Consider the following 135,210-nt stretch of genomic DNA (forward strand, 5'->3'; position numbering starts at 1 on the left):
ATTTTAAATGGAGTTTTAAATTTCAAGCTTAAGTTAAAGTTTGAAGTTTAATTTTAAGTTATAAATTAAGCTTTAATTTTAAATTTTTATTTTAAGTTAATTTAAATTTAAAGTTTCATTTTTAAGTTAATTTAAGTTTTAAATTTTAAATTAATTTTTAAATTGATTTTTAAAGTTTTTAACATAGTTTTCAAGAGAGTTTTTAAATGTTTTTTAAAGGTTATTTTTAAAGGATTTTAAAATGATTTTTAAAAAACTTTTTTTAAAAAAAAATAAATTTTAATTTTTTTTAAAAATGAATATTAAAGTTTTAAAATATTTTTTAAAATAATTTTTTAAAGTTTTAAAAATAATTTTTAAAAGTTTTTAAAAGAATTTTTTAAAGTTTTAAAAATAATTTTTAAAGTTTTTCAAAATAATTTTTAAAGTTTTTTAAAATAACTTTTTAAGTTTTTCAAAATAATTTTTAAAGTTTTTTAAAATAACTTTTTAAGTTTTTAAAAGAATTTTTAAAATAATTTTTTTAAGTTTTTAAAATAATTTTTAAAGTTTTTAAAATAATTTTTAAACGAGTTTTTAATTTAAAATAAATTTTAAAGTTAAAATAATTTTTAAAATAGGCTTTTAAGTAAAAATAATTTTAAAATAAATTTTTAAGTTAAAATGAATTTTTTAAAATAAATTTTAAGTTAAAAAGATTTTTAAAATAAATTTTAAGTTAAAAAGTTTTTTTTTTAATTAAATTTTAAGTTAAAACATTTTTAAAATAAATTTTAAGTGAAAAAAGATTTTAAAATAAATTTTAAGTTATAATAATTTTTTAAATAGATTTTAAGTTAAGAAAAATTTAAAATAAATTTTAAGTTAAAAATTAATTTAATTTAATTTCAATTTTAATTTTTAATTTAGTTTAATTTTAATTTTATTTTAATTTAATTTTAATTTAAGTCCTTAGTCATCTCACCAGATCTAAATTTTCAATTAGGGAATCCTATAATTTTGGGAGATGAATTAGGTTCAGTTTTAGGGTTTGGTTTAACTTTGTGTTAGATTCAGGTTTAGTTTTGGGCTCAATAAGTAGGCATTGTTTAGATAAACTTCTATGCTATGGTGAGTCACTTGGACATCATTAGAGTAACCATGCCTTCGAGATTTCCAAATAGTCCTATCCACTGAACTTAATACAAGACTTTGGTCTAACTGGCTAGGATTCATAAAGGGTAGCTTCGGTTAGTTCCACTAAGCCAAATGCACCAAGTCAAAGTCATATCTTCCTAGACATGCATAGACATAGTTTCTCTAATGTACTATCATTCAAAACTTCACTAGTACCGTAGGTCAAGTTAAACTATTGTCCTTTAAACTAGTCCTAATTACCGTGCCGGGTAGGTTAGTTTTTGGTTACCCTGTCGGGTAAGTTAGTTTTGGAGGTGCCATCTATTCTGGAGCCTCCCCTGAATTATTAATCTGATTTAGGTTTTAATTTCGGTTAAGATTTAATGTTTAATTTGTAGCTTTAAATTTGAGTTTTTAATTTTAAATTAATTGAATTGGTCAAATTGTCCTTCATTAAAAGAGTGCATTAAATGTTTAAGTTTTTATTAATTTTTAATTTTGAATTAATTGAATTGTTTGAATTATATCTCTTTAAAGGTTTATCTTTTAACCTGTTATTAATTGTTAATTTTGAATTTTCTAGACTATTTTTGTTTAACATGTTATCTTTAACATTTAATTTTAAGTTTGTTAGATTTAGTTTTGATTTTATCAAGGTATTTGATTTTATCCTTATATTTTCTTTGTCTTTTAAGTTAATATGATTAGTTAAATTTATTAAATTAGTCTTGTCTTTAAAATTTAATTTTTTGTTAATTAAATTATCTTGGGTTTGGATAAGATTTTCTGGATTGATATTGTCTAGATTATTAAATAATTTATTAAGAAATTTATTAATTTTATCTAGATCAATATTGACCTTGTCATCATTATCATTTGAATTTTTAGATTTATTTAAGTTTAAATTTGAATTGTTAATATTTAACTTTTCTGAATTTGTTAATTTATTTAAATTTTTGTGTACAATAATATTTTTAATATTATTTGTTGAATTTTTCTTAGAGGTAGAGTCATTCAAATTGATTTAGTTATCATTTGAATTTTTAGGGTTATTAATTATTTTCAGATTTTCTAAATTTTTTAAACTAATTAGATTTGTTTTATCAGATAATATCCTAGGGGTATTTTTGCATATATTATCAAATATAATATTTTCATGTATATTTTCAAAAATATTGACATGCATATTTTTTGAACTACTACTAGCAGGGGTATTTTGGTAAATATTACTAACCTTGAGCACAACCCCTAATTCAGTAAGCTTTTCGATTGGATTTGATTCGAGTCCAGATTTGATTTTGACTTGATCTTTTAGTTCCATCGACTCCTCGTGAGCTTGATTAAATGGGTCCAAAGTTCATGTGCATTCTTGTACTTTTTTAGTCTGCATAAAACATTGTTAGGTAAAATATTACAAATAATTTTACTTACATTTTTGTTTAGTTCTAAGTCCTGAGAAGATTTTCTCAATATCATCCAATAATAAAAATCTTGACTTTCTAAGAAGCATTCCATTCTTCGCCTCCAGAAGTTAAAATCTTCTTGATCGTATGGTAGTGGTTCGTAGATGCTCTGCCCTTCTTGAATAGACATTGGTATATGCAAAACAATAGACAAGATATAATTTTTAAGACTTTGTCTTGGGATAAGCAATGTGGGAGATAAGGAAACATGTGGAAAAAAAATTAAAAATTTTAAAATAAAATATTAATAAAAAAATATTATTACAAATTTTGAAAAATACACTATTTTGCTAATATTGACGAATGGTGAAAAGATGAAAATGACTTTTTCGAAAATGATTTTGGAGGGGAAAAAATGAAAGGCGTAAGGATTTATTTTAAACACAAATAATATCTATTTTTCTTTAAAAAGAACCCCCTTGCTCAATTGGTGGTTGCACCAATTCAGAACGGTACCCGCTCTGATACCACTTGTTGGATCGTGAAAGTCGATAGAGGGGGGGGGGTGAATATCGGTTTAAAAAAACATCGAAAGTCGATCGAGTACGCAGCGGAAAAAATAAAGTTAAAGCAACGCTAACACAAGTAATTTTTTACTTGGTTCGGAGCCTTGGTCGACTCCTACTTCAAGGCCTGCACTCATTGAGTGCTTTCGTTGGGCAATCCACTAGCAATTCGAAATATTACAAGTGAAATTACAATTGCTTTAAAAAAAATACCGACAACAATAAGGAATGAAAAAGAGGTGCGTTGTCGGAGGAGCTTCACAGCGTCGCAGGAGCGCAGCACGGCAGAGCAAGCGTTGGAAGATCTTGTTGTTCATTGTTCTTTGCTCCAGGGTACATCCTCCTTATATAGGAAGCTCTGGGTGCTCGGATCCCTTCCGAGCGCCTGGACTGTGACGTAGCCCAGCCAACCAGAGTGCTCCATGTGGCGTCGTGCGTTGGGGATAACTTTTGCATTCCGAGCGGCCGGAAGGGATCCAGGCGCCTGGACCTTTGTTTTTTCAACAACCTGCAAAAAACATTAGTCTGAGGCAAAATGCAAAACTACCCCGCAAAACAAAGTGTTAGCATAATTAAGTTATAAGAGTAATAAAAGCAGTAATTAGATTCCGTCTCCTTGAGACAGAAATCTAGTCACGATCTCAACTTAGATTTTCGAAATGGATCTAAGTTAGATCGACGCCTATTGTTCCCTTCCCGGGAACGCGTCCTCGCAGTCACTCCCCTCCAGTGACTTACCTTAACTTACCTGCCAGACATCCGGTCGACCCTTCGACTTGTCTGGACTTCGAGCCAGATGTCCGGTCAGCCCTTCGACCCGTCTGGACTTCATGCCAGCTATCAGGTCAGCCCGTAGACCTAGCTGGACTTCGTGCTAGCTATCAGGTCAGTCCGTCGACCTAGCTAGACTTCGTGTCAGACGTCAGGTCATCCCGTCGACCCGTCTGGGCTTCTCTTTCACACTTGGTCAAAGTGTTAGATCAATATGAAACTAACTTAGCCTATTTTGTCATTCATCAAAACTTGAGTTAGATCGTTAATGCTAACTGCACCAACAATAACAACCTTAGGTCGTTGATCCAACTGAAGAAATCGAGAAGGTTTCCAAGTTGAGATCAAGACAGTTTTACTGTCAATTACTGATGCATCATATATTATCACTGAACTAACTTTGTTTTACAGGAGTATTTGTTTTAACTCTATTTTGCAAGAACTGAAATTATCGATCGACTGAACACCAGGATCGGTCGACCGAACCAGGTTGATACAGAATAGAAATTAGTTTAAAGCAAAGTTTGGTAAAGTGATTGATCTATCGACCGAAGTAGCAGATCGATCAATCGAACAAAGGTGACATGGCAGAGATCAGATCGAGCCAAAGCAAATATGGAAGCAAGGCCGATTGGTCGACCAAACCCAGGGATCGGTTGATCGAACAATCAAAGAATTAATAGAGAATCTCGACGAACAGGAAAACTACACAGATCAGTCGACTGATTAAGGGGATCAGTCGACTGAACCATAAATGCATAGAGATTGGATCTCGTCAAAGAATGAAAGCAAGGGGTTCAATCGACCGATAGGAAGATCAGTCGATTGAAAGGATCAGTTGACCAAACGACTTTTCGATAGATCGAACTAGGCTTATCTAAGGGGAGCTCGAGGTCCAAGGAAAAACATTGATTTTCAATTTATTGTTGTGCAAAACTGTTATTCGTGCTCTTACTCTGTGCTTCATCTTCACAAGCAAGCTGCTCCATCAAGAAGTGCCAACATGGCTTCATCTCCTACCTATTGTCGATATAATTTTAGTTAAGCTTGCATTGTTTTACTTTCTAAAATATAGTAGTGTGTTACTATCTTTTCATTTGTATGAATTGTTTCTTCCAAAGATTTTAGGAAGAATTATAATGAATTTTCCAATGGTGCAATCAAGGATCGCGAGTTTTGAAGTACGAGTTGACATAGACTCTGAACTAAGTAACAACCTGAGTCACCTGTCTTTCTCTTGCTATCTTATTTTCCATTGCCTTACTTTGATATTTGTTTTACCAATCAATACAAAAAGAAAAGTTTTTAACGAACAATATTCAACCCCTCTCCTCTCTATCACTTCATTTCGATCCATCAGGTGGACTCCCAAAAAATAGGTCAAAATAGGAAAGACCAACTGACGTAGAGGTCAAAGTCAAGAAATGATTGAAGCAACGTGCCCAAGCTGGCCACGTAGCCAGTTGAATGTGAATGCCCGACCTGGCCCCCCATTCAGCTTGACAGTTTGTCTCAACCTAGGACGGGTAGGCAAGCTTTATTGATTAGCATTCCTAAACCCGACCAACTACATCAGTCGATCAAGGAGGTCGGTTGTGTTGGATAACCCGACGCTGGTTATACTAGAACACGTTTCATAAACATGCGCAGTAGAAAATAAAAATAATAATAATTCCTAATTATTATATCATACACATCACACGCATACAAGGATACAATATTCCAGATATGATCGCATAATTAAAATTTTACGGAAAACAAATTTACGTTAGGTATACCTGACAGATGATGCGTAGAAGATTCCATCGGATGATCCAGAGTGGGAAGGAGATCAACCAAGCAACACTTTGAAGTCTCACCTCTACTCGTATCCATGCCGAGCTATCTTCGAGCAACTTTGATAAGTCCGAGTTCCATCCTATGAAAGGTACTAGTCTTGCATGCCAAGAGAGGGATAACGGTCTGATTTGTACTCGGCAATTGAGACAACCAAACGGTACAAATTGGACCGGTGACAACAACATGTGGTGTCACTCTTTGGGCCCGAAACCTTGCTGCCGACGAGCGACAACAGGTCCAACGATGGGATAGTTCCGGTGACCAACTATTGGTGCTCCGACGAACTCGTAGCGGCTAGAAACACTTCTCCGGCGGATGGAAAAACACGGCAGCAAGCAAGGAGGAGGTTCTCCTTGCTGCTCAAGAAGCAGATGTAGCTGGACGTTCGTCAATTGTCGGACGACCAATAGTGGCCTTAGTTTGGCTGGACAACCCTTCCAAAGGGCTGTCACGAAGATGAATAGCATCGGTGGCTGTTGTTTGCTGCTCTTCTTCTGTTGGCGGCGTCCAACTCCGGCTGGCGATAGTTGCTGCTCGAGGAGGTCATCAAACGACTAGAAGAGGCCGATGGTCGGCCAGACAGCTCTTCCGAAAAGCTGCCTCATGATGGCGTTCGGCTGTGTTACGGCGGCGCACGGGATGCTCCGACTGCTGGCGTCCAACTCCAGCCGGTCCATGGCACCCTCTGGAGATGGCTTCCCCAAAGCTGGCAGGCTACTCCGGACAGGAGGAGGCGTCGGGAGAGGATGGCTGCATTTCGTCTGTGGTGGCACAAAAACGCGGGCGTGAGAAGGAGAGGAGAAAACGAGAGATAGAGAAAGCCCTTTTTTCCCTTCGTCCGTTCCCCCTTTTGTTTTTTTCTTCTCAATATAATATATATTTTGATCCTGTCCGAGAGTCGAGGCGATGGATGTTGGGGACGTGGCGCTCCTGTTGACAGTTGATGGACTCCTTGCCAATGAAATCTGTAACCACAACAACATCAGTGCCTAGCCAGGGAGGGGTTCCCCGACGATGGCCCTCCGATGCTCAAGTTAACCACCGGCGATGTAAAAGAAACGAGGAAGCAAAATGGCAAGGTAACTGTAGCTACAGTAGAGATTATTCATACATCTGTCGAAGCTTGGAGGTCTTTATATAGGACTCCCGGGGAGTGCGTGCACGCTTCTCGAGATGCTCACGCTCCTCAAAGCATATCTTGAAAAGACGTGTTAGAAAAGTATCCCTGACACCATACCTTAACAACCCGAGCGTATCTCTGACAAGATAGCGGAAGCTTCCGTCGTACGATCTTCTACCTGACTATGCTAGCAAGCATGTCGACTATCGGCGGCACAGGTTCCCAAAAGGATATCCTCTGATCCTCTTTTTGTCTGTTACAGGCCGAGCGGAAGAGCCGCTCGGCCAACCCTCGGTCGCCTGGGCGATCTTGTCCTCGAGCCGAGCGGAATGGCCGCTCGACCAACATCTTGTCCGGGCTCCACTGTTATGCCGATCCGAGGAGCTATGTCTGAATGTAGTCTGCTCGGTCGCCACTGTTTTGCCGATGTGAGTCCGAGCGGGTTGGCCGCTCGGTGCATACCTTGTTTGTTTGAGCGCTGGAAGCTCGGTACATGACTGAGCTATGCTAACATCTGCTTCATGTAGGCTCGGTGATTCTTCCTCTCGGTCGGGAAAGGAGGGTTGCCTGATCGGATGATAATATCGGGTCATTGACCAGCTTGACTTCGACCTCCACCATGTCATTGACCACCCTACTGGTCGGGCCCCTCCTCATCACCGGATCACATGCCTCCTCCTCAAGTCTAATCGAAGGAGGCTGCAAGTCCGATTGACTGGACAAGCCAGTCTGGAGATCGGTTGGCAGTTCGGCCATGATGCTGGTTGGACCCCGACCGGTCCGCCTGAGGGTGTCTGACAACCCTGAGATTGCTCATTGAGGTTGATCGGTACTTCTCACACTCGCACTTGGAGCAATTTGCAGTTTCTATCCTTGGCTGAGAGCGGTCAACGCTGACATCATCCGAATCCCTTCAGAATTCGTGCAAATCATCTCTATTAAAGCCGAGCATGCGCCCACGCCTGTTAATGGCGTTCATTAAATGTTGCCCTGTAGGTGTGCGCCACGTGTCACTGCCGCTATCATTGTATGCCCGAAGCGACAGACGTTGATGTGACGTTTGGCAATCTGAATTCAACGGCTGGATCTACGCTTCGGCTTCCATGACCTAGATCGGGCGACCCCGGTCGGCCGAGCTCAAGCTTTATAAAGTTGCGGCGGTGGCTTCATCTTCTTGCTCTGCGTCCTCTGCGATAGCTGCCGGCGTTCCTCTCCGATGACCGTGTGCTCTCCCCAGCATTGGCTGCTCTTCTGTAAGCTCCTCCGAATCTTGTCTGCCTTCTATCTTCGACCTATTGCAACCCTCGTAGCTCTATGTATTTCTCCCTTGCTCGCAGTATTTTCTATTTGTATTTCTCTCTGTCGAACTCTGTTTTCTTATTTTCCGACAATGACCAGTTCTTTACAGCCGTCGGACCCCTTGCCTGGGCTCTGGTATTCTACCATGGAGATCATGTTCGATGTGGGCGACACTGAAAGTCTTAGAAACGCCTTTAGAATCCCTTATGATCATGAGGTCATTTTGGCCTCTTCGTCCAATCGGCCAAATTACCCGCCGCCCGACACCATCTGCTTGTTCCGAGACCAGTTTATGGTCGGCCTGTAATTTCCTATCCACCCCTTTGTCATCGAAGTTTGTAATTATTTCCATGTTCCTCTTCTGCAACTCGTCCCAAACTCTTTTCGTCTGCTGTGCGGTGTTGTTGTCCTATTTCGGCTGCATGACATCCCTTTGACCCCTCAAGTCTTTAATTATTTCTATTTTCCCAAGTCGTCTGAGCTGGGGACCTATGTCTTTCAGTCTTGGGTCGGACTAGTATTTTTTGATAAGATGCCCACTTCAAATAAACACTAGAAGGAGTATTTCTTCTTCATGCAACTTCCCGAACGGCCAAGCTTCCAGACCCAATAGCAGGTCGGACTACCACCTCAGCCTGACCTGAAGAAGTACAAGAGCTAACCAGATTATTTTCATGCAGCGAACATGCTGGCCGATCAGAAATACGACATCCATAAGCTACTGCTGGAGGGTGTTATGTACATCTTTGGGCTGAGTTCGATCCGCACGAGGCTCCCGAGCGGCTTAGGTATGAAATTTCTTGGCTCCTTTCTTTTGAGTCTAACTTATTTGCTTTTTTTCCTTTTGCAGCCAAAATCATGATGCGAGCGCGCGCGGCCAGCCTGACGAAGTTGAAGGATGTTGAGATCGAAGCGACCACTGCCAAGGAAATGGCGAGCCTTGGCCTGATGCCGGTCGACTCCCATGAAGGCACGCAAGCCGAGAGTGGGGAGACCCCCACCACCGTTCAGACAGCCAACATCGAAGAAGTTGTTGAGCCGCTTCCAACTCTTGAAGCACAACCCACCACTCGGACCGAAGGTACCGAGTCTTCGGATGAGGGGTTGTCGATCATCAGGCGCAAGAGGTGGTGGAAGGAAGACACCTCCTGATCCGCCACCTCAGCCGTGGGTACCGCCGAGCGGGTTGGTACATCATCTCCGACGGTCATCCCTGAAATAATGGAGGCCACTTCCTTCAATAGGACACCCTCCTTAGTCGATCTGCCTCCAGAGCCTATCATCGCCAACCTATCGCGTCTCTGCCTCCGTCTCAAACTCAATGGAGACCACTGGTGTCCAGGATCGACCCAGCATCGACTGTTGCTCCTTCTGGCCCAGCGATTTCCTCCTCATCGGACCTGAGCGGCCGGCGCTCGGTGACTGCAACCCTCAACCTTCCAATAGAAGACTATCTGGAGCAGTGCGCCCGTCTGACCACCCCAGAACACAAGATTATGATCCGCGGGCTACTTGCCTGTATTTGGGAGGAGGCGAGGGCCTGAGCAGCCACGATGTCTCCCGGGCAGCTCGGCAACAACCATCTGCAGATGTCCACTGGGGTACATATTTCATCACTTCATAATTTTTCTCCGATCGGCGTTAATATTTTTCTGTTCCCCTATAGTACTAGGTGGAGAGTGTGGCCATGTGCCAACGACTCGCCCTTGTGGAGGAAGAGCTGAAGAAGCTCAAGATTTCTGGGGGCGCACCTTCCTCCCACGGGCCATCGGTTACGTAGCTACAAGCCGATCTGGAGAAGGCCCAACAACTCCTTGTGGTAGAGCATCAAAAGTCGGTCAATCAGGCTATCAGGCTGGGCCAGATCAAGACACAGTTGAAGACCTATGACAAAAAGCTCGAGCTGGCCTCCACAAGGAAACAGTGAGCCATCGCTGACCTGGAACTGAAGAACCAGGAGGCTTGACGGCTCACCCAAAAGCTTAAAGAAGCCGAGGACTATCTGATCGCCGAGTGGGCCTGTCGAGCGGCTGGAGAGGAGTCCTTGAATAAGAAGCTCAAGGATGCCAAAGATGCCCTAGAGGCCTCCCGCTCTACCCTGACGGTCTATCAACAGGACGAGCTGAGCCGATTTGCAGTGATGAGACAGGAGTATCTCCGCTCGGACCAGTTTACTGACAAAGTTGTCCAGCGGATTGCCCGAGCGTTCGAGCTAGCCGTTGATGGGACCCTCCAACAGCTCAAGGCGGGCGGTCATCTCCCCGAAGCCCTGACGAACGGCATTATCAACCATAGTCAGCTGAACGACTTCATGCCTGATGATGTATTTGACTATATAGAGTGAGCTGGAGTCCTGTAAAAGTTTTTGAGTCTTAAATGTATTCCTGCCGCCCGACAACATCCTTTTACGAAATGAACGGTTTGCCCGCTCTAGGAGGCTTTTCTTTACAATTTATTTATTTCCATGCTTGGTACCAATTATTTCACTCGACTATAATCATGGCCTGTCTTCAATTTGTCCCGACGACTTATGGGTCATCGATCGACCATTGACGAATTCAACAAGGTTCATACCTTCTCCTGGGTTTAAGGTCGCCGCTCTATTGGTTGCTATGCGGAATATCATACCGGTTCCCCTGTACAAAAATTTTGTACAAGTCCTGAACCTTTACTAATAACCTATTGTGTTCTTTAGAAATTAAATTAGGAATCGCAAACAGAACATTGATTCCAAATTTAACTTATTTGTTCTTAGTGGTTTAAACCTGGATCACAAACGATGCTTAACATTATTGATCCAAATCTACCCATGTTACAAATTCAATTAAATATTAATTTCTAAAATTGGCTTCCAGGACTGCATGGCAAGGTACTAGGCCTTCTTGGGTATGAGATCATCCACCACCGCCTAAACAAAGCCTTTTTAAGGAAATTTAATATTTAATTTCCTTATAGTAACCCTAGGTTTAACCAAAAGGAACAATCGAATCACAAATTCGAAAAACAAAAAAAACACAAACTCGAATCACAAATTCGAAACCTATAATCATATGCCTCTTGTGTTTGGTATTTCAAAATTCATACAAAGAAAACTAGTATGATGCGGAATAGAATTATTAGTTATATCTTTCTTTGTAAGCAACAATCTCTTGATCTTCTATCGTATTCCTCTTCTTATCTCGGGCGTTGTGTGGGCAACGATCTTCCGAGATGAGAACCACCAAGACAACTTCCTTCTTGCAAGTTTCGACCACCAACCTTCAAGCTCCAAGGGATGCAAGAGCAAAGCCTCCTTTCTCTCTTTCTCCAAGAAAAATCCGGCCACCACAAGAACTCCTAGAGATGATGTGGTTCAGCCACAAGAAGAAGAGAGGAGAAGATGATTAGGGTCGGCCACACCAAGGAAGAAAAGAGAGAGGAATAATAGATGATAGGTTATAAGGTGAGGTACCTCTACCCTCTCTTTTATATTCCTTGGTCTTGGCATATAAGGAAAATTTAATAAAAACTTCCTTATTCTCCTTGCCAACAAAAATAAAATTTAAACAAAATTTCCTTTAATCCTTTATGATGGCCGACCCCTTCAATTGCTCCAAATAAGGCAAGTTTTAAACACAAAATTAAAATTTTCTTATTTGTTTCCAGAAATTTTAAAAATAAAAATGTCTCTATTAATTTTTCCTTCATGGTTGGTTATAAAAGTAAATTTTATAAATTAAAATCTCTCTATTAATCTCTCTATTAAAACATGTGGATGATTTCTAAAAAGGAAAGTTATCTTTAAAATTAAAATCTTCCTCTCAATCTACAAATAAGGGAAGATATCAAATCTTTTCTTAATCTTTTTGTAGAAACTATAATAGGAAAGATTTAATTTTAAAACTCTCTTTTAAATCATTAAGATGGTTACAAAAAAGGAAAGTTTTATCAAAAATTAAAATATTTCTTTTAACTCCAAATAATGAAATATATCAAACCTTTCACTTAATCTTTTGTAGAAAGCTATAAAAGGTAAGATTTAAATTTTAAACTCTCTTTTAAAATCATGGTATCCACATAAGAAAAGATTTTAAAAATATGGCCGGCCACACCAAGTTTGGGCTCCAAGCTAGGGCTGGCCACCTCTACTTGGCTCAACCTTTTGCTTGGTCGACCCAAGCTTGGACTCCAAGCTTGCTTGGCCAGCCACCTAAGGTTTAGGTTTGTTCGGTACTTGGTTTTTGGTTTCTTCATTTTGCTTGTACATGCAACCAAAGCAATATTTTTCTTGACTGGCAGTGCATTAGTCTGTTCATACAATTCAAATTCAAAAAATAGCTAGTCTAATCTAATTAAGAAAAGGTTCTTAGATACTTTGTAAGCATCTATCATCGATGCCTACAAGGTATTCCATGAAAATATGTTTAACATGGAGGCTATTGGGCAGATCTTGGATTTGAACGTGTAATTGGCTTGTCGATTCACTATCCTACATTTTAATATTATACAATTTATTTAAAATAAGGTCGTGTTTACTTACTTTTGCATCGGAGGTCCCCTCGTGCAACTCGATCAGTTTCTCTCACAGATCCTTTGCACTTGTGAACGGGCTGACTCAGTTTAGTTCTGCTTTGGTTAGTATGCACCGTAGCATCTAAGTATCTTTAGCATCAGCTTCGATCTTCTTCATTAGGTGTGGGTCCCAGTTGTCGCATGACACTGATTTTTCGGTTTCGTTTAGTGGTAGTGCGAATCTCGTTTAGATGATTATCCACATTTCAACTTGCTTCTTCAAGTGGTACTTCATCTGGCGTTCTAGTAGCCAAAGTCTTCATCAGAGAAAAGAGGTGGATGAGCGGTGTTGTAGCCTTCTTGATGGGTCATTAAAAAAAAATCTTGCACACAATAAATAATATGAAGAATGTCCCAAAACTTGGTCTTAGATTAATACTGCGTGATAAAAAGAAAATTTAAGGACTCGAGTGGTGTTGCACCAACTTTGAGAAAAAAAATAACGATTGTGAAAAAAACTAATCGATAGGGGTGATAACACCGATTCAGATCGACTCCGAAAAATTTAAAAATGATACCACAGAAAAAATTGTTTGAATAGTGGTTTCACCGATTTAAAGCGGCCCCGCTCTGATACCAATTGTAAGATTGCTGCATTAGAGGGGGGGGGGGGGGGGAATAGCCCTTGTGGCTTTCACATTTTTCGGAAAACACTTGCGTAAAGAGTAAGTGCACCGGAATAAAAAAAGAAACAAAAAGTAAACAACATGCTAACACAACCAAGTTTTACTGGTTCGGAGCCTATGACGACTCCTACTCCAAGGCCCGCACTCGTTGAATTCTTTTGATGGGAAATCCACTAATAGTTCGAAAAATGTTACAAGAATAGAGTATAAGAACTACAATGATTTAAAAATAGTAAATAAAATTATATCGACAACTTTTAAAGATCTGAAGTTGTGAGCCTTCGGTCGTCGGAGCACCGTTTAGGTGCCATAGAAGTGTTTTCTGAGTAGTGCGTGGGAGAGAAACTTCTTTTAATTGATGTGTTTGAGTTACTGGTCGAAGCCTCCTTTTATAGCTCCGTCTAGGCACCTGGATCCCCTCTCGGGTGCATGGGTTGTGCTGACGTGGCAAGCTCTCATCGAAACTTTATCCTTGAAGTTTATCCACGTCCAGGTGCCACGGACCCTCTCCAGGCGCCCAGACCACTGACATGGGTCAGCCAGTCATCACGTCTAATTCAGCGTGAAGATGATATTTTGCTTGTCCGGGCGCCTAGAGCAACTCCGGGTGCCCGGACCATTCGGGTGCCTGGCCAGGCACCCGCTCCAGCACGCTTCCTCTGCGAAGCTTACCCAGGCGCCTGGAGCAACTCCGAGTGCCCGGATTACCTTTTCCAACTTTTATCTTTCTGCACAAAAAAAAAAAGTTAGTCCAGGCAACAATATATATAAAGAATAATTTTGATAACCTCTGAACTATCCGATCATGACTTTTGAGTTTTGTTGAAACTCTAGATCGAACTGATGTCTACTATTCTCTCTTGAGAAACACATCCTCACCTACTTCTTTAGGAGAATTTACCTTTTGCCAAACTAGTCATTCAGACTGTTTGGACTTTTACTTAGCGTTTGAGATATCAGAACTTTCCATTAGATGTCTGATCCCTGACCCGTCCAGTCTTTTGCTTGGCGTTCACGACCCCAAAGACTTTCACTTAGCATCCTTAACCCTAGGATTTCTGTCACGCCCCGAGAGTAAGGTTGTCCGACGAAAATCGGACAGCACCTCCCCTGTAGCAGTGACAAATAGAACCGGTATACAACACCACAGATAATACATATACAAATATATCACAACCACGCAGATAATATGCAGCCCACACGGCTGTAAAGTCAAACACAGCGGAAAACAAGAATAACAAAGATAAAATATCAAAAACTCACCGCGGGCCGGCCCGGCTTGACTCCTCGACAAAACAACCAAATACAAAACAAGTCCACAACCCAATTATTACAATGCTAAATTCAAAGGTTTAACTCACAATAAAATGAAAACCAAAACCGTAAACCATCCTCGGAAGTGACGTGGGACCGGCAGTCGGGATCCTCCTCCAAGCGTACTAGCATCGCTATTAGCTACCTGGTGAAATTACCAATGCGGGTGGTGAGTATAAAAACTCAGCGGGTAATAGAGTAGACAGTGCATGAGTATCATAAACAGCTAAGAGTACAACAGGATACAGTCTCGGGAAAGATAAATAGCAGATACTACTGGGTAAACAAAGTATATATCCATACCTGAAACCATATCCTAGGCTAGTAAGGGAAGGTAGATGTAGCAAAGTCCTGCTACAGTACTGCTCATAACTACATGGTATCATGTGAGGTATATACAGGTCAACAGTAAGTAAGCCAGTGTCTAAACACCTAACATAGGTATAAATCTCACCCTAAGTAAGCATAACAGCATAAATAAACAACAGCAGCATAATCTAGCAACAGCAGCATAGATAAGCAACAACAGCATAAGTAAACAACCAGCAGATATAATAACAACAGCGTATGTACGGATGGTCACCCCGCCCACCTCTCTGCACCACGACCCCTGTATGGTCGAGAGGCCGGATCGATGACAAACTGTACCACCCAAAGGCCGCCACTACTCTCGAGTGACCGGATGGATAGGTGCATAGTAGCTGAATAGCTACGTCTGCGACGGGGGTCCCTGCTGCCGCAACTCCAGCCGCCACTACCCATGAGTGACCGAGTGTGGCACGACAGGACAAGCGACACGCTCCAGCTACCACTACCCATGAGTGGCCGAGCGTGCGGCCCAGCCAACAACCGCCTCAACCACAAGGGAGACAGGATCGTCAGCAATGCATGCAATGACATGATGCGAACAATGCAATAGTCATCATATATATATAAACAGAAACATGTATGCTACATGAAGCCAGCATGCTCAGTAAGGTGTGTAAATAAACAGCAACCAAAGCATGTAAACATGGTATCAGGTGTCTATATATCCAATACCTAATATCTAATGTCTGGCATCTGGTAACTGGTATCTGGTATCTGATACCTAGTAATATAGTATCTGCTAAATATCATCGATAGCAACAAGAGACTGTATAGAAACAGACATGAGTAGCTCAAAGATTGAGTGGAAGTATCAAGCGCAAGAAAAACAAGAGTGGAGTCAAGATAAACATAGTAGCCATCTAAACATATAGCTCATGCACTAAGATCAATGTGCTAAAGAGATAAAGCAAGAAGTACCCGCCTCTAAGTGTAGGCTGAATCCAACGCCAATCTCGTCACGACGTTCGTCCTGATCAATGTCCTGCATCAACGTATCAATTTTAACCATATACGTATAGAACCAAATAGTTAAGCCAATACTCAAATCAGGCATGTTATTCTGGGCTCCTTCATTATCTAAATAAACCCCACACTGATCTACTCCAAAACAATTCCCAAACCCTAATTTATGTCACCATTCCAGCACACACACTATGACAATTTGGATTTCCAATCATGCATTCGTTCCCTAAATACAAATGCACAAATTCATACTCAACTAAACTAAGTATCCAACCAATCCAAATCTTTACCCAACAGTGAACTCACCTCTGTTGTCTCCCTGCCTGGAGATGGAATTCGCCAGCACAACCACAAAGATGCTGCTCGCTACCTCAGAAGCACAACCACAATTCTACAAGGCTACTAACAATTGAAATTGCACTAATCAGTAATTCCAACCGAATTCAACACCTAGCTCTACCAACCTCACATCTGTAGTTGTGACCGAGCCTTCACAGTGAGTCCCCACTAATCTCCGAGTGAAGAACAGTTGCTGGAATTTGTGGCCGGAACCCCTACCGTGAATCACTGCCAAAACAATACCTAAATCAACATATGCTTGCATCCTGTCTTCAAATCACAGCTTCCATAGTTAAGAGAAAACCCTAATCGAAACCATACTTTGACCTACCTCACTGCCCGGAACCACCACAAGCGGCGGAGAGAAACCCGACAGCAAACCCAGCTTTAGGCCTGGAAAGACGACGCAGCCTCTTGGAGCGCAAGTCCTCAACCAAAAATTAAGCTCGGGAGCAGGCAATCTGACTCCAGCATCACCGGAGTGCAGATCCCCTCACCCAACCGAGAAGCTCTTGTGCGAAGCGACGTGTTGAAGGGAGACTCTACAGATGGGACCTCCGATGAGGGGTTGAGGAAATCAGAGGCTCGTCTGCGACAAGGCGCCGGCGATCAGGTGCGAGCGTGCGTCGAGGTCGAGTCCATCGGCGAGATCGGGAGGAAAGGGTGAGGAGTCGGCGAAAACAAAGGAAGGGAAAAGGCACAGGATGAAGCTAGGGCACTGTTGTTTCCTATTTATATAGGAAAGGTTTAATTTTTCTACCTAATCAACTCTCTAATAAACCCCTCAAATGATGATCTCCAATACATCTTAAGCCCAATAACTTATCCCCTTAAATCCTGTCACAAGTCCTCCAAATAAATCCAGAAAAAATGTCCAAAAATTCTCAATAATCATTATAGGTTATTTTATTTTGCCGTATCTCACATTCTCCCGCTCTAATAAAAATTTGGTCCCCAAATTTATAACACAAATATCGGACCATCAAAACCAAAGAACATCCTCCGTCTTCTAGACGTACAACAAGTACCTCTCTAAACGGTAAAGATACTGCTAGGTAACGCGTCTAGCGTGTAGGCAACACCCCCCCAAAGATACTTGAGAGATAAACAAATGGGTTCCACTAGCATCTATTAATAGTCCTATAATAAACGTATAAAGTAAAATAATACCTCAGAAGACCGATCTCTCAGCTCCCTGTGCCTCCTCTCATGTGACAGCATAAACGCGACCCTCCTCCGAGCTCAGCTGAGGCATGCCTGGGGTGGTCTGTGATGGAATCGAATGTGCAGGAATCGGCTGCTGATACTGAGACTGAGGCTGCTGTTGGAACGCTGAGTAGGGCTGAGGTGGATGAAAAACCTGCTGTACAGGAAATGTCTGATGAGAAGATACTGCGGCAGAATACTGTGTAGTCGCTGGTTCCTGACCCTGCACATGATATATCTGTCCCTGAGAAGGCTGAGGTCTCTGCTGACAAGGAGCACTCTGATTCGTTTGAGATCCTCTCTGCTGCCATGGCTGGGTGGGTCGATCTCCCTGAAAGGTAACTTTAGTAGTCTCTAACTGAGCCTTCAAGGTACATTCTCGACTCTCATGGCCCGGAAGCTTACAATAGAAGCATATCGAGTGATCCAACGGACAATCAGGCTTGAGGTGACTTTTCGAGCCGCACTGGAAACACCTGGTTTCACTATTACCATTCTTCCGATTTCTCTTAGGGGAACTAGTAGACCCGTCCGTGGTGCGCTCTGATTTCTGTGGCCGAGAAGATCCTTCGGAAGTAACTTGCAAGTCTTGACCCTTATTCCCTCTCTTCTGCGACGACTGCTTTTCATGTCCTTTCTCCTGATTTACCTGCTGCTGAGTCATCTCTATGAATAATGCTCGATCTAGAACCTCCCGATAGGAACTACCTGGAAATCCTGACATCCGGATCCGAATGTATGCCGCAAGACCCTGAGTGAACTGTTGCATACGATCATAATCTTGTGCCACTAAGTGAGGACAAAATTCTGCCAACCTACAGAATTCAGCATTGTACTCCATCACTGACCGGTCGCCCTGCTTGAGATTCAGAAATTCCTGGCGTCGAGCTAGACAGAAGGTCGCTGGGAAATATTGCCGCTCAAACGCGTCTCGGAACATCGCCCATGTGATGCGCTGCTCTCTAAAGATTGTCTTCTGCATGTCCCACCATGTGACTGCCTGATCCCGAAGATGATACGCTGCCAGTTCCACTTTCTCCTCGTCCGTGCAATTCAGGTACTCAAAGGTGCTCTCTAAATTCTTCAACCAACTTCAAGCAGCCCAAGGATCTGCTCCGCCCAAATATAAGGTAAATCTGTCCTTGACGGACCTCGCCAGCAACGGTATCCGAGCTCTGTCCCTCATCCAATCAGTAGTAGCAAGAGTAGGAAATGCTGATGGTATCCCGGAGGGAATCCCCTGAGGCTGAAATTCCCGATTTCTACCAGATGGTATGACTGAAGGGATCTCCTGAGGCTGACGTCCCTGATCTCTAGGAGTCTGATGGGTCTGTCCTAGACTAACCGTCTCAACATCAGTTGGATCCCTAGAAGATTCCGCCTCCTGAGTCACTGGTTCTGGTTCCTCTGCCTCAATGGGTTGTTTCCGTGATCGTCCCGGTCCACGACGAGAACCGGCTACCGCTCGACCACGTCTCATACCTGGTGTAAACCACTAATAAGTACTACAAACAATATAAGTTCGTACTTATAAAACTTACAGCCTATAACTTGGAGGTGTTCCGCCGCCGCCTGGTCCCAAATCCCAAAAAGTCACTTCGAGGAATAAAATCACGAAAAATCCAAAACGTACGAATCTGACATCGTAAAACCTGTGGCTCTGATACCAATAAATTGTCACGCCCCGAGAGTAAGGTTGTCCGACGAAAATCGGACAGCACCTCCCCTGTAGCAGTGACAAATAGAACCGGTATACAACACCACAGATAATACATATACAAATATATCACAACCACGCAGATAATATGCAGCCCACACGGCTGTAAAGTCAAACACAGCGGAAAACAAGAATAACAAAGATAAAATATCAAAAACTCACCGCGGGCCGGCCCGGCTTGACTCCTCGACAAAACAACCAAATACAAAACAAGTCCACAACCCAATTATTACAATGCTAAATTCAAAGGTTTAACTCACAATAAAATGAAAACCAAAACCGTAAACCATCCTCGGAAGTGACGTGGGACCGGCAGTCGGGATCCTCCTCCAAGCGTACTAGCATCGCTATCAGCTACCTGGTGAAATTACCAATGCGGGTAGTGAGTATAAAAACTCAGCGGGTAATAGAGTAGACAGTGCATGAGTATCATAAACAGCTAAGAGTACAACAGGATACAGTCTCGGGAAAGATAAATAGCAGATACTACTGGGTAAACAAAGTATATATCCATACCTGAAACCATATCCTAGGCTAGTAAGGGAAGGTAGATGTAGCAAAGTCCTGCTACAGTACTGCTCGTAACTACATGGTATCATGTGAGGTATATACAGGTCAACAGTAAGTAAGCCAGTGTCTAAACACCTAACATAGGTATAAATCTCACCCTAAGTAAGCATAACAGCATAAATAAACAACAGCAGCATAATCTAGCAACAACAGCATAGATAAGCAACAACAGCATAAGTAAGCAACCAGCAGATATAATAACAGCGTATGTACGGATGGTCACCCCGCCCACCTCTCTGCACCACGACCCCTGTATGGTCGAGAGGCCAGATCGATGACAAACTGTACCACCCAAAGGCCGCCACTACTCTCGAGTGACCGGATGGACAGGTGCATAGTAGCTGAATAGCTACGTCTGCGACGGGGGTCCCTGCTGCCGTAACTCCAGCCGCCACTACCCATGAGTGACCGAGTGTGGCACGACAGGACAAGCGACACGCTCCAGCTACCACTACCCATGAGTGGCCGAGCGTGCGGCCCAGCCAACAACCGCCTCAACCACAAGGGAGACAGGATCGTCAGCAATGCATGCAATGACATGATGCGAACAATGCAATAGTCATCATATATATATAAACAGAAACATGTATGCTACATGAAGCCAGCATGCTCAGTAAGGTGTGTAAATAAACAGCAACCAAAGCATGTAAACATGGTATCAGGTGTCTATATATCCAATACCTAATATCTAATGTCTGGCATCTGGTAACTGGTATCTGGTATCTGATACCTAGTAATATAGTATCTGCTAAATATCATCGATAGCAACAAGAGACTGTATAGAAACAGACATGAGTAGCTCAAAGATTGAGTGGAAGTATCAAGCGCAAGAAAAACAAGAGTGGAGTCAAGATAAACATAGTAGCCATCTAAACATATAGCTCATGCACTAAGATCAATGTGCTAAAGAGATAAAGCAAGAAGTACCCGCCTCTAAGTGTAGGCTGAATCCAACGCCAATCTCGTCACGACGTTCGTCCTGATCAATGTCCTGCATCAACGTATCAATTTTAACCATATACGTATAGAACCAAATAGTTAAGCCAATACTCAAATCAGGCATGTTATTCTGGGCTCCTTCATTATCTAAATAAACCCCACACTGATCTACTCCAAAACAATTCCCAAACCCTAATTTATGTCACCATTCCAGCACACACACTATGACAATTTGGATTTCCAATCATGCATTCGTTCCCTAAATACAAATGCACAAATTCATACTCAACTAAACTAAGTATCCAACCAATCCAAATCTTTACCCAACAGTGAACTCACCTCTGTTGTCTCCCTGCCTAGAGATGGAATTCGCCAGCACAACCACAAAGATGCTGCTCGCTACCTCAGAAGCACAACCACAATTCTACAAGGCTACTAACAATTGAAATTGCACTAATCTGTAATTCCAACCGAATTCAACACCTAGCTCTACCAACCTCACATCTGTAGTTGTGACCAAGCCTTCACAGTGAGTCCCCACTAATCTCCGAGTGAAGAACAGTTGCTGGAATTTGTGGTCGGAACCCCTACCGTGAATCACTGCCAAAACAATACCTAAATCAACATATGCTTGCATCCTGGCTTCAAATCACAGCTTCCATAGTTAAGAGAAAACCCTAATCAAAACCATACTTTGACCTACCTCACTGCCCGGAACCACCACAAGCGGCGGAGAGAAATCCAACAGCAAACCCAGCTTTAGGCTTGGAAAGACGACGCAGCCTCTTGGAGCGCAAGTCCTCAACCAAAAATTAAGCTCGGGGGCAGGCAATCCGACTCCAGCATCACCGGAGTGCAGATCCCCTCACCCAACCGAGAAGCTCTTGTGCGAAGCGACGTGTTGAAGGGAGACTCTACAGATGGGACCTCCGACGAGGGGTTGAGGAAATCAGAGGCTCGTCTGCGACAAGGCGCCGGCGATCAGGTGCGAGCGTGCGTCGAGGTCGAGTCCATCGACGAGATCGGGAGGAAAGGGTGAGGAGTCGGCGAAAACAAAGGAAGGGAAAAGGCACAGGATGAAGCTAGGGCACTGTTGTTTCCTATTTATATAGGAAAGGTTTAATTTTTCTACCTAATCAACTCTCTAATAAACCCCTCAAATGATGATCTCCAATACATCTTAAGCCCAATAACTTATCCCCTTAAATCCTGTCACAAGTCCTCCAAATAAATCCAGAAAAAATATCCAAAAATTCTCAATAATCATTATAGGTTATTTTATTTTGCCGTATCTCACAATTTCACTCAACGTCCTTGACCCGCCACGACTTTGCCCAGTGCCCTGGACCAGGACTTCGTTGTCTAATCACATGTAGGACTTTCCACCCACCAAGACTTTGTCCAGTCCCCCGGACCACTCCCCCTTTTATAGTGTCTACTAAGATTTCTTTGCCTAGTCTCAACTAAGACTTTCACATTGCCTAAGATCACTTAGGACTTTTCTGCACACTTAGTTCAACTTTTTAGAACAACAAGAAACCTTAACTTTGAACTTTTTATCATAATCAAAACTTAGGTTCGATTATCAGGTGTTTCATATGCCAACAAGAGGCACTTTATAGTTTATCCTTTCTTATGAATTCTTTGGGAAACGTGCAAATACTTTAAGGTGCGCACGTAAATATAATACTGACACTATAAAAGGGGGTTTTCATTCACTAGTGAAAGTATGTGATGCTCTATAATTTTACACGCTCATTTGCTGTTGTTCGTCTTCACTATTTCCTCTCCACAAACTGATCACTGACTTGAGTATTAGAGGGCTAACACTGAGGACTCCTTCCTTGGTTCGACACTAACACTTTTGGTATTGCAGGATAGTGCGGAATCTTCATTTGGTCAATAGCAGAGCCACGCCCCAGCTTACCACCTTCACCGCTTTCGGACAAGTATGGACTTGGGTTGTGAATTCGTGCCAATTGGATATTTTTGATATGTTACAGATGAATTCTAGACGCCTTTATGTTGATGGCACAGTTGCTTTTATTATTTATTTATTTTTGTTTATTTTTTTTAACTTTGGGGTTAAGCCAATTGGATTTTATCTTTAGGGTTCAAGAGTTGAATTATAGTGTTCAAGCTAAAAAAAAATTAAAACGAAAAAAATAGATGCTCATGGGATATAATATATATATTTAGGATGTTTTGGATTTTAGATTTAAAGAATTTTTTATTTTTAATAAATAAAAAAAATCGAGACGCATTGATTAAATCACAACCCTCGAATAAAAATAAAAAAATAATAATACATATACAAGTAAATTATAAAAAATATTTTATCTTAACATTATAATAAAGATAAGACATTCAATAAAATATTTTATTCCAACTAAAAATTAATTCATCTATTAAAATAAATACTCATGTAAATATTAATTATGTCAAACTATATGGAAATCTCACAGTCAAGCATGTTTAGTCATTAATTATTTAAATAGCATAAGGTCATCGAATCTTTTTGATAAAAATATTTAACAATGTATATGCAATGGAAATACAAATTTTATATAGACTTTTAGAATTTTAAAAAGATATTATTTTAATCATTATGTATTAAATCTAAAATCAAGTACCATAATTGAAACATGTTATTTTTTGGAAAATATTGGATGTGATAAAACAGATCGAGTAATAAAAACGTGATAAATAGTTAAGTTAATTAAAAGGATAGTAAATACTTATCAGAATTTTAAGGATAGAAGATATAGTAAGTCAAAATATATTTAAATTTGATTTTTTTTCGAAATAAAAATTGAAATTCTCATTTCAATTTGTCTTGAGATAAACATTTTCAAATATCTTGGGATTTATCAATCTCAATTTAATTCATTTTAAGCTAATTAGATGTTGACCTTTTTAAACCACTACACGAATATCAAAATTAACAATCAAATTAACAACATATATTAATTTTCAACGTTAGTTAGTAAGAAAATAAACATCAATCATTAACTAATTAGTATTATATATTTTCGTTGTTAGTTAGCCATGAACATTAACATCCAGTGGCGGATTCAGGAATTTAATTATGGAGGGGCGGCTGTGATCTAAGCGCGACGAATTTTTTTTTTGAACAGTTAATAACTTCTATGTAATTAAAAAAAAATTAAATAACTTGCATACAGGAGAAAAGGTACAATATTATGAAAAGAAACTAGTACAATAATATTAAAATATTAAAGCAGTCTACTAACGAATACGTGATAATTACATTCTTCGAGACTCCATGTTCTGAAAACGCTGTAAAATTGGCTCGCTGTAAAATTGGCTCATTGTCGACAGTATTAAAAATATCTTTCTCGATATATACTATCAAACCATCATTCATCCATTCATCTCTAATCCTGTTTCGCAAATCTATTTTGACAATATTCATTGCCGAAAACACTCTTTCAACAGTTGCAGTAGCAACTGGAAGAAGTAAGGCTAGCTCAATCATCTGATAAACCAAAGGAAACACACGATTCTTCATTATTTCAATCATTTTCTTTGCAAGAGATCTCAAATCTGAAATGCCTTCAAACCGTTCATCTGATCTGACGTCATCAATATATGTTTCAAGCTCTTGTTCAACCAACATACGCTCATTCCAAGAAAAATCATCCTCATAAAAATGAGCCAGACGCACTAACTTCTGCACATCAAATCTAGAGAACGAGTTCCTAGGATCAAGACATGTCATATAAATCAACAAATCTGTAGTTGTTTCAGAGAAACGACTATCCATCTCCTGTAGAATAATATCGATAACCTACAATTTAAAAATCAAACAACAAAAGTAAAAATTAATAAATATGTTAATGTTTAAAAGAATTTAATTGACGGTAAACAAAAAAAGAATTATGAAGTTACCTCATAAAAGATTTCAACATGGTAGTAGTGATAAAAATTAACATTTTTTCCATCTCTCTTCAAACGACTACGGCTGTTGATGTTATCTGTCATATTAATTATTTCAATGGAATGAGTGTTACAAAACTTCTTCACATCCTCAAGTAAAATATCCCATCCAGAATCTCTCAACTTTTGCAATTTGCATTTCACATTATTGATCAAATGCATCGCATTCACAATATTTTGATCTTTCTCTTGTAGAACGGTTGACAAATGATTTGTGATTGCCAATATACGTTTCATCAATAGTAGAATAAACACAAATTCATACCTCTCCATTCTTTCAACTAAAGTTCTACTTAAACTCTTAGAAGAACGATCACCATCATCAATCAAATTTTGAAGAACCTCTATAACAAATGGCCACATTTGTTCAATACGACATAAAGTTGAATGATGAGACCCCCATCGTGTATCTCCAGGTCTAGCTAGACTAGTTTCTTGGTTTAGTCCTCTACCAGAACTAATCTCTCCTCTTTCAAGAAGTTTAACTTTTCTGTCATGTTCAAGTTGTCGAAGTTTGTCGGCCCTTTTGCAAGATGATGCAGATGTGTTCACAATCGAACCAACAATCCACATGAAATCACAAACATATTGATTTGCTTGAGCAACAGCTACAACCACTAGCTGGAGTTGATGAGCAAAACAATGAACATACAATGCATACGGATTTTCTTTCATTATCAGTGACTTTAAGCCATTAAATTCTCCAGACATATTTGAAGCACCATCATATTCTTGACCCCTCAATCTCGCCACTGATAAACCATACTTAGCAAATAAAGAGTCGATTGCCTCCTTCAAACAAGCAGCTGTAGTTGTTACAACATGAACTACAGCCATAAATCGTTCAATCACCTCTCCATGCTTGTTCACATATCTAATAACAACTGCCATTTGCTCTTTCACTGAACAGTCACGAGCCTCATCAAGTAGCAAAGTGAACCACCTATCTCCAAAATCAGCTAGAATAGCATTTGTGGTCTCAACTGCACAAGCATTCACCAATTGCTTTTGAATTTTTGTGGCAATCATTTGATTATTTCCAGGTGCATTCATTCCAACAACTAGGGGTGAACATTCGGTTAATTCGGTCCATAAATTAACCGAATTAATCAAAAATTGATTTAGCTAACCGAATCAAATCAAAGTTTTACTAAAACTGAATTAACCGAATTAGTTATTTCAGTTAACACTGAATTAACTAAATTTGTTTAAAATAATAATAAAAAGAATTTATACAAAATTAATATTAAATTAACCGAATTAACCGAATGCTCACCCCTACCAACAACTGCCACAACTTCTGGACACTCTGAACTATACCATTTGAGCAATTCTAAAAAATTTCCTCTATTGGATGATGTCGAAGACTCATCATGTCCCCGAAAAGGCAATCCTTGTAACAACAAAAATCGAATTACTTTTAAAATGGAAGTCAAGCGTTTGCGATAAGCAACTTCAAGCTCATGTTTCCCCGATGAAAATGAATACTCCACACTTTATCTTTGATTCTTGAAACCCTCAAACTGTATTCTTGCCTCATTGTGCGCACTACCAACTCCACCTACATGCTCATTGAATTTCTCAATTGCTTTTTTTCAATTTATGAAACCAGATCTCGTAAACACATCATCTCCTCCAAACCCTATATTACTAGGTCTAAAAAGATAACACCAGAAACAAAAGGATGCATCCTTTGAAACACTATACTCCAACCAATCACGGTCTTTAAACCAAACCTCTCTGAAACATCTATTGTCTTTACCCATTTTTTTTCTTGGAAAATTATGGCCTCGAGGTTGATAAGGGCCCATAGCAATATATTCTTTTCGAATACGATCTCTAGCACCAACATCATACTCTTCAATTAATTTTCGTAAACCAGGATCAGCAACAATTTCTACTTCACTACTCATATTTTCAATATTTTCAAATAAAATTTGTGGAGGAGGAGGAGGTGGTGGTGGTTGTGGTGTAGGAGTAGACTCTTCATCCGGAACACTAGACGATTCAATTGAACTCCTAGGTCTCTTTGCAAAATATTTCAACATTTTCTACAAATTATAATGTATGGGAAAAATTATCAACATAAAGTAATGTGAACAATTTAACAATGAGAGGTGATAAAAAGCAACTAAACATTTAAACAATTAAAATTTTAAATTATTAATTGTATCATACATGGTAATCAAGAAATAATCAAACAATTATTAAAAAAATAAAATAAAATTCAGGTATAAAATAAAATAAAATCCACTTACATGAAGGATGAAGGCTTCACCTTTGGGCTTTGGCGCTTTGCCGCTTTGATCGACACTTGGAACTCGGAAGAGAGGAAAAAAAAGCCTTTGGTGCAGGACTTTCCGGCTTTGCCGTTTTGGTCGGTGCTCGGTAGAGAGAAGAAACAAAGGGCAAGACCAAGATCACAAGGTTAAAGCCTAAAGGTTTTGTGAGCGGCGGTGGAAACAAAACAAACAGAGGAGAGATAAAAACAATTAAACAAATATAAAAATAAACCTTTATATAAATTATATATGGAATGGAAATATGACAAAGTGGACACGTGTTCTGTCAAAGTGGACACGTGGTCCACAATTAACAAAATGAACTGTTCTTCTTCGTCTCTTCATTTTCTCCGTCTCCTGCTGGCTGCTGCGATTGTAATTTTCTCTACGCCACTGTGAAGCGCCCCAATTTTTTTTTTTTCTGCCGGCAAGGGGGGCGACTGCCGACGCCCCTGTTAACATCTGTAATTAATTAACAGTGGAATATATTTGTTTATTATTAATTAGCGATTAGCGATGGAAATAAACTATCATCAAACTATTATTCATCACTATTTTGGGAATCAAATGTAGGGCTACATTCTAATTTTTTGGCTGGCTGGGAGCTCACGGCCGTAAACTTGGCCAGTCGAGAGCTCGCAGCCTCGAGTTTGGCAGGCCGCGAGCTCACGCTCATGAGTTTGGTTGGCTATGAGATCACATCAACAGCTATGGATTTTGGTTGGCAAATCGCGAGATCACGTCGACGGCTATGGATTTTGGTCGGTCGATTGCTAATTATATCTACGACCTTAGTTAATTTTGCCCGCAATTTTGGTCGGCTGCGAGGTCGCGTTGTTATATATCTTGTTGTATTTAAGGTATTATGTAATGTGATTGATTTAATTAGCAAATTTTTTGTTATTTTTTTCATTATCTTCAAGTATACGACATTTCTTTATTTACACGAGTTAAGTTGTGAAGGCGACACTAGCTTGACTCTAATCTTTCTCTTTCAGTGTTATTGCATATCTTTTAAGGTTCAAACTCAAATTTAATGTTTAGTTTAAATTTAAGTGCTATTGATAGTATTAATTCTAAGTGTTTAAGATTAGGTTTAAAACATTTACATGCTTAGTTTTACCGGTTTAATCTCCAAGCAAATTTTTTTCTCATTAGGTTATAATGTATATAAATAAAGTTTGAATATATAATAGATTAGAAAATAGATTTATCCGAGAAGAATATTTTACTGAAGTTGAAGAATTTGTTAACTTTACTAAGAGTCATCTAGAATATATAAATGATGCAGAGTTACGCTGTTTGTATAATCATTGTAAATGTAGAAATACATCATTCCATGATGAAAATACTATATATATATACACACATGGAGAACCTTATTTGTTTCACCTAATTGGAACTTTAGTTGTTTCTTCATTTGGCACAACTGCTCTAGGGGAATCATCATCTAATGAGAATGTAATGTAATCAATGGTTTATGACACGATGAATATAGTTGATTATTATAATATAGATGAAATACTAACACTTGAAGTTAAACAACTATATGATATGTTAAAAAGTAATGCAAAAAAAGTGTGAGAAGACATTCCATCCTATCATTTCCAACTATTATTTATTATAAGCTATTGAACATCAAGACATAAATCATTTCTCTGAATAATGTTATGATGATATTATCAATTGATGTCACAGTTACTTCCTGTTGATCACCTAATGACTAATAGCTTCTACTGTACAAAGAAATTGGTGAGGAGTTTAAGTTTACTTGTAGAGAAAATTTATTGTTGTATAAATAACTACATGATATTTTTTAATGAAGATAATAAACCAATTGAATATAGAATTTTATACTCATTCTCGTTATAAGTATTGTAGTTGCATAACAGGGAAGAAGAAGAAAAAAAAATATTGCATGAAAAGTTATGTATTACGTATTACTTCTTGTTAACTGCTAGACTTGAACACTTGTATACATCTGCCATAACAGCCTGCCACATGTGGTGACATCATGAATATGTGCATAAATGAGGTATAATGTGTCATCCTTATGACTCCTCTACTTAGAAACATCTTGATACAATATTTTTCTCTTTTGCAATGGAACCACGTAATGTGAGATTGGAACTTTACCTAGATGGATTTCAATTATCTGGTTAGTCGAGACAATAATATTATCTTGATTAGTTATATTAACATCATACGATTTATTCTCATGGATGTGCATGAAAGACTAATTCGTGTGATTATTGTGAAAGAGAAAATATAGGTTTGCTAATGAAGTTGAATAAATTATGGAATATATAGTCGGAGAGTTATGATATTCTTTTTAATATTTTTAATAAAAACTAAGTTTTTAATAAACTTTAGAGATAGTTGGAAATTTATGTTGAATTTGTTAAAATCTAAAAAAAATCATTTTTTATTACTTATTTTGAATAATATTGATTCTTTTTAAATTTGTTAAAATTTATATATATATATATATATATATATATATATATATGATTTTATTCCAAAATACTACAACTGGTACTATTACGAAAAGCCTTATTTGTTTCATCCAATTGGAACTTTAATTGTTTCTTCATCTGACACAACTGCTCTAGGGGAATGATCATCTAATGAGAATACAATTAATGGTTTATAACATGATGAATGCAGTTGATTATTCTAATATAGATGAAATACCAACACTTGAAGTTCAACAACTATATGACATGTTAAAAATTATTTACTATAAGGTTATTAAACATCAACTTTAATTGTTTCTTCATCTGACACAACTGCTTTAGGGGAATGATCATCTAATGAGAATGCAATTAATGGTTTATAACATGATGAATGCAGTTGATTATTCTAATATAGATGAAATACCAACACTTGAAGTTCAACAACTATATGACATGTTAAAAATTATTTACTATAAGGTTATTAAACATCAAGACAGAAATCATTTCTCAGAACAATGTTATGATGATATTTATCAATTAATGTCAGAGTTGTTTCCTGTTATCACCTAATGACTAATAACTTCTACTGTACAAAGAAATTGGTGAGGGGTTTAAGTTTACTTGTAGAGAAAATTTATTATTGTATAAATAGTTGCATGATATTTTTGAATGAAGACAATAAACTAATTGAATGTAGAATCTGTACTCATTCTGGTTATAAGCATTGTAGTTGCATACTAGGGAAGAAGAAGAAAAATATTGCATGAAAAGTTATGTATTACTTTTTGTTAACGGCTAGACTTCAACACTTGTATGCATCTGCCATAACAGCTTGCCACATGTGGTGACATCATGAATATGTATACAAAGGAGGTATAATATGTCATCCTTGTGGCTCCTCTATATAGAAACATCTTGATGCAATATTTTTCTTCTTTATAATGGAATCAATTAATGTGAGACTGAAACTTTACCTAGATTGATTTCAGTTATCTGGTTAGTCGGGACAATAATATTCATCTTGATCAATTATATTAATACCATTCAATTTATCTTCATGGATGTACATGAAAGACTAATTCATGTGCTTATTCCAAGTTGAACCAATGGGAAAGAGAAAATATAGGTTTTCTTGTAACTTATATAGGAAGTTGAATGAATTATGAAATATAGAGTTGGAGAGTTATGGTATTTTTTGTAATATTTTTAATAAAAGTTAAGTTTTTAATAAATTTTAGAGATAGTTGGAAATTTACGTTGAATTTGTTAAAATATCAAAAAAAAAACATTTTTAGTGATTACTTACTTTTAATAATATTGATTTTTTTTTAAAATTTGAAGATAAAAATAGTAAATCCAAATTCAACCATATGCTTTTATTTTTATAAAAATGCATATGTTTGTCAGAAAATAAAATAACAATAAATACCCATGCCCTAAAAATTGAATGAAACAAATCAAATCAATCAAGCACAATAGTGACCATCCAACGGTGATAATAAGGGCCACGTAGCCGATGGCCCACCCTATGCATGCATGAATTGTGGGCAGAGCACAAAATAAAATTTCCTCTAAGGAGCTCCACCTCCTCCTCCTCCTCCACCACCACGACCACCACCAACACCACCACCTCCTCCTCCTCCTACATCTCCTCACTCTCTCTTCCGATCTTGTGTTCACTTATCGCGTTCGATCTCTCCTCTCTCTGTGATTCCCTAGGAAACCCTATCATCGGCCTGATACCACCGCGCTTAGCTTCCCCTCGCATACTGTCGCGCAGGTCACTGCCGCCGCCTTGGTCGCCGGAGATACCTGCGCAATCGGGCATGGTGTACAGGATCTCCATAGTAAGATATCCGATCTTTTGTGTTCCATATTCCGATCGCGTCCGCCTACGCATTCCAGCTCGATCTTCCGGTTTTAAGAGAAATGTTTTCGAACTTTTGTATGCGGATTCACGTCGTGTTGCTGAGATTGATGGTTTTGAGTGAGCGGATGTCAGGATTACTTGAAAAAAAATTCCGTTTTTTTTGGGCGCTTCGATGGGATGATGAAGGTTAACTTGGACAGCCGATTGTTTTTTTCCTACATCTTTGTGGTTTCATTAATCTAGAGATGCTTAGTACGGTCCCAAGGTTAGATTTTTTATTGGACGCTCTATTTAGGCTTGATTGAAGGTCCAATCACTTTAGTCTCTGGTGGCTACCGATTTTGGTTGTGGTTGAGCTCTTTAGGGAAAAGGTACATTTTTTTGCTCCAAAATCGGGACATCAGATAATAGAGATACCTCTGCTTTTTCCCCCCCTCCTCCATTTGATTCCTTTTAAAAGGCATATGTTGTAAAAGGAGTCATTTCTAGTCTTACTTCTTTACAAGTCTTAAGCTTGATTCTTCCGTTCGTTGATTTATCCGTCAGAAGAAAATTCCGTCTGATTGTGTTATCATAGCTCAGAGAGAACTATTTGTCTCCCCACTGATTCTTTTTGTGTGATTGCCATGCTACTTCTTTTTGTTGGTGCCAGTATGTCTTTATCAGATTCTCAATAGCTGTTTAACTGTTTTTATAGTCTTGTCTGGGATGTGTTTGTGTTATACCCATTCAATAGACATTGCTTGTTTTCCTTTCTCTTTGTTTTACCCTCTGAGCTGACACAGGTCGTTCTTTTCTTGATAGTTTATATTTATCATGCAATCTAATGTGTAAATTGGTTTTGTATCATGCTCCGGATGAAGAGATCAGGAGTTCCCCAAGCTTAGTGTGAGTTTGACTTGTATGGGGATAGGATGCCTGAGCTGCAAAGTGGAATGCGACAAGGTCGTTTGAGATCAAAGAAACTTGAAGATATTCCAGCTCCATCACAGCTCCGAGCAGAAAGCCCGGTATTGCCGGCCACAAATCGAAGGCGTGGTGTCGCTGGGAGGGGAAGAGCCTCCAAGACTGCAGCAGTAGCTAAAGTGCCTCGACCAGCACCAGGCCGTCGGGCAGTTGGTGGGAGAGGGAGAGGCATCCAGCTGATTGATTTAGACCCTCCTGATCAGCCTTGCGAGATGCTGCCTAGGGCTGCTCTAGGAGGAGTCGTTCAGCCTGTGCCTGGTGTTGCGCAGGATTTCATTTTGAACCAAGAAGCTGAGCGAATTCCTGCAAAACTTGCAGATTTGGCAATGAATGGTGGAAGTGCTGAAAAGGCTATAGGAGTTGAGGATGAAGCTACTACAACTCCTGTCCCTGAACAGGTATGCCTATTTATTTTTTGTTAGTAAATGTTGTGGTGGTTGCATGCTGAATTGCACGGTCTTTTCATACCTTGTCATTCTCGCATATGCTGTCATCTAGTTCTTTTGAACTGCTGGATGTGTGTTTTTTTTTTCTGTATCGAACAACTGCCTAGTGGGATAAGGCTTGGTTGTTGCTGTTGTTGTATTGAACAACTGCCGTACACTAAGTTTGCTAGGGCATATGGTAATCACTTTGTTAGACAATTCATTTCTTGTTTAAATCGGTATACTAAGTAGACAGTTAGTAATTAGCTTTGATGGATGAGGAATTTCTTTATATGTAGCTGTTCCCAACATGCTTCATTATGTGTATGCCAACTCCACAGAGTTGCCTTAAGGCTGCATATTCATGCAAATTTGAATTCAAAAATGTGTTTTGTGTGGTTATTTAGATTTGTAATTTGCTTCATGTATTACTATTTGCACAAAATACATGCTGTTTGCCATGTACATTCATATATTGCCTAATTAAGAATGACCAATATTAATCATATTTGCATATGATTTCCCATTAATATTTTCTGAACTGCCATCGTTATCTTGGTGCACATCATCATGAATCATGATAACACAGTATTCATCACTTAGACTATCCATTCTTCTACATTACTTTTCTTCATATACAAAATCCTATTACTGCTGTTTCTTATCTGAGTTGAAAATCTCATGAAAGTTATTCATAGGAGAAGTTTTCAAAGAAAGATATTTCTGGAATGCCATGATCGTATCAAGCATTTGAAGCTTTCGTGATATCTTCCATAATAATCTTATTAAATAATTTGTTTATGAACAAACTCATGATTTTGACATCACATTTAGATGATTAATGAAAAATCTCTCACAATTTAAAGATATACAATGTTTTTGTGAATAAACCACCAGGATCAATAATTTTACACATTGACCAAAAGGAGCACCATCCAAATGCTACAAAATTCTATAAATGGATTAATTGTGCAACCATAACTTAGATAAGCTATTTATCCATAAAGTGCAGATAATTACATTATACTTTCATGCCAAAAAGATATTATCACCAAACTTATTATTTCAATGATTGTAATGACTAGGACAAGAATAAGCTTAAGCTAACAAAATAACACAAATAATTTCAACATCAAGGAAATGAAACACGGTCTCGTGATTCCTTTAAACTCTGGCTTGGAAAGAAAGCTTCTATTCCAAACAAGCTATATCTTACTCAGAAAAGGCTGCCTTTTTCCCAGTCAGCAGCATCTGGGTCATAAGAAGCAATCTTAGCATCATGTGTGCTTGCCCATTTGTAAATGAAAATGGTGATTGTTTTAATTTAGTCACACATGCTTCTACATCATTCAACCATCAGTAAATGTTAATGCAAGTTGCTTGGAATCACTGCTATATTTTCTTCAAGGTAAAGTGGAATTCTGAAATATGAAAGTCAGATTCATTTAGATTCAGTTGTTTTAGTAGTGATTTTCATCTTAAAAAACGAGCAATAGTCCATTAGCTATTGTTTCTGATTGTCACTTCATGTGATCACTCAGGCTTTGTCATGTATGTTTTACAGGTCCAAGTAGGTAATTCACCTGTATATAAGGTAGAAAGGAAATTGGGGAAAGGAGGCTTTGGCCAAGTGTATGTTGGCCGTAGAGTATCTGGTGGAACGGAACGAATGGGTCCAGATGCTTATGAGGTTTAAGTTATAATCTCTAGTTGATCTTAGTGTAATTTTACATAGTTCAAACAATAAATCTTATGCTTGTTTTTCTAGGTGGCTCTTAAATTCGAACATCGAAGTAGTAAAGGTTGCAACTATGCCCCACCATATGAGTGGCAAGTATACAAGTAAGTGACATCTATTTTTATAATTAACTTACTTGGCATATGTTCATTTTATCAGTCTGTCTAACCTATATATTCATGTCACAAGCACTCTTAATGGGTGCTATGGAATTCCTTGGGTTCACTATAAGGGACGTCAAGGAGATTATTATATTCTGGTGAGTGAAATATATGATTTTCTGTTTGGTGATTGTTCTGTTGATTTTGTTCAAAACTAACTTAAAAATGAAAATTGTCAGGTTATGGATATGCTTGGTCCTAGTCTTTGGGATGTCTGGAATTCTGTTGGTCAAACGTAATAAACATTCTATGCTTTAATGGGTACATCGATGATCTATTGTACTTATGTGATTTACTGACTAGTCTTGTAAACAGAATGACCCCAAATATGACTGCCTGCATAGCTGTGGAGGCCATTTCAATTCTGGAGAAACTTCACTCAGAAGGGTATTTAATTAGCATTTATTCAGTTAGCTTAATGGCCTTACCTTTTAGTATAACTTGATTTCTCTATCAGATTTGTGCATGGAGATATTAAACCAGAGAACTTTTTACTCGGACAGCCAGGAACTGCTGATGAAAAGAAGCTTTTCCTTATTGATCTTGGTTTGGGTATGTCTCGACTTTGGACCCAGAATCATTTTTACAACTATGTTGATACTCAGATTTTTTTAAAATTTTTTTTAGGGGACAATATTAGTTATCTATATATATATATATTTTTCTCATCAATAGTATTGAATATATGTACAATATGCAGCATCAAGATGGAAAGAAACTTCATCTGGCCAGCATGTTGAATATGATCAAAGACCGGATATTTTTAGGTGACTGTTTATCTGTTCTGTTTGAGCTATGGTGTCCCTTGAATTACAAAATTTTTGTTTGCAGGGGAACAATCAGGTACGCAAGCGTACATGCACATTTAGGACGTACAGGTAGTAGGAGGGATGACTTGGAATCATTAGCCTACACATTGATATTTCTCATTAGGGGAAGATTACCTTGGCAAGGTTACCAGGTATAAGAATTTGCACATATTTCAAAATATGGCTTTTATCTTGTCTGGTTTGTTTCCTGTTGTGCTAATGATACTTAGTTTAAGGCAGGGAGATAACAAGAGCTTTCTTGTTTGTAAGAAGAAAATGGGTTCGCCTGCAGAACAACTATGCTGTCTCTGTCCAGCCCCATTCAAACAATTTCTAGAGGCTGTGACAAATATGAAATTCGACGAAGAACCAAATTATTCAAAGCTTATTTCTCTCTTTGATAGTTTGATTAACCCATGCACTTTCTTGAGACCTATCAGGATTGATGGAGCTCTAAAGGTTTCTGGAACTATCCTGACTACTGCTATTTTCCCCTGCTTCTCATCATCATTGTGTTAGCTATTATTTTGTTATGTTACCTTTAAAAATCCTGTGAATTTAGTAATTGTTCAAATATCTAGGTTGGGCAGAAACGAGCTCGATTGCTTGTAAACCTTGAAGAGGATGAGCAACCTAAGAAAAAGTTCCGACTAGGAAGCCCAGCAAGTCAGTGGATTTCTGTTTACAATGCTAGGAGACCCATGAAACAGAGGTAGAGAACAATAATCATAAATTGTTTCTATTTTTGTGCTCTCTTGTCTTTTTCACGCTCTATTGCCGTTTAAATGATGCACCATTGGTACTGTAGTACTGTCCTTGCCATTTCTCTGGAGTGTTTCCCTCCTGGTGGGATGGTGTTTCATTTTATTTTCTAATTTTTCATGATTGTAAATTCATGCTAACTTTTGCTGATTTTCTTTTATTACTTTCTACATTTGAAATGATGAAAAATTATTATATTTCGTTGGCTCTGCTCATGACCTATTCTTTCTCATCATTGTGCAATAATATAAGACTATAAACTGTACAAAACTATGTTCTAAACTTCATGATCATAAGTTTGAAATATCTGCCTTATTTTTATTTTTTAAAAACACAAGGCAGATAATTCAAACTTAAATCACGATCATGTTCCTGATCATAATTTAAATTTGAATTATCTCTCATGCAATTCAAAGTTTTGCCACCCCTAATTACCTGAGTTGTCAAAATTTGGATCAGAAACACTAATTAGCATAACAATATACATTTATTTACTCAGGAAGTTGTTCAGATCTGCTTGTGAAATCCAACGTTGGTACTTGCCGCATCTATTAGCTGGTTTTATGTCAGGGTCACACTTTAACATGTGAAACAGAATTAGTTATTTTATTGGGAGAGAAAAAAGTGTGGAGGAGAAAGGAGAGGACACTGTTTCTATGTGCAGTTATACATAGTATGGCAAACACATTCATGCTCCAGAGAAGTTATGCTTATTTGTTTAGGAATTTCCTAAAAATTGTATAAATGCAAGCTTTGTGTGGTCAGCACACCAATAATAACGAGGGTGAATGTCAAATAACTGGTTTTATCATACAAAAGTTCTGGTGTGAGATTTATCTGAACTGGAGACTCCAAAGCATGATGGATCAGTTTGTCAATGTATCAACCATGTATCATTTAATTCCCAACCCATTGGAGATCGTTCTTATACTAAATGCTTGATTTCCTTATAGCATGCTCATTGTTTTATGATAATGAGAACAAAATGCTTATTTGTGGGTGCAGCCGAGTATGTCACTGAGAGGTAGACTCACCAAATGACCTTGCTAGGCTTGCTTCTGGTGCAAATTTAGTAAAGAAGATAACTAGATCTGAATTGCTGTTTTGGATAGGGAAAGAATACTGGTTGGACAATTGCAGCTGGATTTCTTCACTATATTTAATAATTACTACAACCTTAATTTTCTAAATCTATCATATAATAGTTAATTCAGTCAACCTTCTAATGAATTTCTTTTCAGATACCACTATAATGTAGCAGATGGAAGACTTCAACAACATATAGAAAAGGGAATGGAAGATAATCTATATATCAGTTGTGTGGCATCTTCTGCAAATCTCTGGGCCCTTATTATGGATGCAGGAACAAACTTTTCTTCCCAGGTTTATGAAATATCACCTGTATTCTTGCATAAGGTATTCACAACTAAAATTATGCAAGTCTTTTCTTATTTTAAGTGATGGATTTGAACATTTATGGATCTTGTTTTTCTATTTAATTTAGGAGTGGATTATGGAGCAATGGGAGAAGAATTACTATATAAGTGCGATAGCTGGTACAAACAATGGGAGTTCATTAGTTGTGATGTCCAAAGGTTTGTAGTGAATGTTAGCTTGAAGATGCATGTTTTAACTTGCTCCCTAGAGAATCCAATCCATATAATTATTACTGCCACATGCAAAAACTCATACCTTCCTTTTTAGAGTCAATGGTCAGTGGCAACTGACTTCCATGCAGTTTATCTGCGCTTTAATAGTCACAAGGAATATTTGGCGTGTGAAAGACAAGCAGTGGTTTTTATGTTTATTTTGTTTCATTCAATATTTGGTTCAACTAGTTGACTTGGTTGCCATATCTTTAAGCTGTTAATTTTCTTTTTTACTTGGGCTTTCTGCTTGAAGGATTTTTCAGAATATTCTTTTTATTTTTGCTGCTCAATTTGCGCATTAGTTCATTGGTGTTTCCACGGGCCCCTAATTTTCAACTCTAATCTACTTTGGTCATGGATCTGTGGTGGTTGATTATGCTGTTTTTTGGCTATATGAGATCCACCATATATGGAACTAAATGGAATTCGTGTAGTATGCAAAACCAACTGATAGTTATACAAATAAGACGAACATATTTGATTGTTCAGGGTTTGCCATCTCTTATGTACCAATATTGAATGGGCATCGATTTATTGATGCAAAAATTGAAACTGTATGGGCATATTGTTTACAAGGGATTAAAACAGCAATTTGTACCACACACCTGATATGTGGTATGTTCCTATCTGGCTGGTATGAGCTTGGTCTTATAAACACTTTGTTTCAATTGGTCAATGTTAGGTCCATCAAGTGATACAGGCTTTAACATCCCATGCATACTGACTGATGAACTAGTTGAGAGTCCACTGACTAGTAAGTAGTAACTAGTTAACTGTTAAGCAAAAGGGATAATAAACATGGGCTCACCTGAATATAGACAACCATTTTGGCCGGAATAATCACTTTATCCTTCTGTTATGAACTATGAACTTGATTTTAGATTCCCAAGCAAAAGTTTGCAAGTTTAATCTTGGTTATGATATGAATTATTTAACTTGATAATCATTTTGTTGATGTACTACTGACTATGAAATCATGTACAGTGGATTCTGTAGGAAAACAACCTTGTTTGGTTCATGAAAATTTCTACTTTCTGTTTGCAGTTTTCAGAAAATAAAAAGAACCATAAAAATAGAAACAAAAATGAATATTTATTGCATTAGCCATCCTTAATAATTTAAACCTGCCAAAAATATCAACGTTAAATACTTGTTTTACATTTCCTTTTTAGTTTTTAAGTTTTGTTTTTTAAAATAAAAGAGAAAATTTTCCTAAAAGAAAGGTTTCATTTTTGGCATCTAGAAGATAAGGATTGATTGATATGTTAAGTTGTGTACATGTATATTGTGAAGCACAAGAGGCAAATTCCAAGCCAAAATGGCAAGATATTTGAGGGAGGTTCCTTTAATACTAAGCATGTAAGAGGGACTCACTTAGCAATGTGAGACTGAAGGGAGGAAACTTTGCTCACTTTGACTACATATAAGCACCTTGAAATGCTTTGGCAAGCGTCTAACTATGGGACATTGTTGCCTTATAACACCTTGTTTCTTTAGCAACCATGATTCCCATCAGCCAACTACTTGTCTTTTATCTCAAACAAGATTACATGGTGTAATTTGGCACAGAAGTGAAGTGAACAAGGGGTACAACAAAAATTAGGAGAGCTATTTTTCTTGAAGTAAATATTAGCTTCTTTTATGTTAGATAGGAGAGATCTCAAGAGGCAATAAGGATTATACATTCGCAGTTAATGAAATAATAAGAATTACAATCAGGCTGGTAATTTTTTGAATGATACTGCCACTTTACATGATACGTGGCAGTGATGTGCTAATGATAATTTAGTGGTATGACCCTTCCCGGGACCACGCATTGGCGGGAGCCTTGTGAACCAGGTTGTCTTTTACAAACAAGTATAGCAAAACAGGGCTGATGTTTCAGTCACATGATGGGCTGTTTTTGCTTCACTAATAACATTTGAAGCACATCTTGGTCTTATGGATCTTGCTTATTAGTTCCTGCTTAATATTTCATTAATGTGGATGCTAGATTTACCTTACGCATGCACCTGTCATGTATGATTTTTTACCCTGCCAAATATGCTAAAACAATATACTTTGTTTCACGTTGGAGATCTTTTACTTGGCAATGAGCTGTTTTCTTGCTACGTTTTCTGATTTTTGTAGGAACCACTTATACTCAGCAATCCTATAAAGTTAGTGAATCATTTCCTTTTAAGTGGATCAATAAGAAGTGGAAAGAAGGATTTCATGTTACATCCATGACTACGGCAGGGAGTCGCTGGGGGGTAGTCATGTCAAGGAACTCTGGCTACTCTAACCAGGTATTATCAAATTGTGCCATAAGAAAATCCTTTGTTATTCAAATATTACTGCTTTCTCAACTAAATACATTTCTCATATGCAAAATTGGTTATTTACCTAAAAATCGCTTTATGATTGGTATTTTAACTAGAAGAATACTTTGTCCTCTTTGTGTGCCGAGATGTAAAAGAGAATTGTGTTTTCCTTCCAATTTGTATGCATTTAATGCTGGTCTACTGCTGTTGTTACCATGCTTAATGTAAATAAACTTTTCTTTTAATGTGCTTTAACTCTCTTGTATGCAGTTAATATATATTTATTCTTGGTCTATATATTGATCAAAATTTTCTCAATGCGATTAATTTGAAATTGGAATTTGCTTAGTTTGTTTTTGATAACTTTTGATTTCCTTTCTGTAAGTAATCTGGGGAAAGCATTTTGGTTATTGGCGGCTTTAACTTGCTGCATCTGAATTACTAGGAACTGACCTATCTAGTTGGAGGTGTAATTGACTAAATCGACAAACACATTATTGATATTTGCAAGTTGATTGTGTAAACTGTCATAATTGTTTATGGATTTTCTCTTGTAATCAGGTAGTAGAATTGGATTTCCTTTATCCCAGTGAAGGTATCCATCAAAGATGGGAAAGAGGTTATAGAATAACTTCTACTGCGGCTACTCCTGATCAAGCCGCTTTGATTTTGAGCATACCAAAAAGGAAAATGATGGATGAGACACAGGAAACACTTCGAACTTCTTCCTTCCCAAGCAATCACGTGAAGGTGAATACCCATCATGATTAAGTTTATATAATAACAGATCTAATTTCTATTATGCCCATCATGGTTAAGTTTATATAATAACAGATCTAATTTCTATTATGAATACCTTGTTTGCTTTCTGGATACCTACAATTGTGGAGTCAATAGTAGCACTAAGCGCATGCTTTCATTTGACGAATATTTTTGCACTCATCTACTTTCTTTTTTGATCCATGCTTCTTCAATTCTCACAATACTTGGTCTTAAACTCATTAACTCCCAACTCCCCTAAACTACTACGCATGTGCTTTGTTTGATGTTGTGCTCGGACATAATTTTGTAGTTAGTAATTGCTTGTTTATTGCATTCAGATGGTTTAATATCCTAATCTAGTTATTTTGCCTGTAAAGGTAACTAAGTTATTGTAGCTACAACTCACAATTGAAGAATTAGATATCAGGTTTCAGCCTTTAATTAGTCTGACGTGTTGTTTAGTATAATGTTTCAGATGAATCTGCTATATGACAATTGCTCCATCTGCTCTGAGAATTTTAGCTTCCATACAATGTTTTGAATTTTGATGTCATCTTGCTGGTATCGAGCACAACCGCTTGTGTGACACCACGATGAAAGCCTCCCTTCAAATCTACTCTCTGGCTACTATTTAGACCGGGAATGATAGAGAAGAGTCCGTAGATGTTTGTGGTGGTTGGCAAGGACAACATGCTTCTCCGGTGAACCCCTACCAACCAACCGTGCAGCAACAATTGTTGTCTTCCCTCATCTTCCTACTTCCTCTGCTGCATCTTATTCTCCTCCCTCGGTTGCTAGCGGTGCCAATTTGACATGGTCAAGTCGCTTCCATCATCTCTTGTTAGTTTTTCTTTGCTCCCTCTCCACAATTGTTGCCAGCTTGACACGAATGACCTGTGCTAACTTCTATCATTTGTCGACGGGTTCACATTATTACGAACTCATTTTGACCTGGAATCAACACTGGTTCTCCCATCAAGATGTTAAACCTTGCTATCGTATAGCATTAATTAGTTTTGCTTACCCGAAGTTACATATACCCACCCATCGAGTATGTATAGGTAGAAAATGCTCATGGCACAGTTAATAAACCTAGAACAACTTTGTATGGTGAAAGTGCACTCAGAAACAGTTAGACCATATCACGATACCATATTTTATCATCGGCCCCTATGAAGAAATTTGTTGTGCATTTAAGTACTCTGCATTTTTTTTACAGGAAAAATGGGCAAAAAATCTCTACATTGCTTCCATATGCTTCGGTCGAACAGTGTGCTGATACTTGAGCTGGCCTACACTTCTGAGACTGAAAGGAAGCATATTGAAGTTGCTCTAACTCGAAAAAGTCTTCAGCGAAGTGCATCATACATGTTTTCTGGCGTCGATGTTCATCATGAGTTGAATCAAGAAATGAAACAGGGGCTAGCTGGTATCTTCTCACCCTGTCATCTAATGTGTGTTCTAGAATTCGATTCTGGTAGTGGCTACAGATCCGAAAATACGAAACCTAAATGTTTTGTTGCCTCATCTGTAATGCAACTGAGAACAAAGGTCAGGCTTTCAGTCTATGTGGCACTGGTTCTCACCCAAGTGAAATGGAAAAAAAGAGCTATTTTGGTTTCTGTATTTTCAAGAACATTTTGTTGTTAATAATTAGTGATGGATTACTATTTAAATATGATATGAAATTAATGGTTCCCATTTATTACAAGTCCATGAGTAGTGTATCATTGATATGAAATCAGATGTTTGTCTTGGGCGAATATGAAATCCTTCTGTAGGCATTTTCAATATGAAATCGAAGGGGAGTTTTGGCGCAATGATAAAGTTATTACTTTGTAATCAAAAGGTCACGGGTTCGAATCCTGGAAATAATCTCTTGTAAAAAGCAGGATAAAGTTACGTATAATGGATCTTTTCTTGGTACTTCGTATAATGGGAATTTTATGTACTGGGCTGTCTTATTTTTTTTTACTAACAAGGGATATTGATGGTGGATCATAGCTACAGCAAAAAGATGGATGATCGACATCGAGATAGGGTTTGCGGACCGCACATCTCAATGATAGCAGCGTATCGTATGGCTTTGGCCGTGCGCGAAGAGTGCCTATCATCAGAATAAAACGTAGTATTTTGTATTGAATAAATTTGAAGTATGCCAACTCGGAAGAACCAAACAGATTTGAATTGATAAGGCCTGAACTTGAGCCCAATAACCATATCATCAACAGATTATCGGTCCAATTAAAATTGAGCCCAGTTCTAAACGGTCGTTTTCTTCCCCTTTTTCTCGTCGCCGATTCAAATTTCTGAACGGCAGCCCCGAAATAATTTTCTCCCAACTCGGCAGCTCCTCCTTCTCTACGATTTGGGATCATCAGATCACTCGATCGATCTCCCATTGCTCCCTCTCGATTCACCTTCATGTCGTCCGGAGAAGGGCTTTTGGGTTTCCTCGATGGTATTCTAGGGCGAGTCGGCTGTTTCTTCGGATGCATTCAGTCCAGAAATAATGTCGAAGGAACGAAGAAACGCAAGGTATGGAGGTTCCGATCTTGAGATTAATAGGTGTGTTCATCTTCTTCTTTATTTTATGCACCGATCAATCCGTGAAAATGTTATTTGATGGATAAATCAGGAGCCTTCGGTGTCAAAACGGCAGCTTGGATCCTTTTTCATCAACGAAGGTGCGACCTGTGATCGAATCAAACGTTGCATCAGATTTAAACTCACAGAGTTTCTTACTTGCTTGTTACTAATTTTTTGGAGAATTTCTCCCAATTTGTAGAGGCTGATTCTCTACCTGATGGAGTAGTTTGTCCAATCGCAAGCGACACCTTTGCAACTGATAGCTTATATAAGGAACTCAAGCGGGAGGTATTCCTGATTTCTTTTGCTGCCGAGTATTTTTTTAATCAGTTGTTCATGAAGCGTATTCACTTATATGAGTGATTGAATGCCATTGATGAACTAAAATTCTAATTCCGTGTCATGTCTACATGTAATAATTGAAAATTGTACAGGTTGAGATTCTGAAAGCTTGTGGTGCTCTCCTACAAACTCCTGTAGAAATTCGAAAAGCTTCAGGGAAAGTAACACTGCAAGATCCTGATAAGCTTGAAGGCACATCTTCCAGTTACATTTTAAGGTTTTCTGGTATTTCTAAGAAGATTCTGTGGGATGAAAAGCATGAGATTTCGAGTATCCCACTACAGGTGCAAAACAATGATGGTATTTCACATGAGAGGTAACTTTGATTTCAGTTGAATGAATATTAATTCCACAACAGACTGTTTTTACTAGGACAAATATCTGACTTTTTTCATAATTGGTTTGTACAGTAGCTGCCTATTGGACAATCAACAGAGTCCACAGCACAATGACAGTCTTTTACCATCAGTTAATTCAAGCAGCTCAGTGCTTCTTGAAGGTGTACATGAATATTGTACTGAATTGGTGGTGGAAACTCATACTCCTGATACTTCTCCCTCTAAACATGAATCTCATCTCCAGTTATTTTCTTCTAAAGTTTCTCCTTTTGCAACTCCATTTAGAGTGACTGATGAGATGGAGACACCAGCAACTATTTACCCATCCAATCTGGAGCACATTAGAACAGGGAAGGGCCCCAGGATTAGGAATCAGTATGTGTATCCAGTTCCCATCGTGGAAAATCATTCACAGTGGAAAGTCTTGAATGAAGATTTCCCTGAATTATTTCAATCACATTACAGTTTCAATCCTGATGCTGGAGAGAAGGAACAACAAATGTCTGCATCACAGCCTGAGGGTTCTGAATTATCTCTCAGAACCAGATTCTCTTCTCCAAGAAGTGAAAAACAGAAAGATGAGGTAGTCTATACAGATAAATATACTACTGGAAAGATATTGAGCACATTAGAAACACCTTCCAGTAACACAGATATGAAACTAGTTAGCCCACAGTACTCAGAAGTAGTGGCTAGCTTGTCTCGATGGTTGAAACCTCCAATGACAAGGGATGACTCACACAATAAAAAATCTTCCACAGCAAAGAGTTCTGATGATAGCAGGCCTATTCTAGGCATGGTTGCTGTGCATTGGAAAGATGACGAGCCTGAACATACATTATATAAAAGGTGGGATGGAAATGGTATTCCAAACTCAACAAATAAATACAAGGAGGTAATGTTAATGAGTTCAGTTTACAACTATTGCTCAGAATTCATTGATTATTTTCCTTTTGTTTCTGAGGATCTTTCCATGTTTCAGGATCAGAGAGTCAACTGGCATTCAACACCATTTGCAGAGAGACTAGAGAAGGCATTGTCTGATGAAAGTTTCGTATCACAAAGGTCTTATACTGTTGGTTATAGTTCTGTAACTATGGTGCTTATGTTTCATACATCAGGGGCTGTGCAATTTCTTGTTTAGTTTTCAAAGAATAACTCATTCAGTCATCCATTGTTTCACTTGCCTAACAGTCTCATCCTATCAAAAGCCTTCAGGATTGCTAAAACTCTTGGTTCAATCATTTTTTTTCCCAGGGAACTATAATCTTTATCAGTGGTTTTAAAGTGGCTGCTTGTGTCGTGCCTGTCTAGGCAGATTATGAAGATGACTATATAGCGGCTGCATATGCCCATACATACTACATGCACAATTGAAAAAGAATTTGGTCGACTTGATTCAGTTTATACATAATCAAATTAACTTAAAACCACAAGTTACATTGTCTGGGTAGTGTGTATATATAAATAATATTATGTTATATTTCATTTGTCTTTGGAATGTATGATTTGCACGACTTTTTTTTATGTGAAAATAAATTTAATGTGTCGATGAATATTTATTATATGTATGTTGGTCATTTTCAATCTTTAAATTTTAAATGTTGGTTGCATTACTTGCATCTCTCTTGATGCATATACGTCTATGCAATAGATCATGGCATTTCGTCTGCAAACTTTAAGATGATTATGCTCTCAGAAATTATACAACATCTCATGCTTATTCATGTACATGTAAGTGTTACTAGGTTATCTTGCAATACAACAGAATACATCAAACTTATTCAAATGCATTGTGAATATTCTTCTTGTAAGCCAGCAGCAGGAACAAATTTTATTTTATTTCTCCAATAATTCTTTTTGGCAAAACTCAATCTCATTGTTAATTCCCTATATTTTTTATGCTGCTGATGATTTGTTTCTTAATACTAGGAAACACATCTATGGAAAGAAAATGGAGTTGGGTGATGAAGATCTGAGTGACACGGCAACATCTTAAAACAGACCCTGAAGGTTAATTTTTCTCACTTGGTGAAGGTAATAGCTAACTAAATTAGTGAAAACTTTGAAGGTTGTTGTCAAATTCATGCATTCAATCTCTGCCTTCATAAAATAGGGATTTCCTTCCATATATATTATCAAAAATTATAAATGAAAAAAAGTGTCACACTAGATGGATTTTAAAAGAGGAATTTATTTTTTGTGATCTTATGCTACATCTTACTATTGATTTCTTTACCAACATTGCATTTTGGTAGTTGTTTGGATAAACAAAACAACAGCTGCAGAACTGAGATTGTGCCTATGTCATCGAGACAATACTATACTATCCTTTTGTCTTAATGATCAATTACTGAACTACAATGAGCATCAGTGTTATTGCATATAAATATTTCTTAAATATGAGGATACTAATAGTGTATATACTTGGAGGAAAACAAAACGAGATAAATGAAATAGCTTAAATCAAATGTATTATAGGGAAAGGATGTTCTTTGTTTACCATCCACTTCCAATTTTAATTAATTAATGCAGTAGAACTTTGCATATCCTTTAAAATTTATATCTACCACAATATATTCTTCTTGTTTTAAATATAATATGTGTTGAATTTTCATATTTGGAATGTTAAAATGATGATATGTTGCTAAGGTGACATTATACAGCATCAACAAACAATTAGAATCCCACAAAGACAATCTTCTCTATAGATTAGATTTCTTCTTGAGTTTGATTAACCAAAAGATCCACTCTTAAATTTCCAAATTTTATTCAATGATATTTATGTTTTAAATAAAAATTATAGTTTACTATATATGAATTTTTTGAATATTATGGCAGGTATAATAAAATCACCAAAAAATAAGATAAGATAAATTAAGATTTAATTTTTTTTACATAGAATAGGAATTATAATTTATTATTAACATTGATAGTTTCATGGGTATACAATATAATTCATTATGTGAGTCACATAGGTTTAACGACCCTTAAATACATGGATCACATAGGTTTAACTCACATTAACATGTTTGAACATGACTCTTGCTACTTTAATACATTTGCACACTACACGTTTTCAGTCATTTGAACATTAAACATGGCCGGTTAGGCACGAAACATGATATCTCTAAGCATTTGTTTTTTTTTTTTTTTCATTTTAGCTGATTATTTTTTTAATACAAATTGTGTTACATGACCTATTTATATTTATGAGCAGTCAATTTACGTAAAGCAGTGTCACATTCAACGTATAAACTTTGCCTTGCTGGGGAGAAATAATGGCCGAGGGTATTTTGGTAAAACTGCATGAATAGACTTTTTTTAAGGAAAATCCAAAAAAACAGTAGCATGAGAAAACCATTCTACTGCCACGTCACCACTATTACTTTTTAATTAATTTAATGCTCTTTTCCACCTTCTAGAATTGCAATTTTCTCCTATCAACAAGAAATTTATAATTTTAAGATAGAGCTTTGAATTTTTTTCATATTTGTTCCAGTCAACTTGTGGAAACCAACTGTTTTCTTTCTTATTTTTTTCCACAATGCAACAATAGGACTTACTTTATTACTTTGCATGACCATATAATGACACAAGCAGCATCCTGATGGGTAAAATATTAGGAAAAATTTCAAAATTTGACCAGTGAAATAGAAAGCATGAAATTTGTCCTATTTGTAAATTTGTCAACTTGGTCGAACGGCCCGGTTGTCAACTTGATCCGATCCAAATGCATATGGAATCTGATCCACTATTTTGGATACTGTTATTAATATTAGTTTTTAATTGTGTGCCTTATCAAGTTTTTTTTACCAATAGAATGATTGCATCAATCATTAACCCAATGGAAAAGCTTGTATGGCAATTCTAAGAGATGATTAGAATAAACAGAATTGTAGATGATATATGGCGGAAAGTAACAGATGAAAACACTTGATTATTCTCATTCAATCATATGCTACTATGTGTGTTTATTAGAAAAGACCTTCAACATTAAGTAGAATTCTCTTTACAGTAAGTATTACCCGAAGATTGCACATATATAAAAAACAATGTTTCATAATGTTTTTATCGGCAACTATATACAATAAGAGGCGACATTTTGATTAGTCAAGAACTCCACAATCCTTCCGAGTTCATCCCAATTTCCATCTTTTAAGTCATAGTCATTCACGTTAGGGTTTACCTCTACCTTGGATTGAGGTGCTACAATGTGAGTTTTCGTCGAAGAGTTCCATTGCCTTTGGTTTGCATTTATTTGGCGGTCATTCTCTTCAGTGCTGCCTTTCCTTGGATCTCCATGGGAATAGCTTGAAGGGATTAGGTAATTGCATTCATTTTGACTAATTGATTCAAGCCTACAATTAGTTTTCGAACTAGAGTCCGGAGAGATAGATTTGATGTTGTCTATTGCTCTCCAATTGTTTCTTTTATAAGACACATTCCTCTTGAAAATTCTACATATCGTCCAAACTTCCTGCATCAAGTCATAAACACAAGTGGTTAACGATCATTATATGTGATGTCGAAGAGATCATTGCGTAAATTAAAAAAAGGAAGACATTAATCTCACCGCTTCTTGCGTGGTGACATCAGTATTAGCATTGTCCTTGCAAGGATGACGGAATTCATGCATCATCCAGTCGGTCTTGGTTCCTTTGCCTGCGCTTCCCTTGTAGTACACGAGAGACTTCTTTAGACCGATGCAATCATCGGCATTGCTCGATGAATATATCGGTCTATCGATACCAGTGGCCTTCCAAAACCCAGATCCAGTGACCCTATTAGGCCTTATGCTGTTCCTATATTTCCTACCCCTCAAGCAAAAGAAGTACCATTCTTGTTCTCCAGTAGATACAAATTCTAAAAGGTTAAATATTGCCATGTCAATAGTAGTAAACATGTGGGCATTTTATAAATTGAAAGGCGTAACTTGAAGATGAAGACTTAGAAAATCCATTATCTCGTGATTTTTATTTAGAATTAATTGTATGTTGTTATTTTTTTTTCAATATTAGTTAATCACTTTGGAAAGCTTGATATGTATTTTATGACTTTATTTTTCTTGTAATTTTTCTTTAATATATGAACTTCTAACACAACTAACATAATTAGGTTTTGGAGAGCTAGAAATCATATAGAAACCCAAATTAAAGTAAATGAAAAACACAAAAGGACATACGTTATTGAATATGTATATATATAAACTATGCATAAATATGAAGAAATAAAATTAAGGATCGAGTTGAGCTTAATTACTTGGAAGCTCCCAAGGATCATGCTTGTAGATATTTATCTCCTTGATGATCTCTATGCTGAATCTCTTCCTCTCCACTTTCCTCCGCAAGTAAAACCCTACTAGCTCTTCATCTGTGGGGTGAAATCGGAATCCTGGGAGAACCACATCTCTTTCTTGATCCATAACTTGCAGCTCTACTTCTTCTCTCTTCTTGGCCTCTTCCTCCTCCATGATCGAGCACTTTTAAATCCTCCGAGTCCTCCCTTTTCTAACCTCTCAATGCACTTTTATGCCATTAAGCACATTCATTCTCTTACCTATGAATTGAATGTGAAGGCACAAGGAACACAAAATGCCATATATATGGTGGTAGCTCTACTTAATGGTTAACCTTAAGTCAAGTCTTCATCTTTGACCTATCCCTCCCTTATATTTCTTCCTTGTCGACTTCTCCCACCATGAAGAAGCCCTCCCTTTCTAAGGTTTAATCCAATGAATCACTTCATCAAACTAACACTTCGGTGAACAAAGTCTCTATATAGAACTAGAGGATCCTTCTAATTAATCTATAGAAATCCCTTAATAATTGTGGAATATGACTTTGGTTCAACTTCAACCATACGTGGTTTCACTTAAAGTCCTTTATATTAACAATAAAGAGATAGAATTGTAACATACTTTTCCATTGATGATATCTTTAATTTTCTTGTGATATTATTTTTATGCCCATAATTAATTCCTAGTTAGAAGATCTCGTTCAAAGATCTTAATTGTCTCTTGGGGAATAAGTTATGGGGCATAAAGTCACCAACTCCCTTAAAATTTACATTAACAAAGTCTTTTTTTTTAAAAAAAAAAATAAACTAGATATTTATGAGGAAAATGATATATAGATTAGTAAAGATGATTATTATATCCATTTCAAATTTATCTCATAGGTTATTTTTAAATTATGTAAAGAAAGATAAATTACGAGATCAATTTATAACCTATGGCTAAATGACTAGAAAATAAAAGTTTTTTCTGTTTTTTTAAAGGATATGCACCTAGTAAAAATTGATCTACACGCTCTTTAATTTACTGGACACTCCGTCACAACCAAAGTTTAACCAGGCATGAGCAATTAACGAGGAATTTTATATTACATGTAGAATTCAAGGTGGTACTAAGAGAATTTTCTATTTTCCTATTTTTTTCTCATGACATGTGGAATAATATTTTATTTGTGTTGACGTGGAGATGCATGCACTAGAAGGAATATTTAAAAATTCAAAAAATGAAGAAAAAAAAAATCATTTTTTTGAGGTGTATTGTAGAATTTAGCTATGAGAATGATGGGGAATCTAGTTGCAACTAGAAGCTGACAGTTGACCAAAATCTAAGGACCACGTCCAACCAAACTAGCTATTAAATTTAAGTTATCTTCATATTTATGATCAAGTTTTGAGGATGAAAAATATTCTCACGGTAAGAAAATCTTCTATTAAGGACGGGATTTTAATTTCATTATTAATTAGCGATGAAATTATAATTCTATCATTAATTAGGGGTCAAAATAAAAAAAAATCATTATATTATTCTTGATTTTAATTATTTTAAAACTTGAAATATAAGTTAGAATTGTGAAATTACATGAAATATAATCTAATAAATAAATTAGATATCCCAAAGGATACAATGCTAAAACATTTAAGAAAATAAATAAAAAGAGTAGAATTTTAGAAAATAAATAAGTGGATTAGAATTTTAATTTCATTTAGTCATACACGTGTTATATGTGTTATCAAAATATTTATAAAAATTTCTCCATTCGTGGTATTATCAATCTTAAGATGTGAAACAAAAAAAAGAATTATGATAATACATATTTTTTATATAAAATATCCAGAAAATATTACTAATAAATTTTAAAATTATTTTCATGAAAAAATAATAATAGCATAATTTTATTTTAAGTTTCATCAAAATTAATTATTAAAAGGTCTAAATTTTTAATAAAACAGTCAAATAAAGATGAATATTCGACTAATGAATGTGTTCAAGCTGTCCTTATGTATTATATAGATGAATCAGGAGAAAAATCTTCCACCTTCGGCATTAAATGGATTAAACTCGGATACATTAATTATTAAAAAAATAAATAAATTGGATCAATTTAGATTTCTTCTAAGAATAAAAATAAATTAGATGCCTCATGAGTGTAATGCAGTGACAATCACACGAATAAATAAGAAGTTTCTTCGGTAGGTAAACTAGGAGAAAATTGTCTACTTCCAGAAGGTTCCAGAATTTATGGAAGAGATATTAGTGGAAGAAATTGAAATATTTAATTTTTATCTGTAAAGTATCCTGAATTAATTTACTATACATGTAAATTGATCTGTAAATTAGTTTACAAAAATGAAATTCTAAATTTATAAAACACTGAGGTACGAGTAATTCTTGTTTATTTTTTTTTGAATATCTTAAATATTAAAAAAACGTTTAAAATATGTTTTAATTCAGTAACATGATTACATGAAAAAAAAAAAAATACAATAGGACATGATTTGGTACATGCCCTTAAAAAAATGTAAATTTTGGCAATCTATAAAAATGATTTTTATGTTTTAAAAAGATTCATCGTGAAAATTATAATATATAATAATTTAATTTACCGAATTTGATAGAATTCCATTGTCGTCTAGTCCGGTTAGGATATCTGGCTTTCACCCAGGCGACCCGGGTTCAAATCCCGGCAATGGAAATTGTTTTTGGTTAAAAAATTATTATCCTTTAGGTTTTAGTTAATAATTTATTTATCAAAATTATTTTTATAAGAAAAGATAGATTGTATTATTTTTTTTTACTAACTATGAAATAATTAACTTTTGATTATTTCCAATAAAAGTTATTTTTAATTTAGGTTTAGGATTTAACTACAATTTCATACTACATCAAAAATTGAAAAACTTAATTTTGTGTGACCAATTAATGTATCTTTTCTTTCATTCTAACTTCCGGTAGTTGGGTATCATAATGGAAATTATTAATACACTAATATTGGAGATTAGTAAATGAGAGGACCATTAGGGAGTTCTTAGAAAATAACGAAATGTTCCTCCCACCATAATTAACTGACCACCAAATTACTTATTAACTACACATGACAAGCTAAAAGCTTCACCAAATTGTGATTTCTCTATACAAAACATATAATTTATCATATTTTTATGCGCAGCTCTCAACCTCTAAGCTCAAATTAGAAGACTATTTTTCTTTTCCCACTTGTCCATGGTTAACACTTGATCAAGGTTGAGTATCATTGTTGCGAGTGGTATCGACAGAAATATCCAGGCTGTTTCCTTCTGCTTCAGGAGAAATCTCGCGCACATCGGCTATTCTTGCAGCTGAAGACTGGAAATTATCCCAGTTGGCATCACCAACAGAGTGGATATCGACTCCATCAACTCCAAGTTGTATTTCACTCTCGGAAGAAGCTGGAAGTGGCCTGGGATCATTTAAGCAAGCTTTATCGACATCATCTTCCAATAAGTCGACATGCTTTGTCATTGGAAGAGTATCATCGGGGGTGGAGTGCGCCTCCGATCTCTCTTCAAAAGCCTGCTTTGTGTTACCGAATCTGTAGAGGAAAAGAAACAAATCAAAGTTTTGCTATCAGCTTACAGACACTAACACTTTGTGATCATAAGCAAACTGTAAATTAATTATGTTGGATAGAAACAAGTGGTTCCGTAATCATCCAAGCACATAACCAAGAATCAGTTAATATAGTTAGTAGCTCATAATAATCGGAATTTATTAGTGACAGAAGTAAAAAAAAATTCATTAGAATGCTTTAGTTATATAACTCCCACAAAATGAAAACAAAATGTATTGCAAAAAAAAAGATATTTGATAACTCTTCTGGCTAATCTGTGTTACTTGATCCTTAGTGAAAGTCTATCTATTCGCGGTGGCAGAACTTTACCCAAGACAATTGATCATCAGATTTATGGATAACCTGAAATACTACCAAAGAATAAAACAATGACATAATACCTCTGTACTTGTGATTGCAACTTATGAACAAGAGCCAGGAGATCCTCTTTTTCTTTTATGGCTGCTAATGATTTCTCTACAGCATCCTTTACTCTGGCCTCAGAGTCCACCTCAGTTATTCTGGCTCTTTCTTCAGCTCTCACAACAGCTGCTTCTAGTACCACGGCTCGTTCCCTAGCTTTTGCAAGCTCAGAGCGCCACATGTGTGCCTCCTGAAGTGCAGAGTCTCTCTGCTTTAGTAACAGCTCTTGTTCCATTGTAAGGTTCTTAACCTTTTCTTCAGATTCTCTCAACTGCAAAAGTACACATCATGACAAAGAACGCATAAATAGAAGAGAGAATACAAAGAAATCAGCAACACGGCTCTTATGCCTAAGGTTGGTATTCATATCAACAATATTACTGACACACCATATCGCAATTTGACTTTAAGGTGATCCTTTCTTCAAACCATAGTGGTAGTTCTTTCCTCTCTGTCCACTCAAATCTGCCAATGTAATTTATGTCTTCAAGGATAAAAAACCAGGATCGTGCACTTAGTTTATTTGCTTTTAAACTAATAAATCACTGCTTATGCAGTGAATTATTTTCCTAATGGCTGTGGTCACCACCTTTTTAAATTTCATAAAAAGGCTATTTTGGCCACACTAAGACCAAAATCTGCATATGTGTGTGAGAGAAACAGATGATCATAACAAAAGACCATGTCCATTGCACTTGTCACTGTTTTGAGAGGTATTGGAGGTTGATTAATGTGCTATGCAAAGGTTCAAGGGTTGAGCTCACTGGTTGTGCAATGACAGCCCGCCCCTGTACTGGGATGTTGGAAAAAAACCCTTGCCTCGAGGAAAGTTAATCTAAGATTTCAAACAATTTTTTTTTTCACTTTTTTTTGTTCATTTTGTTTATCTGCTCTTGTTTTTTCTGTAATTTTTGCTTCTGAAACTATATAAGTTGATGCGTGTTGCTAACAACCAAGACAAACATTAAATCCTCAGCCCTCAGCATACAAGTTATACCAGGTCTTAACAGTCAATGGTACCATGATTGTAACACTTCAAACTAAATTAGAGTCACAATATTCTCCCCTACTTAAGGCTTCTCATTATTTTTAAGATCCAGATAGTTAGTTGCGAGTTAGGGCTATTGTAGTACTACACCATGTCATTTTCCATTGGCCCACTCAGAAAGCCTTTGAGTAGGTCTGTTATACCATTTGTCACAACATAAATGGCAGCTCCTGCCAATGCGGGGGAAGGGTGATCTTTTGTCATAACATATTCAAATTAAAATGTTGATCCATTATTTTCATAGGCTTAAATAACATGGCCCAAAAAGCCCTAGACTAGACTTGGCCAAATAAACTTAGATCAAGTGAAGCAAAATTCAGATATGGGATTAAATTGGAGTGTCAATGTTGTATTAACTACTACCACATTGAAAGCTGAGGAAGAATCATTCTTTTTTTTTTTTTTTTTGCAAGCACGAGCTAATCAGATGCTGGAAGGCCATTTACAATAAAATGATTTGATCTGTGTTTCCTTGTTGCCTGTAGAATATAAACCATATATTCAATCAAGACAATAAACTAAAAAAAAAAATGGTGGTACAGTATGATAAGGATTGACACTCGGAGTTAACATTCTAGGAAGAAAAATCTTAAGATTTATCTATCTAGGTATCAGATAGTGATCCAGTTCTTATTCAAATCAGAATTTTATTACCACAATTTAAGAATTTGGTTTATTAATTGCATCATTCATACCACTAACCATTCAGTTTACCTCTTGTAGAAAATAAATAAACAATATATATTAAAATTTTCTCTCAATTCATGAAATTGAAGGCATCACCTTAAGCAGGAAATTTTCGTGGTGCTTCTCTGCATCCTTCCTTAGACGCTCGATTTCTGCACATGCAAGTCTTCTCTCCTCATTCATTGCATGAGCTGCAGAAGCAGCTGCTTCAGCAGCCTCCGCTGTCTCCAATAGTTTATCTGTTATATCTTTTATCGTGGAATCACGAGCACGAATATCCTTAGCTAACTGATGTAGTTCTTCATCTTTAACTCTAAGAGTTTCCTGTGCCATGGAACACAAATAACCAAACATAAATAAACTGAGTGTTTGAAAATGCTAAAACTTAATGCATGTATACAAAATTCTAAATTCCTCATATCTGAAAATATTAGAAGATACCTTCATAATAGTCAAATCATCTAATTGACCATCACTTGGCTTAGTAGCCAACGAACCCAGAGCAGTTCGCAGGGAGATCTTCATGGCTGCTTCAATTTCTTTTGAGGCCTCCATTGCAGTTGAGTTAGCAGCTGCAACAACTGTAGCAACTGTTCCTAATTGTGCAGATCCACTGCCACTCAAGTTATTAACTGCTTCCCTATGAGCACGCAGTACCAACTGTGTGGCACTGATATTGAACAATACATAAGAGTGTGAATCAGTGGCTAAGACAAACCAAATATTTAAACTAAGAGAGAATATTAAAAAATTGTGTATAACAATAATAAATGATATGACCACGAACTGCCATTTACTATTAGCTAAAAGGTTTGTAAAGACTGGCAAGCAGTAGTGGCAGAGAAATTGCAACACGTGTTAAGAGAGTGATGGATTTAAAGTGACCAATAAAGGATGGTGCATACACACTAGGAGTTTCACATCAGGCAGAAAACCATATGCTAGTGACCAATAAAGAGCGGTGCATACATACTAGGTATTTCAGATCACATAGATAAAATATCAGAACTTGGAGTTAGGACTGTCACTTGAGAAATTATGCTTGAATACCTAAAAATATGCTGGCATGTTTAAGAATTATACCAATAAAAAGCTTTGAGGTCAACAAGCTTACTGTAAAGTGGATACCCAGGCTTTAGCAGCACCAGGAGTCTCTGCACAGAAGAAATACTCCTTTTTCTGTGGTGTTCCAATATCTGTTATGTTAGTTGAGGAACTCGATTTGTTTCACTACCTTCAACAAGAAAGAACTGGATATTTTGTCTAAAAGTCCAAATACCTACAATTGTGGAGTCAATAGTAGCACTAAGCGCGTGCTTTCATTTGACGAATATTTTTGCACTCATCTACTTTCTTTTTTGATCCATGCTTCTTCAATTCTCACAATACTTGGTCTTAAACTCATTAACTCCCAACTCCCCTAAACTACTACGCATGTGCTTTGTTTGATGTTGTGCTCGGACATAATTTTGTAGTTAGTAATTGCTTGTTTATTGCATTCAGATGGTTTAATATCCTAATCTAGTTATTTTGCCTGTAAAGGTAACTAAGTTATTGTAGCTACAACTCACAATTGAAGAATTAGATATCAGGTTTCAGCCTTTAATTAGTCTGACGTGTTGTTTAGTATAATGTTTCAGATGAATCTGCTATATGACAATTGCTCCATCTGCTCTGAGAATTTTAGCTTCCATACAATGTTTTGAATTTTGATGTCATCTTGCTGGTATCGAGCACAACCGCTTGTGTGCCACCCCGATGAAAGCCTCCCTTCAAATCTACTCTCTGGCTACTCTTTAGACGGGAATGATGAGAAGAGTCCTTAGATGTTTGTGGTGGTTGGCAAGGACAACATGCTTCTCCGGTGAACCCCTACCAACCAACCGTGCAGCAACAATTGTTGTCTTCCCTCATCTTCCTACTTCCTCTGCTGCATCTTATTCTCCTCCCTCGGTTGCTAGCGGTGCCAATTTGACATGGTCAAGTCGCTTCCATCATCTCTTGTTAGTTTTTCTTTGCTCCCTCTCCACAATTGTTGCCAGCTTGACACGAATGACCTGTGCTAACTTCTATCATTTGTCAGCGGGTTCACATTATTACGAACTCATTTTGACCTGGAATCAACACTGGTTCTCCCATCAAGATGTTAAACCTTGCTATCGTATAGCATTAATTAGTTTTGCTTACCCGAAGTTACATATACCCACCCATCGAGTAAAAGCACCATTCACAGAATCTGACTGTTAAAAATTTGTGTATAGGTAGAAAATGCTCATGGCACAGTTAATAAACCTAGAACAACTTTGTATGGTGAAAGTGCACTCAGAAACAGTTAGACCATATCACGATACCATATTTTATCATCGGCCCCTATGAAGAAATTTGTTGTGCATTTAAGTACTCTGCATTTTTTTTACAGGAAAAATGGGCAAAAAATCTCTACATTGCTTCCATATGCTTCGGTCGAACAGTGTGCTGATACTTGAGCTGGCCTACACTTCTGAGACTGAAAGGAAGCATATTGAAGTTGCTCTAACTCGAAAAAGTCTTCAGCGAAGTGCATCATACATGTTTTCTGGCGTCGATGTTCATCATGAGTTGAATCAAGAAATGAAACAGGGGCTAGCTGGTATCTTCTCACCCTGTCATCTAATGTGTGTTCTAGAATTCGATTCTGGTAGTGGCTACAGATCCGAAAATACGAAACCTAAATGTTTTGTTGCCTCATCTGTAATGCAACTGAGAACAAAGGTCAGGCTTTCAGTCTATGTGGCACTTGTTCTCACCCAAGTGAAATGGAAAAAAGAGCTATTTTGGTTTCTGTATTTTCAAGAACATTTTGTTGTTAATAATTAGTGATGGATTACTATTTAAATATGATATGAAATTAATGGTTCCCATTTATTACAAGTCCATGAGTAGTGTATCATTGATATGAAATCAGATGTTTGTCTTGGGCGAATATGAAATCCTTCTGTAGGCATTTTCAATATGAAATCGAAGGGGAGTTTTGGCGCAATGATAAAGTTATTACTTTGTAATCAAAAGGTCACGGGTTCGAATCCTGGAAATAATCTCTTGTAAAAAGCAGGATAAAGTTACGTATAATGGATCTTTTCTTGGTACTTCGTATAATGGGAATTTTATGTACTGGGCTGTCTTATTTTTTTTTACTAACAAGGGATATTGATGGTGGATCATAGCTACAGCAAAAAGATGGATGATCGACATCGAGATAGGGTTTGCGGACCGCACATCTCAATGATAGCAGCGTATCGTATGGCTTTGGCCGTGCGCGAAGAGTGCCTATCATCAGAATAAAACGTAGTATTTTGTATTGAATAAATTTGAAGTATGCCAACTCGGAAGAACCAAACAGATTTGAATTGATAAGGCCTGAACTTGAGCCCAATAACCATATCATCAACAGATTATCGGTCCAATTAAAATTGAGCCCAGTTCTAAACGGTCGTTTTCTTCCCCTTTTCTCGTCGCCGATTCAAATTTCTGAACGGCAGCCCCGAAATAATTTTCTCCCAACTCGGCAGCTCCTCCTTCTCTACGATTTGGGATCATCAGATCACTCGATCGATCTCCATTGCTCCCTCTCGATTCACCTTCATGTCGTCCGGAGAAGGGCTTTTGGGTTTCCTCGATGGTATTCTAGGGCGAGTCGGCTGTTTCTTCGGATGCATTCAGTCCAGAAATAATGTCGAAGGAACGAAGAAACGCAAGGTATGGAGGTTCCGATCTTGAGATTAATAGGTGTGTTCATCTTCTTCTTTATTTTATGCACCGATCAATCCGTGAAAATGTTATTTGATGGATAAATCAGGAGCCTTCGGTGTCAAAACGGCAGCTTGGATCCTTTTTCATCAACGAAGGTGCGACCTGTGATCGAATCAAACGTTGCATCAGATTTAAACTCACAGAGTTTCTTACTTGCTTGTTACTAATTTTTTGGAGAATTTCTCCCAATTTGTAGAGGCTGATTCTCTACCTGATGGAGTAGTTTGTCCAATCGCAAGCGACACCTTTGCAACTGATAGCTTATATAAGGAACTCAAGCGGGAGGTATTCCTGATTTCTTTTGCTGCCGAGTATTTTTTTAATCAGTTGTTCATGAAGCGTATTCACTTATATGAGTGATTGAATGCCATTGATGAACTAAAATTCTAATTCCGTGTCATGTCTACATGTAATAATTGAAAATTGTACAGGTTGAGATTCTGAAAGCTTGTGGTGCTCTCCTACAAACTCCTGTAGAAATTCGAAAAGCTTCAGGGAAAGTAACACTGCAAGATCCTGATAAGCTTGAAGGCACATCTTCCAGTTACATTTTAAGGTTTTCTGGTATTTCTAAGAAGATTCTGTGGGATGAAAAGCATGAGATTTCGAGTATCCCACTACAGGTGCAAAACAATGATGGTATTTCACATGAGAGGTAACTTTGATTTCAGTTGAATGAATATTAATTCCACAACAGACTGTTTTTACTAGGACAAATATCTGACTTTTTTCATAATTGGTTTGTACAGTAGCTGCCTATTGGACAATCAACAGAGTCCACAGCACAATGACAGTCTTTTACCATCAGTTAATTCAAGCAGCTCAGTGCTTCTTGAAGGTGTACATGAATATTGTACTGAATTGGTGGTGGAAACTCATACTCCTGATACTTCTCCCTCTAAACATGAATCTCATCTCCAGTTATTTTCTTCTAAAGTTTCTCCTTTTGCAACTCCATTTAGAGTGACTGATGAGATGGAGACACCAGCAACTATTTACCCATCCAATCTGGAGCACATTAGAACAGGGAAGGGCCCCAGGATTAGGAATCAGTATGTGTATCCAGTTCCCATCGTGGAAAATCATTCACAGTGGAAAGTCTTGAATGAAGATTTCCCTGAATTATTTCAATCACATTACAGTTTCAATCCTGATGCTGGAGAGAAGGAACAACAAATGTCTGCATCACAGCCTGAGGGTTCTGAATTATCTCTCAGAACCAGATTCTCTTCTCCAAGAAGTGAAAAACAGAAAGATGAGGTAGTCTATACAGATAAATATACTACTGGAAAGATATTGAGCACATTAGAAACACCTTCCAGTAACACAGATATGAAACTAGTTAGCCCACAGTACTCAGAAGTAGTGGCTAGCTTGTCTCGATGGTTGAAACCTCCAATGACAAGGGATGACTCACACAATAAAAAATCTTCCACAGCAAAGAGTTCTGATGATAGCAGGCCTATTCTAGGCATGGTTGCTGTGCATTGGAAAGATGACGAGCCTGAACATACATTATATAAAAGGTGGGATGGAAATGGTATTCCAAACTCAACAAATAAATACAAGGAGGTAATGTTAATGAGTTCAGTTTACAACTATTGCTCAGAATTCATTGATTATTTTCCTTTTGTTTCTGAGGATCTTTCCATGTTTCAGGATCAGAGAGTCAACTGGCATTCAACACCATTTGCAGAGAGACTAGAGAAGGCATTGTCTGATGAAAGTTTCGTATCACAAAGGTCTTATACTGTTGGTTATAGTTCTGTAACTATGGTGCTTATGTTTCATACATCAGGGGCTGTGCAATTTCTTGTTTAGTTTTCAAAGAATAACTCATTCAGTCATCCATTGTTTCACTTGCCTAACAGTCTCATCCTATCAAAAGCCTTCAGGATTGCTAAAACTCTTGGTTCAATCATTTTTTTTCCCAGGGAACTATAATCTTTATCAGTGGTTTTAAAGTGGCTGCTTGTGTCGTGCCTGTCTAGGCAGATTATGAAGATGACTATATAGCGGCTGCATATGCCCATACATACTACATGCACAATTGAAAAAGAATTTGGTCGACTTGATTCAGTTTATACATAATCAAATTAACTTAAAACCACAAGTTACATTGTCTGGGTAGTGTGTATATATAAATAATATTATGTTATATTTCATTTGTCTTTGGAATGTATGATTTGCACGACTTTTTTTTATGTGAAAATAAATTTAATGTGTCGATGAATATTTATTATATGTATGTTGGTCATTTTCAATCTTTAAATTTTAAATGTTGGTTGCATTACTTGCATCTCTCTTGATGCATATACGTCTATGCAATAGATCATGGCATTTCGTCTGCAAACTTTAAGATGATTATGCTCTCAGAAATTATACAACATCTCATGCTTATTCATGTACATGTAAGTGTTACTAGGTTATCTTGCAATACAACAGAATACATCAAACTTATTCAAATGCATTGTGAATATTCTTCTTGTAAGCCAGCAGCAGGAACAAATTTTATTTTATTTCTCCAATAATTCTTTTTGGCAAAACTCAATCTCATTGTTAATTCCCTATATTTTTTATGCTGCTGATGATTTGTTTCTTAATACTAGGAAACACATCTATGGAAAGAAAATGGAGTTGGGTGATGAAGATCTGAGTGACACGGCAACATCTTAAAACAGACCCTGAAGGTTAATTTTTCTCACTTGGTGAAGGTAATAGCTAACTAAATTAGTGAAAACTTTGAAGGTTGTTGTCAAATTCATGCATTCAATCTCTGCCTTCATAAAATAGGGATTTCCTTCCATATATATTATCAAAAATTATAAATGAAAAAAAGTGTCACACTAGATGGATTTTAAAAGAGGAATTTATTTTTTGTGATCTTATGCTACATCTTACTATTGATTTCTTTACCAACATTGCATTTTGGTAGTTGTTTGGATAAACAAAACAACAGCTGCAGAACTGAGATTGTGCCTATGTCATCGAGACAATACTATACTATCCTTTTGTCTTAATGATCAATTACTGAACTACAATGAGCATCAGTGTTATTGCATATAAATATTTCTTAAATATGAGGATACTAATAGTGTATATACTTGGAGGAAAACAAAACGAGATAAATGAAATAGCTTAAATCAAATGTATTATAGGGAAAGGATGTTCTTTGTTTACCATCCACTTCCAATTTTAATTAATTAATGCAGTAGAACTTTGCATATCCTTTAAAATTTATATCTACCACAATATATTCTTCTTGTTTTAAATATAATATGTGTTGAATTTTCATATTTGGAATGTTAAAATGATGATATGTTGCTAAGGTGACATTATACAGCATCAACAAACAATTAGAATCCCACAAAGACAATCTTCTCTATAGATTAGATTTCTTCTTGAGTTTGATTAACCAAAAGATCCACTCTTAAATTTCCAAATTTTATTCAATGATATTTATGTTTTAAATAAAAATTATAGTTTACTATATATGAATTTTTTGAATATTATGGCAGGTATAATAAAATCACCAAAAAATAAGATAAGATAAATTAAGATTTAATTTTTTTTACATAGAATAGGAATTATAATTTATTATTAACATTGATAGTTTCATGGGTATACAATATAATTCATTATGTGAGTCACATAGGTTTAACGACCCTTAAATACATGGATCACATAGGTTTAACTCACATTAACATGTTTGAACATGACTCTTGCTTTAATACATTTGCACACTACACGTTTTCAGTCATTTGAACATTAAACATGGCCGGTTAGGCACGAAACATGATATCTCTAAGCATTTGTTTTTTGTTTTTGTTTTTGTTTTTTTTTTTCATTTTAGCTGATTATTTTTTTAATACAAATTGTGTTACATGACCTATTTATATTTATGAGCAGTCAATTTACGTAAAGCAGTGTCACATTCAACGTATAAACTTTGCCTTGCTGGGGAGAAATAATGGCCGAGGGTATTTTGGTAAAACTGCATGAATAGACTTTTTTTAAGGAAAATCCAAAAAAACAGTAGCATGAGAAAACCATTCTACTGCCACGTCACCACTATTACTTTTTAATTAATTTAATGCTCTTTTCCACCTTCTAGAATTGCAATTTTCTCCTATCAACAAGAAATTTATAATTTTAAGATAGAGCTTTGAATTTTTTTCATATTTGTTCCAGTCAACTTGTGGAAACCAACTGTTTTCTTTCTTATTTTTTTCCACAATGCAACAATAGGACTTACTTTATTACTTTGCATGACCATATAATGACACAAGCAGCATCCTGATGGGTAAAATATTAGGAAAAATTTCAAAATTTGACCAGTGAAATAGAAAGCATGAAATTTGTCCTATTTGTAAATTTGTCAACTTGGTCGAACGGCCCGGTTGTCAACTTGATCCGATCCAAATGCATATGGAATCTGATCCACTATTTTGGATACTGTTATTAATATTAGTTTTTAATTGTGTGCCTTATCAAGTTTTTTTTACCAATAGAATGATTGCATCAATCATTAACCCAATGGAAAAGCTTGTATGGCAATTCTAAGAGATGATTAGAATAAACAGAATTGTAGATGATATATGGCGGAAAGTAACAGATGAAAACACTTGATTATTCTCATTCAATCATATGCTACTATGTGTGTTTATTAGAAAAGACCTTCAACATTAAGTAGAATTCTCTTTACAGTAAGTATTACCCGAAGATTGCACATATATAAAAAACAATGTTTCATAATGTTTTTATCGGCAACTATATACAATAAGAGGCGACATTTTGATTAGTCAAGAACTCCACAATCCTTCCGAGTTCATCCCAATTTCCATCTTTTAAGTCATAGTCATTCACGTTAGGGTTTACCTCTACCTTGGATTGAGGTGCTACAATGTGAGTTTTCGTCGAAGAGTTCCATTGCCTTTGGTTTGCATTTATTTGGCGGTCATTCTCTTCAGTGCTGCCTTTCCTTGGATCTCCATGGGAATAGCTTGAAGGGATTAGGTAATTGCATTCATTTTGACTAATTGATTCAAGCCTACAATTAGTTTTCGAACTAGAGTCCGGAGAGATAGATTTGATGTTGTCTATTGCTCTCCAATTGTTTCTTTTATAAGACACATTCCTCTTGAAAATTCTACATATCGTCCAAACTTCCTGCATCAAGTCATAAACACAAGTGGTTAACGATCATTATATGTGATGTCGAAGAGATCATTGCGTAAATTAAAAAAAGGAAGACATTAATCTCACCGCTTCTTGCGTGGTGACATCAGTATTAGCATTGTCCTTGCAAGGATGACGGAATTCATGCATCATCCAGTCGGTCTTGGTTCCTTTGCCTGCGCTTCCCTTGTAGTACACGAGAGACTTCTTTAGACCGATGCAATCATCGGCATTGCTCGATGAATATATCGGTCTATCGATACCAGTGGCCTTCCAAAACCCAGATCCAGTGACCCTATTAGGCCTTATGCTGTTCCTATATTTCCTACCCCTCAAGCAAAAGAAGTACCATTCTTGTTCTCCAGTAGATACAAATTCTAAAAGGTTAAATATTGCCATGTCAATAGTAGTAAACATGTGGGCATTTTATAAATTGAAAGGCGTAACTTGAAGATGAAGACTTAGAAAATCCATTATCTCGTGATTTTTATTTAGAATTAATTGTATGTTGTTATTTTTTTTTCAATATTAGTTAATCACTTTGGAAAGCTTGATATGTATTTTATGACTTTATTTTTCTTGTAATTTTTCTTTAATATATGAACTTCTAACACAACTAACATAATTAGGTTTTGGAGAGCTAGAAATCATATAGAAACCCAAATTAAAGTAAATGAAAAACACAAAAGGACATACGTTATTGAATATGTATATATATAAACTATGCATAAATATGAAGAAATAAAATTAAGGATCGAGTTGAGCTTAATTACTTGGAAGCTCCCAAGGATCATGCTTGTAGATATTTATCTCCTTGATGATCTCTATGCTGAATCTCTTCCTCTCCACTTTCCTCCGCAAGTAAAACCCTACTAGCTCTTCATCTGTGGGGTGAAATCGGAATCCTGGGAGAACCACATCTCTTTCTTGATCCATAACTTGCAGCTCTACTTCTTCTCTCTTCTTGGCCTCTTCCTCCTCCATGATCGAGCACTTTTAAATCCTCCGAGTCCTCCCTTTTCTAACCTCTCAATGCACTTTTATGCCATTAAGCACATTCATTCTCTTACCTATGAATTGAATGTGAAGGCACAAGGAACACAAAATGCCATATATATGGTGGTAGCTCTACTTAATGGTTAACCTTAAGTCAAGTCTTCATCTTTGACCTATCCCTCCCTTATATTTCTTCCTTGTCGACTTCTCCCACCATGAAGAAGCCCTCCCTTTCTAAGGTTTAATCCAATGAATCACTTCATCAAACTAACACTTCGGTGAACAAAGTCTCTATATAGAACTAGAGGATCCTTCTAATTAATCTATAGAAATCCCTTAATAATTGTGGAATATGACTTTGGTTCAACTTCAACCATACGTGGTTTCACTTAAAGTCCTTTATATTAACAATAAAGAGATAGAATTGTAACATACTTTTCCATTGATGATATCTTTAATTTTCTTGTGATATTATTTTTATGCCCATAATTAATTCCTAGTTAGAAGATCTCGTTCAAAGATCTTAATTGTCTCTTGGGGAATAAGTTATGGGGCATAAAGTCACCAACTCCCTTAAAATTTACATTAACAAAGTCTTTTTTTTTAAAAAAAAAAATAAACTAGATATTTATGAGGAAAATGATATATAGATTAGTAAAGATGATTATTATATCCATTTCAAATTTATCTCATAGGTTATTTTTAAATTATGTAAAGAAAGATAAATTACGAGATCAATTTATAACCTATGGCTAAATGACTAGAAAATAAAAGTTTTTTCTGTTTTTTTAAAGGATATGCACCTAGTAAAAATTGATCTACACGCTCTTTAATTTACTGGACACTCCGTCACAACCAAAGTTTAACCAGGCATGAGCAATTAACGAGGAATTTTATATTACATGTAGAATTCAAGGTGGTACTAAGAGAATTTTCTATTTTCCTATTTTTTCTCATGACATGTGGAATAATATTTTATTTGTGTTGACGTGGAGATGCATGCACTAGAAGGAATATTTAAAAATTCAAAAAATGAAGAAAAAAAAAATCATTTTTTTGAGGTGTATTGTAGAATTTAGCTATGAGAATGATGGGGAATCTAGTTGCAACTAGAAGCTGACAGTTGACCAAAATCTAAGGACCACGTCCAACCAAACTAGCTATTAAATTTAAGTTATCTTCATATTTATGATCAAGTTTTGAGGATGAAAAATATTCTCACGGTAAGAAAATCTTCTATTAAGGACGGGATTTTAATTTCATTATTAATTAGCGATGAAATTATAATTCTATCATTAATTAGGGGTCAAAATAAAAAAAAATCATTATATTATTCTTGATTTTAATTATTTTAAAACTTGAAATATAAGTTAGAATTGTGAAATTACATGAAATATAATCTAATAAATAAATTAGATATCCCAAAGGATACAATGCTAAAACATTTAAGAAAATAAATAAAAAGAGTAGAATTTTAGAAAATAAATAAGTGGATTAGAATTTTAATTTCATTTAGTCATACACGTGTTATATGTGTTATCAAAATATTTATAAAAATTTCTCCATTCGTGGTATTATCAATCTTAAGATGTGAAACAAAAAAAAGAATTATGATAATACATATTTTTTATATAAAATATCCAGAAAATATTACTAATAAATTTTAAAATTATTTTCATGAAAAAATAATAATAGCATAATTTTATTTTAAGTTTCATCAAAATTAATTATTAAAAGGTCTAAATTTTTAATAAAACAGTCAAATGAATATTCGACTAATGAATGTGTTCAAGCTGTCCTTATGTATTATATAGATGAATCAGGAGAAAAATCTTCCACCTTCGGCATTAAATGGATTAAACTCGGATACATTAATTATTAAAAAAATAAATAAATTGGATCAATTTAGATTTCTTCTAAGAATAAAAATAAATTAGATGCCTCATGAGTGTAATGCAGTGACAATCACACGAATAAATAAGAAGTTTCTTCGGTAGGTAAACTAGGAGAAAATTGTCTACTTCCAGAAGGTTCCAGAATTTATGGAAGAGATATTAGTGGAAGAAATTGAAATATTTAATTTTTATCTGTAAAGTATCCTGAATTAATTTACTATACATGTAAATTGATCTGTAAATTAGTTTACAAAAATGAAATTCTAAATTTATAAAACACTGAGGTACGAGTAATTCTTGTTTATTTTTTTTTGAATATCTTAAATATTAAAAAAACGTTTAAAATATGTTTTAATTCAGTAACATGATTACATGAAAAAAAAAAAAATACAATAGGACATGATTTGGTACATGCCCTTAAAAAAATGTAAATTTTGGCAATCTATAAAAATGATTTTTATGTTTTAAAAAGATTCATCGTGAAAATTATAATATATAATAATTTAATTTACCGAATTTGATAGAATTCCATTGTCGTCTAGTCCGGTTAGGATATCTGGCTTTCACCCAGGCGACCCGGGTTCAAATCCCGGCAATGGAAATTGTTTTTGGTTAAAAAATTATTATCCTTTAGGTTTTAGTTAATAATTTATTTATCAAAATTATTTTTATAAGAAAAGATAGATTGTATTATTTTTTTTTACTAACTATGAAATAATTAACTTTTGATTATTTCCAATAAAAGTTATTTTTAATTTAGGTTTAGGATTTAACTACAATTTCATACTACATCAAAAATTGAAAACTTAATTTTGTGTGACCAATTAATGTATCTTTTCTTTCATTCTAACTTCCGGTAGTTGGGTATCATAATGGAAATTATTAATACACTAATATTGGAGATTAGTAAATGAGAGGACCATTAGGGAGTTCTTAGAAAATAACGAAATGTTCCTCCCACCATAATTAACTGACCACCAAATTACTTATTAACTACACATGACAAGCTAAAAGCTTCACCAAATTGTGATTTCTCTATACAAAACATATAATTTATCATATTTTTATGCGCAGCTCTCAACCTCTAAGCTCAAATTAGAAGACTATTTTTCTTTTCCCACTTGTCCATGGTTAACACTTGATCAAGGTTGAGTATCATTGTTGCGAGTGGTATCGACAGAAATATCCAGGCTGTTTCCTTCTGCTTCAGGAGAAATCTCGCGCACATCGGCTATTCTTGCAGCTGAAGACTGGAAATTATCCCAGTTGGCATCACCAACAGAGTGGATATCGACTCCATCAACTCCAAGTTGTATTTCACTCTCGGAAGAAGCTGGAAGTGGCCTGGGATCATTTAAGCAAGCTTTATCGACATCATCTTCCAATAAGTCGACATGCTTTGTCATTGGAAGAGTATCATCGGGGGTGGAGTGCGCCTCCGATCTCTCTTCAAAAGCCTGCTTTGTGTTACCGAATCTGTAGAGGAAAAGAAACAAATCAAAGTTTTGCTATCAGCTTACAGACACTAACACTTTGTGATCATAAGCAAACTGTAAATTAATTATGTTGGATAGAAACAAGTGGTTCCGTAATCATCCAAGCACATAACCAAGAATCAGTTAATATAGTTAGTAGCTCATAATAATCGGAATTTATTAGTGACAGAAGTAAAAAAAAATTCATTAGAATGCTTTAGTTATATAACTCCCACAAAATGAAAACAAAATGTATTGCAAAAAAAAAGATATTTGATAACTCTTCTGGCTAATCTGTGTTACTTGATCCTTAGTGAAAGTCTATCTATTCGCGGTGGCAGAACTTTACCCAAGACAATTGATCATCAGATTTATGGATAACCTGAAATACTACCAAAGAATAAAACAATGACATAATACCTCTGTACTTGTGATTGCAACTTATGAACAAGAGCCAGGAGATCCTCTTTTTCTTTTATGGCTGCTAATGATTTCTCTACAGCATCCTTTACTCTGGCCTCAGAGTCCACCTCAGTTATTCTGGCTCTTTCTTCAGCTCTCACAACAGCTGCTTCTAGTACCACGGCTCGTTCCCTAGCTTTTGCAAGCTCAGAGCGCCACATGTGTGCCTCCTGAAGTGCAGAGTCTCTCTGCTTTAGTAACAGCTCTTGTTCCATTGTAAGGTTCTTAACCTTTTCTTCAGATTCTCTCAACTGCAAAAGTACACATCATGACAAAGAACGCATAAATAGAAGAGAGAATACAAAGAAATCAGCAACACGGCTCTTATGCCTAAGGTTGGTATTCATATCAACAATATTACTGACACACCATATCGCAATTTGACTTTAAGGTGATCCTTTCTTCAAACCATAGTGGTAGTTCTTTCCTCTCTGTCCACTCAAATCTGCCAATGTAATTTATGTCTTCAAGGATAAAAAACCAGGATCGTGCACTTAGTTTATTTGCTTTTAAACTAATAAATCACTGCTTATGCAGTGAATTATTTTCCTAATGGCTGTGGTCACCACCTTTTTAAATTTCATAAAAAGGCTATTTTGGCCACACTAAGACCAAAATCTGCATATGTGTGTGAGAGAAACAGATGATCATAACAAAAGACCATGTCCATTGCACTTGTCACTGTTTTGAGAGGTATTGGAGGTTGATTAATGTGCTATGCAAAGGTTCAAGGGTTGAGCTCACTGGTTGTGCAATGACAGCCCGCCCCTGTACTGGGATGTTGGAAAAAAACCCTTGCCTCGAGGAAAGTTAATCTAAGATTTCAAACAATTTTTTTTTTCACTTTTTTTTGTTCATTTTGTTTATCTGCTCTTGTTTTTTCTGTAATTTTTGCTTCTGAAACTATATAAGTTGATGCGTGTTGCTAACAACCAAGACAAACATTAAATCCTCAGCCCTCAGCATACAAGTTATACCAGGTCTTAACAGTCAATGGTACCATGATTGTAACACTTCAAACTAAATTAGAGTCACAATATTCTCCCCTACTTAAGGCTTCTCATTATTTTTAAGATCCAGATAGTTAGTTGCGAGTTAGGGCTATTGTAGTACTACACCATGTCATTTTCCATTGGCCCACTCAGAAAGCCTTTGAGTAGGTCTGTTATACCATTTGTCACAACATAAATGGCAGCTCCTGCCAATGCGGGGGAAGGGTGATCTTTTGTCATAACATATTCAAATTAAAATGTTGATCCATTATTTTCATAGGCTTAAATAACATGGCCCAAAAAGCCCTAGACTAGACTTGGCCAAATAAACTTAGATCAAGTGAAGCAAAATTCAGATATGGGATTAAATTGGAGTGTCAATGTTGTATTAACTACTACCACATTGAAAGCTGAGGAAGAATCATTCTTTTTTTTTTTTTTTTTGCAAGCACGAGCTAATCAGATGCTGGAAGGCCATTTACAATAAAATGATTTGATCTGTGTTTCCTTGTTGCCTGTAGAATATAAACCATATATTCAATCAAGACAATAAACTAAAAAAAAAAATGGTGGTACAGTATGATAAGGATTGACACTCGGAGTTAACATTCTAGGAAGAAAAATCTTAAGATTTATCTATCTAGGTATCAGATAGTGATCCAGTTCTTATTCAAATCAGAATTTTATTACCACAATTTAAGAATTTGGTTTATTAATTGCATCATTCATACCACTAACCATTCAGTTTACCTCTTGTAGAAAATAAATAAACAATATATATTAAAATTTTCTCTCAATTCATGAAATTGAAGGCATCACCTTAAGCAGGAAATTTTCGTGGTGCTTCTCTGCATCCTTCCTTAGACGCTCGATTTCTGCACATGCAAGTCTTCTCTCCTCATTCATTGCATGAGCTGCAGAAGCAGCTGCTTCAGCAGCCTCCGCTGTCTCCAATAGTTTATCTGTTATATCTTTTATCGTGGAATCACGAGCACGAATATCCTTAGCTAACTGATGTAGTTCTTCATCTTTAACTCTAAGAGTTTCCTGTGCCATGGAACACAAATAACCAAACATAAATAAACTGAGTGTTTGAAAATGCTAAAACTTAATGCATGTATACAAAATTCTAAATTCCTCATATCTGAAAATATTAGAAGATACCTTCATAATAGTCAAATCATCTAATTGACCATCACTTGGCTTAGTAGCCAACGAACCCAGAGCAGTTCGCAGGGAGATCTTCATGGCTGCTTCAATTTCTTTTGAGGCCTCCATTGCAGTTGAGTTAGCAGCTGCAACAACTGTAGCAACTGTTCCTAATTGTGCAGATCCACTGCCACTCAAGTTATTAACTGCTTCCCTATGAGCACGCAGTACCAACTGTGTGGCACTGATATTGAACAATACATAAGAGTGTGAATCAGTGGCTAAGACAAACCAAATATTTAAACTAAGAGAGAATATTAAAAAATTGTGTATAACAATAATAAATGATATGACCACGAACTGCCATTTACTATTAGCTAAAAGGTTTGTAAAGACTGGCAAGCAGTAGTGGCAGAGAAATTGCAACACGTGTTAAGAGAGTGATGGATTTAAAGTGACCAATAAAGGATGGTGCATACACACTAGGAGTTTCACATCAGGCAGAAAACCATATGCTAGTGACCAATAAAGAGCGGTGCATACATACTAGGTATTTCAGATCACATAGATAAAATATCAGAACTTGGAGTTAGGACTGTCACTTGAGAAATTATGCTTGAATACCTAAAAATATGCTGGCATGTTTAAGAATTATACCAATAAAAAGCTTTGAGGTCAACAAGCTTACTGTAAAGTGGATACCCAGGCTTTAGCAGCACCAGGAGTCTCTGCACAGAAGAAATACTCCTTTTTCTGTGGTGTTCCAATATCTGTTATGTTAGTTGAGGAACTCGATTTGTTTCACTACCTTCAACAAGAAAGAACTGGATATTTTGTCTAAAAGTCCAAATAAGAACAAAAACTGACTCATAGAAATAACATAGACTATGATTATGGATACAAAAACAGCAGCCATCATATTTTGGCAAACCACTGCAAAAAGAAAAACAATACATCACAAGAGTCTTAATGGTACTTCATCCAAGAAAAAAATGGAAAACTCAGATCATTGTGCATATAGAAGCCTTACTGGAAGTTTATTGGTGAATTTGTGATAACGCTGTTTGAATCAAACATGATGGTTCCTTTAATACCTGGTTCATTTCTCCGAATTCTGTGCCAGGATAAAAATAAAATTCTATGATCGAGGTAATCAGTTGGAATTCATAAATACTCAATTACAAGAAGATATTATACTTGTACTCCATTTTTCCTGTAGTTGGATCTAGAATCACCCAACGCTCATTCCATTTCCTTAGCTGATCAACAATAGGTGAGCAAAGATCATTCACAATTTCTATAACGTAAATAACTATTATAACTGGATAACAACTTGGAAAACAAGGTAAGGACTCGCTTTATTTGTACATTTAGCAAACGACCAACACTAGTATTTGATCTAAAGAGAGCATCAGCCTAACAACTGATAGTCATACTAAGCTTCTTTCTGCTTTCAATATGTCAGCAAAGAGAAACTGTCAACTGACCTTCACATTCTAACTACCAAATTTTCTTGACCATATGTCATTTGTATACTCATGCAACATCAAATTGCCAGACCGATTTGCTGTGGATATAAATTGGTAAATTAGACTAACTCAAGAAATTGTCCAAATACTTGGTTAGCTAGGTTTATATAACATAGAGGTGATTCATCAGTTATGTAGGAGACTAACAAAATCCACAAATCAAGATATTGCCAAGGCGCTTTATAGACTAACATAAGGTGGCGCTTTTGTAGATTGTAGTATTAAGACATAATAGACAACTGCCAAACAAAATTCGCTTCCTTTTTCCATGTAAACTTACTTTTAAGCAACATCAAAAGTGAAAATATCAAATGCTCACATCAGCTAGTAACCTACATAAAGAGAAGTTATAAAAAAATATTACGTAAATACTCTAAAACATCTTGATTTATCGGCAAATGTTGAATGAATGGATCCATCAAATTATTGTGCTAATGCTATAATATTCTCCGAAGGAACGTGTTGCATACCTAGCAAGGACCACTACATCTTTATGAGAATTCGGGTATAATGTGAAATATGCAAGAGTTCGCGTTGCAGCGCTTAGCAAGGACTGTTGCATCTCCATGGGAACTTGGGTGTAGTGTTAAATATATAAGAGTTCTCATACCATAGGTTGGATAAGAACAAATATTATAAAAAAAAACTAACTGTCTAAGATTTGGAATATGAAATCTAGGAACGCTCACTAGTAAAACAATGGAGGTAGTAGATATGATAATTAAGAGAAGAATTAATATTTTGTATGTACAAGAGATAACATGGGTAGGAGAGAACGCAAAGATGATAAAGAATTCGGATTTTAAGTTATGGTACACAGGAAGGAGTAAAACAAAAAATGGAGTAGATATTGTTGTCGATAGTTCGCTAAAGGATGAAGTAGTAGTTAGAAAGCGGATAGAATTACAACTCTCAAGATAGTGGCGGCGAAAGAAACCATTAACGTAATTAGCATATATGCACCTCAAGTAAGATTAGATGAACACACCAAATTTAGATTTTAGAGCGACCTAAATGAGGTATTACAAAACATTCTGCTAACTAAAATGATTTTAATAAGAGAAGATCTAAATGAGCATGTAGGCGTGAAGAATGAGCTTTATAAAATGTGGAACCGCCACATCAGCGACCCCCCTAGAGCCGGTCCCACGGATATGGATGGAGGTAAATGCAGGTACACAGCTGAAAGCGCATAGCCGGGACGCTAACCCCAGGCAATGCCACCCCGAGGCGTGAAGAATGAGCTTTATGATAGGGTGTATGGGGGTTATGAGTTTGGAACAAGAATGAATAAGGAAAAACTATATTGGATTTTGCGATAACATAACCTTATACTAGCTAATACGTTTTTTAAGAAAAAAGAGAAGAACACTTGGTTACGTTCAAAAGTGGAAATAATAAATCGCAAATTGCTTTTCTTATGATTAGGAAAAATGATAGAAAGATTTATAAAAATAGCAAGATCATCCCTCGAGAAAATCTAACTACACAACATAAGTTAGTAGTGTTGGATATACGCCTTAAGTATATTATCAATAGAAGGGAAATATACACGATTCTTAAAATTAAGTGATGGAAGTTAAAAAATGAAAGCACAATATATTTAAGGAGAGGGTAGAAGTACATGTATTAGGAGAAATATACAGCGATTTGAATATGACATGAGATAAGATGATATCAAAGTTGAAAATAATAGTTAAGAGTGTACTTGGTGAGTCAAGAGATGTGCACATGAATAAAGAATCTTGGTTATTGAATGAGAAAGTATGAGAAAGTGAAGGAAGAATTATATATTTGTATAAACGAGGAAAACTTAAAAAAATATCCAAGTAACTAAGAAAGAGGCTAAGCAGTGAATGAAGCTAAAAATGAAACTTTTGAACACTTATATCGAAAATTGAATATAAAAGAAGGGGAAAAAGACAGTTATAGAATAACTAAAGTAAGAGAGAGAAAGACAAAAAAATCTTATCCAAATAAGATGTATTAAGGATGAATGCAATAGGGTACTAATAAGCAACGAGGAAATAAAAGAGCGATGAATGAGGTATTTTCAGCAACTTTTTAATGAAGATTTAGATGACCAACTTGACTTAGGTAATTTAGGTAGGTCATATGAATATAAAAATTAAAATTTTTATTGTAGAATTCAAACTTTAGAAGTAGAACAAATTTAAATGAGATGCAAAATGGAAAGATAATTGGACCAAATATTTCGATAAAGGCATGGAAGTGCCTTAGGAAACAAGGAATTGAATGACTTACAAAGTTATTCAACCTGATATTGAAAACTAAAAAACATGACTAAGGGTATGTACTCTAGTTTCCTTATATAAGAATAAAGGAGACATAGAAATTGTACAAACTATAAGGGTATTAAACTATGAGTTATATCATGAAACTTTGGGAAAAAGTAATAGAAAAAAGACAAAAGAAGGAGATCACAGTTACTGACTATGTTGCATGAATACGGGACCGAGTATCATATTGAATATGATACAGATACGACAAATTTTGAATATATATATATATATATATATAATATTGAAAGATCATGAAAGATGGTCAAAACCGAGACTTTACATAGTGTTCATCAAAAAAATTGAAAGCCAAAAAGAAGAAAAAAGGAGACTGAAAGATTAGGGCTTATATTCAAATTTATAAATCAAATCTTTTTAACAAAATGATTAGGGTTTAAGAACTTTAGAGGAGTGAAGCAGAATTAGAAACAATAGTTTAGGGTTGACATGGTGAGCGGCGGCGTGGGGCGGCGAAAGAAAGGGAGGCAGCAATGTTAAAGAGGTAATGAGAGGCGAGTAGGATGAGAGGTGAGCATAAAAAGATTAGGGTTTAGGGTTTAAAAGCCCACAACTAATTCATTTTATTAATACTTTCCAATTAGTCCTAAATTTTTTTAATTTTTTTCAATTAAACCCTAAAATTTTTAAATATTTGCAATTTTGCCCAAACATATCCTAGCCATATCGTTGTCGTGTCCAAAACGTATCTGCCTCGTCAAACCTCAAAAAAGTTCACGACGCATTTTTGGCCATATCCGATACGCGTATTTGTGTATCGTATCCGTATTCGTGTCATATTCGTGTACGATACTTAAAAATAAAATCAGTAAGTATTCGTGCTACATAGGTTACCAAAAATTAATTTGGATTTATGTCTAAAAGGTCGTCTATAGAAGCTATATGTCTTTTCAGACAACTAATTGAAAAATATCAGAAACAAAATTAAGACTTACATATGGTATTCATCAACTTAGAAAAAACTTATAATAGAATCTCAAGGGAAATTATATATAGATAATTCTAAACAAGAGAGGTATTAGCATAGAGTATATTGAACTAATTAAGGATATGTATGAGGATATAGTGACAATAGTGAAACATCAGATTAATTGAAGCTTTTCCTATAAAGATAGGATTACATCAAAGATCAGCTTTAAGCCCCTATCTTTTTACACTAATCATGGATGAACTCAGTATGCATGTTGTTTGCAGATGACATTGTTTTGGTAGATGAGACACTGAAGGAGTAAATGTTAAACTTGAATTTTGGTAACAAATACTAGAAGTGAAAGGTTCTGGGCATAGTAGAGTAAAGACAAAATATATGAAATTTAAGTTTAACAATATCATAATAGAGTAAAGACAAAATATATGAAATTTAAGTTTAACAATATCAGATGTAATGAGACAATTATTAAGATAGGAGATGACGAGTTATATGTAATTGATATTTTAAAAATTTATGGTCATTTTTGTAACAAGATGAAGGGATTGAGAGAGATGTCTTATATAGAATATAAGCAGGATAGTTGAAATGAAAGAGAGTTTCAGGTATTCTTTGTACTAGTAAAGTACCTTTAAAACTACAAAACGATGGTTATACCGACTATATTATATAGAACTGAATGCTGAGCTCTGACTCAAATACATGAATAAAAAATGAAAATTGCAGAGATAAGGATTTTAAGTTGAATGTACGAACATACAAGAATGAAAAGGATCTATATTACCAACCTCACCTAGTGGGATGAGGCTTAGTTGTTATTGTTGGAAGGATGTTAAAATCCACTAAATGGCGCCAAAATTGTAACTTTCCTTGCAAATAAACTTGAATAATGATAATTCAGCAAAGTTTTATGGACAAGTCATTAAATGACTTGAGATCACTCGGAATCTTGTTTTCCGCGTACATACAGCATTTGAAGTTTCATATACCACTTCAAACAAGAAAAAAGAGAGGCATATATAGGGAAAAAAAAAGTTTACTGTACCGATCTCATAACTAGGAAATGTTAGACCCTAATTTCTGTGAAGAAGGATAGGTCAGAGGGCGTACCGTCTCTGATCGTTTCAAAAGAGGACCCTGAAGCAAATATTTCCCCGACCCTGACGTCAGCTGTCGCTTGATCTTCTCCAAGCTGCTCTCTGCATTTCCTGCCTCCTAAAAGTACCGAAAACAAGAGCAAGCGTGCTCATTTTGGATCAGATTTGGATTAGGAGAAAATAGAGGCAAAACCCGCAATTGTTGAGGGCAAACCCTATAATTCAAGCTGAGGACTCACCGCAGATCTCCCATTAGAAGCCATTTCAGAGAACGGAGACGATCAGAAGCGAGAAATTGGGATCTGGGTGAAAATTCTGAGGAAACGGATCAAAAGAGGTTTTCGATGGGTCTACCAGAGGGATTACGCAATTACAGGCTCATATATTCCTAGTTTACCTCCTTAAGTTTAGAAAATTGCCCCAAATCTTGGTAAATGAAAATTCACCTAGTTTTCAAAATTATAGCGGCGACAAATCTAATTTATCTAACTATACGAGGTAAAGTGACAATACGTGAAAATTATGATATTTAAATTGAAAATTTTCCTTATTTCTAGAAATTCGAACAAGAACCTCACCTATTTGAGTATTTACTGAATAAGATTGTCTCGATAATTTTGAACAAGTAGGAGACGTAATTAACAAAGTTGGGTACTTTGCTTAAAAAAAAAAAGAAATTGGAAGAAAATGGTCTACGGTTTGAGACGTTTACCTCCACATCCCTAGACTGTGCCAATATTCCGATCAACTTTCTTAAATATATAATTTATTTTAATTTTTATATTTTAATAAAATAAAAATTATATTTTAAATATTAAAATATTATTTAATTTAGAAGAAAAAAATAAAAGAAATGAATTGGGTAATGGAAAATAGATATTAGAGAGAATAATAAAAAATAGAAGGGAAAAGAAAATAAAAAATAAATAAAAATAATAAAACTTTTAGGAGAATACGTGCAATAAAAATAATTATTTAAATTTAATAAAATAAATTAATTATAAATTTTAGAAATATTATCAATAAATATATTGATGACACGGTAAGTTGTATTTAGTCCCTAAACAAAATCTGAATCGGTAGTCCTTTTAGGAAGAATTGGTCCGTCAAACCAACGGTTCCGATTGTATGATCGGGAGCGGTACATGAAAAGAATCGCTACGCCGCAGGATCACTGGAAATTGCTTTCCTTTATAGCTCCCGAGTCGTTCACGCCGACTCAACCTTCATCAGCTGTCGACCCACCGCGAAGGAAGGTTCGCGCAATCTTGGTTAGGGATTACGTTTTCCAGATTCCGATCTTCGTGCGATGGCGGCTGCCGCAAGCAACCAGATCAAGAACGCGAAATTGGTAATCTGTTCAGCGCATTATCCCTACTTTTTTTTGGTGTCGTTGGTTGTATGGTATTTTCAAAATCCCTTATTTGTGAATTCATAGGTTGACTTCTGTGGCCATTTTTCTTTCGGTTTAGAAATTTATGAAATTTTACTGTATGATTTCCTCGAATCAATTCGCCTATTTCTTTGTTCGTGATTTTTGTTTCTGTTATTGATCATGTCCTGCAACTTTGCACACCGATTCCACATCAATCTTTGATGAAGGTGGGATTATATTTTTTAAAAAATTACATTTATCGTTTGTCTTGTATTCACCGTTTAGTAAAACTTTTCTTCTACTTTTTCCTCTCAGATAAATTTTGCTATTTTACTTTGTTAGTATGTAATCATGTTGTGTATTATAAATTTCTTACCTATTGGTTGTATTTATTAGGTCCTTCTTGGAGATGTGGCCACTGGAAAGTCGAGTCTCGTATTGCGGTTTGTGAAAGGCCAGTTTGTTGAATTCCAGGTTAGTGTTGCATTCTGTGACTCTTGTTCCATTGCTAGCTGTGTCATGGGATTTGTAATTTTAATAGGAACCATAGAGTTTTCACCTTGGGAGTTATGATTTGGATGCTTTGATTCTGCAGGAATCAACCATAGGTGCTGCATTCTTTTCGCAAGTAGTCGCTGTCAATGATGAATCAGTGAAATTTGAGATTTGGGATACTGCTGGACAAGAGAGGTACCATAGCTTGGCCCCTATGTACTACAGAGGAGCTGCAGCTGCTGTGGTTGTCTACGATATAACAAATGCGGTTAGTGAAATAGCATCATAACTTATTTGACCTAACTACTGGACTTTCAAATATTATAACATCTTTATTCGACCTTCTAAATGTGAACTTAGTGAAATAGGGTATTACATGATTTTTCTTTGCTTCTACAACATTATTGTTTGATCAAATTATGAAAACTTCATATATTGTGTAAACCAAGATGGTTATATTCAAAAGCCATTTGGAAAATAGTGTGGATGATAATTTCATTGGAAACCATGTACCAAGACGTGAAACTTTAAGGTTATGTCTCCTAACTTCAGCTACCAATGGCCAATTTTTCCATTTGCAAGGACATAACAGATTTCTGAGGTCTTTATTAAACAACTTACAAGATGTGATTACTTATTATTGTTACTTTTTTTACTTGTAAATAAAATCAATTTCATAATTCCAAGATCAGTCAAAGCATTTCTTATTATGGTATCAATAGTGCTGAACTGCTACGAAATAAATCTGGGATAAAAATGGTTTCTCACAGCCATTATTATTTCTCATGCACATAAGAGAAAATGCATTATGCTTCTAGTAACCAACTCACTTAGTAACATATATTTCGCCTTTTTTTCTTTAAGAACTTTGATTCATGAATGAAGAAAAATCATAAACGTTGAAAAAAAAAATCTAAGATTTTGAGAATTCTGCAAATTGTAAGCATTGTGCTTTGTTTTGGAACTTACTCTGAGTAGGAAAATAGGAAACTCTGGTGCCTTTTGAAAACCTGATAGCACTAACTTGTAAGCATATATTAAATTTGTTCTAAGGCATAAGGCAACCACATATAGATGACTTTCTTTTATGGTTATTACACATCCATAGCTAACCTAGGTCCATCATTATATCACATTGGGCAAATCTTTTAACCAGTGTTTGGTATCATTTGAGATATGCTACTTGTATTTTATGACTTGCAATAATTATGATGGAAGATGTGCACTTTACTTATTTTTTTTCAAAAGACTTTAATAGGAGGGAAATCCCCTGATTCCCATTTAATTGGTTATTCATCAAGATTTTGTAGTTTACTTGCAGTAACACTAGACCAAGAGAATTTTGTCTTGGTTAACTTTAAAAAAGGAATAAAAAACAAGTCTATGTGGTCAATTCAGTAGACAAATTATTGCAGTTAGATAATCACATCTTCCTTGATCTCAGAATCATCTAGTTTGGTTATATTTGTTTTGACTAAAGAAACTTTTGGATGAGTCTTTGTACCTAATTAGAAGGCTCTTCATGGTATGTGATTATTGTAACTGCAAGCTTGAGGCCATTGCTATCTGGAGATGAGAAGATCAATTGTTCACAAGACTATTGAAGCTTTATTCATTTATTATCTATTTAGTTAATATAAGTAGCTTCCCTCCTAATTATATTACTTATCAAGTATCATGAAAATACTAAGAGATTTGTATAGTAAATTTATGATATTTTAAAGCAATGCAGTATGGTCAAAATCTAACATAATGGTTCTGAAGTTGTTCCTCCCATAAGAAACTTTAACATAGATATTAACTTATTAGATATTAACTTATTATTTCTAAAGTTCAAACTAATGCAAAAGCATGCATTGGTTGTATTCTCAAAAGAAGACTCAAAATTCTGTGTTAAACATCATCTCATCCATTTTGCAGGCTACCTTTACTCGAGCGAAGAAGTGGGTTCAAGAACTTCAGGCCCAAGGTAGCATTTAATTTGTTCAGTTTTGATAGTTGATGTGGTTAGAGTTCATTTTTTTCCATGATTGAATGGTCAATGTGACTCAATTTCTCATTATTCATTAACTTCAGCTGATGTAGTATCCTTTAATATCACTTCTGGGTGGGTCTGTCTGCTTTATAATAGGGATTTCATTCTGGATATTCTTGCTTCTTGTGATCTAGAAACTAAGATGACATTATAAGAGGAGAGCTTGTGATAAAATAAATCCACTATTTTTGTGGTGTTATTATCATTGTGATGTTTACAAAAATCAAAAGTATATACCATTGTTAATTAGTGTATCTCTATTCTTATGTGGAGAAACTTTATCCTGTTTCAGGTAGCCCAAATACCATTGTTGCTCTTGCTGGTAACAAAGCTGATCTGTTGGAAGCTAGACAGGTTTCAGCTGAGGTAAGAAACTCTTGGCGATGCCTTATCCATTATAGTAGATATTATAATTTTTAAGATGTATTCAGCTTATTATTCTTAATTTCATTGAGATTCACCTGATACACATTATAAAAAAAAAGACGATGACTAATTTTGTACTTACCTGAAAGTACTCATATAAGTATGACATGAAGACAAAGAGTCTATTAGCTGGTAGTACAACCAGGTTATATTTTTTTCTCTGTTTAAATGCGAGAGAATACCAAATTGGTTCATAGAACAACTTCCTGATACCAATGGAAGAAGAAATAGAATGCACTTTTAGTACTATAACTACCAATATAGTTCAATCTCCAGAAAATTGATAAGAGCTTCTCACTAATGAAGGAACGAATGCAGCTCTTTCATATAGCTTTAGTAGACACTCTTCTGGAACAACAACAGAAAGTTGCAGACCCAGATCCATTCTCTTTTTGGTTCAGAAATCACCAATGTTTCTATTTCAGCACTGTTCATTCAAATAACTATAGAAAATCATGCATAAGACTAATATTTCCTGTCCAATTATCCCACTGGAATTTTGTCCCGTTTCCATCATTGATCTTTCTTTTAAAGGAATCTCACTTTGAGGTCTTTCCCAATGTAGACCAAGTTGGAACAATCTCAGTCCAGTCACTTGTAAGGAAATGAGTTCATTAATGATAGCTTGCTAAGGTTGGTTTTTAGTTTCAGATACAACTTTCCACAATGGAGAACTAAGGTATTCAAAAGCACTCCTAGGCAGTAGGAGGTCGGCCCCTAGGCGACTCATGTTAAAATATTATTAAAATAAGGATTTACTATTTATCACATGAATTTGAAGTTTTAAGCTAACAAGGTAGTAATATAGTTAAATACCTTTCAAGATATTTAATGAACATACTGATTGAATACCAATATAATCAAATATTTTTCAAGATATTTCACCAAAACACAAATTGAATATTCAAAGACTGTTCATCTCACCATTGATTAAATGCTGATCATCTCAGTATTTTCCAGATCAAATATTGATTATCTCAGTATTTAATTATATCGGGCGTCACCATTTCAGTTATCATTCCTATTCCTAACATCAACAAAACCTAGAGAAAAAATAGCCAAGAGTAAGGAGAAAATATTAGCTAGAGAAGAGGGGTTATTAAAGGGGAGCCTTGGCACAACGGTAAAGTTGTTGTCATGTGACCTAGAGGTCATGAGTTGAAAACAGTCTTTTGTAAAATAAGATAAGGTTGCATACTATTCTTTCCTCGGGACCCCGCATTCACAAGTGCATCGGGCTACCCTTTTTAGAAAAGAGGGGTTATTGTTGCTACTGTTGTCATAAGTAGCATTGGGTGTGAAGAGGTGTTAGGCATGATTTTTGCTGTTATTGTGGGGTTGAAAACAGTCTTTTGTAAAATAAGATAAGGTTGCATACTATTTTTTCCCCGGGACCCCGCATTCACAAGTGCATCGGGCTACCCTTTTTAGAAAAGAGGGGTTATTGTTGCTACTGTTGTCATAAGGAGCATCGGGTGTGAAGAGGTGTCAGGCATGATTTTTGCTGTTATTGTGGGGAATAAGAAGCTGAAAGTTAAACCGCGGGATGGGAGCAGCGGAGTAGTGCGTAGGTACACCAAAGGGTCAGGAGCAGTAGAGGAATTATGTTGTAGTGACTCGAGAGAAATTGAGGATTCGGGATTCGGGATTTGGGATTCAGGCACCTAGGATGATTCCTTTGGTCCTCCATTTTAAAAGACCTGCTTAGTAGGGGCCTAGCCCCTAGGCAAAGCTGACCTGTTCAAATCTGCCTACTGCATAATCAGCTTTTCAAAACGTTACCGAGAACAAAGAAGAGATGAGATTTTAATAGAATTCCAAATTCAAAATACCCAAACCACTTTCCTGTAACGGTCTAGTAACAAGGCTCCACTTAGCTAAGTTTCAGCAGAGGATTTTTCAGCACCATGTTGCCATAGAAAAGTGCCTTAAATCTTGTCCATCTCAAAGATCACTCATTTTAGGAACAAGACCACACCTGTTTGGTAGCTGATGAGTGATTGAGCACGCTGTCCATCAAAATTCTCTGGCCTTCAATGGAGAGTATGTTTATTCGGTAAAACTCAAAGCAACCTTGTTGATTGCTGTTTACCAGAATTCCCTCCAATCACCTGATGCACATGTTCTGCTAGCAATATGATAGAAAGAAAGGTAATTCGTCCACTATGAATGTATGTACAAGGGCTGAACTCCCTGCAATGGATTTGGTGAAAGGTAATCTGTGAACACAAACATAACAAGTTCAGTCACCGACAAGAATGCCATTTGGGGCCATATAAATTCCTCATTTGGGGGGTCCTTTAACACAATTTTTAGTGTGTTTCTTTTGCACCAAGAAGTCCACATCCGTCTTAGGTGCTGATCCTTTTACTTGGGCGGAGATAAAATAATGTCTCCATTTTACTACAAAAGCTTATTCCAGAATTAGGTCTTCTAATGTAGATGCTATTTGCTGGAGTAGCTTGTTTGTTTGTGCAGTCTAGGATATATTTTTTTGGTGACTTTTCAAATCTTCATTTCCTCCCATATTGAAGATGGAGTGACATAAATTGCAGGAAGCACAGACGTATGCACAGGAGAATGGTCTTTTCTTCATGGAAACTTCAGCCAAAACAGCAATTAATGTTAATAACATATTCTATGAGATCGGTAAGTTTTTTAGTCATGTACATGAAAGCATGGAGCCTATGTTTGTCGCATATCAGCGTGCCATTGAAATTACTTTCATCACGTATAACTAACACTTTTTGGGTGGTTATCTTTCAGCAAAAAGACTAACACAAGTGAAGCCAGTACAGAACCCTCAAGGAATGACTCTACCTGGTAGGCTCGATAACAAACCAGTTGCCGCATCATCTTGCTGCTCCTCCTAGTAAAAATTTCACGCTCTCTCTAAAAACAAGACTGTGTTTATACGAGGCGCTTAAGGAGAATATGTTCTCAAGCACATAATTCTTGCTTTTATTGTAGCACAAGGGCTACTGATCGCCCATTCGTTGTAATTGTGAAATAGTAGTTTTGTTGCAGAACTATTTATAAGGGCATCAGTAGTTCCGTTGCCAATTTGTACATGCTGAACCAAAGTGGACATAGTAAATCACTGACTGGCAACAATCTATCAAAATCTTGATGAAGTTCGACACCCCAAATCTTTGACTTGATTTCCTAAACTTCAAATCACGGTCATCGAAAATTCTCTCCTCTTATCGACCTGAAACATACACACTGGATGCAGTCGCCACCGACTTCGCCGACACTGACGCCGTCGCCGTCGAAGGAAAAGACATTAGGTAATCATCGAAGCCGTCGTTATGAAGCATCGCAAGAACACTGAAGCTCATGTACGTCGGTGATAGATCCGGCAGCGGCTCCTCCCCTTCCAGATACCGCATCGTCTGCCTTATGCTCGGCCTGGCCGCCGGCAACGGGTGCGAGCACAGAAGCCCGACCTTCAGCGCCAACTCCACTTCCTCGGCCTCGTACTCCTCCACCCCCATCCTCGCGTCCCTTGTCGACGTAATCGACCCCGTTCGCCAGTTCTCCACAACCCAATCCACCAGAACCACCTGCTCCTCCGTCGAGGAGCTCACCGGCCGCCGGCCACAGACGACCTCCAGCACGAACGTACCGAACGCAAAGACGTCGGCCGCGGTCGAGGGCTTTCCGGTCCGAGCGAGCTCCGGCGCGAGGTACCCCATGGTGCCGACCACGTTGGTGGATGTCAGATCAGCGCCATGATCGTACAATCTTGCAAGCCCGAAATCTCCCAACCTCGCGTTGAATTCCTCGTCGAGCAGCACGTTGCTGGCCTTGATGTCCCTGTGGATGACGACCTGCTCCCAATCTTGGTGGAGGTAGAGAAGTCCCGCTGCCACGCCTTTGATGATCTTTAACCGCGCCGCCCAGCTCAGCACCGGCTTGCCGGAGTCATGGAGGAACTTGTCGAGGCTACCGTTGCGCATGTAGTCGTAAACGAGGAGGAGCTCACGTTTCCGGCGGCAGTACCCTAGCAACGGCACCAAATTCCGGTGGCAGAGCCGGCCGAGACTCACCACCTCTGCGATGAACTCCCTCACCCCCTGTCTCGACTCATGGGACACTCTTTTTACGGCGATCTCCGATCCAGATCTCGGAAGCACGCCCTTGTAGACCCTCCCGAAACCGCCGATCCCAAGCAACTCCTTGTCCCGGAAACCTCTCGTCGCTCTGTGCAAATCCTTGTAGGAGAACCGATGGGAGCTGTAATCCATCTCCCACTCCTCTAGTTCCTCTGCGTACTTCATTTTCCTCCTCACGATCAACAGAGCGACGGCGATGGCGACCAGAACAAAGATAGCGGAAGCTAAAGGCAGCAAGACATCGAAGAGCACGGATCGGTTACTCGATTCCGTGCGAGGGAGCGAAGGCAGCAAGGAGAAGTCCAGAGTTTGAGCCGTGCCGTTGACGCTGAAGCTCCAACCCAGAATGTAATGAGACGTCAAGAAAGGCCCGGTGGAAGAGGCGAAGCCGACGAACATGGAATCCATCAGAACTCCGCCGAGATCAATTTTGGTAGATAAAAGAGGCTTCTTTGGTTTGTCCATCCGCGCCGGAGCTAAGGTGACATCGACTCGCCTCTCCTTGCCGTCGTAGTCAACCCAAACTTGCATCACTCGGCCGCTCCGGAGGGTTAAGTTGTTGAAAGGTCGGCCGTCGTCGGGATAGTACCCGGCAGGGTAGGAGATGTTGGACCTCAGGCCGTTGACGTCGACTCCGACATGGTTTTCGTTGACGTCCCGGAACTCCGGGTTGAGGATGGTGTCGAGCTCGACGCCGAAGATATGGTTGGAGGACTCGCCGTTGCTGCTGAGGTTGAAGAGGCCCAGGTATTGGCTTCCGATGGCGCTGGAGAAGTCCTCGGTGGGGGAGATGATGAAGACGATGCCATGGCCGCTGAGGTTGGGGTCGACGGAGACGATGCCGAAGACAAAGGTGGTGGAGAAGGAGAAGACGGAGCCATCAGAGGGATTCCTGAAGTTGAACTTGGATGGGTGAAAGGCGTGGCCGGTGATCTCCTTGGTCGTGTTGGTGAGCATCAAGAGACCAGTCGTAGTTATGGTTGCAAGGCCTTCGAGAGTAAGGTTTGAGCCTCGGAAGCCATTGAAGAGGAAACCATCAAAGGAAGCAGCAATGATTTGCAGAAGGAGGAAGAAGAAGAGGAGAAGGAAGAAACAAGTCTTTAGGAGCATCGCTGGCCACAATGCTAGCCTTTTGGAAGTCGACTTTTTATTCAAGGGGACACACTCAAATTTTTGTATTTTTTTAAAAAGGCCCACTGCACTTTCATATTTTTCTAAAAACACATAATTTTTTTTTTCAAATATCCTTCTTATTTAAAACTTTTAAAAATATATAAAACATTCTTTCGCCACTCAACCAAACCGAGCCCGATTCTTGGTCTAAGAGCTTTTTTACTAAGGGAGGTCTTGCAAATTTATTAGTGGGATGAGTTAAACTCCATCTGTTAATCTGTTTAATATGTGAGGTATAATTTACTCTATTAATGAATAAGTAGGATTTCAAAAATTCTGGTCTAGAGAATCTTTGTCCAATCTAACTGTCCATATAGGTTAAACGATCACAGTGTTCGGTCTAACATAGCAGTTGCCTAGTCACTCGTCCTCAATTTAATTGCCTAGCCACTACTAAGGGTGCAAATATATTGATTTGAATAATATGAAAATATTGATTTTTAAATTCGAGTTTATAAATTTATGTGATCTATGAATTTGATTTAAAGTTTAAAAATATAAATAATTTTGTTTCAAGTTAGAGTTTGATTTGATGGTTTGAATCTTGAATAAAATCAAATAATAGTTCAAAATAACTTTAAGAGTTTGATTCAAATTATTCAAACCTTAATTTTAGGATATTGAAATTAAAATTATGTAAAATTAATTAGACTTCGATTTGAATTTGGCTTGTAAAGTGATTCATGAATAATCGAATAAAATATTATAAATATAAATTTATTCCAAAAATTTATCAAACTTGTTCGAGTTCGACTCGAATTCAAAAATTTTGAATACAAATCAATTATTTTTTAAGCTGGCTTGCAAAACTCATGAACAGATTCGATCCATTGGCACCCATAGTCGCGACCACTGGATCTAACCACCTAGTCACAATCACTCGACCTGGCTACCTAGCTACAACTGCTCAACCTAGTTACTTGGTCTTACATTCGTAGGACCTAGCCTCACATCCGCAAGACTAGCCTCGTGATGTTCAAGTGACCTTCATCAAGAAGTCATGTCTCATTAAAGTAAAAGATGATATTACTCATCTGAAACGATTTAATACTACCGATCCTATGCACGAAGATATTTTATCCTAATATAACTACTTTTTGCATAGAAAAAAGTTTAGACATATTTTATATCCATTAAAAATTAACCACAAACTTTATTGGATTAAATACTATATCAACTACCTCAATACCTAGGAATAAAAAATCATACCTAAAACTCATGAACAGATTCGATTCATTGGCACCCATAGTCGTGATCGCTCGACCTAGCCACCTAGTCACAATCACTCGACCTAACTACCTAGCTGCGACTGCTCGACCTAGTCACTTGGTCTTACATTCGTAGGGCCGGGCCTCACATCCGCAAGATTAGTCTCGTAATATCCAAGTGGCCTTCATCAAGAAGTCATGTTTTATTGGAGCAAAAGATGATATTACTCATCTGAAACAGTTTAATACTATATTTTATCCTAACATAGCTCCTTTTTGTATAGAAAAAGTTTAGACATATTTTATATCCATTAAAAATTAACCACAAACTTACTTTTTTAGATTAAATACTATATCAACTACCTCAATACCTAGGAATAAAAAACCATACCTAATGACAATATTGGCCGACGGCCAGGCCGCCGCACGATCAGGTTCAATGGCCCGGTGGTCCAACAGAATGCCATCCGACGATCACATGGAAAATTTTCTTTTTATTTTTTTAACCAAAATATTTTAGAAAAGAAATACGTCCTCTGAAAAATATAAAACTATAATTCACAGTTAAGAAATTCCGAAACCGTGTCCTTTAAAAAATGTCATTTATTCAAAAATTTAGGGTTTGCATTGGAAGGAGCAAAGGCGTTTGACTTTGAATTCAAAGTCTTTGACAAGTCTTTAAGGTTTAGATTCCTCTAGCAATAGGATGGAAAATGACAGGATGGAAATATAATTAATTAGATACGTTTCCTAGTCAAATGTAGGTTGTTAATAATGTCCATACTGTTTCTTACATTATTGGTGTCGTCCTGGATCGCCTTGGACTTTTGTCGCCCAAATATCACCATGCACGTCTTCATCAAAACCCTATTTCACTTTTTAAAATCGTTAACATAATGACAAATGCCTGCGCGAGAATCAAACCAAATGAGTTTTCACATCTATTGATTAATCAGCTGAACGGCATGCTGATCTAGACATTTAGACATTAGCCTTTGCCACAGTCGTATCGAGCTCAAGAATCAAATGAATATTACCAAAACAAATAATTGATCAATCTTCTTCTGAAGGACTCCTAATCAGATCTCCAACTTTCAATTTTTGCCCGGACTGAGTGCCCAAATCGAACAAGAGTCCATGAATTGCATCACAAAAGTTTCACTTGAGTGGTAGATTCCAACCTGTTGAGGTTTTTCTCTTAAGGACCAAAAAATAAGTCTACTGACAAATTTTTCAGTCCAAAATAAAATTGACCTATAAATATTTAAAATTACTGGCCAAAATAAATTTTGATAGGTAAATAATTGTAATTACCGTAATATTATTTTTTTACCGACTAAAATTAAATTTGACTGGTAATATATAAATTTTTACTAGCCAATGTTAGATTTTTCGGTAATATTTAATTTTTTTCTAACCAAAATTAGATTTGACTGATAATATTTAATTTTCTACTAATCAAATCTATTTTACTGGTAATATTTAATTTTTTACTGGTCAAAATTAGATTTAATCAATAATATTTAATTAGTTAAAGTTAAATTTGACCGATAATATTTAAAATAAATTTTTGATGAAGACATTGAAAATAAGTTAAATTTTCTTTAAAGACACTAGGGGAAAAAAAAAAAATTACTAATAAATTTTTTCCGTCCAAAATAAATTTGACCTATAAATATTTAAAATTAATGGCCAAAATAAATTTTGACAAGTAAATAATTATAATTATCGTAATATTAATTTTTTACTGAACAAAGTTAAATTTGACTAAAAATGTATAAATTTTTACTAGCTAATGTTAGATTTGTTTTATAATATTTAATTTTTTACTAACCAAATTAGATTTGACCGATGATATTTAATTTTTTACTAATAAAATTTATTTAACCGGTAATATTTAATTTTTTACTGGTCAAAGTTAGATTTGATCGGTAATATTTAACTAGTCAAAATTAAATTTTATAATATTTAATTATTTATTGTCAAAGTTAATTTAGATTTGGTTGATGATCCTGTCCGAAAGCTGAATCAACGGACGCTGGGCATGTGGCGCTCTTCAAGAGGCTGACGTAGATCTCCTGACTGTCCGCACGGGCCTCCTATGAACCTGCACAGAAGTCGAGCCGGGAAGGGGTTCCCGGCGACGACCCTCCGACGCTCAAGTCAGGTAAGCGGACAACGAAGAAGTGACCCCAAGTCTCTCAGAATGCGTACCTCCGGTGAAGTGCAAGGCCCCTTATAAAGAGCTGGGAAGGAGCTCATGCACACATGTCGAGGCGAGTACGTGTCCCCAGCCCATACCTCGGTAAGGGCTTGTCAGAAGACTTACTTGACACCATACTGCCACAGTCCAAGCATGTCTTAGATGGGACATCAGAACCCCTTGTCGCCAGATTTGGAGTATGGCCTAGTCATAAAGCATGACAACTGTCAGAAGATGTTCCTTGTCCTTCTCTCCTTACTCTCACGTCCGGCCGACCGACACTCACATCACGTCCGGCCATCCATATGCATTGGCAAGCTAAGGAGATCCTCGGTAATGTGCTCTGTGGGGACTGTTCGCAGTATGCTACCTTATGTCTTCGACCGAGCGTATCATCCGCTCGGCCCTATGATCCTGTTCAGCGAGCGTCGGAACCCCGACTCCCACCGAGGCGCCTTTTGCCATCAGTTGGACACCGGTAGGCCGGTCGGGCGGTCGGCCCACCCTTCTCCGGTCGGCCTATTGATCCAATCTTTTCTCGGGTGTCCGGTCGGTTCATCCTTCGCCTATCGACCAAATTGATCCTTTGACTTCCACGCGTCGTTGACTCCCCAGAACGGGGGTCCCCTGTTCTTACCGCCGGATCACTTGCCTCCCGTTCAAGTCTAGTCGAAGGAGGCGATTAGTCCGACTGACTGGACTGCGGGTCTAGCCGGGCGGCTCCTCCACGCAATTATCCTCCGCTCGGCCTCCCGCAGGAATGGTCGTAAGGTTAGTCCACAACAACATTCCTCGAATCTCTTCGTAATTCGCGCCAATCTCAGACATTAAGGCTGAGCACGCGCTCATTAAATGCATTGAATGGCTGAATGCCACGTAGCGCACTGGCGTCATCGTACGGCGGCGGCGTGGCCGAGCGACGAGATCGAGGCGGTTTGAAATGAACGGCTGGATGTGTGCTTTGGACCCCGTGACCTGGATCCGACGGTGGAGGCCGCTCGAGCTTCGCCCTATAAGAACTTCGCTTTCTCCTCCGTCGTCTCACTTCTGCTCTCGCGTGCCCCCGGTTATTCCCCGCGTTCCAGAGTTCAGGCGAACGTGCTCTCCTGCCTCCGGCGATCTCTGGTGTTCTTTCTTCGATCTCCCTCTTCCCCGTAAGGTTCTCCTCTCTTCTCTTTGGTCTTTGTGCTTTCTCTGCATTTCTTTCCCATATTCCAATTCTCGGGGCCTCTTTTCGTTTGCTGTCTTCTTTTTTCCGCCTCTCTTTGCCTTTTTGATTCCTTCCGATCGGACCATGGCTAGTTCTTCTTATCCTGAAGACCAGTCACTCGGCCCATGGTACACTACCACGGTGTCACGATTCGATCATCGTGACTTTGATATTCTGACAGATAATTTTGAAATCCCCGGTGATTTTGAGCTTCTTTTAGCCGGTCCCTCCGCTCGGCCACACAGGCCGCCGCTCGGAGCTTTCTATGTCTTCCGCGACCAGTTTACTGTCGGTCTGCGTTTCCCTGTACATCCCTTCATTATAGATGTTTGCAACTTTTTTGGTGTTCCGCTCGGCAGTCTAGTACCCAACACCTTTCGTCTTCTCTGTGGTGTTGTTGTTTTGTTCAAGATCCACAACATTCCCCTCCGACCGGAGGTCTTTTATTATTTCTATTACCCCAAGCAATCCGAGCCGGGCACCTTCATGTTCCAAGCTCAGCCCGGCTTAGTCTTCTTTAACAAACTGTCTTCTTCCAATAAACATTGGAAGGAGTATTTTTTCTATATCTGTATGCCCGATCAGGTCAATTTCAGGACCAAGTGGCAGGTCGACCTACCCCCTACTCCTGAGCTGAAGAAGTTCAAGACCCGACCGGACTACCTCCATGCTGCAAATATGCTAGCCGGTCTGCGGCTTGACATCAATAAGCTTCTGCACGAGGGAGTGATGTACATCTTCGGCCTGAGTCCCATACGTACTCTGTAGGACCGTTGGGCCGGCTAGAAGGGGGGGGGGTTGAATAGCCCTGAATAAAACACAACCCTTTCTCATACAATTAAGCTAACACTTGAAAAATAGATTAAGCAGAAAATAAAGCATAAAAATGAGGCACCGGATTTGACTTGGTTACAACCGGGGAGGTTGTTAATCCAAGGAAGATGGTTGCACTAAGAACTCCTTCAGGCGGAGAAGCCTCCTTTACAGCAGTGTAGGCACAAAAAGAATGAAGCTAATCAAAGTAGTGGAAGCACACAAGTGTTGTTACAATTTTTTAACTGATGAAAAGCTTCTGGACCAAGGCTATATTTATAGCCTTGGTCGGGGCGCCTGGAAGGGCTCCGGGCGCCCTGGGGGGATAAAGTTTTATCCCCCAACGTTCAGATCGCGTAAATCGCGATCTTGGTCAAAATCAGGGTCCGGGTGCCCCGGAGCAAAAAGTCAACTGTGGTTGACTTTTTGTCCGGGACCACTTCTCCGTTAAGTCCCCGTCTCGGTCCGGGTCTTCTGCTCCGGATCCGCTTGATTGGGTGATCTCTGACATCCGGAATAGGGCTCACCCGAACCCATCTTCCGGTCTTCTCAAGCATGCTTCCCTCCGGCTTCTCGTCCCTCGGAATTGCCGCGTGTCCCTTCTCGTCCACCAGCGTACTCATCCGTAGACTTCGTTCCTCGATCGCACCCCGTGCTGACCTTCGCGCTAGTTGCGTCTCTTGCTCCCCGAGCAATCTTCCGCTCCGGCTTTCGTACCTCGGAACCATCGCGCGCACTTCCTTCTCGTCTGCCGGTGTACTCTTCCGCAGCGCCTCGTCCCTCGGACGCACCGCGTGCCGTCCTTCTCACTAGCTGCGTCTTCCGCTCGAGTACCTGTGCTCCTAAGCTCCTGCACACTTAGACACAAGGTTAAATACAACGCAGGACCTAACTTAACTTGTTGATCACACCAAAACAACCTTGGGGTTCCAACAATCTCCCCCTTTTTGGTGTGATCAACCCAAGTTAAGCTAGGGTCAACAATAGATATGAAATTAATTGCAATAATATGCAACATGATAGAAAAAATTAAAATTTCAAATTTTAATCTACCTCCCCCTAGACTTATACTTTCCCTTCTCCCCCTTTGATCACAATAAAAATGGGGTTCCATAAAAAATAATCTAAGGGTAAAAGACTTAAAAACAATATTTCAATAAATTTCTAAGTTTTTAAGAAATTTAGAAAGTTTTTCTAAGTAATTTAAGCTGAGATTTCTTGTTTAAAAAGATTCTTAAAAAAATGATTTTTGAGAATAAAGAGATTCTAAGCAAGTAAATTTCTAATTAATTCTTGTATTAATGCTTCATTAGTAAGTTAATTAAACATTTATTTCAATATTTTGGCTTTCAGGTCGTGGCGAGGCACTAGGCCTTCTTGGTTATTGGAACAACAACCACTTCCTTAGACAAAGCCTCATAAAGAAATTCTTTGTTTAATTTTCTCACTTAAAGCGCAAATTTTAATTTTAAAATTAATTTAAGCATGATTTAGGAACCCAATATATGTTCCAACTTACTGGATTAACTAAAAAGTTTTTAGGAACATATTTTCTTGAAATGTTCCTAATTTATCCTGGGTGATATTTAAAGTACCAATTTAAATTATTAAATCTTCTAACATTGGTTTTAGATGAACATGCATGGTTTTTCAAGTTGTCTACTTGAATTTTCAAATCATCATTTTCAAGTTTCAATTTTTCATTTGCTAGTTTTAATTTATCTAATTTTTCTAAGGGACAAGACTTAGCTAGAATTACTTTTAAATTTTTATTTTCACTTTCTAATTTGCAGCAATCTTTTGTTAAAAGTTTAACAAACTTAAACATTTTATCGGGAGGAAGAGATCATACCTGACTTACCTTGTCGATCTCGTTGTCCGTTTCTCCCCCTGAGCTGCTGCTTTCTTCCGACGTGTCTCCCCCTTCATCGATGCTCTCGATGCTCATTTCGGAAGAGCTTGAATCGCAGTCGTCGTCTTGATGACTCGCCATCAGTGCGAGTCCGGAGAATACTTCGGACGTATCGTCCCACGTCGCCTTCAGGGCCTTTCGTTTTTGGATAGGCTTCTTACCCTTTTCCTTGTCTTTGTTCTTCAGCTTGGGGCAGTTGTCCTTGACATGCCCTTCTTCGTCGCAATGGTAGCAGCGGATCGTTCTTTTCTTTCTACCCTGTGGATGGTTAGTTTTTCTAGAATTATATAACTTCTTAAATCGTCTTACCATCATTACCATTTCCTCGTCGTCGAGAGAAGATTCCGATTCAGGTTCGTCTCTCGAAGCTTTGAGGGCGACGTTGTTCTTTGGCTCTCTCATTCCTGCACATCTTGACTCATGCACTTCAAATGTTGAAAAAAATTCTTCTAATGAAATTTTTTCTAAGTCCTTCGAAATGTAAAAAGCATCTACTAATGATGCCCATTTTGAATTTCTAGGGAAGGAATTTAAAGCGTACCTGAGCGAATCTCGGTTACTTACCTCTTCTCCGAGATTCGAAAGTCCGGAGATGAGCTCCTGTATCCTCGAGTGTAGATGTGCAATTGTTTCACCTTCTTCAAGACGGAGGTTGATGAGCTGGTTGCGAAGTAAGTCCCGTCTCGCAAGCTTGGCTTCGGATGTTCCTTCGTGTAATTCAAGGAACTTCTCCCAAAGCTCCTTTACCGAATTGTAGGTGCCGACACGGTTGACTTCTTGTGGAGGAAGTACGGTTAGCAGATGGAATTCTGCTTTCTTGTTTGCCACGTACTCGGCTTGCTCTTTCTTTGTCCATTGACTTTTTGTTTTGCCCTCGGGAGCTTCAAAACCGAGTTCCATTATTAATAATAAATCAAAATCGGTACCGAAAAATACCTCCATGTGCTTCTTCCAGCTTGCAAAGTCCCCCTCGAATTTTGGCGGGTGGATGTTAGATCCGGCCATCTCGTTGCTTCGTTCGGCGGTTAGTCCTCCTGAAGCGTCTCGGCTCTGATACCACTTGTAGGACCGTTGGGCTGGCTAGAAGGGGGGGGGTTGAATAGCCCTGAATAAAACACAACCCTTTCTCGTACAATTAAGCTAACACTTGAAAAATAGATTAAGCAGAAAATAAAGCATAAAAACGAGGCACCGGATTTGACTTGGTTACAACCGGGGAGGTTGTTAATCCAAGGAAGATGGTTGCACTAAGAACTCCTTCAGGCGGAGAAGCCTCGTTTACAGCAGTGTAGGCACAAAAAGAATGAAGCTAATCAAAGCAGTGGAAGCACACAAGTGTTGTTATAATTTTTAACGATGAAAGCTTTTGGACCAAGGCTATATTTATAGCCTTGGTCGGGGCGCCCTGGGGGGGATAAAGTTTTATCCCCCAACGTTCAGATCGCATAAATCGCGATCTTGGTCAAAATCAGGGTCCGGGCGCCCCGGACAGCTCCGGGCGCCCCGGACAGCTCCGGGCGCCCGGATTGGTTCCGGGCGCCCCGGAGCAAAAAGTCAACTGTGGTTGACTTTTTGTCCGGGACCACTTCTCCGTTAAGCCCCCGTCTCGGTCCGGGTCTTCTGCTCCGGATCCGCTTGATTGGGTGATCTCTGACATCCGGAATAGGGCTCACCCGAACCCATCTTCCGGTCTTCTCGAGCATGCTTCCCTCCGGCTTCTCGTCCCTCGGAATTGCCGCGTGTCCCTTCTCGTCCACCAGCGTACTCATCCGCAGACTTCGTCCCTCGATCGCACCCCGTGCCGACCTTCGCGCTAGCTGCGTCTCTTGCTCCCCGAGCAATCTTCCGCTCCGACTTTCGTACCTCGGAACCATCGCGCGCACTTCCTTCTCGTCTGCCGGTGTACTCTTCCGCAGCGCCTCGTCCCTCGGACGCACCGCATGCCGTCCTTCTCACTAGCTGCGTCTTCCGCTCGAGTACCTGTGCTCCTAAGCTCCTGCACACTTAGACACAAGGTTAAATACAACGCAGGACCTAACTTAACTTGTTGATCACACCAAAACAACCTTGGGGTTCCAACAGACTCCTCTTCCAAGCAGCTTCGGTAAGAATTTTACTTGGGCATATGCTTTGATTGCTAACTGATTTCTACTGATTTCTCTTCTTTCCTCTGCAGCGGACATCGTCATGGAGTCGGTAATGGCTGGCATTCTCAAGAAGAAGGCGGCGGCGCTCGAAGCCGCGGCAGCCAAAGAGATGGAGACGCTCGGCATCCAGCCGGTCGGCTCGCATGAAGGGGAAAGCGGGGCTCAGGAAGAGTCGGCCGCTCAGGCCTCTCATCAGAACGTGGCCAGCGGAGCCACCCCCAGTGGAGGGCCAACTGTCCAAGAGGAAGGTTCCGCTCGGGAGGAGGAGCAACCTCGACAAAAGAGGAGTCGAGTGGAGACCCCCCTGCGATCGGCTACCTCTGCAGTCCAACCGTCTGAGCGGGTCACTGCAACTGCTCGCGGCAAGGCTCCCGAGGTCGAAGCCATTTCGTCCGACCGGACACCCTCTGAATGGGACGAGCCGGCAGCCCCCGTTAAGGCTATTCCAGTCAGCACCCTCCCGCCCGCTCGTCAACCAGTCCAGCGTTCAACCATTCATTCTCAGTTTTCGGCGCCGGCCTCGGATCCTCTTCCGACTGCCGGTCAGACGACCCCCGGTCATGGCCGCATGGTTCGGGTCACTCTTCATCTCCCGACTGAAGAGCTGCTGCCAGAGGCCGATCGACCAACCGCGCCCGAGCACACCATCACCTTGAAGGGGCCCCTAGCTGAGATGTGGGCCGACGCTCGGGCGCGCGTCGCGCTGATCCCCATCCGAAATTTGGCTAACAGCCATATGCAGGAGGCCACGGGGGTAAGTTTATTTTCTCCGCGGTTTTATATGCCTTCGTTCCGATCGGCCACTAACAACTTGTAATTTCTTTTGTCAGAGATGGGTGGAGAAAATTGCTGTATCTAACCGCCTGGCCATGGTGGATGAAGAACTAAGGCAACTGAAGGCGGTGGTCGGTCCGTCCGGCTCTCAAGGTCCATCATACTCTGAGCTGCAAAAGGAGCTTAAGAAGGCTCAGGATTTGCTGGCGGCCGAGCAGAAGAAAGCGGCCGACCAGGCTCACCATCTGGCCGAGCTCGAGCGAGTGAAAAAATCTCTGGATCATAAGATAAGCTTGGCGATCGAGCGGAAGAACACTGCTATCTCTGACTTGGAGAAAAAGAATGTGGAGACTCGGGGCCTAGAGCAGAAAGTAAAGGAGCTGATGGACCAGCTTGATGGCGAGAAGGCAGGCCGCTCGGCTGATGCAGTCAAGCATATAGACGAGCTGAAGACTCTGCAAGAGTCCCTCGCCGCATCTCAATTGGCCTTCAAAGAATACCAGGAGGCCGAGCCGAGCCGGGTTGCTGCTCTGAGACAGAATTACATCCGATCGCCCGAATTTTCAGAAAAAGTTTGCGAGCGGATGTACACTGCTTTCGACCTCGCCATGGCCACCACCACTACCTATTTGAAGTCCAAGGGGCAACTTCCCGAGTCCCACGTCATCTCGGCCGCCGATCAGGTGGCGCTTCTTGACAACATACCGAAGGATCTCTACGACTATCTAGAGTAGGAAGTTAATATGTAATTCGACCGCTCGGCCTAGAAACTTCCCCTTTTGTGCTTCGGCCATTCGGCTTTAATTTCCTTAATATGATGTCTTTTTGCTTGCTTTGTCCCTTTGATATAATGTCTTGAATAGAAGTTTATATATGTGTTGTCCGCTCGCCTTTTGTCACATCTCTTGCTCTCGAAAGGGATTTGTACAAAGTATTTCGTGTAACATTTCCGCTCGGACAGGTTATATTCTGCTTCAACAAAAGAGGTTATTCAATGGATCGGTAAGAACAGGGGACCCCCGTTCTGGGGAGTCAACGCCGCATGGAAGTCAAAGGATCAGTTGATATTCTTTGTCGAAGTTAGGTTTGATTAGAGCAACTGACGATAATATCTCGTTATATCGTTGCTGCATAATTAATCCTACGTTGTGGAGGTGCGCCTCGACGTTCATCGCTTGAATGCGTTCAAGATATTGAACACATTCAAACATGCATGGGGTGGGCCAGGGCTGGGCCACCCCATGTGTACATATATATTTTTAATTTTATTTATTAAAAAAATATAAATTATAAAATAAAAATTTTAAAATTAAATAAATATATTAAAAAATTAATATTATTTTTGAAAAATAATAAAATTATATTTTTAAAAGTAAGATTATTATTAAAAAAATAATAATAATTTAAATATTTTAAAACATATTTAAAATATATTTATTTAATATGATATAATTTTAAAATTATTGAGTAGATTGTGGGACCCATAAATAATGAGTGTTAGAATGTGGGTGAAAGAAGGAAGTTGTTATAATGAGTATGTGATAGTGGACCCCATATTTTTTGATGAAGTGATGGGTGTTATAACAAGATAGCATTGCGGATACTCTTAGTAAATTTTATTTTTTTAATAGTTAAAGTTATAATTGATTGGTAATATTTAATAGTTTATTGGTCAAATTTACTAACTAAAGTTAAATTTACCCCTACATAATTAATATTTTTAAAAATAATAAAATTCATTTTAGATTTATATAAATATAGATGAATTTATTAAAGAATTATTAATCCATTTCATTTTAATAAAATATATTAAAAACTAATATGAATTTTTTTTTCTTCCTGTTTGTTTACCGCCGTAGTTTAAACATAAATTAATACGATAGTTTTCATCATTAAGAATTGTTTTCATTTTTTTTTGCAAAATTATGAGTTTTGAATACCTATTTCTTTGTATTTTGTTAAATTAACATATCTTTAGAAGAATATTTCCGACATTCATATTTGATCCTGTCCGAAAATCGAAGAGACGGAAAATTGAGGATATGACGCTCACGCTGACCTCCTATGGACTCCACGCGGACCTGTAACACAGACTACATCAGTGCCGAGCTAGGGAAGGGGTCCCGACGTTGGCTTTCCGACACTCAAATCAGTCACCGACGATGAGGAATGAAGCGGAGCAATAAGAACTGTAGCACAAACAACGAATATTGCATACCTTCGTTGATGCTTTGACTCCCCTTTATATAGAGCTCCGGTAGTGCGCGTGCATGCTTCCCAAAGTGAGCACACTTCTCAAAGCTTTCCCTGAAAAGACTTGTCAGTAAAGTGTCCTTGACATAGTACCTTAAGGAGCCGAGTATATCTTTCAAGTGATAGTGGAAGCTTCTGCCGTATGATCTTCTAGCAGCTTATGCCTGGTGTCGGCTGCACCAACTCCCAAAAGGATATCCCTGGATATCATCAGGAGTGTACTGTCAGGCCGAGCAGATTGACCGCTCAGCCTGAATTCCGCCACCCTGGCGCCCCGTTTGGTCGGCCAAAACTTGTTGGCGCAGCGGCGGGGCCGGTGAGAAGACGCAGCGTCTGTAAAAAATAAAACCTTTCCTTTCTTTCCAACCAAGATTAGTAGTAATATCACAATTAAAATAAACTGAAACGAACAACTAATTAAAATAAAAGATACAAACAGATTTGACTTGGTTACAACCTAGGTGGTTGTTAATCCAAGACGGTTGCAAAACTCTACTAGAAATATCTCCTTCTCTGTAGGCGGAGAAGCCTCTTACACTCTTTGAAAAGCTCAAAAAATCTCTAGGAAATGATTACAGTAGTTGTTCTCAAGTTGTTGTTTCTTTCCTAGGTCCAGGGGTCCTTTTATAGCCCTTGATTATCTATTGCTTGAAGGCGCCTCTAAGGGGCTTGGAGGGCACCTCCAGCGAGGCAGCGGATAAAGCTTTATCCACTGCCAAACGGTTACAAAGACTGGGTCGAGGGCCCCCTCAATAAGCATGGAGGGCGCCCTCTACCCGCAGCGTATAAATAGCTCTAGATTTCCTTTGGATCTTCCGCTGCTCCGTTCACTTGGGTGATTGCGGCCAACAGAAATAGGGCTCACTCGAACCCAATTTCCGGTCTTCTCCTCGAGCAGACTTTCGCTTCGGCTTCTCGTCCCTCGAACGTCGTGTATGTTCTTCTCATCCACCGGTGTACTCTTCCGCAGCCCTTTCATCCCTCGGATGCACTGAGCCCGTCGGCTCCCTTCTCGTGCCATCCTACTCGCTAGCTGCGTCTTCTGCTTGACTTCCTGTGCTCCTAAGCTGCTGCACACTTAGACACAGGGATCAAAAACCAAACAGGACCTAACCCAACTTGGTTGATCACATCAAAACAACCATGGGGTTCAACAATCTCCCCCTTTTTGATGTGCATCAATCCAAGTTCAAGTTAGGGTAATAACAGACAAGTAGTAATTGCAAGTAAAACATTTTAAGTATAAAGTTTGCAATAAAAGAAATTGCAACACTAATTATGATTTATCAAAGTTCTGACCTATAAGATAGAGTTAGAAAAAATTCGTCAAAATTCAGATTTTTGACAAAAAAATCCTAACTTCCCCTACTTCTCCTAAACTTGTACCTATTTTTCCCTCTTTGATCACATCAAAAAATAAGGTAAAAATATGAGAATTTAAGTTTTTTTAAAAACCTTTTTTTAAAAAAAACAAGTAAACAAAATTTTAAAATAATCTAGTTTATGGAGGTTTCTAAAAATTGACAAACATTGAAAGTCATTATCTTAATTAATTTCACTAGTTTATTAGTTTGTCAATTAAATATCTAATTCAATAATTGGCTTCCAGGCTATGGCGAGACACTAGACCTTTTTGGTTATTGGATCATCAACCACTTCTAGACAAAGCCTTTTAAAGAATTTAAACATTTATTCTTTTCTGAAAGCCATAGAAAAGTGTTTTAATCTAAGTAAGACTTTGGAACCCAATATAGGTTTCTTCCTATTAGGTTAACTAAGAATTTGGGAGCTACATATTCTCTGGGAATTTTTCTAAGTTGACCTTAGTGATGTCTAATATACCAATTTAATTTACCATAAATTCTAAGTTTTGATTTTTGAAAGTTATTCAAGCATGCATGACCATTTTTCAATTTTTCGATTTCTATTTTTAATTTTTTATTTTCTAATTTTAGATTATCATATAATTATAAAGGACATGCTTTTCCTAAATTTAATTTCAATTCAGCATTTTCCTTTTCTAGTTTAACTAAATCTTTAGTAAGACTTTTAATAAATTTAAAGGACTATTTGGGAGATAAAGAACATACCTCACTTATCTCAATTTCTGATGCTCCCCCTTCATCGCTGCTTTCTTCCGATGATCCTCCCCTTTATCTATGCTCATCTCTGAGCTGGTCTCATCTTTTTCTTGATGGATTGCCGTTAGGGCTAGTCCGGCGTATGCTTCAATTTCTGATTCAGAGGATAACGACTCGTCCCACGTGGCTTTGAGGTTATGTTTGGATCGAGCTGACTTCTTATTCTTTTCTTTTCCTTTGTTCTTCAGTTTCGAGCAGTCATCTTAGATGTGCCCTTCTTTGTTGCAATTGTAACATCGGACCTTCCTTTTATTTTGGTAATCCCTCTTTGTCTGTGATTTAAATTTATTAGACTTAATAAATTTATTAAACTTTCTTACCATTAGGGCTGCTTTGTGATCAACAATTGATTCTTCAGAGTCTGAATCATTGGTTATTGCTTTTAAGACAACGTTATGATTTGGTCCTTTCCTTTGTCCTATGCATCGAGATTCGTGTAATTCAAAAGCATAGAAAAGACTTTCTAAAGTACTTACCTCGAGATCCTTGGATATTATAGTAGGAGTCTACTATAGTTGTCCATTCGGGTGTTCGTGGGAACACATTTAAGGTATACCTTTGTGCGTCCCGATTCGTTACCGTTTCTCCAAGGTTTGTTAGTCTGGTGATCAGATCCTTGATTCTTCTGTGTAGTTATGTTACTAACTCTCCTTCTTCCATCCGGAGGTTCGTCAGTTGATTCTGGAGCACGCCCCGTCTCACAAGCTTTGTTTCGGAAATTCCTTCGTGCAGTTCCAGGAACTTCTCCCAAAGTTCCTTTGTTGAGTCGTAGTTGCCGATTCAATTGACCTCTTAGGGAGGACGAACGTTGAGCAGATGAAATTTTGCTATACCGTTCGCCATGAAGTCTGCTTGCTCCTTCTTCGTCCACTGATATTCTTCTTTGTCTTTTGGAACTGTAAAATTATATTTTATTATTAAAAGAATTTTGAAATCTATTTTGAAGAATACCTCCATTTGACATGTCCATTGTGCGAAGTCTCCGTCGAACTTTGGTGAATGAATACTTGTACCGACCATCATCTTGATCTTAATGCTTCAGTCGATGGTTAGTCCTTCTGAGGCGGTTGGACTCTGATACCACCTATTGGCACAGCGGTGGGGCCGGTGAGAGGACGCAACATTTGTAAAAAATAAAACCTTTCCTTTCTTTCCAATCAAAATTAGTAGCAATATCACAATTGAAATAAACTAAAATGAACAACTAATTAAAAATAAAAGAGACAAACATATTTGACTTGGTTACAACCTAAGTGGTTATTAATCCAAGGCGGTTGCAAAGCTCTACTAGAAATATCTCCTTTTCTGTAGGCGAAGAAGCCTCTTACACTCTTTGAAAAGCTCAGAAAATCTCTAGGAAATGATTACAGTAGTTGTTCTCAAGTTATTGTCTCTTTCCTAGGTCCAGGGGTCCTTTAATAGCTTCTAAAAAATCTTATCTATTGCTTGAGGACGCCTCTAAGGGGCTTGGAGGGCGCCCCCAGCGAGGCAGCGGATAAAACTTTATCTGCTGCCAAATGGTTACAAAAACTGAGTCGAAGGCACCCTCAATAAGCATGGAGGGTGCCCTCTATACATCATGGAGGGAGCCCTCTATACATCATGGAGGGAGCCCTCTATACATCATGGAGGGCGCCCTCTACCTGCAGCGTATAAATAGCTCCAGTTTTCCTTTGGATCTTTCGCTGCTCCGTTCGCTTGGGTGATTGCGGCCAATCGAAATAGGGCTCACTCGAACCCAATTTCCGGCCTTCTCCTCGAGAAGACTTCCGCTCCTGCTTCTCATCCCTCGAATGTCGCGTACGTTCTTCTCGTCCACCGATGTACTCTTTGTTGGATCGTGATCATTTGATAGAGGGGGGGGGTGAATATCGAATTAAAATTTATCGAAAAGAGTTAAGCACAGCAGAAAAAGAAACGAGCCAAAGACGACACAGAGATTTACTTGGTTCGGAGCCTTTAGCGACTCCTACTCCAAGGCCGGCACACAAGGGTGCTTTCGGTGGACAATTACTAATAATTTAAATAGTAATTACAGAATTGAGGTATAGGAATTAATTAGTAAAATAAAATTCGACAATTAGAAAAGAAAAATAAACTAAAACTTTGTCAGAGAACTTTTGCAGCGTCGCAGGAGCACCAGAGATTGAATTGAGAGTTGTTGTTCTGACTCCAGCCTTGACTCTCCTTATATATAAGGTTTGGGGTGCCTGGAACCTTCAGGGCACCCTAGTTGTGACGTAGCCGAGCCAACCAGCGAACTCCACGTGGCACAGCGACGTTGGGGATAAAATTTGCCTCCGGGCGCCTAGACCTTGATTTCCAGCAGCTTCCTTCCTACAAGAAAACGTTAGTCCAAGACACTTATATCTCCTGCAAAACAGATTATTAGCACAGTTTATAGTTTAACAGAAAGAGTGTTAATTAGATTCCGTCTCTCCGAGATCAGAATCTAGTCAAGATCTCGACTTAGAGTTCCGAAATAGTTCTAAGTCGAATCGGCGCCTAAGTTCCTTTCTTGGGAACGCGTCCTCACAGTCACTCCCCTTCAGTGACTTACCTTTACTTACTTGCCAGACGTCAGGTCAGCCCTTCAACCCGTCTAGACTTTGTGCCAGCTATCCGGTCAGCCAGTCGACCTAGCTGGAGTTCGTGCCAAACATCCGGTCAGCCCGTCGACCCATTTGAACTTCGTGCCAGCTATCCGGTCGTTCCGTCGACCTAGCTAGGCTTCGTGCCAGACATCAGGTCAGCCCGTCGACCTGTCTGGACTTCTCCTGCACACTTGGTCAGAATGTTAGATCAATAACAAAACTAACTTAACCTATTTTGTCATTCATCAAAACCTGGGTTAGACCGTCAGTGCTAACCGCACCAACAATCTCCCCCTTTTTGATGGAATGATAACTTGATTAAGTTAGTGTAAAATGCAAGTAAAACAAGCATTAATAGGTTTTTAAGTTAGTTTTTATTTTTAATTTTTTTTTAGCTAACTTAACAACCTAACCCTCCCCCTTTGACATTCATCAAACATAAACATGGAACAACAAGTTAAGAAAAATGCAAGGTAAAAAAAGTTTAGAAATGTAAGTCAGATTATCTTGGGGAAGTATAACATAGAAAATGACTTAACTTTTTAACTTTCAAAACTAAATAAGATTTTATTTTTTCAAGACTTAGTTTGTAAAGTCAAACTTTCAAAACCAACTTTTAAAACTAAGTAAAATCTATTTTCAATTTTAAGTTTGTAACTTTCAAAAATATATCATTTTCAAAACGAAGTATATAAAAAAAATCTAAGTTACAAAACTTATTTTACAAAGTGAACTTTTCAAATTTAACTTTAGAAGGTCTAAATATCAAAGCTGAGTAGAAAACATGATTTTTTTAAATCTAAGTTTAAAACAATCCAATTAAGGAAATCTTAGTTTCAAAATCAATTTTCAAAATCAAGTTTGAGTTTGTAAATGAAATAAGGTTTTGAAATTCAAATATGATTTTCAAAAATTGAGGACTCCAATTTTCAAAACCAACTTTTTAAAGCAAATTTCTAAAAGTAATTTTAACTTTCAAAATCGATTTCAAAAACTAATTAAAATTTTGAACACTTAGTTTTGACTTGATTTAAAAGGGGTATTTTGGAAAAATTAATTTAAAAAAATAGTTAACCTCCCCCTGAACCTGACATTACAACATCTGTCTAACCAGTTAGCTACTTACTGACTATTCAGAGGATAGCAACTTTCACTTGGTTAGTCAAGTTAAGACTAAGCATCAGTTAGTGTTTGACTACACTGAATGACTTAATTTGATTAATATCTCTTTGGTATTTAATGCCCAGACTTATATTGATGCACTGACATAAGCATCTTAAGTCCAACCAATTTGCCTATGCATCTCACCCCTTTCTATGTTTGGCAATCACAATCAAGGGAATCCTAGGATGTTGGTGAGATGCTCAAGTACTAGCCCTAGGGGAACATGATTTCTAGGGATTTGTTCTAGTCTACGGTGAAAACTATTTTGAAATTCTAAAAATAGGAAATTTTGAAAGCATAAAAGTATTTTATCTTAGAATTTGAAAAGAGCCATTTTTGAAAATGATTTAAAAATTCCTAATCTATTAGATACATCCCTAATTTTCTACGTAGATTGCTAAACTCACTTTCAGGGAGGGGTTTAGTAAATATGTCAGCTAAATTAGATTTTGACTCAATGTACTTGAGTTCAATGTCTCCTTTAGTGACATGGTCCCTGATAAAGTGATGCCTAATTTCAATGTGTTTGGTTCTGGAATGATGCACTGGATTTTTTGTTAAATTGATTGAACTAATATTATCAATTAGTACTTTTACATTTGTGAGATTTAAGTTAAAATCTTTTAATGTGTACATCATCTATAATAGTTGGGCAACACATTCTCCTATGACTATATATTCTGACTCAGTTGTAGATAGAGCAACGCAGTGTTGCTTTCTACTAAACCAGCTAACAAGTGATGGACCTAGTAGTTGACATCCACCACTTGTGCTTTTGCGGTCTAATTTGCATCTAGCATAATTTGAGTCAGAATACCCTATTAATTCAAAATTATTAGTTCTGGGATACCAAATACCTACATTTGTTGTTCCTTTAAGGTATCTAAAAATTCTTTTGACTTAAGTCAAATGTGATTCTTTAGCATAAGTTTGGTATCTAGCACACATACTAACTGCAAATAAGATATCGGGTCGACTTGCAGTTAAGTACAGTAGGCTACCTATGACACTCCTATAGTGTTTTAAGTCAACTGATTTTCTATTTGCATCTTCATCTAGGATTGTGTTTACTTCCATAGGTGTTTTTATTTCTTTAGTGTTTTCCATTCCAAATTTTTTAAGTAATTCTTTAGTGTATTTTTGTTGATAAATATAATTTCCTTCATTTGTTTGTTTGATTTGTAATCCTAGAAAGTAAGTTAATTTACCTACTAGACTCATTTCAAATTCTTGTTCCATTAACTTTGTGAATTCATCTAAAAATTCTGAATTAGTTGACCCAAAAATTATATCATCTACATAAAATTTAGGCTATAAATATGTCCTCTTTTATTAATTTAACGAATAGGGCCGGGTCAATTTGACCCTAGTTAAACCCTTTGGATATAAGGTAGGAGGTTAACCTTTCATACCATGCCCTAGGTGCTTGTTTGAGTCCATATAAGACTTTCTTTAATTTAAATACATACTCAGGGTGTTCTAGACTTTCAAACTCAGGTGGTTGTCCTACATAGACTTCTTCTTTTATTAATCCATTTAGAAAGACTGATTTGACGTCTATTTGATATAGTCTAAACCCTTTATGGGCTGCATAGTTGAGTAATATTCCAATGGACTCTAGTCTAGCTACTGGGGCATAAGTTTCATCATAGTCAAGTCCTTCAACTTAACTAAACCCCTTGGCGACTAGCCTAACCTTATTTCTAGTAATTTCCCCAGTTTCACTAAGTTTATTTCTAAAAACCCATTTTGTTTCTATTACCTTTTTGTTTTTGGGGGGTGGTACTAAGTCCCAAACTTCATTTCGCTCAAATTGAGCTAGTTCTTCATGCATAGCTATGACCCAGTCAGGGTTAAGTAAAGATTTAGCTATGGTTTTAGGTTCAATTTTTGAAATTAAAGAGATTTGACTTAGGTTTCTAAAGGATGACCTAGTCTGAACCCTTAGGTCTGGATCACCAATTATTTGACTAGTTGAATGATTTGGGTTGACTCTAATAGTTCTAGGAGGTTGACTTTCTTGAGGTTCTTCTTCCTCTTCGTGATTTGGGAATTGATTGATTCTTTATGAATTATTATTTTCTTGAACAAATTCAATTGGTTGAAGTTGGGTTTATTCTTGGTTTTGTTTGGATTCTTCAAATTTTACATTAGTGGTTTCTTCAATTCTTAAGGTAACCTTATTATAAACTCTGTAACCTCTACTATTTAGGGAGTATCCTACAAAAATTCCATTCTCTACTTTAGATGTGAATTTTCCTAAGTGTTCTCTTGTATTTAAAATGAAGGTTGGGCACCCAAATACTTTAAAGTATTTTATATTGGGTTGTTTATTATAATAGAGTTCAAAACAGGTTTTATTATGTGTTTTATTTAGTGTTGTTCTATTTTGCACATAGCAGGTTGTACTCACAGCTTCTACCCAAAAATATTTGGGAAGATTGTATTCATTTAACATAGTTTTAGAGGCTTCAAGTAATGTTCTATTTTTTTCTTTCTACAACCTCATTTTGTTGAGGAGTTTTGGGACACGAAAATTCATGATGATATCTATTTTCAAGACAAAATTTATTAAAATTATGATTTTTAAATTCTCCCCCATTGTCACTTCTAATTCTTTTGATTTTAATATCTTTTTCGTTTTCAACTTGTTTACAAAAGTTTGTAAAGATTTCAAATGTTTCATCCTTATTTTTTATGAATTTTACCCAAGTGAACCTAGAGTAGTCATCTATTATTACCAGACAATATAAACTGTCGTTTATCGATTTGACCCCATGGAAGTCAAACAGGTCTAGATGTAAAAGTTCTAGTGTTGAATTAGTTTGAGATTGGTTAATTGGTTTGTGGGTAGATTTTGTTTGTTTGCCTTGTTGACAAGCATTACATATGGTCGAGTCTAAGTTAGGTAATTTTGGTAAGCCTCTAACTAATCCATTTAATTTACTTATATTTCTGAAATTGGTGTGTGACATTCTTCTATGCCATAACCAAGTTTATTCTTTTTGTGTTAAATAACACTTAACTGAAGAAATGGTTAAGTTAATTACATAGATGTTGTCTTTCCTAAATCCTTTTAGGTTTATTTTAGGACTTTCTAGGTGCTTGATTAAACAATCTGAGGCTAAGAACTTAACTTTATATCTTGTGTCACACAATTGGCTGATAGTAAGAAGATTATACTTGAAATTTTCAACTAGTAGCACATTTGTAATGATAAATTCAGTTTTTAGCTCAATATTACCTATACCAATTACCTTGAGTTTGTCATTGTTTCCAAAGGCAACTGTTCCTAGACTTTTGTAAGTAAGTTGGGTGAACTTGGTGTGATCTCCAGTCATATGTTTGGAGCAACTACCGTCCAAAATCCACCTGATTTCCTACAATAGGTAGGAATTAAAGTTAGTCTAATTTTATTAAGATCATTTTCAAGGCTGGTTGTTTTATGTGAGAATTTAAGTTAATTTTTAAGCAAACATAATCTAAGTTTAATAAAATTTTAAGTTTTTTTTAAAAATAATTTTTTAAGGTTAATTTAATTTTAATTTACTTTAATTTAAATTTATTTAATTTTAATTTAATTTAATTTAATTTTAATTTACTTTAATTTTAAATTTAATTTAATTTAATTTTAATCCTTAGTCATCTCACCCGATCTACGTTTTCAATCAGGAAATCCTATAATTTTGTGTGATGAATTAGGTTCAATTTTAGGGTTTGGTTTAACTTTGTGTTAGATTCAGGTTTAGCTTTGGTCCAACAAATAGGCATTATTTGGATAAACTTCTGGGCTATAGTAAGTCACTTGGACATCATTAGAGTAACCATGCCTTCGAGGTTTTCCAAATAGTCCTATCTACTGGACTTAGTACAAAACCTTGGTCTAACTGGTTAGGATTCATAAAGGGTAGCTTCGGTCAGTTCCACTTAGCCAAATGCACCAAGTCGAAACCATATCTTCCTAGACATGCATAAACTAAGCTTCTCTGACGTATTATCATCCAAAACTTCACCAGTACCATAGTTCAAGTTAAACTTGAACCCCTTTCTAATTAGTCCTAAGTACCCTGCCGGGTAAATTAGTTTGGGTTACCCTTCCGGGTAAGTTAGTTTTGAAGGTGCTAGCTATTCTGGAGCCTCCCCCTGGATTATTGACATTTATTTTTGTTTTTTATTTCTTGGTTTATGTCTATTTCTTTTATAGTTATATTTAACTTCATGATATTCTAAATTTTGGTGGGTTTTAAAATACTTAGTTTTTGAATTTGTTGATTTAGATTTTTGATTTGAATTATCTGATTTTATATAGTATATTTTTTCTTTAGGTATGTAGTATTGGTTAAGTCCTACTTGCGTGGTTAAGTACGCTTTCGGAACCCAAGCTTTGCTTGTTGGTTAATGTTGGGTTATTAATGATTTAAATGTTTTATTTGAACTTGACTTATAGCCAAGTCTGATTTTGTTATAAATTGCTTTTTGATTATTTAAGATTAAATCTAAATTTTTTGATCTTGTTGTAAATTTTTCTAACATTTCTTTTAATTTATTAATTTCTATTTTTAGTGATAAATTCTCCTCCTCAAGTGTTAGATCTTGAGTTTGATTATTTTTTGTAAATTGTTCCTTGAGGTTTTGGTTTTCCTCAAGGAGTAATTTGTTTTCATCTTCTAATTTAACTAATTTCCTATTTAAACACGAAATAATTTTAAAGAACTTTCAATTTAAACTTTGGAATACCTCTTCGGAAACGAGTACGGACCCATGGCTCGATTCGAGTACGGACCCGTCTTCCGATTCGTCCTCCGACTCTGCTTCGCGGGCCAGTAGCGCGAGGTGACTCTGGTGCTTCTGATCTTCAGTCTCCGATTCTTTCGAAGACGAGTTGTCCCACGTCGCTTTGAGAGCCTTTTTGGTCATCTTCGTTTTATCATTCTTTGATCTCGTGCACTCGTTCTTGTAGTGCCCCTTCTTGTTGCACCCGAAGAACGTCACATTTCTTGGTTCGGTTGGAGTGTTGATCTTCTGCAGGTCCTTCTTGCTGAAGCTCTTCTTCCTCCTAGTGAACATTTTCCTTACCAGGTTCACCAGGTACTCTTCATCTTCAGAATCCTGGTCAGATTCATCTTTGGATTCAATCTTGTTCTTCATTCTTTCTTTGGAGGAACCTATAGACAGAGCAATACCTTTTTCGGATCTAGTGTTAGTCTGCTCATGTAACTCTAATTCATAGAATAGTTCGTCAAGTTTTAATTTAGACATATTTTTGAAATTTTGTAGGCATCCACGATGGATGCCCACAAAGAGTTACGTGGAAAAGTGTTTAACGCGTACCTTATCAGATCTCGGTTTTCCATCTAATGGCCTATCGCGTGGAGTCCATTGAGGATATCCTTGATCCTCGCGTGAAGCTGACTCGTCGTTTCTCCTTCCTGTATTTTTATATTAAAAATTCTATTTAATAGAAAATCTCGTTTCATTACCTTAGCGTCGCCGGTTCCTTTGTGCAACTCGATCAACTTGTCCCAAAGTTCTTTCGCGTTCTGGTGCGGTTCTACCCGGTTCAGCTCTTCCCTTGTCAGTCCGCATTGTAGCGTGTTAATTGCCTTGTTCTCCGTCGATGCTTTCTTCTTTATGTCTGAAGTCCACTGTTCCGGATCAAGTAGATTTCCGGATTTGTCAACTGGTGCTCTGTAGGCTTTTGTGACGCTGAGCCATTGGTCGAAGTCCGTCTTCAGGTAGACTTCCAACCTTTTCTTCCAGTACGGAAAACCATCCCCGTTGAATAAGGGAGGACGTACCGTGCTGAAGCCTTCAATCTGAGACATGCTGACCCTGCACACAATAAAGCAACGACAAACAAAAGTCCCATGACTTGGTCTTGGATTAGTAGTGCGGGAAGAATTTGTTGGTACCAAAATGTAGTTAGAGGGGGGCGTGAATAGCTCATCATGATCGTCGTGCTCGTCATTGCTCGCTTCTTGGGATGATGTGCAGCGGAAATACAAGAAACAAAAACAACAACGCTAACTCTAGGGATTTACTTGGTATCCACCTCAAGAAGAGGTGACTAGTCCAAGGATCCACACACTCACATACCCTCCACTATAAAAACACTCATTCTTGGTAACTACCGAATGCGGATAAGCCTTACAACCTCATAATACAACAATGAGAAAGAAAGAAGCAAAATACAAATGAATCTTACAAGATTACAATGAAAACCCTAGCTTCTTCTTCTTCTTCTTGTTGCAACTCGCCTCTTGACTTGGATGAGCCTCCAAGAACCTTCAAGAACTGGCGGTGAGGAAGAAAAGATCGCTGTGGAGGTTTTTTGTGATCGCCTGTGCAGAAGAGAGGAAGTCGTGCGCAGAAAAACGCTCGCCAACGGCTTTATCCACGCCAACGGTCGAATCCCAATCGATTGGATTGCTCCCAATCGATTGGGGAGGCTTTGGATCAATCGGTTGATCGATCCAGAGCACCTATGTGCTCTTGGAATCACCCTCAATCGATTACCCGATCGATTCAAGGCTTCTCGAGCGATTTCCAGCGCTCCAATCGATCGGCCGATCGATTGGAAGTTTCAATCGATCAACTGATCGATTCAAAAGCTCACTGTTCACTCAATAACTCTCCCAATCGATTGACCGATTGATTGGGAAAGTTTCAATCGATTATCCAATCGATTCAGCCCATTTCTGCATAAAATCACGTCGCCCAATCGATTGACCAATCGATTGAACCCCCCAATCGATTGGCCAATCGATTGGGAAGCAGAAATCTATGTAGAGCTTGAAATTAGCTTCGTTTCGCATCCGAGATCACCTCATTCCGATATCCAAGTCAAAAGTTATGGTCTTCGAAAGTTTATTACGTCCGAACTTCCTAGTTCCATGCCAACTCCCTATTGGACTTACGACCGCTAAGAGTTCGGTCAACTTTTGACTCATCTAGACTTTCTCTTTATGTCAAGTGTCTGGTCCTCCATTACCCACTTGGACTTCCTTCCACCAGATGTCCGGTCACTCTTGACCCATCTGGATTTCCTTGTGCCTCGCTTCACTCACCATGTCTTTCCATCTGCCTAGCTTCACTCACTAGGTCTTTCACCTGGCTTCACTCACCAGGATTTTCCCACTGCCCGGCTTCACTCACCGGGACCTTCCATCTGCCTAGCTTCACTCACCAGGACTTTCATCTAGCTTCACTCACTAGGACTTCTCATCTGTCCGACTTCACTCACCTAGCTTCACTCACTAGGATTTCCCATCTGCCTGGCTTCACTCACCAGGACTTTCCCAGTCAAGTATCCAGTCAACCTTGACCTACTTGACTCTCCTTCACAATCTTCCCACATGAACAATTGCACCTGCAATCTTCATGTATTGCCAAACATTGAAACCCAAACATCAAGACTCAAACTTGAGCCAACTCAAGCTTAGTCAAATAAGTCAACCTTGACCTAGGGATATTGCACCAACAATCTCCCCCTTTTTGATGTTTGACAATACCTTTAAGTTAGGCTAATCTCATAGCCTCAACTTTCTTCATGTCAATGTATGAATGATGGTTTCATTCATTCTCCCCCTTTCCTACAGAGCAAACTGCCTCTTTAGGTAATGAAGGTCTAACTTAACCACACATTCTCCTCCTATTGGCATACATCAAAAACTCTCCCCTTGAAGAGTTACCCAACATTGTTCACAACTTCACTCATGGCTCACAACACGATAATGAAAGTCCCATACCTTTCATTTTCCTTAATGCTCACCCTTGAGAATTACCACTTGAACAATGAAGATATCCACTCTCCATTGTATTCAAATGCTCAACCTTGAGCATTTTCACGAAAGAAGGTTAACCACCTTCTAAGGTGTATGAAAAATAAATTTTCATGTCCTTAAAGAGTAACTCCCCCTAAAGATATGCACGTAACTTCTGTCATTGCACCAACAATGACTTGGAATCCCTAAATATATAGGAAATCCAAATTTAGAAGTTCTGAGGTTCAAAAATTCAATATTGAAACCAAACCTCAACCTAAACCTCTACTTAGTCTTCCTTAACCAATCCATCGTTGTTTTCATCATGAAAACTCATCCTAAATGTATACAAATGTGTTTTGAGGGTTTAGGAGTAGTTTTATAGACTAAAAATGGTTTAGAATGCTGAAAACAAGCTTTCCCAGTCAAAATCACCATCCCCAATCGATTGGGGTTGAGTCCCAATCGATTGAACCTGCTTGAATCGATCCACTGATCGATTTAGCTAGTGTGGATCGATCGGTGGATTGATCCAGCAAGCTTATGCTCGCGAGAAATGTCTTCTCAATCGATCGCTCGATCGATTGAGGCACTCCAATCGATCGTGTGATCGATTGAAGCTCTGAAATTGCTGAAATTCCATTTCAGTCAACTTCAGAAACTCCCCAAAAATTCTATAAAAGTTTAAAAATCGTGAAAATTCATGTAGACACTACTTAGGGGATATACTATCAAGGAAAAATAGTTTTCTATGAAAATACTTTCTATTTTCTAAGATTGACACAAACTTAAAAACTACCAAGAATGTTATTTGTTAATAAATGTCATTTGTACTTAATTGCGAGGAATTAAACATAATGCATGATATGTTAAGACATACATCAAAGATAAATAATTTTCAAAAGAAAATTTCCTATGACTACATGATGTATGTATGACATGACATGATATTTTTGTGTTTTTCATAATAAGGCATGAGTGCAAGAATAAATATGATGTCATGACATATGATGGGCAAACAAAGCATGGCAAACTTGTATAAATAGAATACCTAGATTAACTATCTAAGTATCCTTAAACCTTAGCTAATCTTAAAATTTAAACCTAGATTGTCCAAGATTTCCCAAGAAAATGTCAAAACCCAAATTGACATTTCTTTTACTTTTCCTACATTTGCCAATTTAAGTTAAGCATATTTCTCAAATTTTGGCATAATTTACTCTTTTAAAGAGTAACAAGTTAAAATAAGGCTTAGATTTGCCATTAACTTCCCAATAAAATGTCAAAATCCCAACTTGACATTTCTTGACACTTGATCTCTTGTGCCAATTAAAATTATATCCAAATACTCAAACTATGACACATTTTACTCCATTTAAGAAGTAAATGATAATCTTTTTCATTTTCAAAGGTTAATAATAATAACCTTGAAAATGCTCTCCGAGTGTTAACTTCATCAAAGTTGGGTTAACTACCCTTTTAATCGGAGTCAACACTCTCTATCCCATCTAAGGGGTAGAGAAAATTCTCCTAGGAACCCAAAACCTATTGGAGCTCCTTGGATGCTCTAGGTACTCACTAGGGATAACTTCCCTAGATATCTTCTTAGTGACCTTGTTAGGCTTCTTAGAGTTCTTGGTCATCTTTTCTAGGTCAACTCTAGGGATTTCTTCCCTTGTGACCTTTTTTGTGACTTTCTTAGACTTCTTAGAAGTCTTAGTCATGTTTGTTGTTGCAAAAATACTTCTGGGGATAACTTTTCTTGTATTTTTGACTTGACCACTAAGCCTAGGATTAGTTCCATAACTATATGGAACTCTATGGTGAGAAGGCATATCCTTTTTGGTTTTAGGTTTGTATCCCAAACCTTTATAGCCATTGGATGGTTTTTGTGCTCCTAGACCTAGGTTTTGACTCTTTGACCCTTGTGTATTATTTATGATTTTTCTAAGAGTCCTCTCTAATTTATCAAGTCTTGACCTCAAGACTTGATTTTCTCTCCATAATTCCTCAACCTTAGATTTTTCATTAAATCCTTGAGCATTTTTATTTCTAGGCTTATAACTATGGTCCTTAGTGTTATTGCCTAAACTTTTACCTACCTTCCTAACCCTAGGTGTGGTAGTCTTAGCATGGAGAGCCATATGTTTTTCTTTAATGTTATCATGCTTCCTATTCTTATGGTAAATAGCATTAAAATGATATAAATTTGAATTAGCATGCTTTTTACCATTATTTAATGGGGTAGGCTCGACAAATGATACCTTGCGTTTTACCTTGGAGGCTCCCCCTTGAGTTGTGCTTCCTCCTTGAGCCTTGACCACTTTCTTCCCCTTGGGACATTGACTACAATAGTGTCCCTTTTGATTGCAAGAGAAGCACACAATGTGCTCCTTGCTCTTCTTTGTTCTAGGAGCGGTCTCTTTGGGCTTCTCCTTGCCCTTTAGTGCCACTTGGCTCTTCTTCTTGGCCAATTTTGGACATTTGCTTTTGTAGTGCCCATGTTTCCTACACTCAAAACATATAATATGATTTTTATTCTTAATTGAACCATTTTTACCTTCATGTGTAGGGATGACACTTGCTCCTCCATTTGATGTTTCTTGATTTTTGGAGGATGCAACATATTTTTCTCCATTTGACCCGAATGTAGAAGCTTCTCCTTCTTCTTGATCCGATGTCAACAAAGGTCTCTCCCCCTCAATCCTAGAGGTGGAGACTTCTTCATCTTCCTCTTGCATATGGAACAAAGAGTATGCTCACTCTTTACCCTTTTCATTATTTTCCTTTGAAGATGAAGCTTCTTGGACCTCTTCTTCGGAAGTTGAGCATCTCTCAACTTCGGAGTCCTCTTGCTCTTGGTCTTGCTCCAATGAGTTGCTCTCTTTGGATTTGTCTTGATTTGGTACAGTGGATGGTTCTTCATGAAGCTTGGCTAACTTGCTCCACAATTCCTTTGCATCTTCAAATTCTCCAATTTTGCATAGAATTGTGTTTGGCAATAAATTAACCAGTAATTTGGTTACCTTGTCATTCGCCTTGCACCTTTGGATTTGTTCTTGGCTCCACTTACTCCTCTTGAAAATTTTGCCCTTTGAACTTGTTGGAGCTTTGAAGCATTCCATGAGAGCAAACCATTGCTCTATCTCCATCATAAGAAAATTTTTGATTCTTGATTTCCAAGAATCGAAATTCGTGGATACATATGGTGGAGGCACCCTCGTGTCAAATCCGAGTCCATCTCGGAATTCCATCTTGAAGTTGGGCTTCTTGAATTCTTTGACTTTGACAAATTTTCTCCAACTTCTTCACCCTCTAGTTTTGTTACCCCTTCCGGCGATGATTCCGGTGAAGAGTAACCTCTCTTTGTTACCACTTGTTGGGACCAAAATGTAGCTAGAGGGGGGGGGGGGTGAATAGCTCGTCGCGATCGTCGTGCTCGTCGTTGCTCGCTTCTTGGAATGATGTGCAGTGGAAATACAAGAAACACAAACAACAACACTAACTCTAGGGATTTACTTGGTATCCACCTCAAGAAGAGGTGACTAGTCCAAGGATCCACACACTCACGTACCCTCCACTATAAAAAACACTCATTCTCGGTAACTACCGAAGGCGGATAAGATGAAATTAATGAAGGCATTAATGAAACTAAAAATATAATGACGCCTAAAGCGTGAAACAAAACCTAAACTAATCTATCCTAATTGCATTCAATCGAAACTAGAACTCAACTAAATTGAAAGAACAAGACAAAGCAAGAATTAACCGAACTAAAATGCATCCAAATAAACCTAATTATTGGTTGAAGCATTTCATCGAACATGTTATATGCGCAGATCAAATTAGGTAAAGTGTGTACAATCTAAACATGGAAGATCAAGTTTGCTACAACCATTCACTAAGAATTAACAAACATCAACAGTAAACATGAAATAAACTAAAAATTCCAACTACAATCCACACAACTTCTTTCGATACCAACGACTATCTCCGCCGTCACACGGTGACCCGGCTCAGAAGCCCCAAAAACCAGTGAACAGTAGCTCTCTCCGGTTGTTGTTAGCTTCAACAACAGTGAGGGTGATGAATAAATCCTCCAGCGAGAACCCTCACTGTTGTTGAAGCTAGCAGCAACCGGAGAGAGCTACTATTCACTGGTTTTTGGGGGTTCTGAGCCGGGTCTCCGTGTGACGGCGGAGATAGTCGTTGGTATCGAAAGAAGTTGTGTGGATTTTAGTTGGAATTTTTAGTTTATTTCATGTTTACTGTTGATGTTTGTTAATTCTTAGTGAATGGTTGTAGCAAACTTGATCTTCCATGTTTAGATTGCACACACTTACCTAATTTGATCTGCACATATAACATGTTCGATGAAATGCTTCAACCAATAATTAGGTTTATTTGGATGCATTTTAGTTCGGTTAATTCTTGCTTTGTCTTGTTCTTTCAATTTAGTTGAGTTCTAGTTTCGATTGAATGCAATTAGGATAGATTAGTTTAGGTTTTATTTCATGCTTTAGGCTTCATTATATTTTTAGTTTCGTTAATGCTTTATTTCATATTATGCCCATTGAAAGATAATCTTGTATCGTAGTGTGACAATGCGATGTAGGAAAATCTTCAATGGTTAGTTAGGATAGATATAGTTTCTTTATTTGCATTGTCTTTCATTATTTAGATTAGATTTCATTGAATGCTTTGTTATTTCATTTCTTAGTTTAATTGTGTTGATAGTTAATCCATAGCGTAGTGTGACAATGCGTTGTGGATTAATTATTCACACCTAGTTAGATTTCATTCCAGTATTAGATTAGTTTTCTATACTTGTTCTGCTTTTAATTTGTTAAATTTATAATCAAAATCCAAACCTCCAATTCCATATTAAAAACCCCAAAATAGAAATAACAAACGATCTTAAGTTTACCATCCTATCGTTACTTTCGTTGGCGGACGACCCGAGTCATTCCTATGCTACATTAGCGTAGGAGGGGTTTGGTACTTCATCATTTGATGCCCAATTCGCGACAAAATTGGGCCATAAATCAAATTGGCGCCGTTGTCGGGGAGTTGCGCAAGCCCTAGCCCGCTGCAGAGAATCACGCGAACAGAATGGTCACAAGCTACTATGTTGTGCGTGAGGAGAAGAAGAATGGTAGGTTTCTTAATGGGTTTGGGTTCATTAGAGCTTAGATCCGGATCCAATAATCAATAAGAATTGAAATAGGGCTTTTATAGTCGGGCTTTGGGTAAGGCTTAGAAGTGTAGGCTTTAGGAATGGGTTTGAGAATTGGGTTGAGTTTTTGAATTGGAGCTTCACTTCTTAGATGAACCCTTGGATGCCTTGATCTCGATCAACGGTCCAGATCGCTTTAAATCATAATGAAGGGATAGATCACTTGATTTGACCGAAGGGGCAGGATCTCACTGGATCTTGATCAACGGTCTATATTAATTCAACTTGATCTTCCTCATTTGGCCTCCAAATCAAGCTAAATTCGATCCGGTTCGACCCTAATCTATGACTCTTTGAATTTCCTACAAAAATCACATAAAAATATGAAATTAAATTCTATAAATTGTAAGAAATTTATAATTAAGTCCAAAATATATTCAACTCATAAAATGTAATATAAACACAAAATTAGCATGTGAGAAAATAAAAATGCTAAGTAATAAGAGCCAAAATAATCAATAAAAATGCTAGTTATCAACTCCCCCACATTTATTCTTGCTCGTCTCGAGAAAGTAAATAAAACAAGAAAGATAACTAAAATGCATTCCTCTAGCAATTCTCAACCATGCTTAGAAAATAATGAAAAGAAAGTTACCTAGGATTGTTAAATTCAAATAACTAAAGCAATCATGGATTCAATTCATACATTGATTAATAAATATGATAACTTCAATCCACAATTAATAAATTGAGAATGATAACCAAATATCCTCACAAGGAAAGTAATGGTGGCTCTCCTCTCATATAAATACAATAGTGGAGCGCACTCAAGCTACTCATGATTAATGCACTACCATAAGCTTGATTTTCTTCTAATCTCCACCACTATAAACATAAGAGTGCACAATAAAATAATGAAGACATTATTTGAAATATAAGGAAAACATGAATCAAAACAAATGATAGTGTAAGAAAGAAATAAGGAAGATAAAGCAAGGTAAGAGTGGAAGACATGGATATATTGGAATGATACATAGATGAGTACAAGTAAACAATGCCCCAAAAGATACCTCATCCAAACTTCCAAGCTAGCTTTCCACAACTCAATAAAAATATGAACAATCTCTACGATAACTTTTCAATAAACATGCACTCATGATCTATAATAAAAATCCAAATTTTGCTACCATAAAGATTATCACTAACAAAAAATTCTATCACCTTTCATCAATACAATAAAAATGTGAACAACTCCTACTCTAGCATTTCAATAAACATCCACTCATAATATACAATAAAATCTAAATGTTGCTAAAGTAAAAATTATCACTCACAAAAATTCTACCACAAATGAATAAAAATAGCACAACATGTCAAAAAATATCTTCCTTTTTCTATTTTTTTCCTTTTTTTTATGTTTCTATTTTCACTTTTTTTCTTTTTTTTTTCATTTACTGATTTGTCTTTTTTTCTCATTTTTTTTCAACATGTTGTGCAACTTCCTATACATCATCAATAATAGCTCAAATAAAAAGATAAATATCATGACTTACCTATGGTGATCAACCATGGTTCACCATGCTTCCCCTAAATTCTACTAAGCTATTTCTCTCCCCCCACACTTAAATTTTTGTCCGTCTCGGGCAAAACACTCATCATGTAACATCCAAGATATCCACATCCATAAGAAGAATAGAGGGAAATAAATGAAGATAAATGGAGGAGAGAAAAGAGTGATACGATGGATGATATGAATTTTATTCAAGAAACATGTGATAACAAAAGAAATGAATAGAAACAAGTGAGATAGATAGCCTTCATAAAAATCATGCAAACCTATAGGGGTGGACATCGGCCGGTTTGGTCCGGTTTTACCCTACTACGGTTTTATTTTTTTGATTTCGGTTTTAAAGATTTTTGATCCAAAACCAAACCATTTTATTACGGTTCGGTTCGGTTTTTATGTAATATGGTCCGGTTTATACGGTCGGTTATATACGGTTTATACAATGAATTAAATTGATTTTGTGCTACTGCAAATATTAGTTTAGAGACAAAGAAAAAGTATCAATTTGTTAAAATAATTATGAATTTAAAGTAATATTCAAATTTTGTTATCCAGTAACAATAAGTAAATATAAATATATAATTTGATTATACTATTATATTATAAATAATTAGAAATTAATCCACTTGTATGATCAAATATCTATAAAAATAATGTTTTAAGTATAATACGGCCGGTTCGGTTTTTTCAGTTTTTTGGGAGTCAAAACCGGAAACCGAACCGAATAACCGAATTTTAAAAAACTTAAACCGAAACCGGCCGAAACACCGAAAAAACCGAACAAAAAAAACCAAAAATTTTCGGTTCGGTCGGTTTTTCCGGTTTGAACCGAATTATGCCCACCCCTACAAACCTATGATAATGTGGTCTCGAAAGAATTAAGCAAGTTCTAGAGTAGCATTAACTACAAGTGCATCACACATCAATAGGAATAATAGGCTCAAAAATATCCTCACTAGGTATATAAAAAAATTATCATCTCAATCTACCAACATGAAATCCATCATCAAGTTGTAATCACATGCAATCCAAGAATCCAATCATGACAATAAATCATCAAATTTGACAATCAAATTTAACTAGCTTTCACAATTTCTAAAATGATAAAAAGAACGCATTGAGAATTTATTATGAAAATTAACAAGACAACTAAAAATGAGCAACCAAGCAAAAGCAAATAAAGCAAGGCAATATGTACAAGCAAAAAGAAAAAGTGAGATGGAACAGACTCCCCTGAAATTCTAGCGGTCGGAGTCGATTTAGTTCCAGAAGCCATTATGGAAGTGGGATGAATGCAGGTGAAATGAAAATGCTCCCTCCACCTTCGCCTCCTTAAAAATTTTCTCCGGTGGCCGAAGACGGTTCAGTTGGAGTGTCCACTCCAGAAGCTTCATTATTGCATAAAATGTTAGGGCTTTCTTCAAGTGATAGAATGCATCCTTGCGTGATTTACTGAAAATGAAATATCTGTAGAAATCCTACACACTAAAAAGAAAAGGATGCAATCCCTGCGCGCATGCTGTGTGAGATGTATCAGAAACAATATCAATATAAACAGAGCATGAATCAAAAGACATGTCACATCTACTACAATCAAAATGAACTACCTCCATGGTATTTCCTAAAAATTCAGAAGAAATATCATCCTTACCATCCTGAAAGATACCTGGAGGCTCTAGTATAGTGAATGTGACATCATCTCGATCAGGTAAAGGTACTGGATCTAGATCAGGTTCAATCAATGGAAGTGATTCTTGATGCGTCCCTATACTTCCATCATCAATATGTACAATAAAAGACTCAACCGGTGATAGAATAATCGAAGGAAGTGATTCTTGGGTCTCCCCTACACTTCCATCATCATCTTCTATACCTGCAACATCAAGACTATCTGGAACAACAATATCATCAACAACAACATTATCAGGATTAACTACAACATCACAATATAAAAAATTAGAAGAGTCATGTAGAGTAGCTGAAACAAGATCAGGAATATCACAAACTCTACAATCTATCTCCTCAGAAATTGATGTAGTAGGTTGATTTGATAACAACTGTAACTGTGTCAATGAATGTGTTCTTGGCTGGAATTGTGTTTCTTGATATTGTACAAGTTGTTGTGACTGCTCCCAAAAATGCTGCTCAGGCTGATGGTGTTGAAAGTAAGGCTGATAATATTGGGGCCACTTAGAAATCCCTTGTTGTGTATTCCCATACCTGAATCCTTCAATTAAATTATACATGTCCTGCTGCTTGTTCACTGTTGTTGAAGCTAGCAGCAACCGGAGAGAACTACTGTTCACTGGTTTTTAGGGGTTCCGAGTCGGGTCTCCGTGTGACGGCGGAGATAGTCGTTGGTATCGAAAGAAGTTGTGTGGATTGTAGTTGGAATTTTTAGTTTATTTCATGTTTACTGTTGATGTTTGTTAATTCTTAGTGAATGGTTGTAGCAAACTTGATCTTCCATGTTTAGATTGCACACACTTTACCTAATTTGACCTGCGCATATAACATGTTCGATGAAATGCTTCAACCAATAATTAGGTTTATTTGGATGCATTTTAGTTCGGTTAATTCTTGCTTTGTCTCGTTCTTTCAATTTAGTTGAGTTCTAGTTTCGATTGAATGCAATTAGGATAGATTAGTTTAGGTTTTGTTTCATGCTTTAGGCTTCATTATATTCTTAGTTTCGTTAATGCTTTATTTCATGTTATGCCCATTGAAAGATAATCTTGTATCGTAGTGTGACAATGCGATGTAGAAAAATCTTCAATGGTTAGTTAGGATAGATATAGTTTCTTTATTTGCATTGTCTTTCATTATTTAGATTAGATTTCATTGAATGCTTTGTCATTTCATTTCTTAGTTTAATTGTGTTGATAATTAATCCATAGCATAGTGTGACAATGCTTTTAATTTGTTAAATTTATAATCAAAACTCCAAACTTACAATTCCATATTAAAAACCCTAAAATAGAAATAACATACGATCCTAAGTTTACCATCCTATCGTTACTTTCGTTGGTAGACGACCCGAGTCATTCCTATGCTACATTAGCGTAGGAGGGGTTTGGTACTTCATCATTTGATGCCCAATTCGCGACAAAATTGGGCCATAAATCAAATTGGCACCGTTGTTGGGGAGTTGCGCGAGCCCCAGCCCGCTGCAGAGAATCGCGCGAACAGAATGGTCACAAGCTGCTATGCCGTGCATGAGGAGAAGAAGAGGGGTAGGTTTCTTAATGGGTTTGGGTTTCGGGTTTGGGTCCATTAGAGCTTAGATCCGGATCCAATAATCAATAAGAATTGAAATTGGGCTTTTATAATCGAGCTTTGGGTAAGGCTTAGAAGTGTAGGCTTTAGGAATGGGTTTGAGAATTGGGTTGAGTTTTTGAATTGGAGCTCCACTTCTTAGATGAACCCTTGGATGCCTTGATCTCGATCAACGGTCCAGATCGCTTTAAATCATAACGAAGGGCTGGATCACTTGATTTGACTGAAGGGGCTGGATCTCACTGGATCTTGATCAACGGTCCATATTAATTCAGCTTGATCTTCCTCATTTGACCTCTAAATCAAGCTAAATTCGATCTGATTTGACCCTAATCCATGACTCTTTGAATTTTCTACAAAAATCACATAAAAAAATGGAATTAAATTATATAAATTGTAGGAAATTTATAATTAAGTCCAAAATATATTCAACTCACAAAATGTAATATAAACACAAAATTAGCATGTGAGAAGGTAAAAATGCTAAGTAATAAGAGCCAAAATAATCAATAAAAATGCTAGTTATCACACAGCAATGTTGGGGATAAAATTTACCTCCGGGCGCCCGGGTACCTCCCGGGCGCCCGGACCTTCGAGCGCCCGGGTACCTTCCGGGCACCCAGACCTTAATTTCCAGTAGCTTCCTTCCTGCAATAAAACGTTAGTCCGAGGCACTTATATTTCCTGCAAAATAGATTATTAGCACAGTTTATAGTTTAATAGAAAGAGTGTTAATTAGATTCCATCTCTCCGAGACCGGAATCTAGTCAAAATCTCGACTTAGAGTTCTGAAATGATTCTAAGTCGGATCGGCGCCTAAGTTCCCTTCCCAAGAACGTGTCCTCACAATCACTCCCCTCCAGTGACTTACCTTTACTTACCTGCCAGACATCAGGTCGAGCGGGGTAGCAGCTCGGCAGAATCCTGTTGCAGGCCGAGTGGGATAGCCGCTCGACCGAAGTTGAATTCTGCACATCGATCTCTGTTGTCTGGCTAAGCGGGGCAGCCGCTCAACTTTTGCTTTTGACCATTCTCCCTTGAGTGTCGATTGTTTGATTGCTCCTCGTATCAAAGGCAATGGCAGGTCGGAGTCACCTCCCCAGTCGGGGCATGCCTCGCCCGACCGGTCGATGCCATCTCCGCCTTGACTTTGACCTCTACCGTGGAAGCGGGGGTGGGACCCTTCATCATCACCGCATCATAAGCCTCCCCCTCAAGTCTTGTCGAAGGAGGCTATAAGTCCAACTGACTGGACAATTGTCTGAGTAGGTTTCCTTTCAATCAGCCTTCGACACTATGTGATTTCTCGTCGAGATAAGACCGATCCTCGTCAATCAGCCTGTTGAAGCTTGTCGTTCGTGCGTAGGTATGCTCCCTCGATCCGATCGGCATGACGAAGGTTTGCACTTGTGAAATCTTTCCTTGGATTATCTTGGACGAGCGCGAGCCAAGCTGACGTCACCCAAATTTATGGGAAATCATGTAAATCTCTACGCATTAAGGCTGAGCGCGCTCCCATGTCGTCATTAAATACCGACCCGTGGTGACGTGCCACGTGTCCTGCCCTTGTCGCGCACGCCTGATGTGATAGGGTACCGATGTGACGTTTAGCGTTTTAAATTCAACGGTCAGATCTCGACCTAGGTTTCTGCAACCTAGATCGGACGGCTCCAGTTAGCCGGCCCCCAGGCTTATAAGCTCGTGCGTGTTGCCACACTTGCGCACTTCATCTTCGTGCTCCTCGATGCTAGGCTCTTTGTGCTCCGGCGATCGTTCTCCTCCACTGTTCTCCGGCGCTTTTTCTTCTTTCGTTGTTTCACCGGTGACCCATTTTTAGTAAGCTCCCTCCGTTGACCTTTTGCTTTCGTGTCTTCTGACTTCTGTGTTTCTTCGTCTTCATCTTTTTCGGCGTCTGTGTGTTCCGGAGACCATTCCGTCGGCAAGTTCCTTCTCTTGCTTTCTTGTTTTGTAATGGCAAGTTCATCGCAACCTCCCCCCAACATCCCGGGGTTCTAGTATACTTCTACTGAGTCCCGATTCGACGCCGGCGACGCTGAGAGTCTGAAAGCAGCTTTTAAGCTTCCTCCTGATTATGAAATCATTCTGCCCTCTCCTTTTGATCGGCCGAATTCTCCGCCGCCAAACTGTATCACATTCTTTCAGGACCATTTTACCGTTGGCCTGCAGTTTCCCATCCACCCCTTCTTTTCTTCTATGTGTAAGTATTTCCGAGTCTCCCTCCATCAGCTAGTGTCGAATTCCTTTCGGCTGCTGTGCGGGGTGGTTGTTCTTTTTCACCTACACGACATTCCACTTACTCCCCAGCTCTTCAATTACTTTTATTATCCCATGTCGTCTGAGCTAGGGACCTTTCTTTTCCAAGCCCGAGTGGGTTTGGTTTTCTTTGATAAAATGTCGACTTCCAATAAACACTGGAAAGAGTACTTCTTTTTCGTGTGCTTCCCCGAGCGACCGGATTTCCTCAAGCACTAGCAGCTCGACGTGGCAGTCCTACCTCCATTGAAGAAGTACAAGATCCGATTGGACTACCTCAACGCAACTTCCATGTTGGCCGGTCAAAAATATGACATCCACAAGTTGTTGTTGGAGGGTGTCTTGTATATCTTCTGTTTGAGTCCGATCCACACCTGGCTCCCATTCAGCCTAGGTATGCGATCACTCTACTTCTTTCTTTGATTCTAACTGATTTTTCTTCTTTTCGTGCAGCTGAAGTCATGCTGCGCATACGTCTGGCCGACAAGGCAAAGCTCGCAGACGCCGCGATCAACGCGGCCACTGTCGAAGAACTGGGGAGCCACGGCCTGTAGCCGGTTGGCTCGTAAGAGGAACCGTGGGACGAGAGCGAAGCGACTCCCACTTTGGCAAGTGGCGGAGTGACCATTGCCCCCAACCTCTTTCCGAACGACGTCCACTCATTCCAATTGAGGACTCGAGCTCCGCTTCCTCAGATGAGCCACTAGCCAAGCGCAAGAGGCGACGTGCGGAGCCTTCCTCGCGTTTTGCTACTTCAGGGTCGGTCTCCGTCGAACGGGTGGAGACGTCGACCCCAGCTTCTGTCCAAGAGCCCACTGCCACCGAGTCGTCAGAACGGATGCCCTCCCTATCTGGTCTGCCTCAGGGGACGGTCTGCGCGCAGCCAGTGGCCTTCCTGCCACCAAGATCAAAGACCAAGAAGTCGGGCATCCGACCAGCTTCTTCGTCATGGTCGTCTAGGCGAACCACTTCTGTGCAATCGCCCCCGAGCGGCCAATGACACATTACGACGATTTTGCATCTGCCGACCGAGGAATGGTGCGAATCCAGCGCCAAGTCTCGAGCTCCAGAGCACCAGATCATCATCCAAGGGCCGCTTTGCAAAATATGGGAAGATGCCCGGGCCTGTGCGACGGTGATACCTCCGGGGGCACTCACGGACAGCCACACCCAGATGGGAACTGGGGTAAGTTGTACATTTACATAGTTTACTTTCGATCGATGATTATGTCCGCTTTATTGTTTGCAGTATTGGGTGGAGAGTTTGGCTATGTGCTAATGGCTCACGTTTTTGGAGGAGGAAGTAAAGCAACTGAAGGCGTGAGTGGTCAATCCTCCGCCGCTCAAGAATAAACAAACGCCGAGGTGGCCAAGCTGCGGGCCGCTCTGGAGAAGAGCAACAAACTGCTTGAGGCCGAATGGGCCAAGAGCACCGGGCAGGCCACGATGCTGGAGCGACTCAATAAGCAGGTCATCACTTTTGACAATAAGATCGAATCGGCTAACACGCGGAAGAACCGGGCCATCATAGACCTCGAGGAGAAGAATAAGGAGGCCCGGGCCCTCTCCCAAAAACTCAAGGAAGTGGAGGACTTCCTGGTCACCGAGCGGATAAGCCGATCAGCATAAGAAGCTGCCCTCCGCGGCCAACTTGCCTCTAAAGATGATGCGCTGGCCATCACCAAGGGTGAGTTGGAGGTCTCCCGAGCGGCCCTTACTACCTACCAAGAAGCCGAGCCTAGCCGTTTTGAGGCTATGAAGAAGAATTACCTCCGCTCGGATGTTTTCAACGAAAAGGTCACCGATCAGGCTCTGCGTCTCTTCGATCTAGATATAGATGGGATGATCAGCCAGCTCCTGGAGGGTGGTTACCTGCCGGCGGCTCTGACCAGCAGCATCATCAGCCGGGATAAGTTCACTGTCGCGCTGCCTGATGACATCTTGGACTATCTTGAGTGAGGCCGAGAGCCCCTGTAGAATGTAACATTTTTGAAATCTTAATGAATGCTCGTCCGCTTGGACGAGTTTTACCTCTTTGAATATTTTCTTCGAGCGTTGCATGAACTCGTGGCCTCGTGCCTCCGATTGTCCATAATTAGTCTATCCAACCGACTGATCATTTTTATATTCAGTCATGCTTTTACGGACTTTCGATCGGTCCCAAGGATGTCTTGAAGAATAGTGTCGAATGGTCACTTCATTCCGAAGATTTCGAGCTTTTGAGTAGCTCGGGTTCATGGTCAGCTATTCATCGACGCTTGCCCACTTACTGAGCTTTTAAACATTGCTCGACCCCGATCAGGGGAGACAAGGAATCCCGCATGCTAGTTCGAGATCAGTGAAGACCACTCGAGCCCGAACGGGGGAGATTGGAAATCCGATATGTTGGTCTAAGACCAGGGAAGCTCATTTGACCCCGAACGGGGGAGATTGAAATCCGATGTACTGGTCCCAGATCAGTGAAGCCCACTCGACTTCTAGAGCATGTTGCTCTAATATAACTCAAAATCCAGCTAGTCGGCACGGAAGTCTCTGACTCAAGGGTTTATAGTCGCCTCTGGGAATCACTTATCTCAAGCTCAAAGGGAGGTTCTAGTTGTCCCAATCACTAATGAAGAGAGAAAAGATGCCCTCTTTGATATTGGGGCCGACAAAGCACCTGACTCGGATGGTTTCAATGCGAAATTCTACACCACAGCTTCAGACAAGATAGGAGATGACTTTATAGTAGCGGTAAAGGAGTGTTTTCATCATGGAAAGCTCTCAAATCAATGGAATCATACCTCTATTGCTTTAATTCCCAAATCTGATCACCCTTCGTGTGTCACTGATTATAGGCCTATTTCATGTTGCACGGTCTTCTACAAAGTCATTTCTAAAGTATTGGCGGCAAGGTTGGTAAATGTCATGAGTAGCTTGTTGGATCCGACACAAGTAACTTTTGTTAAGGACCGGTCCATCGGAGAGAATATACATCTAGCCCAAGAATTATTGAGGAAATATGCTCGCAAGATAATTTCCCCAAGGTGCATGATTAAAGTTGATCTTAAGAAGACTTTTGATACGATAGATTGGGGTTTTCTCATGTGTGCACTTATTGGTTATGATTTTTCCCAACAATTTTGTGGATGGATACATGAATGCATAAGCATGGTTTCTTATTCGGTTAGTCTCAATGGAGGATTATATGACTTCTTTAGTGGGAGAAGGGGCTTGAGGCAAGGTGATCCTCTCTCTCCTTTATTATTTGGGTTATGTTTGGAGGTTTTCTCACGCTCTATGAAAGAGGCATCAAGGCTGGACGGATTTCACTATCATCCTAGGTGTGCGGAGGTGGAACTCACCCATCTAGCCTATGTCGATGATTTATTGATGTTTGTTAGGGTGGACGTCTCCACATTGAACCTCATCATGAGTTGTTTAATGGATTTTGGTGACAAGGCAGGGCTTAGAGTAAACCCATTGAAATCCAATTTATATGTGGCTAGAATTGATGAACAATTGCGTGGACAATTACTTCACATCACCGGTTTCTAGCAAGGGTCTTTTCCTTTTCGATATCTTGATATTCCATTAGCCACGAAGAAGTTACGTATTGCAAACTATGTGTCACTTCTTGAGGCAATCACAAAGAAGGTAATCTCTTGGCCGAAGCACACCTTATCACATGTCGACTGGATAGAATTAATAAGATCGGTGCTCCAAGGTGTTGAATGTTTTTGGTTATCCATTCTTCCTATTTCTAGTGGAGTGATAGAAAAGATCTATGACATTTCTCGATCTTTTGTATGGTCTACAAAGCACCCTCCTATCTGTTGGTCAACTATATGTCTACCAAAAGAAGAAGGAGGTTATGGGTTACGTGACTTGCAAGCATGAATTATGACTCTCTTATGTCGGACTTTATGGAACATATAAAGCTAGAGGGACTCTCTTTGGGTGAAATGGATTCATCATCACTATCTCCATTTTGTGGATTTTTTTGGCATTGGAGGGGTAAGCCTTTAGATTCTCCCCTTCTCAAATGTTTACTTTAGATTAGGGATGTTCTTCTACAGCGCACTACCTCAATTTGGAGCAGCAAGAATGAAGCTCACTGAATGGTTCATGGAAGGGGAAAACGAGATAGCTTTGGCCTATAACTTCTTCAGGCCGAAAATGCCCATAGTCCCTTGGGTTTCAGTGATTTAGAAGCTAATTTTAATGCCCAAACATCGATTCACAACTTGGTTGCTTGCTCACGGAAAGTTAAGGACAACAGACAGTTTGTCATATGAGCCAAACAAGATGTGTGCTTTATGTCAACAAGATAAAGAGTCCAATGACCACATTTTCTTTGAGTGTGCAATTGCAAAGTCTCTTCTTAATAGGGTTGTGAGATGGATGGACATCAAATTTGATATCACTAGCATGACGAAGTTACTTGATGTGTTTCAGCGACATTATGAAGGGAAAGGCCGACAAGTCAAGGCCCGATATCTTGCTATATCTTCGATGATTTATCTTATGCGGGAGGCACGTAACCGATCACGTTTTGAGGGCATTGTACCTTGTGTTGAGATGATGTTTCACAAAGTTCATATTCATGTCTGGCGCTTTGTAGACATCAAATGATGTATGATATGGTGCATGAGAAGGGGGGCAGGCGGCTGACGTGGCCAAAAGTTAAGCCCATGGGATGGTCATAAGTCCGCCCCCCGTGGAGGTTAGAAGTCAAGCTTGCGTGGCAGTGGTCAGAGCTTCAGCTGATGGGGCAGTCAAAGGTCAAGATTACAGGTGGGACAAGATCCAACCTCGGTGATAATTAGGGGTCGGGCCCACAGGTTGGGTATGAATAAAGGCGGGGCCCACAGGCTAGGCAAGGGCACGGAAGGAAAGGTTTCTGATGCAGAACAGACCAGGTGTTAAAGTGTACAGGTCGGGATTGTGCCTACCAAGGATATAGGTCAGGACCTCTAGCCTTGTGGCGCAAGATACATAGACAAGCGTACAGGTCGGGATTGTGCCTACCAAGGATACAGGTCGGGACCTCTTGTTGGTTGCTACTCGGAAAACCTAGAGGTTCCACTGTACAAAAATTTTGTACAAAAGTCTGAACCTTTTCCTAGCTACCATGTGTTCTTTTAAATTAAATTTTGGATCGCCTGCGGAACTTAACACGTTTGATCCAAAACTTAATCTATTTGTTCTTTTAGGTTTTGACTTGGATCTCCTGCGGAACTTAACACGTTCGACCCAAGTCACCTTAAGTTATTAATTCCATTAAATATTAATTTCCATAATTGGTTCCCAGTACTGACGTGGTGAGGCACATGACCTTCTTGGATATGGGAGCAACCACCACCGACTAGACAAAACCTTTTATGGAAAGCTAATATTTAATTTCCTAAAATAACTTTAGGTTACCGAAAAGAACAATCAAATCACAAGGAAAAGAAAAACAAAAGAACACTATATCGAAAACAAATTCGAAACTCTAGAATCATATGCCTCTTGTATTTAGTATTATTTCCAAAAATAACTAGTATGATGCGGAAAGAAAAAATACTAGTTATACCTTTTAGAAAAAAACCTCTTGATCTTCTACCGTATTCCTCTTCTAACCTCGGACGTTGTGTGGGCAACGATCTTCCGAGATGAGAAACCACCAAAGCACCTTCTCCTTTCTTCAAATTTCGGCCAAGCACAAAGCTTCCAAAAGATGAAGATCTTTTCCACCAACCAAGCTCCAAGGGATGTAGGCTTTCTCTCCTTCTTCCTCAAGCTAGATCCGGCCACCAATTAAAACTCCATAAGCATGAAGAGGTTCGGCCACAAAGAGAAGAAGAAGAGAAGAAGGAAGAGCTGACCACACCACCAAGGAAAAGAGGAAGAAAAATAGAATAGAGTCGTTCCATTAAACCCTCCTCTACCCCCTCTTTTATAATCCTTGGTCTTGGCAAATAAGGAAAATTTAATAAAAATTTCCTTAATTCTTGTTCCATTGAAAAGAAAAATTATTTAATTAAAAATAATTTCCTTTTTCAAATACAATGGCCGGCCACCTCAAGCCCCAAATCAAGGAAAGTTTTAATTAAAACAAGAATTAAAACTTCCTAATTTGTTTCCGGAAATTTATAAAAATTTCTCCAATAATTTAATCCCTTCATAATTGGTTTATAAAAAGGAAATTTAATAAATTAAAATATTTCTTTTAAACATGTGGATAAAAAGAAAGTTATCTCTAAAAATTAAAATCTCTTTTAATCTACAAATAAGGAAAGATATCAAGTCTTTTCTTAATCTTTTGTAGAAACTAATAAAAGAGAATTATTAATTTTTAAACTTTCTTTTAAATCATGAACATGGTTAAAAAGGAAAGTTTTCTTAAAATTTAAAATCCTCCTTTAATCAACAAATAAGGAAAGATTTCAAATTTTAAACTCTCTTTAAACATGTAGATGATTTACAAATAAGGAAAGTTTTACCAAAATTAAAACCATCCTTTTAAACTACAAATAAGGAAAGAGATTAATCTCTTCTTAATCTTTGTAGAAAGCTATAAAAGGAAATTTTAATTTTAAACTCTCTTTAAAATCATGATATCCACATAAGAAATAATTTTAATAAAATCCTTTTATATTCTAGTGGCCGGCCACCTAAGCTTGGGACCCAAGCTTTGGCCGGCCACCTACATGACTCATCCACTTGATCTTGGCCGACCCTAGCTTGGGTTCCAAGCTAGCTTGGCCGGCCCCATTGGATGGGTAAGAAGGTGGGTATGCGGTGGGTATAAATCTCTATATACTAGAGGCTACGATAGGGACTGAGAGGAGGAATTGGTTTTGGTCTCCTGATGAAATTAAGCATCCTGTGTTCGGCCCGAACACACAACTTAATTTCATCAATAATAATTCATTCCACTAAAGAACTATTATTGAACTACCGCACCAATCCCAAATTACATTTTGGGCTCCTTCTTATTATGAGTGTGTTAGTCTCCCTGTGTTTAAGATAACAAATGTCCACTAATTAAGTAAGTTACTGGCAACTCACTTAATTAATATCTAGCTCCAAGAGTAGTACCACTCAACTTCATCATCATGTCGGACTAAGTCCACCTGCAGGGTTTAACATGACAATCCTTATGAGCTCTTCTTGGGGACATTTTCAACCTAGATTACTAGGACACAGTTTCCTTCTATAATCAACAACACACACTATAAGTGATATCATTTCCCAACTTATCGGGCTTATTGATTCATCGAACTAAATCTCACCCATTGATAAATTAAAGAAATAAATATCAAATATATGTGCTTGTTATTATATTAGGATTAAGAGCACACACTTCCATAATAACTGAGGTCTTTGTTCCTTCATAAAGTCAGTATAAAAAGAACGACCTCAAATGGTCCTACTCAATACACTCTAAGTGTACTAGTATAATTATATAGTTAAGATAAACTAATACCTAATTACACTACGACCTTCCAATGGTTTGTTCCTTTCCATCTTGGTCGTGAGCTACTGTTTATAATTTATAAGGAACCAATAACATGATCTTCTGTGTGTGACACCACACACCATGTTATCTACAATATAAATTAATTGAGCAACTACATTTATCATAAATGTAGATATTTGACCAATGTGATTCTTATTTCTAGATAAATATTTATACCAAAAGCTAGGCTTTTAGTATACACTCTAACAATCTCCCACTTATACTAAAAGACTAAGCTACCATATCTACTGCCATACATCTGATTCCCATGCCTTTCAAAAAGCTCTTGCCTTAAGGACCTTAGGTTATCATCTGATGCAATCTAGGCGGCAACAACTTCTCCATGTTATACAATTTCTCGTATTGGGTAGTACTTGCGCTCTATTGTGTTTACTTGCCTTATAGACTCATGGTTTCTTCGAGTTTGTTACTGCACCATTATTATTACAATAAATTATAATAATCTTTGGACAAACTAGAAATCATATCTAAGTCTATCTTGAGGTAATTAAGTCATTCATCTTTTATGCCTACCTCAGAGGCTTGCCATATACTCAGCTTCTATGGTGGAGTCTAGAAAAACACCTATGCTTATCACTCTTCCATAGTTATGACTTTTCCTCCTAAAGTAAACACAAAACCCCGAGGTCGACTTATTATTGTCCCTATCCGATTGGAAGTCAAAATCCGTGTAACCCACAGGGACCAAATTAACTGCCTTGTAAGCTAGCATATAATCTCTAGCGCCTCTAAGACACTTTAATATATGCTTTACTGCAGTCCAATGTCTTTGTCTAGGGTTACTTTGATATCTGCTAACTATGCCCTTGGCAAAACAGATTTCTAATCTCGTGCATAGCATACATTAGGTTGTCTAACTGCCGAAGCATAAAGAACTGCCTACATGTCCTCAATCTCCTTTGATGTCATCGGAGACATCTCTTTAGATAAAGACACTCCATGCTTAAAAGGTAAGAAACCTTTCGAGGAGTTTTGCATGCTTAAAACGAGCAAGGATTTTCCAATGTATCAAGCTTGGGATAAGTAAAATATATTTTTTCTTTCGATCCCTTATTACTTTGATCTCAAAAATACATTCTCCCAAGTCCTTTATATCGAATTATTTGGACAACCATACCCTTACTTCTGACAACATTTTGATATTGTTTCCAACTACCAAAAATGTTATCTACGTATAGTACAAGAAATACCACCACGTTTCCATCACACCTTTTGTATACACAAGACTTATCCATTTACTCAATAAATCCATAGGTCTGGATTACTTTGAGAAACCGGATGTTCCAAGACCTTGAAGCTTTGCCCATCCATAGACCGATTAAGCTTGCACACAAGATGCTCTTAGCCCTTTGCAATGAACCCTTCGTTGCTTTATATGGATGCTTTCATCAAGACTTCCATTAAGGAATGTCGACATCCACTTGCCAAATAGATAAAAGAATCGGATAGACTTAAGCATGGCTACCATGAAAAAGTTTCCTTTTCATCAAGCCTTGCTTTGAAAGTTACTACCTTCCTTTCTATCCCTCTTTTCCTATTATAGACCTTTTTACACCCAAAGGCTTTTACACCATTTGGTGGTTCTACAAGCTTCCAGATTTTATTAGAATACATATATTCTAATTCTGTTATTCATTACTCTTTGCCAAGATGTTGCATCTTTATCATGGAGTGTTTCGTCATATGTCCGGAGATCAGGTTCATGTCCTCCAGGGATCGAGTCCAAAAACTCTCCCAAAACATGAATCTTTTTAGGTTGCCTAACAACCCTCCCACTACGACAAGGCACTTTTTGCAATTGTGTATCATTTGTGATACGTGTTACAGTTTCCTTGTGGTATCTCATCTTGTACAGTTGGTACTAGATTAGACATGCCTTTTATTATTTCCTTAAGAACAAATTTTCTTATGGGCACATGGTTTATTACATAGTCCTTTTCTAAAAATCGGTCATTGATGCTAACAATGACCTTCTGATTTTTAAGACTATAAACCTACTTTCATTTTACTAGGATAACCCACAAACAAGTGAATTCCTGTCCAACTTATCATTGTCTCTCTTCTGCATATGTGCTGGACTACCCGAATCCGAATATGCTTCGAAATAGGCTTACACCTATTCAACAATTCTATATGAGTAGAGAGTTCTGACTTTAGAAGGTACTATATTCACTCCCGTTTCCAGAGTATATCCTTAAAATGATTTTGATAATATTCTTAATAACTCATCAATCTACTTATTTTCATAAGAGTCCTATACCTTCCTTTTCCTACACCATTCTGTTGGAGTGTACCAGGTGAAGTTAGTTTGGATTGAATCCCTACTTCTGATAAATGACTCCTAAATTCTCCTAAGAGGTACTTGCCACTACGATCTTACCGTAGTGTCTTGATACTTTTACTTTGTCGTTTCTCCACATCAGCCTCGTACTCTTTGAACTAATCAAAGCACTTAGACTTGCGACACATCAAGTAAATATATCCGTATCTCAAATAGTTGTCTATAAAATAGATGAAATATTTGAAACAACCTCTTGCCTGGATGCTCATAGGATCACACAAATCAGAATGAACCAATTCCAATATATCTTTGACTCCATACCCCTTAGACTTAAAAGCTTCTTGGTTATTTTTCCTT

The 135,210-nt window shown here is 37.7% G+C and overlaps 10 protein-coding genes, 1 long non-coding RNA gene and 2 other non-coding genes across 16 annotated transcripts; 6 read left to right on the forward strand and 7 right to left on the reverse strand.

Moving 5' to 3' along the window:
- Window positions 1-16,242: 16,242 nt before the first annotated feature.
- LOC121977478 lies at window positions 16,243-16,741 on the reverse strand. 3 transcript variants are annotated; one of them, XR_006110888.1, is made up of 3 exons: window positions 16,608-16,741; window positions 16,402-16,504; window positions 16,243-16,336 (listed from the first exon to the last, which is right to left on the reverse strand). It is a non-coding gene; the product is annotated as an uncharacterized LOC121977478 (long non-coding RNA). The 3 variants fall into 3 exon arrangements; XR_006110921.1 differs by having other exon boundaries at window positions 16,265-16,328; XR_006110951.1 differs by having other exon boundaries at window positions 16,282-16,339.
- Window positions 16,742-18,575: 1,834 nt separating this feature from the next.
- On the reverse strand, window positions 18,576-25,721 carry LOC122039912 (zinc finger MYM-type protein 1-like). Its single transcript, XM_042599329.1, has 6 exons — window positions 24,621-25,721; window positions 23,980-24,519; window positions 21,048-21,132; window positions 20,915-20,967; window positions 20,697-20,760; window positions 18,576-18,964 (listed from the first exon to the last, which is right to left on the reverse strand). The coding sequence occupies exons 1-6, from the start codon at window positions 25,719-25,721 to the stop codon at window positions 18,576-18,578; spliced, it is 2,232 nt and encodes a 743-aa protein (XP_042455263.1).
- A 5,266-nt stretch (window positions 25,722-30,987) lies between these two features.
- Window positions 30,988-42,562, forward strand: LOC121969469 (casein kinase 1-like protein HD16). Of its 2 annotated transcripts, none has more exons than XM_042519602.1 (17): window positions 30,988-31,253; window positions 32,140-32,640; window positions 34,232-34,357; window positions 34,436-34,509; window positions 34,595-34,664; window positions 34,746-34,801; window positions 34,882-34,953; window positions 35,024-35,118; window positions 35,267-35,333; window positions 35,398-35,527; window positions 35,616-35,834; window positions 35,957-36,087; window positions 37,379-37,553; window positions 37,642-37,732; window positions 39,917-40,074; window positions 40,651-40,839; window positions 42,071-42,562. In XM_042519602.1, the coding sequence occupies exons 2-17, from the start codon at window positions 32,191-32,193 to the stop codon at window positions 42,128-42,130; spliced, it is 2,163 nt and encodes a 720-aa protein (XP_042375536.1). In that variant the 5' UTR covers window positions 30,988-31,253; window positions 32,140-32,190; the 3' UTR covers window positions 42,131-42,562. The 2 variants fall into 2 exon arrangements, with proteins under 2 accessions (XP_042375536.1, XP_042375544.1); XM_042519610.1 differs by lacking the exon at window positions 30,988-31,253 and adding an exon at window positions 31,304-31,927.
- Window positions 42,563-43,172: 610 nt separating this feature from the next.
- LOC121977628 (protein JASON-like) lies at window positions 43,173-46,292 on the forward strand. Its single transcript, XM_042530119.1, has 7 exons — window positions 43,173-43,389; window positions 43,490-43,538; window positions 43,640-43,728; window positions 43,875-44,098; window positions 44,193-45,015; window positions 45,103-45,185; window positions 46,053-46,292. The coding sequence occupies exons 1-7, from the start codon at window positions 43,276-43,278 to the stop codon at window positions 46,117-46,119; spliced, it is 1,449 nt and encodes a 482-aa protein (XP_042386053.1). The 5' UTR covers window positions 43,173-43,275; the 3' UTR covers window positions 46,120-46,292.
- A 1,768-nt stretch (window positions 46,293-48,060) lies between these two features.
- Window positions 48,061-49,906, reverse strand: LOC121969483 (transcription factor JUNGBRUNNEN 1-like). Its single transcript, XM_042519621.1, has 3 exons — window positions 49,383-49,906; window positions 48,697-48,986; window positions 48,061-48,600 (listed from the first exon to the last, which is right to left on the reverse strand). Exons 1-3 carry the CDS (start codon window positions 49,591-49,593, stop codon window positions 48,202-48,204), a joined length of 900 nt encoding a protein of 299 aa, XP_042375555.1. The 5' UTR covers window positions 49,594-49,906; the 3' UTR covers window positions 48,061-48,201.
- A 2,128-nt stretch (window positions 49,907-52,034) lies between these two features.
- On the forward strand, window positions 52,035-52,108 carry TRNAE-UUC. The gene has a single exon. It is a non-coding gene; the product is annotated as a tRNA-Glu (tRNA).
- Window positions 52,109-52,441: 333 nt separating this feature from the next.
- LOC121969491 (chromosome partition protein Smc-like) lies at window positions 52,442-56,427 on the reverse strand. The gene is made up of 5 exons (XM_042519632.1): window positions 56,275-56,427; window positions 55,602-55,830; window positions 55,257-55,484; window positions 53,404-53,696; window positions 52,442-52,984 (listed from the first exon to the last, which is right to left on the reverse strand). The coding sequence occupies exons 2-5, from the start codon at window positions 55,713-55,715 to the stop codon at window positions 52,651-52,653; spliced, it is 969 nt and encodes a 322-aa protein (XP_042375566.1). The 5' UTR covers window positions 55,716-55,830; window positions 56,275-56,427; the 3' UTR covers window positions 52,442-52,650.
- A 2,345-nt stretch (window positions 56,428-58,772) lies between these two features.
- On the forward strand, window positions 58,773-61,798 carry LOC121977738 (protein JASON-like). The gene is made up of 7 exons (XM_042530198.1): window positions 58,773-58,895; window positions 58,996-59,044; window positions 59,146-59,234; window positions 59,381-59,604; window positions 59,699-60,521; window positions 60,609-60,691; window positions 61,559-61,798. The coding sequence occupies exons 1-7, from the start codon at window positions 58,782-58,784 to the stop codon at window positions 61,623-61,625; spliced, it is 1,449 nt and encodes a 482-aa protein (XP_042386132.1). The 5' UTR covers window positions 58,773-58,781; the 3' UTR covers window positions 61,626-61,798.
- A 1,780-nt stretch (window positions 61,799-63,578) lies between these two features.
- LOC121969499 (transcription factor JUNGBRUNNEN 1-like) lies at window positions 63,579-65,425 on the reverse strand. The gene is made up of 3 exons (XM_042519642.1): window positions 64,901-65,425; window positions 64,215-64,504; window positions 63,579-64,118 (listed from the first exon to the last, which is right to left on the reverse strand). The coding sequence occupies exons 1-3, from the start codon at window positions 65,109-65,111 to the stop codon at window positions 63,720-63,722; spliced, it is 900 nt and encodes a 299-aa protein (XP_042375576.1). The 5' UTR covers window positions 65,112-65,425; the 3' UTR covers window positions 63,579-63,719.
- A 2,120-nt stretch (window positions 65,426-67,545) lies between these two features.
- TRNAE-UUC lies at window positions 67,546-67,619 on the forward strand. The gene has a single exon. It is a non-coding gene; the product is annotated as a tRNA-Glu (tRNA).
- Window positions 67,620-68,004: 385 nt separating this feature from the next.
- LOC121969521 (switch-associated protein 70-like) lies at window positions 68,005-77,358 on the reverse strand. Its single transcript, XM_042519664.1, has 10 exons — window positions 77,208-77,358; window positions 76,982-77,086; window positions 72,294-72,355; window positions 72,127-72,210; window positions 71,998-72,029; window positions 71,785-71,866; window positions 71,112-71,340; window positions 70,767-70,994; window positions 68,914-69,206; window positions 68,005-68,494 (listed from the first exon to the last, which is right to left on the reverse strand). The coding sequence occupies exons 1-10, from the start codon at window positions 77,229-77,231 to the stop codon at window positions 68,161-68,163; spliced, it is 1,473 nt and encodes a 490-aa protein (XP_042375598.1). The 5' UTR covers window positions 77,232-77,358; the 3' UTR covers window positions 68,005-68,160.
- An 831-nt stretch (window positions 77,359-78,189) lies between these two features.
- LOC121969531 (ras-related protein Rab5A-like) lies at window positions 78,190-84,368 on the forward strand. The gene is made up of 7 exons (XM_042519676.1): window positions 78,190-78,319; window positions 78,740-78,817; window positions 78,939-79,106; window positions 80,759-80,807; window positions 81,166-81,239; window positions 83,855-83,948; window positions 84,066-84,368. The coding sequence occupies exons 1-7, from the start codon at window positions 78,278-78,280 to the stop codon at window positions 84,170-84,172; spliced, it is 612 nt and encodes a 203-aa protein (XP_042375610.1). The 5' UTR covers window positions 78,190-78,277; the 3' UTR covers window positions 84,173-84,368.
- A 38-nt stretch (window positions 84,369-84,406) lies between these two features.
- LOC121969509 (L-type lectin-domain containing receptor kinase SIT2-like) lies at window positions 84,407-86,564 on the reverse strand. The gene has a single exon (XM_042519652.1). It carries the CDS (start codon window positions 86,525-86,527, stop codon window positions 84,503-84,505), a length of 2,025 nt encoding a protein of 674 aa, XP_042375586.1. The 5' UTR covers window positions 86,528-86,564; the 3' UTR covers window positions 84,407-84,502.
- Window positions 86,565-135,210: the final 48,646 nt, after the last annotated feature.

Source organism: Zingiber officinale, chromosome 1B (assembly GCF_018446385.1).
Source record: "Zingiber officinale cultivar Zhangliang chromosome 1B, Zo_v1.1, whole genome shotgun sequence".
Taxonomy (NCBI): domain Eukaryota; kingdom Viridiplantae; phylum Streptophyta; class Magnoliopsida; order Zingiberales; family Zingiberaceae; genus Zingiber; species Zingiber officinale.

Bases quoted from the DNA above. Each gene is read 5' to 3' on its own strand.
- LOC122039912 (XM_042599329.1), bottom strand. From the start codon at position 25,721: ATGAATGCACCTGGAAATAATCAAATGATTGCCACAAAAATTCAAAAG. The intron at 20,968-21,047 runs GTGAGTTCACTG...ATTTGTATTTAG, and splicing joins TAGGCAGGGAGACAACAGAG to GGAACGAATGCATGATTGGA. The intron at 20,761-20,914 runs GTGACATAAATT...ACGTTGATGCAG, and splicing joins ATAGTGTGTGTGCTGGAATG to GACATTGATCAGGACGAACG.
- LOC121969469 (XM_042519602.1), top strand. From the start codon at position 32,191: ATGCCTGAGCTGCAAAGTGGAATGCGACAAGGTCGTTTGAGATCAAAG. The intron at 35,119-35,266 runs GTATGTCTCGAC...TACAATATGCAG, and splicing joins CCTTATTGATCTTGGTTTGG to CATCAAGATGGAAAGAAACT. The intron at 37,733-39,916 runs GTTTGTAGTGAA...TGATTTTTGTAG, and splicing joins ATTAGTTGTGATGTCCAAAG to GAACCACTTATACTCAGCAA.
- LOC121977628 (XM_042530119.1), top strand. From the start codon at position 43,276: ATGTCGTCCGGAGAAGGGCTTTTGGGTTTCCTCGATGGTATTCTAGGG. The intron at 43,390-43,489 runs GTATGGAGGTTC...TGGATAAATCAG, and splicing joins AAGGAACGAAGAAACGCAAG to GAGCCTTCGGTGTCAAAACG. The intron at 43,539-43,639 runs GTGCGACCTGTG...CCCAATTTGTAG, and splicing joins ATCCTTTTTCATCAACGAAG to AGGCTGATTCTCTACCTGAT.
- LOC121969483 (XM_042519621.1), bottom strand. From the start codon at position 49,593: ATGGAGGAGGAAGAGGCCAAGAAGAGAGAAGAAGTAGAGCTGCAAGTT. The intron at 48,987-49,382 runs GTAATTAAGCTC...TTAACCTTTTAG, and splicing joins TGATCCTTGGGAGCTTCCAA to AATTTGTATCTACTGGAGAA. The intron at 48,601-48,696 runs GTGAGATTAATG...GACTTGATGCAG, and splicing joins ATGTCACCACGCAAGAAGCG to GAAGTTTGGACGATATGTAG.
- LOC121969491 (XM_042519632.1), bottom strand. From the start codon at position 55,715: ATGGAGGCCTCAAAAGAAATTGAAGCAGCCATGAAGATCTCCCTGCGA. The intron at 55,485-55,601 runs GTATCTTCTAAT...TCCATGGCACAG, and splicing joins ATGATTTGACTATTATGAAG to GAAACTCTTAGAGTTAAAGA. The intron at 53,697-55,256 runs GTGATGCCTTCA...GTACTTTTGCAG, and splicing joins ACGAAAATTTCCTGCTTAAG to TTGAGAGAATCTGAAGAAAA.
- LOC121977738 (XM_042530198.1), top strand. From the start codon at position 58,782: ATGTCGTCCGGAGAAGGGCTTTTGGGTTTCCTCGATGGTATTCTAGGG. The intron at 59,045-59,145 runs GTGCGACCTGTG...CCCAATTTGTAG, and splicing joins ATCCTTTTTCATCAACGAAG to AGGCTGATTCTCTACCTGAT. The intron at 59,235-59,380 runs GTATTCCTGATT...AAAATTGTACAG, and splicing joins ATAAGGAACTCAAGCGGGAG to GTTGAGATTCTGAAAGCTTG.
- LOC121969499 (XM_042519642.1), bottom strand. From the start codon at position 65,111: ATGGAGGAGGAAGAGGCCAAGAAGAGAGAAGAAGTAGAGCTGCAAGTT. The intron at 64,505-64,900 runs GTAATTAAGCTC...TTAACCTTTTAG, and splicing joins TGATCCTTGGGAGCTTCCAA to AATTTGTATCTACTGGAGAA. The intron at 64,119-64,214 runs GTGAGATTAATG...GACTTGATGCAG, and splicing joins ATGTCACCACGCAAGAAGCG to GAAGTTTGGACGATATGTAG.
- LOC121969521 (XM_042519664.1), bottom strand. From the start codon at position 77,231: ATGGCTTCTAATGGGAGATCTGCG. The intron at 72,356-76,981 runs GTACGCCCTCTG...ATTGTTGATCAG, and splicing joins TTTTGAAACGATCAGAGACG to CTAAGGAAATGGAATGAGCG. The intron at 71,867-71,997 runs GTATCCATAATC...CTAACATAACAG, and splicing joins ATATGATGGCTGCTGTTTTT to ATATTGGAACACCACAGAAA.
- LOC121969531 (XM_042519676.1), top strand. From the start codon at position 78,278: ATGGCGGCTGCCGCAAGCAACCAGATCAAGAACGCGAAATTG. The intron at 79,107-80,758 runs GTTAGTGAAATA...TCCATTTTGCAG, and splicing joins TCTACGATATAACAAATGCG to GCTACCTTTACTCGAGCGAA. The intron at 83,949-84,065 runs GTAAGTTTTTTA...GTTATCTTTCAG, and splicing joins TAACATATTCTATGAGATCG to CAAAAAGACTAACACAAGTG.
- LOC121969509 (XM_042519652.1), bottom strand. From the start codon at position 86,527: ATGCTCCTAAAGACTTGTTTCTTCCTTCTCCTCTTCTTCTTCCTCCTT.